This window comes from Rattus rattus, chromosome 10 (assembly GCF_011064425.1).
Source record: "Rattus rattus isolate New Zealand chromosome 10, Rrattus_CSIRO_v1, whole genome shotgun sequence".
NCBI lineage: Eukaryota > Metazoa > Chordata > Mammalia > Rodentia > Muridae > Rattus > Rattus rattus.
In genome coordinates, this window is record NC_046163.1 from 1034459 (window position 1) to 1178637 (window position 144179).

Genomic DNA, 144179 nt, shown 5'->3' on the forward strand with positions numbered 1-144179 from the left:
TGGCCCAGGCCCGCAGCACTTCTTACCTAGATTCTCCAATTAACTCTTAACCGTTTTCCATGCTGTCTGCCCTGCTCCCCTCAAAGCAGGACTCGCAACCCCACCCAAGTGAGATTTCCGAAATGCTCGTATGGCCATCTCCCGCCTGCTTAGTTTCCCTCAGTGAGAGCCGTACGTGGTGGCGTGGGCACCGCTCCTGACCAGTCACACCCTTAGCAAATACTCACCCCACTTCTCCTGGGGTTCACCAAGTGCGTGCTCTACTCCTCCACAGGACACACACAGCACAGCACCTCCATCTGGCCAGTGTTTCATTCCCCTGAGCGCCCGCTTCTGAAGCAGGCTCAGTTTCCCCAAGACGCCTGCTGTCAAACACTAGAGTCTGTGGTTCTTCATCTCTGCATCCCCAAACCCACCACGGTGCCTGCCTTTCGGGGTTCCATCCATCGTTTCGGCAAATATAAAGTTCTTGAAACCAAACCTGAACATCCAGAGGATTCCAATGGATCTAGGCCATTAGTAACTGTTGCTGAAGTAGGGAACCAGGGCCTGGCCCCGGGAGCCGGAGCTAAGAGGATCTGCCCTTGGGACACTCCTGAGAGAGCCAGCCCCTCACTTGGTACAGGTGGCAGGTATGCTCGCTGCTGAGGTAGCTAACATGAGAACAGGAAGGGGCAGGAAGCACACGTGAGGGACAAGGAAGAGAGACCCCAAGCCCCAGCTGAGGTAGTTGTAGTCACCATTTCCAGTTAACTTTGTGGTTTTTTGTTTGTTTGTTTGTTTTTTTTTAAGATTTACTTATTTATACACTGTAGCTGTCCTCAGACACACCAGAAGAGGGCATCAGATCCCATTACAGATGGTTGGGAGCCACCATGTGGTTGCTGGGGATTGAACTCAGGACCTCTGGAAGAGGAGTCAGTGCTCTTAACCACTGAGCCATCTCTCTAGCCCACCACTTCCAAACTTCCTCCTGGCCCCTCTCCACCGCCTTTCTCCATATAAATATACTCCCAAAGCTATTCAGCCCAGCTCCTGACCCGAGGCTGTCCAGGGATCTAGCCTCATGGCCAGTGACTACAGTGAAGGGAGAGAAAGAAAGAGTCCCTGGGGTGATTGCCGGCAGCTGTGAGGAATCTTCCACAGCCCGAATGGTCTCATCTTATTTAACCGGAGAGTCCCCAGGGCAGGGTCCTTAACTCCTCCAGCCTCAGCAGACAGCATTGAGCACTCAGGAAACACTAAATGGAATCTCTGAGAGACTTCCACTGAAAGCCTTTCAGTGAGGGGGGAAAAATGCTTCAGCCAAAGTCCAGGATCTTCAGATAAGAGCTAAGGTCTCTTACAAGAGCTAAGTCTCCCAAGCTCTCAGACAGAACTTATGGAGCAGGGCAGGCAGAGGTGACAGCCTCTGGTAAGGGGGCCTCAGGGCCTCAGAGCACTATGGTAATGGTTATTTGTATCAACCCAGAGAGTAACACAAAACCACCCCCAACACACAGGGCTAGCAGCTTCAACAAACAAGCTGAACCGTGTATCTGTGTCTGTCTGTCGTCTGTTTTTGCACCACCTCAGCAGAGAGGCAGGGAAGCAAGAGAATGGAACAGGGTGAGCTGCACATCTTGCTTGAGAGCCACAGAGATCCTTTGGTGATCCGGTTTGAGCCTGTGACCCTACCTCATCAAGTGCTTCAGCAAGCAGTCAGTCAAGTGATTCAAGCATTGTCCATTAAGTTTAGGGCCGTAGAGACCAATGTACTTGGTCTACATCTCTGTGGTCTGGCCTTCTAGACCAGCCTGGGTTGCTCTGCCCATGCCTCCTCAGAGGAGTGGCCTCACAGCGCCCCCTGCTGCCTCCTCCCCAGCTCAGGCCTCAGAAGGTACCGGAAGTCAATTCGGCCAACTGAACATTCTAGCAGGTTCAGCATGTCACGGCTGTCCCGTGATGGATCCCTGAGTGTCTTTCTCCTTCGGGACTCAAGCAGGTATACAGAGTGGGAGCAGAGACACCATCTACCTGGGGATTTGGGACTTCAGCACACAGGAAGTCAGATCACAAGATGAGCCAGCTGTAAGAGTGATCCAGAAGACTGGAAAGACGGCTCGGTGGTTAAGAGCACTTGCTGCTCTTGCAGAGGACCCAGGTTTGACTCCCAGAACCTCCATGGTGGCCCACGACCATTCACAGCTCAGTTCCCAGGGGGTGCAGAGCCTTGTTCTGACCTCTGCAGGCACTAAGCGTGCATGTGGTGCACAGACACATACACTGGAAAAACACTCATACACATGGGGGAAAGTGATCACAGGACAGGAAATAGTTGATCATGGAGGTCAATCCACAAGAAGGAGGCTTCCAGGCCAAGGAGGTGAGCCACTGGGGCAGGGAAAGGGTTCCAGAGGAAGGGAGATTTCATCCAAACCTTAACTGAGCCCAAAGACTCCTGGACCACTTGACAGCAGAACAGCGCACCTGAGCAACGGCATGGGGGTAGAGGAGCACAACGTCGACTTAGGTCCTGCTTACGATCCGACCTGACCGAGGTGCAAGCCTTCGGAGGGCGAGCACTGAGAGATGGAGTCGACTCACAGCCAAGCATAGCCCAGCCTCCCTGCCAGGCACAAAGCAAATCTGATCCGGTAAGCGGGCGCCAGTGGAACCAGCACTGTGCAATTGACAACCTGGATCCCGGTCCAACACCCCCAGCCCTTCTGCTTTAGAAGAAGCAGGGTGAAGAATCAGAATGTGGGCCTGTAAGAAACGTGCCGCCATGCCCACAACTCAATAAGAAGCAGACGGTGAGGTAGAAGAGTAAGGAGGCCTGGAGAGATGGCTCCGCAGTTAAGAGTGCTCCCAGAGGACCGGAGCTCGGTGCTCTGCACCCACGGTCAGTGGCACACAGCACCTGTGATTCCGGCTCCAGGAGGTTCTTAGCCATCGTGAATAGTGCTTTTCTGAGCCTGGGAGTGCAGAGGTCCCTTCCAGACAAGAACGCATGCAGAGCTCTGGTTACAGGAACCTGCCTTTGGTGTCCTCCACTCGCCCTGGCTCTCTCCTCGGCATAACTCGCTCTTAGCTGGTTGGTAAACTCCGTCTTTGATCCCTGTTCTGACTCTGACTTTACATGTTTCTTAACATGTTGCTATGCTTACCTTCCAAGCCCTGGTATCCTGGCAAACTCCTGTCCACCCCTCCCATGTCCTGCTGACACTTGCCCTGACACTGACATCCCCCTCCTCTCTCTAGCACCCCAACCCCACGCTAGGGTACAGCATGAGGTGGAGGGGTCAGGACATGATCAAAAGGCATTTTAGGAATCTTAATGGAGCCTCAGGAAAGAGTTAATGGAGCTGGGGAAATGTGCCCAGCTTTAACTCACACTAGGAGGGTGGCAGCTAGAAAGAAGGGAGACAGGAGAGGTGTGGGGTCCAGGACAACCTACCAAGGTGGGCTTCCTGGGGGAATCTGAGGTCACCAGGAAGGAGATAGCCCTGGGCAGAGCAAGGTCGCAAGTGTCCAGCCCTGCAAAGCAACCTGATAAAGAGGTGACTGCCTGAACCAACAGCACATCCACCACCCAAGGAAACAGAGCCATGTCCATCCACTAAGCACTAATCTATCCTGGGATAGTGTGTAAGGAGGTTGTAAGAACTAGAAGTGAGTGCTTAGACCAGATCCGCACCCTTCACCCTAGGCTCCCCCAACACCCTCTATGCTCTAATAACGCTCTACCAGCAATGCAAGGAATAGCTGAAGTCCACTCAAGTCATTCACAGAGGCCTTTAAACACGCCAGTGCTTGCCTTCAGAGTCCCAGTCACCAGGGTCTGGAACCTTAAGGCCTCAGGTCTGCTGGTATCAGATCCCTTCCTTGACCATCTTCACCTCTACCCCAGGAAAGTTACCGCCTAATCTTATCCCAGCACACACAGGGATACCTACATGGGGAGGAGAAGAAAACAGGGGAGCCCGAAAGCTGGGGTGAGGGTGACACGTCCTCATGATTCCTTCCTAATTCTCTGTTGCAAAGAGCACTGCATGTTTTATTTCAATCCGCAATGAACCATATTTCAGGGTAAATTTCCTTTCGCCTGTCACAGCTCAGGGGAAAAATGAGTGCACATTTCCCCAGCTCCATTAAGTAGGGAAACGGGCTCCCACGGCTAGCACTGCAGGCATGTTCCCTGTAAGCCAGATGAGGGATGAGGTCATCGGCATTCTCCTGGTCCTGGGTAGGGGAGGCAGGGGAAGGGTCTAACTCTCTATACTCCTGCGTGCAAGTGCAGAGGCCAGGCAAGCCTGCCGCAGGGAGCATCTGCCCGGAAGAACACAGCCCAGTGTTTAGGGCTTTGGTCCATGGATCCTCACTGCTTCCTGCCTCCCACTGCTTTCTTGTTCCCGCCCCAATCTCGGATAGACAGAAAACAAGAAAAACATAAGCCATAGCTTCCTTTGCTTGAGTTGTTCTATCAGCGGATGTCTCCACTGGCCGAGGACAGAAGAAGAATGACCATTCATGGGAAGGCCTCCCTACTCGATCAAGAATGAACATCTTGAAACCCACTCTGCTGAGTAAAGACAGGGAACTCGTCTGCCCTGCCCAGTTCTTAACACTGTCTAAGGCTACCCCTAGGCTGGCCTCCCCTGCACAAACACTCCTTTGTTTCCTGAGATCAGGTCTTATTAGGTAACCCTGGCTACCTTAAACCCGCTATGTCATTCAGACTGACCTTGAACTCTCAGCAGTCCTCTTGCCTTGGCCTCCTGAGTGCTGGGCTCCCAGGCATGTGCTACCAGGCTCAGTGAAGTGTTTGGTTCCTGGGGATGGAACCCTTGGCCCCATGCATGCTAGGCAAGTGCCCTGCCACTGGCTGTATCCCAAGTGCTTGATTGTAAAGACAAAATCTGGTTATGTAGCCCAGGTTGGCCTTAATTTAAGATCCTCTTGCCTCTGCCTCTCTGCTGGTGCCTACCACATCCAGGCTATTCTCTATGCCCCGCTAAAGTCTCTCACCTCCCCTCATCGCCACCGGCATGACTTTCAAAGTTCCTCTCCTCTCCAATCTGGTTGCTCCCTGCCTCTCCTCCAGCCTTCAAGTCTCTGTGTCCTCCTGCTCCCAGCCCTCACCCTTCTGAGTGTTCCTCTATACAAGGATCCCTTCCTTGCCCATCTGAAGGATGCCTAACTCCTTCCCCAGGCAGCAAAACCAGATCCTCCTGCTCTGTGGCATCCGAGAGAACCAGACCCTAAATTCTCTGTGCCCCACACACTCATGGTGACACTGGTCCCTCTACACTGAAATTACCTGTGGCATGCGGGCCGTGGGCTCGTGGAGGGCCGGGGCAGGCAATACATCTTTATATCCCCAGCACTTAGCTACACGCCTGCCCTCTAGAATGTGCAAGGTCACTAAGTGGATGATAAAGGACTCTGAGGCCCTGCATGTGGCCAGACTAACAGCCCTCCTCCCTGATACCTCTCCACCTGGTCTTGGTCTCCTCATGCTCCTCAAACTCCCAAAGCCCACTGGGTAAACCTCTGTTCATACCTATTGCCAGCTGGCGCGCGGCTGGCCTACTTAGCTCAGTGACCGAGTGGGTAGTAGGCAGAAAGAGCACCCCTCCTCCCCCAACCAGAGTCTGGAGAGAATGACCCTCAAGGTGAGGTGGCACACTCCTGTAATCCCAGTACTTGAGAGGCTGAGACAGGAGGATCATAAGTTTGAGGCCATTCTGGGCTTCCTAATGATGTTATATCAGAGAAAGAGGAGGAAGAGAAGAGGAGGAGAGTATAATTAAATTAAAGGCACACATCTGAGAAAAGTCCACATGCACCTCTGTGTACACACAAGTATGGGGGTGCGTGTGTAAGAATGGTTTGTCTTCCACACTCCTACAGTTGGACCTAGAATGCCCCCTAAGGTTTGTTATGCTGAGCCCTTAGAGAATGGTGCTTGGGAGAGGCGGTGGCAGCTTAGGGGTGGAGACTAGAGGAAGTCACTGGAGGTATAACTATGAAGGAGACATTAAGACTACAGCCTCTGTCTCTTCCTCCCTCCTGCCCTCCCTCCATCTCCTTCCAGCCACCATGAAGTGAGCATCTCTGTTCCATTATGTTCTCCCCACTGTGATGTGATACCTTACCCAGGCCCAAAGGCAGCAGAGCCAGAGGACCATGAAACACGGGAGCAAATAAACCTTCCCTCCTTATAAGTTGATTGCCTGGGGTATTTTGTCATGGTCGCAGAAAGCTAATTCATAACCCGTTAATTTCTTTCTCATAGACTCTGGGTAAAAACTCATCTTTTCCTCTCTCTTCCCTTCCTATTTGCCAAGTTCTTGGTGCCTACCGCTGAACTGAAATCAAACTGAGCGAGGGAAAATGGCTTTTCCATCATGCAACTGAGATGTCTTCAATACTTTTCTATCACTGTGACACAACACTATGACCAAGGCAAACGTACAAAAGAAAGTGCTTAATTAGGCTTACAGTTTCAGAGAGGTAGAGTCCATGATGGCAAGAACAGCTAAGAACTCACATCTTAATCGACAAGCAGGAGGCAAAAAGGGCACAGGGAGAATAGCATGAATCTTTCAAACCTCAAGCCCACCCACAGGGGCACACCTCCTCCAACCAGGCCCACAGCTCCTAATCCTTCCCAAACAGTTCCACCAGCTGGGGATCAAATATTCAATCGGATGAACCTATGGAGGCCATTCTCATTCAAACCATCACAGAGGGAACACATTCCGAGAATGGGGACCTGGGTAACATGGGCCACCTCTGCATCATAACCCACCAGGAGGGGTTGGAGCCCCCCCTGCAGCAGAGGACAAGCATTTGGGCATGTGGGAGCAGAGAGCCTGGTTTCCTGATCACTGTTGTTCCTTAGAGTCCCTTGCAGAACTAAGCCCAGAAGCCACGTCCACCCTCTAAGCTTGGTATCCACTTCGTTCTGTCTGTCTCATCTGTCATCTGCAAAATGGTCTAACGCCATCAGCCACAGCACCCTGAGCCCCTGGCAAAGATCACTGAGCTTTCGCACATTCCTTAGCAGAGATGGCCCAGTGGGAGTTGGACCGGGTTGTACTGCATGCATGAGAAGACTGCCTGGTTCTCACTGTCTCCTGTGAGGATGTTCTGCCCCAGCATTCCTGACAGGACCCAGCTAGTGAGAGGAGAGAGACGTCAAGTTGGGGATGAGTGATGGGCGTGGAGGGATTTGGCTCCAAAGTCCAAATCCCGAATTGCATTATCCTCTCTCTTTTTTTTTTTTTTTTGGAGCTGGGGACCGAACCCAGCATTATCCTCTCTCTTAAGCAGACATTACTCATCTGCCTCCCACACCCACAGTGTTACATGAGACCTCGAGGGACAGGAAGACATATTTGGTTGCAGCTGGAAGACCTCAGACTAGAAAGCAGGAAGAATTTCCTGACAACAGAAGATGCTCTTGATGGCCAGAGATAAATGGGGGCTGGAGATCAGCCTCTCTTGGCATCTCTCCAAACTGAAGTGAGCTGGTCAGCCTTTGTGGAGGGGGGTCTTCAGGCGGCCTCTTGGCCCAGCCTCCAGCAGTCATGGGAGACAGGAGGGCAGTGTGGCAGAGGAATGATCCAAACAGAGAATCGAGGACAAGTGTGGTCTGGAACTCTGCTGAAGCTAAAACACACAGTCACAGAAGAGCCCTCAGGGCCACACATCCAGCAGGGAAGCCTTCTAAAGCCCATCAGGGAACTTCCTGTGTTCTTGGGTCCTCAGGAGTCTTAGTAGTCAGAGGAGTAACAGCAACTAGGCTACTCTTGGTCCTCTGCTTCCTAAGGAGGAGAAGACTAGCATGCAACCCCTCCCAGAGTTCACAGACAGGCATACCACTAGACATATGTAAGAATGTGCTAGCTATACTCCCAATGTATAAGGTCATGCATATGTGCATACACACACACACACACACACACACACACACACACACACACACACACCAAGGAACAGCCAGCCCTCCCAAGCATATATGGTGGCTGTGGCTGTAATTCTATCCTGGAATCCCAATGACACCATCCCCACAGGGTCAGTAGAGGCTGGAAGCAGGGAGATGTGGAAGTTGGGTGAAAGAAGAAACCAACAGTCTGCTGTAGCTGACCTATGCCAATGCTGTGGGGTGGCACTCTGCTAGGAGAAGCCTTTCCTCAATGGCATAGCGAGAGTGTTTAAAGAGGTCTTAGTACCCAGAGGGGGGCATCTAGCATCCCACTAGATGTCCTAGGAACACTGCTCCCAACCAGTCCTCCTAAGGGTTCCCCTCAACGTTGTCAACACCAATCAGTATTGACAATCCTGGAATCATGGACTGTGAGCCCCCACCTTCTCTCCAGTTCATGTGGCTGAGAACGCTGACTCAGGTCCCTGGCACAGCCCACTTGTCTCAGGGAGATGAGCCTCCCACCTTAAGAGCAAAGGAAACCCAAGAGTCTGCACCCACCAGGAGGATGACACCTGAGCACACAAACCTGCTAGAGGCCTTCTGAACGCTCCACGGGAGCAGTGAGGCGTTACTCAGCATCCATTATTCATCCCCATCCTCAGTCAAGGGCAGGAACACAGAAGAAGAGCGGCCTGAGCTGGGGTCGCACCTAGTCTCTCCACTCTCCCAGGAGACACTCGGTGCTCGTGTTCTCTCTCTCTCTCTCTCTCTCTCTCTCTCTCTCTCTCTCTCTCTCTCTCTCTCTCTCTCTCTCTCCTCCCCCCCCATGCATGTGCAAGGACCCACCTCTAGAAAGCACACATGGTCATCACCCTGCTGAACAGATGTTAGGCGAGTCACAGATCAAGCTGAGGTGGGACCCGTGACCCTCCAAGGAGGATCTGTAAGACAGGAGGACGTACTCAGTCACTTTGCCCAGTTTGGTAAACACACTTGGTGACAGGCTGAGATGGCAGAGGCGGCTGGGCAAAAGGCACGAGACTGCTTGTCCCTGAGTGAGACCTCCATCGCCAACTCAGCCACAAGCCATGTTTTGAGGTATCCTTTCTTCAAAGGAAGCTTTGGAATTACAAGTTCTCAGAGCCAGGGGAGATGGCCCCCATGCCTGCAGTCCTTCCCACAACATGACAAACAAATGGTCCCCTGGCTTCTGCTGAGTTCTGCTCAAGGAAAAGGCTTTCATCCAAAACAGCAGATAAAACCCCTCACCGGTCCTACATATCCACTGAGCATCTTTGACCCACTGGGGACCCAGTGAGGCATCAGCTTCACAGCTGAGGTAGACGGAGGCTCTGTTGGAATCATCCGCTTAGGCGTGCGTCAAACAGGGGCTGGCGAGATGGCTCTGCTGTTAAGGGCGCCTGTGTTGCTCCTGCAGAGAGCCTGGGTTTTGTTCCCAGCACCCACATGGTGGTTGTCATAGTCATGGTTACCGTTGCTGTGGTGAAACATCGTGACCAAAAGCAACTTGGGGAAGAAAGGGTTTATTTGGGTTATACTTCCACATCGGTGTTTATCACTGAAGGAAGTCAGGACAGGAACTCAAACTGGACAGGAGCTGATGCAGAGGCCATGGAAGGGTGCTGCTTACTGGCTTGATCTTCAGGGCTTGCTCAGCCTGCTTTCAAACAGAACTGAGGACCAGCAGCCCAGGGATGGCACCAACCACGATGAGCTGGGGCTTCTCTCATCAATCACTAACTAAGAAAATGCCCTAGAGGTAGCCTGCTCTTATGGAGGCATTTTCCCAACTGGACTTCCCTCCTTTCAAATGACTCTACTGTGTGTCAAGTTGACATAAAACTATCTATCCAGCAGAGTGGACCACGGCCATCCTTAACTCTGGTTGCGGGGAATCCGATGACCTCATTGGATACCAGGCACACGCATGGTGCACATACATACAGTGGCCAGACAGTTTGTGTTTCCTGGGCCTGGCGGGGGATGAGATGTGAAATCAGTTTTCCTCGTGGGTCAAAGCGTAGGCCATGGCAGTAAGGCTGTGATCCCAGCATGCTCTCCGAGGCTCACCCTGTGCTCTCAAACTGATCTCTTATTTTGGCAATGGTTGCGCTGGTTTTAGGGGTTTAGGTCTCATGTTCTTCCCTTCCAGAACACTGTAATGACACATGCACATATGTCTTTTGTGCTGAGTATGTAAGTCTGTCCCCACTTACCCCAGCCCCAGTCACCCCAAGAATTAGTTTGGCCTGAGGTAGGGAGTGAACTATTAGGTATTGGAAGTGTCTCCGGAACCCCTCCCGGAAGCTCGTTCTCTGGCAGTCCTACCACACCTGGATGCCATACCCATTTAGCCAGGCTCTGGAGACTGGTGCCTTCTGCTGGAAGGGGCCTTCGGGGAGCAGGGGCTATACACCGAGATACTGTCCCAGGGACCAGGGAGGAAGGTGAGCGTGACGGTTTGAATATACTTGGCTCAGGGAGTGGCACTATTTGGAGGTGTGGCCTTGTTAAAGTAGGTGTGTCACTATGGGTGTGGGCTTAAGACCCTCACCCTAGCTGCCCGGAAGTCAGCTAGCAGCCTTCAGATGAAGATGTAGAACTCTCAACTCTGCCCACACCATGCCTACCTGGATGCTGCCATGCTCCCACTCTGATAATACTAGACTTCTGACCCTGTAAGCCAGCCCCAGTTAAATGTTGTCCTTTATAAGACTTGCCTTGGTCATGGTGTCTGTTCACAGCAGTAAAACCCTACCTAAGACAATGAGGTAAGCATCCAAGTGGGAGCGGACACACTTGGCATCTCTGAGGAGAACTTAAGGGCAGAAATACTAGCTCAAGATAGGAGGTGCCTCAGTACTGCCTAGAATTTCCCTGGTGGTCCATGGTGTCAAGATGTTAGAAATACAGCACTGCCCTGCAGCAGGGACCTAAGGACACAATAGCAGCTAGCATCTGATCCTTTTGCCACTCTCACCCCCACAGCTCTGACCCTAAAGCTGCCACCATACCTCTTCTCCCAGGGAAGGCTACTTCCACTGCAGCCCAAGCCTTTTGATTGAGCAAAGCCATTGTGACCAGGAGAGACCTCACTCTGTCCCGCCTACCAACCCTGCAAGGCCTGGGATCTCTCTTCCAATCCCAGTAGTCCCCTCTCCTCTGAAAGAACCTAGCCCCTAGCCTAGGTAATGTGTTACATCATCCGTTTTCTCTCCAGCTTCCGTCTGGCAGCGCTTAACTCTGGAGTCAGTTCAGAGGAGCGCGCTGGGTGCTGTCCGTGGTGCTGAACATCCTAAGGCCTAGCCGTAGTTTGGCTTTTTAAGCCTCCTGGGGCTTCCTGCCCTGCAAGGCACTAGAGGAGATTCAGGGAAAGATGACAAGATCCAAGAGACAATTCCAGAAGGGAAGCGGAGCTGAAAGCGTCCCTTTTTGCCTGCTTGCTTTCACCTCACTAGCGAGTCCACTCCTTCTCTGAAATTAGACCCTACTTCTTCAAGATCTCACATGCACTGAAAACAAGCTGAGACATCCAGCCTCGCGGACTTAAACACTACTTCCTAGATTCTTGGACCTTCCGTTTATAAGCAGCCATTGTTGGATTGGCTGGAGCACAGCCTGTAAGTTATTCTGATAAGTCCCCTTTCGGAGAGGGGAGGAGAGAGAGATCCATTCTATAAGTTCTGCTATTCTAAAGAACTCTGACTGAAAATACACTTTCCCCAAACAATTCCACCTACCAGAGACCAAGCATTCAAACATATGAGCTCATGGGGACACTGCCACTGAAACCAGCACCAATCTTTTTGTGATCCTCGGAGTCAAGTTCGGAAGATAAAGGGTCACTGGTCAATCCTACTCTGTGACGGCAAAGAAGTCATAGATGCTTTGTGCACTTTATGTGCACACACACTTCTGTGTGCAGACACATGTACGCAGAAGTACAAGTCATATGTCAACCTTGGGTGTGAGGCCTCAGGAGCCATCCACTTCATTGGGTTTTTAAAGACTGTTGTATGAGTGTGGATGTTTTGCCTTTATGCATGCACATCACATGTGTGCCTGGTGCCCACGGATGATGGGAAAGGACCTTAGATTTCCCGAAACTAGAGTCACCAATGGCTTAGAGCCACCAGGTCAGTGCTGGGAATCGAAGCTAGGTCTTCAGCAAGAGGAGCAAGTGTTCTGAACAGCTGAACCATCTCTCCAGCCTCCACTTTATTTTTTGAGAAGAGGGTCTCTCATTGTGAGCTACTTTGCCCTCCTTTTATCTTTAAATGTGGGTTCTAGGGACTGAAATTGGGTCCTCTGGCTTTCAGGACAAGCATTTGATGGTGGGTGCCATCTCCCCAACCTTGGTTTCCACCTCTTCTAGCATCGGTGCTGCTAACAGTGTGATTTGTGTACAGGTTTATGTGCATCAGTGTTTCGTCTCAGTGTGTGTACACCACCTGTGTGACAGATGCCTAAAGAGGCCGGAAGAGGGTATCAGGTCCCCTGGAACAGAGCTACAGACAGATGCGAGACATCATGTGGGTTCTGGGTATCGAACTCACGTATTCTATAAAAACAAAAGGTACCCTTAGCCACTGAGCCACCTCTACCCCTGGACACATTTCAGTGACATCAGAATTGTGTTACACAGGAATGAGCTAAGTCAGCTTCCAGACTAGAGTTCCTGTTAAATTAATCTAGAAGTCACATTCTTCCAAAGTTCTGGGCTCTTTTCTCTCCCTCCAGTGTTGAGGGAACAGCTCGTTGGCAGGGCAAAAGTTCTGCATGTCTAAGCAGACCGCATGCAAAGGGACAGAGGATACGAGCAGCCCTGCCCACATGCAGCAGGACAATCTATCTGTCCTGAGGCAAGCTTTGTCTCATGAAGTCTCTAGGTGCCCAAAGCTTACCCTCAACTACACATCAGCCATGTCCAGGTAACATCATGGCAGAGATAAAGACCCCACCCTACTAAGCCAGACTATTCTCCTCATCTCCTCCTCTTTTCCCTCTCTCTGACATGAAGGATATGTAAGCTAACTGGCTGACACGTGTGCACACACTCAGCTCTCCCTAGAACGTCTACACACACACTCAAGCCATGCTATAGAAAACTCTTATCAAGTTTTCCTTCCATGTGCCTATCCTGTGTCAGACGTTCCATGGAGTGAGATGGCCTCACCACCTGCTTGGTCTTTGGTGATTCTGTCCATGTTTAGTGACTGCCAATTTCTTTTTAGAAGCCTGAGGTCTTTCGTGGGATTGATTTGTCACCAACTTCCTGACGACATAAATCATTTGTACAGGGGCACAGCATGGGCTTCAGTGGTGAGGCTGCCGTGTATCCTTGGTCCTTCCAGCATCTGCAGGTAGACCCATGCATACAGGAGGAGCCCAGGACTACTGGCAACAATTAAAATGAATGCAAGGACACAAAGACCCTCCCTCAGAGAGCATCTGCCGATCTATAGATGAACTCTTCAGGGTCCCCTGAGAGCAGAGCTGCAAGCCGCCCAATCCTTCCACATCCTCAAGGAGCCTGTCTGAAACATGAATCTCTCTGTCTCCCCGCTGTCTTGAAGGCCAGCTGACCCATTCCTCCACCACCAGCAGCTAATACACTTCTCAGGCGCCATATTTATATCACAGCAGGACAAGAGAGCAAAGGTGTAATTGGGCTTGACTTGACTGATGTGACAGCTGCAGTTAGCCACATGTGTCACCGAGAGACATGAACTGGGGATAGTTTATGCTAAAATTCTCATTGCTGAGAGGGCCCGACATCTTCCTCTCACAGACGTCCAGACAGCACTGACCTCAGCTGCAAAGCAAGAAGAGATTCATGGACGTGTCTGAGGGGAGCCCTGTGTGGCCATCACTGCCACAGTCACCATGCAAGCATCTCCCTTAGAAATGTTCTCTCTGCTTTCCTGAAACGTCTAGTCAACACTACCACGCCCTTTTAATCAGTTGCCAGATTCCTTAGTGCTACGAGTGTGAAAGCACTGCCTAATGTCTAACCTAAATCTGCCTGCTTTCATTTGCAACCATTGATCTTATTCAATCCTAGTGCAAGGGCAGTCTAGCCTTCCTCCCTGAGCCCAGCTGACTCACCTGCCACACGCATCATCTGTGTGCTGTCGAAGGCAAGTGATTCCCTGATCTGAGCTGTTCTCCTGTTGCAGGATACTTGATCACACTGTGAGCCCCGAGATTGTGTTATTTTCTGGGGCAAGCCCGTTTTTAGCTGTGGTGTGACTCAGCCTTAGCACACAGCTTGTATCCCTCTGGCTGGAATACAGACACACTCTTAGTACACACTTTAATCCCAAAGAGTAAAGGTGAAATTAATTTGTAAAAAGAAGCACCCGTGTTTGAAAGTGGTGTCTAGTTGAGTGGCAAAGCGAAGAATCAGAGAAAGATTTGACAGAATAGGATATGTCCGACTCTCACAAGGAGAGAGAGAGAAAGGGGAAGTCAACAAGAGAGCACTGCAGAGGGAGAGAGGGAGGAGCCAGTTTTCCCAGACAATTATAGAGAGACAGGTTGCAGAGAGAGAACAAGCTAGACACAGGTGAAGACAGAAGGAGCCAGAAGATTAGAACAATTCGCTAGAGCTAATTTGAGGTCAAGCAGAGCAATTCGGGAAGGGACAAGAGAGAAGCCAGACTGAATCAGTCAGCTTGGAGAGGCCTTCTGAACCAGAAGAGCTGAGTTAAACCAGCCGGACAGAGATCAGAAAGAACAAAGGGTGAGCTTTCTCACAGTAGTCTCAGAAGCTGACAGCAGTCTAGGCCTACATAAGTTTGTGCAGAGGCTGGAAGCTTCCAGGACTGGGCCTAGGTTAGCAGACAGAGGTGATTAAGCTTCAGAGATGACAATTAGAGCGGAGAGTCAAAGTTTACTTGACTACCCCAACTCATTAGCGCTCTGGGGTGAGAGGCCAATTCTAGAACTCCTCTCTCAGCATCCTGGATAAAAACTACAGCTGGCCCTTAGAAGCCTGGGACATTTTCTAGTTGGATTTTCTTACAGTGGTGACACCTAGGGAGCTCGAGGCAGAGTCAGAAACTCTAGATTCTAGGATTCTACAGCCAGATTGTGCCTCTGAGCTCAGCACTTCCTGGAATCCCACACGGCATGCTGACATGCCGGTGTAAGGCTGGGGATACCAGAGTCCCCTCTGTGCCTCCACCGTAAACCCTGGAGTTAAACAGTTGTGGTATGATTTTTGTTTAACACATTGTGTTCCTTGAGCTGCAAGGTCACCAGCAAGGCCTCTCTGCTGTCTTCCCATGTGCATGGGCATGCACACCCACACACTCCATTCCCTGCATGGAGGGCTGGCGTGGTGACCGTTTCCTGCTTGAGTGAGTGACAGAGACCTTTGAAAGGGAATCCCATGAGAATGGGAGAAACTACAGAATTGGGTCCTGGTCCCCAAGTTCTAGCCCCACCACCAGCACAGAGAACAAGGAACAATGCCGAACTGTCCTTCTCTGCCAAACTTTGGACACAGAAAAGAATCTTCCCTCTGTGGGGCAAAGCAGGAAGCTCAGGTAATCCTGTCCTGCCAGAGTAAGGACCCCATGCGTCCTCACATTCTCCTCTCTCCCTCAGACTCCACCACGTCTGCCACCAGAACAATAAGTGAAGCCCCAGGCTTTGGTCCCCAACACCATCGCTCACCTTCCAGAGAACCACTGCTTCTGACAAGAGCGGGCCCAACCCGGTTTCAACTTTCCACACGAAGGACTACAACTGACAAAGCTCCAGCGGCTGACTCCTAACAGCAGGTGGGAGCCACCACCAGGGCTGGGGAGGCAGCAATGGCCTGTGAGGAACCAGAGTTCCCAAGTCTACAAGGACACCACACAACTGCTGAGTACCTGAACTAGAGCCTGGCCTACAATCCCTGTCAGAAAGCAGCGTGTAGTCAGGGAAGGGTGTGTGGGACCAGAAAGTCTCCTGTGACCTAGAGATAAGGCCCAGGGTTCAATTTCATTGTCACGTTCTGACAAGGGTTAGAGGTGCCCGTTGACACTCTGCCGGAAAGCTGCCTAATTGCATCTGTGTGCAGACGCATACCTGAGAAACTCTCTCCCAACCTAATGCTGCCGGGTACCATGAATCAAACAAGCATTTGCTTTCTGAGAGGCCATGGTGGAGCCACTACAAGGGGCTATTTAGGAAATACCTATGGCTCATTTGGAGAGAAGGTCAAGAGCCAGGTGCCCCAGAACTGAAAGTCTCAGGGGCGCCGTGGGCACCATCGTCTGTCCCTATAGGATCACCCTATGGCCATGTGTTGGTTTATATGATAGTGGGAAATGTCACCAAAGTACACACATACCAATTGCTGTCCAAAAGACAAGTTGGAGATAAAAGGGTTTATTGGCTACACTCCTACAATGTTGTTCATCATAGAAGGAAATCAAGACAGGAACTCAAACAGGGCAGGATACTGGCAGCAGGAGCTGATGCAGAGGCCATGGAGGGGTGCTGCTTACTGGCTTGCTCACCATGGCTTGCTCAGCCTGCTTTCTTATAATACTCAGGGCCACCATCCCAGGGCTGGTACCTCCTACCATAGGTTAGACCCTCTCTCATTGGTCACTAATTGAGAAAATGCCTTACAGCTGGATCTTGTGGAGGTATTTCCCTCCTCTCTGATGACTCTAACTTGTGTCAAGTGGACACCCAAAACTAGCCAGTACACAAGTCATCACACACCCTGAGTATCTGCAATATTTATCAATTTTGCCTCAATAAAGCCAGAAAAATAAAATTTAATTTAAAAATAATCTGTCCTAGTGAGACACCTGTCTGCCTCCGAGTACTTCTGCGTTCACTACTGAGGTTCACTGTGCTCAACAGGGTCAGGGCCACAAAAGGCCTCCAGGAGGAAGGAGAAGTGCATTGGGGCCCCAGAAGGGAGAAGACTCAGAACCCCCAAGGGACAGTGTCCGGGGTCTCAGCACCCCTCCCACAGGCAAGTCCAAGCCACCTAAGCCAGTGGCTCTCAACCTTCCTAATGCTGTGACCTCTGAATACAGTTCCTATGGAGTTGTACTGACCCCCAGACATAAAATCATTTCATTGCTACTTCATAACTGGATGTTTCTACTGTTATAAATGTAAATACCTGTGTTTTCCGATGGTCTTAGACGACCCCTGTGAAAAGGGTGGTTCAACCCCTCAAAAGTTCATGACCCAGCAGTTGAGAACCACTGACCTAAGTGATCTTTGTCACCCAGGAAGTGCCCCTCCCCTCATCTTTTGCTCTGTCCTGATTGTTCCCCACTCCTGATTACTATTAGCACTGGAAACAGCCCCTAGAGGGGTGCACTGAGGACAGGGGGCAGCAACTGCAAGGCTATGCAGGAGCCACAAGCCAAGGCAGCCAGCAGCAATGGCCCCAGCTGTGCCAACAGAGAAAGGCACAGCCCCTTTCAGCCACGCCCTCACCTGGAGGTAGCTCTCTTGTCCTACACAGCCTCTCTGGCCGGCCCTGGCTTGTCCTTCCTGCACCAACTGGCCCATTGTCTCTGGGCCAGAGCCACAAATGCCAAGAGAGAGACACGAAGCTTACCTGGTCTTCACACAGGAAGAACAATTCTCTTTGAGCTTCAGACATCAGGGAGCTAAGTCTTAAACTCAATGGCCACATGCCAAGTTGACAGAATTCATCGCTGAGTCTGGCTCTCAGCTTTCCCCACATACAAGGGCTTCCAGCACCAGCAGGTGTGAGGGAAGGAAGGGTGTACAGGAAGAGGAAATTGGCAATCAGGACAACAGAATGTGTGGCTAGATATAAGGAAGAACTTCCTCTGGGTAACCAGCACAACAGATAGAGCCTTACTTCCTGAAACTTTACTTCCCAAGCCATTAGAGGGTCTGCTTGAGAAGGAGCTTTGGGTCTCCTGCAAGCTAGGACAAAAGAGGCCCCATGGACCCATTATTATCAGGAACCTTACTCCTGAGAAGGGCTGAGTTCTGGGTTCCCCTCAGCATCCCTAGACTGTGTAGACAGGACCTATTCCAGGCAAAGCCCAATGACACTAGCCTAGGGGGTCATATTCATCCACAGTCCCCAAGCAAGAGACAGCCTGACTTTCTCTAAGGCAGGCAGCTAGGAGAACAGCCCTGAGGCAGGCACACTTGACTTGATAATGCCACCTCCATGTTGTAAGAGCTGAGGCTTCTTACAAAGACAGAGTAGAAAAGCCCGTTGACCTGGATGTGACCATTTGCTGAGTTCCCCGTGTGCCAGCACTGTTAGAGCTAAAACTCCATCCACAGCAGATGGCCTCCTGGGCCATCTTGACCTCATCATGGTCCAGTGCATTGTCTGCCCTGTGTACACACAGCCTTTCCCTTTGTTTTGTTTTGCTTCTTTGGATTCAGGGGCTGCTTACCATGTAACCCATGCTAGACTAAAATTCACAATCCTCCTGCCTCAAGTACTGGGACTTGGGCTTTGTCTTTAGAACAAAGACTTATGCTCCAATATATAAAAATGTTTCTAATGGTTCAACTACCACTCCCCCCTTTTAGATAGCTTAAAAGAACCCCGACATTTAGAATCCCAATATGCAAGGCAGATCAGGGCAGAAGTTAAGGGAAGTCAACATGGGATGAAACTTGGACCCCAGAGGCCAGCTGAGGCCAGAAGACGGACTGTCCTAAGGATTTCCCAACACTGGCAGCCTATGTCTCTGCCCATTCTCCCATGCAGGCTTCCCAGAGAGACTTCGAGGTCGCTGGGGCATCTGAGACACAAGAGCGCCCCTAACTTCTGCTCTGAGGTACTACATCTTGGGAAGCCCTCTGTGTGTGTCCAGCTCCCACACAGGCTACCCCAGGGCCATACAGCGGACCCACTAACAACGTCTATTTGTGTGCGTCAGAGTGAGAGCTGCTGTATTAGAAATCCAGACTGAGAAACTATTCCATTATTGGCGGACGGAAACAATTCCAAACCTATTTTCTAAGAGGAGAAAGAATCTAGACGTGTTATCACATAAGAAATGTCCAGGGTTTTTAATGTCTGGCTTGGAAGGAACGGAAATCTCCCATCCCAGATTGTGTTCGATCTACTACAGGGAGGGTGTAAGAAAAAGGAAGGAAGGAAGGAAGGGAAGGGAAGGAAGGGAAGGAAGGAAGGGAAGGAAGGAAGGGAAGGAAGGGAAGGGGAACTGGGAGTATTTTACTTGTATTGTCAGGGGGAGCTTTGTGAGTGGTGTGCACATGGAAGACAAGGGAGGGCTTTCAGAGGTTTGTTCTCTTCTTCCAGTGTGGGGGTCCCAGAGATTAAACTCAAGGCATCAAGTCTGGTGGCAGTACCTTTATGCACAGAGCCACTTGGCTAGTCCTATTTTATTCTCTGATAGGGTTGCACGTGGTTCAGGCTGGTTCTGAACCCCTCATCTTCCTGCCTCCGCCTCCCAAGTGCTGAGATTGCCGATATGCACCACACCTGAGGCTTTCAAATCACTATGGCTAGCGGTTTGATAGGACATCGAAATCTACCGTGTTGTGGTTTCTAGGGTCACTGCAACATGGACTCTGCAACCTTGTACTCGACAGATGATTAAGGACGGCTCTAGACTCTAGAGCCAGCGCTTCCTATGCATCACAGAAGACAGCAGCTTCGTCAGCTGGGTAGCTCTTCTAAATACCGACCAACGTCGCCAATATTAACCAGTCTTCTGTAAGATTCCCGAAGAGTCTTTTTCATGACAGCAGGTTTCCAAAATTCTATTTTTTTTTTTTTTTTTTTTTTTTGTTTAAGGGCTTGAATTGCCCCTTTTTTAACAGACATCCCCGGGGTTTTAAAATTACAGATTCAATTCCACTCAGGGTTTTTTGTTGTTTCTTTGGTTTGGTTTTCTGTTTGTTTTTGGTTTTTTTTTGCACAGATAGCTACTCCAAATGACTGTATTTGTCAATCATTTTCTCAAGTTGAAAACATCGGCCCATGAAGAAAGTGGCTGAACAGCTTGTAATACAAACAGCCCAGGCGCTGGGCTTCCGGTCTGATAGCTGTGGACAACAGAAGTGCTTTCTACTCATTTCATTTTAGAAGATAGTTTAAAAGATTCATTCATCCATTCATTCATTCATTCATTCCAGGGTCTAGGCTCACTGGAATCAGTATTTTGACAGCTTCGCCAAAGACCTCCTTCTATGATCATTTGTTTTGCAGGCTGTGGAGAAGAATACAATGACCTGGACAGTTTGGCACGGTGGCCTTGACTCACATGAGGCATCAGTCGTCTCTATGCACCACTGCCTCGGTATCAAAGCTGTCTCCTGTGAACACACTGAGCACTTTGATGCTACTGCTGTAACTGCCCTGACTTAAGGAACCCTCTGCAAACCTGCTGGGAACTCCCCCAGGGAGCATACTTTGGCAACCCGTGTGACTAACTCTGTCTTCTAAGGCGGCCTCTGAGGCTTCGGGAGTTAACTTGCTTGTGGACACACAGGCAGCACAGCACCCCCTCCTCCAACCCCAACTCCTGGCCACATGTGTCCCCTTGTACAGGATCCTCAGAATGTGCAGCTGTGGGACCCGCTGGGCTGGGGGCGAGCATCCTCTCACCCCCTGAGGAACTTGGGAGCTCACACCTACTCCAGGGAAATCTCCCAGCCCGGCAGTGGCTGAAGCTTTGGCTCCTCCCCCTGGACACACTGCTGCCCCTCCACCATCAGACTGGGTGGAATGGAAGCCAGGTATCCCCGACAGCTTCAGTCCTCCCTTCTCGGCCTCCCACCGCAGCCAGCATGGTTCCCGGCATCAAAGCGCTAATCCAATTTCGTGGCTGTGTTTCCCCCCTTGCCTCCTGCAATGCCAGGATTGATTTGGAACCAGGGCGGCCTTATTAAAGTGATGCTTTTTCTCCTCACAGGAGACTGACACTGGGAGAGGGAGCCCTCCCCTACCAATTAACTCCACACTGCCTGCTCACACGATTCCTGCTCACACAATTCCTGCTCACACGGCTCCTGCTCACACAGTTCCTGCTCACACAGTTCCTGCTCACACGGCTCCTGCTCACACAGCTCCTGCTCACACGGCTCCTGCTCACACAATTCCTGCTCACACAATTCCTGCTCACACGGCTCCTGCTCACACGGCTCCTGCTCACACGGCTCCTGCTCACACGACTCCTGCTCACACGGCTCCTGCTCACACGGCTCCTGCTCACACGGCTCCTGCTCACACGGCTCCTGCTCACACGCCTCCTGCTCACACGACTCCTGCTCACACGGCTCCTCCTGCTCACACGGCTCCTGCTCACACAGCTCCTGCTCACACGGCTCCTGCTCACACACACGTCTCCTGCTCACACCGCTCCTGCTCACACTGCTCCTGCTCACACTGCTCCTGCTCACACTGCTCCTGCTCACACAATTCCTGCTCACACGACTCCTGCTCACACAATTCCTGCTCACACGACTCCTGCTCACACGGCTCCTGCTCACACGGCTCCTGCTCACACGGCTCCTGCTCACACAATTCCTGCTCACACGGCTCCTGCTCACACGACTCCTGCTCACACAGCTCCTGCTCACACAGCTCCTGCTCACACAGCCCTGCTCACACAGCTCCTGCTCACAGGACTCCTGCTCACACCCTGCTCACACGGCTCCTGCTCCACACAGTTCCTGCTCACACGACTCCTGCTCACATAGCTCCTGCTCACACGACTCCTGCTCACACAGCTCCTGCTCACACGGCTCCTGCTCACACGGCTCCTGCTCACACAGCTCCCTGCTCACACGGCTCCTGCTCACACAATTCCTGCTCACACGATTCCTGCTCACACAGCTCCTGCTCACACGAACGGCTCCTGCTCACACGGCTCCTGCTCACACGACTCCTGCTCACACGGCTCCTGCTCACACGGCTCCTGCTCACACGACTCCTGCTCACACGATTCCTGCTCACACGGCTCCTGCTCACACGGCTCCTGCTCACACTTCCTGCTCACACGACTCCTGCTCACACGGCTCCTGCTCACACGGCTCCTGCTCACACGACTCCTGCTCACACAGCTCCTGCTCACCGAACAGCTCCTGCTCACAGGACTCCTGGTCACCACGGCTCCTGCTCACAGCTCCTGCTCCACACGGCTCCTGCTCACACGATTCCTGCTCACACAGCTCCTGCTCACACGAACGGCTCCTGCTCACACGGCTCCTGCTCACAGGACTCCTGGTCCCCACGGCTCCTGCTCCACACGCTCCTGCTCCCACGACTCCTGCTCCACACGATTCCTGCTCCTCGGGCCCTGCTCACACGGGCTCCTGCTCACACGGCCCTGCTCCACATAGCTCCTGCTCACACGGCTCCTGCTCACACGGCTCCTGCTCACACGGCTCCTGCTCACACGGCTCCTGCTCACACGGCTCCTGCTCACACGGCTCCTGCTCACACAATTCCTGCTCACACGCTCCTGCTCACACGGCTCCTGCTCACACGGCTCACACGACTCCTGCTCACACGGCTCCTGCTCACACGGCTCCTGCTCACACAGCTCCTGCTCACACGGCTCCTGCTCACACGACTCCTGCTCCTCCTGCTCACACAGCTCCTGCTCACACTGCTCCTGCTCACACAGCTCCTGCTCACACTGCTCCTGCTCACACGACTCCTGCTCCTCCTGCTCACACGGCTCCTGCTCACACGGCTCCTGCTCACACGGCTCCTGCTCACACGGCTCCTGCTCACACAATTCCTGCTCACATGACTCCTGCTCACACAGTTCCTGCTCACACTGCTCCTGCTCACACTGCTCCTGCTCACACTGCTCCTGCTCACACGGCTCCTGCTCACACGGCTCCTGCTCACACGGCTCCTGCTCACACGACTCCTGCTCACACAGCTCCTGCTCACACGCTCCTGCTCACACGACTCCTGCTCACACTGCTCCTGCTCACACTGCTCCTGCTCACACAGCTCCTGCCCCTGAGGTTTACCTCTAACTTCTCTGGATTCCAGTGGTGAAGCTGGATTCCAGTCCTGATAGGTTTTCATGCAGCTTCCTCCTCCATGCCTGGGCTGTGACTGGATGACAGCTCTCTCCTCCAAGTCTCCACCCCTCCCACCATCTGATCTTAGGTCCCTCACTGGGGCCTGTGGCTGCTCCAGCGATGAGGCACAAAAGGACCCATGGTTGACTGTGAACATGGCAAGAGAAGACTGAAGAAGAAGATGATGATGATGAACTATGTGTCTTTAAAATGAGTTCTCCCACAAATGACACATAGGAGAAGTGAGTGCAGACTTCTAAGACATAGAGGACCCTCAACTCATTGGGCCCCCTCCTTGGGGCCTCAAAGCTGCCTCCAAAGCTCTTCTCTGCTCCAGCAAGCTGTGGTGGAGCAGGAAAAGGTAAGGGCTGCATAGCACAAAGAATTTCTTTTCCAATAAATTCATTAAAACTTCCCCAGTTATTTTTCAAAGCAGAAAGCAGAGGTCCAATACATCTGAGCCATTACCTCAGACCAGAGTCAATGATAATGGAAAAAGCTATTTTCCTTAAAATTTCCGGCTGTCTGGGGGAACCCAGGTAACATAAAAAATAGTACTAAATAAATAATAAAGTCTGAGGCAAGTCATGTGCTAAGTGTCTTTATCTGAGCATCACACATTGTAGGATATATATATTAAGATACCACACTCTACCAAGTAAATATACACTATTATTCTATGTCAGTTAAAATAGTTTTCTTTTTGGGGTTGGGGATTTAGCTCAGTGGTAGAGCGCTTGCCTAGCAAGCGCAAGGCCCTGGGTTCGGTCCCCAGCTCCAAAAAAAAAAAAAAAAAAAAAAAAAAAAATTTTTTTTTTTTTAAAAAAAGATAGGGCCTCACTGTGTAGCCCTGGCTTGCCTGGAACTCATTCTGTAGACCTGGCTGGCTTCAAACTCACAGGGATCTACATGCCTTTGCCCCCTAAGTACTGAGATTAAAGGGGCACCCAGCAAAAATAATATTTTTTAAAAAGCCGGGTGATGGCTCACACCTGCTATCCTAATACTAATGAGGCTGAGGTAAGAGGAATGCCCAGTTTAAGACCATCCTGGGATATTCTGTAATCAGAGTGTATTCAGACCAGCCTGGACTACACAGTAATAACCCTATCTGGAACAACACACACCCATGCACATGCACACATGCAGACGCGCGCACGCGCGCACACACACACACACACACACACACACACACACACACACACGCCCCTAAGCTGACCTGAGTGGCTCTGCCTCTGTTGATTACACTGTAACACACCAAAGACCCCTTGCCTCAACTGTGCCTCACCACCAGCTCACCCGCTGGCTAGCCCAAGTATGAGAGTATAGAGAGGGTTAAGCTCCTCCCGCCCAAGCCTGCCGGTCCTCAGAGTAAACCCATCCCACCCTCTCCTGCATTTCTACTTCTATCTCCCCAGTGCCTTACTCGCAGTCACAACCACCTGCACTCACTATTAAGAGGCAGGGAGTGGTAATGGGAAAATTCCACCTCTAATTGCAGTATTCCCTAATTGCCGCTCCAGAGCCACCACATCAGCCCAATTATAGGCCGCCCAGACAGGGTTCTCCATGGCTGAGGACTCCCTGCCCCGCTCAGAGGTACCTGCCCTTGCAAATGCCCAGGCTGCCCAGTGCCGAGTGCTTGGGCCCTGCAGAGAGGACGGAGGCTCCAGTGACTGAGGAAGCTGGTGCTGGCAGGCAGCCAACCCAGGCTCTGGCGGCATCACCGCCCTACACTGGCTATCATGAATGTTCCTCTTGTGTGCTATGGGTCCCTGGTGTTCTGGGATCATTCCTGCCTTGTGTCTTTCAGAGTGTTGCTTAGTCCCTCCAAGTAGAAAGTAGAGGAGAGAGCCCTGCTCCTTTATTGCAAGACTGGCCCAGTGGTAGCTGTGCCAAGATGGAGGGCAGGAGGTCTGCAAGGAAATGGGTGGGGCTGAGTTCTGCCGCCGCCACCCACGCATGACCCACCCAGGCTCTGCCTTCTTTTATACCTATTTCTACAACTGCAATCTTGAGGCCCCAGATAAACTAGCCGATAAATATCTGGGGGCTACTTGGAAAATGCATACCGGGTGCAACTCACACCCTGCTTTCCTATGTGGCCAGGGCTGAAAGGGCATCCAGAATCCAGGATTCAGCAGCAGGGCACAGAGCCCCAGCCTGGAGACCACCCAAGAAGCAAGCTTCCACAGCAGCTCTTGCTTGATGTGCCTCTGGGAGCCTGACCTGGAATTTACTTTTGGGGATAGCAGCTGAATGCCCCCCACAGTCCAGAACCAGATCCCAGTCCCCCAGGGCTGTGATCTAGTCACCTGTCACCCCAGTGACCTCTTCGAACTGCCTGTTCCAGACATGGAATGAAGGGTGGCTGGGACAGGTCCTTCTCGGAAATTAAGCTCTGGCAAGAAACGGCTCATTGGGCATCAGACACAACTGGCTGGAAGTTGGAGGTTCTGGAATGAGCGTCTACTCTGTTGTGGACAAGGACAGACAAACGTAGCTAAAAATTACTCACACAGCTCTCACCCTGGACTGTTCCAGAACATACAGGCACTCATTCCCTTTACGGTCCCCCATTACCCTACGCTGGGGACAGACAGTTAAGCTCCATTCCACACATGAGACGACAGAGAATAAGATTTGATTAACAGTTTGCTGGAAGTCAGAGCGTGCGCAGAAGCAGGTGATGTCTGTAGTCACTATACCGCCTCTTGGGGGTGGGGGCGTTATGTGGCATTTCTCCACTTAAACTATGTCATTTACCACAGGCCTCCTGGATGCCAAGGGAGTCCAGGCTAAATCTCCGCTTGCTGGCCTGGCTTTCCCGGCGGAGCAGATGGTGAGGAACCGACCGGTTGTAGGTGAGGATGCTCACGTGGAGCATGTCAGACTGCATCAGTCCAGGGAGCCGTGGACTACCGTGACGATGGTATTAACGGTATTTACTACACATACACCCTGCAAGTATTAAAACGTGAGACCTGTTTAAGGCATTGTTCTCCCACCGGCTCTCGCTAATGGCTTTTGTCACAGTTGCCATGAGTTCTCTGTGATGACATCTTCACCCGTGTGGCAGTGAGTGAGTGCAGGTGTGGGAGCCAGGCACAGCTCGCTCCCCTCTGAATGCTAGCCACCTAGCATGGCCCAGACAGACTCTCAAAGAGTAATAGCCATCTAGGCAATGGGGTGCACACCTTTAATGCCAGCAGCGCGGAAGCAGAAGCAGGCAGATCTCTGAGTTAAGGGCCAGCCTGAACCACAGAGCAAGTTTCAGGGCAGCAAGAGCTACATGGAGAAACCCTGTCTCGGAAAAACAAAAACAAAAACAAACAAAAGCCGGGTAATAGTCAAGTGGTGGCATACACCTGTAATCCCAACACTGAAGAGGCTGAGGCAGGAGGATAATGAGTTGGAGACCAGCCTGAGCTGGTTCAAGGCCAGCCTGGGCTATATAGCACGATCCTGTCTCAAAACAGTAACAACAAAGTCGTAGGTTGATACTGAAAAACCGTGAGAACGGATAAGGCAGCCAAATGACTCGCTAAGGTCCGCTGGGATGCAGAATCCGGAGCGGCAGGGATTGGGGGTGGAGAACGTAACTCAGTCGGCAGAAGGTTTGCCTAGCGTGTACAAAACAACCCCAGCACTGTACAAACCAGGTTTATGTTTTCTGGTTGGCCGGCTGGCTTTTAGCTCTGAGGTCAGGGGCTAGGGTCCACCACAGTGAGGAAGCCGTGGGCACAGGAGTACCAGGGAGCTGTAGCTAGGAGAACATACACGTGGACGGATCCGGAAGCTGTATTGGCTTCTCCTTTTTTAATTCAGCCCCCGACCCCAGCCCAGAGGATGGTGCCCCTCATATAGAAGGCCGGTCTGTCCCTTCAAGGGAATCTGTGTAAAAGTCCTCATAGAGAACACTCCAAGGTGCACCCCATTGATGTCCTAGGAGTTTCTTAATGCGACCCCGCTGACCCTCGAGACCGACCATTACACTGGCCCTGGGATTAGAGCCCAGGTCCACCTGGCTTTCTGTGGCCCTGCATTGTACTTCCTGTTCTAACCACCGGCTGTATTAAGTCCTCTGTTGCTTCCTCTGGCTGGTCACTCCAGTGCCCAGGCAATATCCTTCTAACCTAGACATACATCTGTGATATCTAGTCGAGACAAGCAAATTTAACTAATACTAGAGCCTGTCTAGACCAAGAAAAGTCTATCTAACAAATCCAAGAGCTAAAGGAAGCAGTCAGTATTGTACCCAGCTCAGCCTTCTGTCCTCCAGGAGTGTGCCTCAGCCCCCGGTCTCCCCTTGCTGTCCTCCTGTGTGCCTGCCTGTATGCCTACTTCGCTGTCTCTCTAGCCACCCTCCCCTGAGAGGGCAGCCCAGGCTCAGTGGAGAGGAAAGAGAGGGCTCAGACAGGGGAGCACAAGGATAGAACAGAAGCCACTCAAGGTCAGATGCCCAGATCCAGGACAATCGGGTAGCCCAGCAGGGAAGAGACACCTCCAGCCCTCCTGCCCCTGCCCGGATCTCTGAGGTATTAGGGGCAGCCTTGTAGCATTACCTGGAAACAGCCTGAAGGTGAACGGCTAAAATGAGCCGCAGCTGCAGTGTGGTCAGGAGATCCTGCCCTGCTCTGGAAAGGTGCTCCGTGATCAAGGGGTAAAACCAATGCTACTCAGGTGAGGCCAGGTAGCCTGCAGATACCAGTGCCTTCCCTTCCCCTGGTCTTGTGTTGATGCAGGGGCTGGAGGCACAAAGTGGAAAGAAATGTGTTCGTACAGCCCCTCCCCAGGAAGGACCCCAAGCTGTTTGGGGAAAGCTTGTGCAGTGCTGAACAAAGCTGACTCACACAGAGGGTCTGGCCCTACACCTCCACCTCTGTGTCCTCTCCCTCCACAGTCCCTAGGCTCCCGTTGCCACCATAGGCCAGGTATAGAGGGTAAAGAGTGAGATTTAAGCCGGTGTGGTGCTAAGGAAAAGCCCTAATCCAAAGGGAGTCCAAGAGGATGTGGCCAACGATGTACCAAGGAGCAGGGCAGAGGCAGCTGAGGCGAGAGCCCAGTTCTGAAGGCTGCAGTGTGCCTGGTGTGGACCTCTGAAACTGACTCACTCCTGAGCCCTGACACAAGCTGAAGCTTGCAGTGTCAGCCAGGCATGGTTCATTACATCGGCGCGGCGCTGCCCTGCCCCTGCCCCTGCCCCTGCCCCTGCCCCTGCCCCTGCCCCTGCCCCTGCCCCTGCCCCTCTGGCCCAGTCTGAGGGGCACATTTCATGCCCATTTCTTCATTTTTAAAGCAGCTCAAAGGCTTGGTGTAAACTGGGGTTGGGGCTGGGGCTGGGGCTGGGGCTGGGGCTGGGGCTGGGGCTGGGGAGGAAGCTGGAAGGATTAAGGGCCTCTGGTCCGGCTCCTCTTCAGCACCCGAGTGATGAAATGTCCAGTTTTCTTGAGCTAGGGATTGGACTGAGGACAATCTATTATGTTGGAGACGACGCCACCTCACACCCACAGCAGAAGAGGAAAAAGAGGGCCTACCCCATGCTCCCCAGGCTGACCCCAGTCTTTATTCAAGTGCCCCCTGAAAACCTGAGGGTTTTCTCCTCTGCTCACCCCCTTCCAACCGTCTCCCTCCCGCTGCCCTTTCCACACTGCAGTGGTCCTCCTGGGCCAGCGCCTCCTCTGTCCTTGTGCTGGCTTCTTCCACTGCCTGCCAAGGAAAGAGACCTCCACCAGCACCCCAGGACTGAAAAAGGGAGACCCCATGCCGCTCGAGGCACCTGTGGATTGTGGGAAGGCAGGAAAAAAAACAGGGCACGAGGATTCATGGGATGAGAGAGGGGAAAGATGCGGCCTCTAAGTTAAAATAGAAAATTCGTGGTAGTGGAAAGAACGAGTGGCAAAAAAAATGGACGAGTCCAGAAAGAAGAATGGGTTTGTTGGGCCTTGACGACCAGGGCTGAGCAGCGACAAGCCGTCCTAGGTGGTGCTGAGTCATGAGATTTGAAGGGACATCTCCATCTACCACCCCACCCCCACCGCCCGTCGCGTCCAAGACTGCTTCCCTGGACCCCTCGCTTTCAGAGTTCTTCTCTGGCCCCCTAGCCTCGCACGGGCGACCTTCCCCTCTCCTCTCACGACGACGGCGCCGCAGATCCCTGAAGCTTGACCCGGGGCAAAAGAGGCAGGCTGGAGACGGCGCAAACAGGCGGGGGATGGGCGAGACGCAAGTGGGGGCGTCCAGGGACGGAAATGCCAGGAACAGAGCGGGAGGGCGCAAGGGACCCCCGTCTCCTCCACCCTACAGCTCGCCGCGCAGACCCGCAGAGGAGCCTGCTTCTCGCTCCACCGCTCCGGCTCTCCCAAGCCGGAGGCTAGGAAAACTCCCTGCAAAGGACGGTGCGGGCGTCCGGTTCCCTTGGCCCCAAACTCCCGCGACCCCACCCACTCTCAGGAGCCAGAACCCTTCTGCACCTGGACTCAGAAGCCAGGATGGAGAAACTTTGGAGGGGCATCGGGACTCACCCGAGGGCGACCCCGGCGCGGCAGCAGAGATCCGCGGTCCCCGACGGAAAGCAGCGACGGGCTGCAGGGATGCGGCGCTGGCTACGGTCCAGCGGCGGTGGCCGTTCCCTCGGGGCGCGGAGTCCCCGCTCCGCCCCGGGTCCAACTCCGCTCCGAAGTGCCTTTGCCGCAAGACTTGCTGAGCTTAGCAGTCTGCGCCCGGGCGGAGGGAGGGGCTGATCGATGGGCGAGCGCGAGCGCGGCGAGCGCTGCAGTGAGGGGAGGAGACCCGGCGGGCGGCGCGGGAGGGCGGGCACGCGCCGGGAGGTGCGGGGCGGGCGTGCCTGCGGGACTGTCCTCGGTGCGCAGCACGCTGGGCGCCGCACCCCCGCCTCGCCTCCCGTCAAGGTCAGGGAGGCCGCTCCCGGGACAGGAAGAGCGGGCAGGGGAAGGGTCCGGTCCCCTCCACCCCAGGTGGCTTGGCTCTCAAGAGCCGGCTTCTACCTGACCTCCGCAACCGCTCACTGCAGCCCGGGGCTAGTAGTTGGGCACAAGAGCGCCCATAACCATTTTGGGATCCCTGGACCTCTTTCCTCTTCCTCCCCCTCGCAGGAAGACCATCTCCACCTATAGCGGTCTGCGGGAACAGTGGGGCTTCCGAGCGGATAAGAATAATGAGGAAGAGAATCCCTGCAAGAGGGAGGCGGGATGGGGGCTGTGAAAACAGAGTATTGGGGATGAAATGTACCTTAGTAAGGGAGAGAGAAATACAACTAAATGAGGGCTTTTTCACACATTTGTTTTCTAAAAGTGTAAGATGATGCTGTGAAGAGATTACCGGATGGTTGCTGATGGGCAAACAGCTTCGAGGCCCTGAGTCAAAAGCAGCTCCCTGCGCTGTAGAGCCAGGGCAGAAAGAACCGCAGCACCGCTAGCCGGCCCAGATGCTGGGCACCGGGAGACTGCTCCCGCTGCACAATCTTCTTAAAATACTTTTAAATTCTTAAAATTACATTTGCTGTTTGTTCATATTCTCTCTCTCTCTCTCTCTCTCTCTCTCTCTCTCTCTCTCTCTCCCCCCCCCAATTTACAGTAGTTACTGCTCCTGCCTTCCATGTGAGCCCTGGGATCCTGGGCTCCCTTTACCCACTGAGCCTCCTTTCAGACCCCTACCCCCACCCCACTTTAACTCTTTTGGAGTAGACTTTTGTTTCTGAGACTGGCTGTTTTTCTCTGTAGCCCTGGCTGTCCTAGAACTTGCTCTGTAGACCAAGCTGGTCTCGAACTCACAGACATCCTCCTTTCTCTGGCTCCTGAGTGCTGGGATTAAAGGAGTACGCCACTACCGCCCAGTTTGGAGTCCACTTTAATAACAGGCAGTAGCGTCCTGCCTTGCTCCTGGATACCAAACAGAGGACCGGAAGTCAGTCCTCCATACATATCTGCTCTTTGAGAAAATGACAGATGGGATGACGGACCATGAGGGACTGCAAAGAACAGGTGGGGGTTCCGGGTTAAAGGTGAGAGAACAGAGCAGAGGAGGCCTTCCGGATCACACACCCAATGTCAGAATTCTTCAGAGGAAGGGAGCAAGTGGCAGGTCAGTAGTTGTCATGAGACAATGGAATGTTCTTAAACCACTCTGCAGCCCCATAACAGCCTCCACACAACTGTCTGAAGGAAACAACGCAGGAGGAAGTGAGGAAACAAGTTTGAATCTTTGGGAAGTGAGGTGGGACTGGGTGTCATCATGTTGCCCTCTGCCCAGCCACCCTAGCCTTAGATGTGTTTGAGGACTTGTCCAAGGGGTAAGCTCTGTGCCCCTCCTGATAACATGTATCTACAGGATTTCAGTCAGAAAAACCGCAGTGCCCACGTAGTGCAACTCTTCTATAGGGCTGGCAGCATTCGTCCAGTCGAAGCCCGTGTCAGTCTGGACCCCAGCTCCTCCCAAGCACACGTCTGCACCCAGCGGCTTAGCCTGGAAGCCAGTCTGCTTCCCAAGGCTATTAGAAGAGTCGGTGCCTCAATCAGTTTGGTTAAGTGAAAGTGTGGTGTCCCTGGTTACGCGTTAATGTTCTTTTAATTCAAGAATTTAATTCGAGAATGTCTGGGTTCTAAAGCTAATCAGCTTGCTGTCCCTCTTGCTCATTTCCCTAGGCTTCAAGACTAGAGGAGGAAAGAATTTAAAAGGCACGTGCTCCTCCACCCCCAGCGCATGCCTAGATACTTCACGTTTCAACTGTTTTCCTTAAGATACGCCATGGGGTGCCACCACAGCCCCATCGTTGAAGTGCATTCCCATCCAAGGACTCTGCCTCCACGAAAGATCGAAAGATCGTTCTGAGCCAATGTGGATGGGAACTCTGCCTCCCCTTGGCCATTGTTTCTCTGCCTTCTCCTGCTTCCCTGAGCTCTCGTGTTCTGTTTTTGCCTACATAGGGGAGAGAAGCCAGCAGGGGACTGCGTACACACATGCACACACACACACACACACACACACACACACACACACACACACACACACACGGTCCTTGCTCTCCTTCCCTACCCACTACCTGCATTTCCTTCCTTGCTTGCTTCCATTCACACCCTGCAACACTTAGCTTGCTTTCTCCTCTCTTCCAGGTAAGGTCTTTAACCTCACACAGCTTTTCAAAGACTTGCTATTGTCTGTTGTTGCCGCAAGCAAGACAAAAGCAGGCCCTCGTGTCCACAGACTGGCCAGCTTCTGTGCTTGCTTTCTCCCAGAACACTCAGGAACACAAACACTAAAGCCAGGAAACGGAACTCCCATTCCCCCCTCCTCTACACACACACACACACACACACACACACACACACACACACACACACCTTACTCCTCTTGAGAGGTTTGCATTACTCTTGACAACTAGGCAAACACGGGCTGGCGTGACTCTGAAGCACCTGACTGGAAAGCGCTGTTGAATCCATGGGCTTCTCAAACCCACGTGCAATCCCTGGCTCCACAGGTCTTGGTTTGCTCACCAACTGATTCTGTAGCCATGCCAAGCTTAAGTGTATTTTAAACTATATTTTTATTCAAGTTAGTATGCTTATACTAGTCTACTTGACTTCTAGATCTCCCATAAAAATGCCTTAAGTACAGAAGACATTAGGCCATCAAGTGGGGAAGGGTAAAACACGAATTAAAATAAAGTGAGACACCATGCGATCCTTATGTTATCCTAATTAGAAGAATCCCAGCAGAGGGTAGCCATGCACACCTTTGATCCCTGCAGTAGGTGGAGTTCTCCGAGTTTGAGGCCAGCCTAGTCTGCATAGACAGTTCTAGGACAGCCAGGGCTACACAGAGAAACCCTACCTCAATCAGCCAATTAACCAGTCAATAAGTCCCCTATGACAAGTGGCAAGGGTCGAGTTTCCCAGGGAGAACTATAATTATTTATTCATTGTATAACAAACAAAACAATAAAACATTACTGCTGTGGCTGGGAAGACGGCTCATCAGTTAACAGCGTTCACTGCTCTTCAGAGGGTTTGGATTTGGTGTCCAGCGCCCAAATGGTGGGTCACGACCATCCATAAATCAAGTTCCCAGGGATCCAATTCCCTCTTCTGGCCTCCATGGTAGCAGGTCCACAGGTGGTACAAACATGTATGCAGATAAAACACTCCTACACATAAAATAATAAATCGTATAGCACATTGCTACCAAGCTAGGAGAGGATTCTAGACTACAGCACGAGAGTGGAGGGCGGAGGAGTCCTGTGTAACTTTGTGGCCCTCGGAAGAAAACATCTTCAAGTTTTTGGTTCTCTATCTAGCTTACTGAAGAAACTCATAAACTCATTGCTGCTAATGACTGCAGGTGTATCAGATCCCAGGGAGTGGAGACAACTATAAGGATTTGGTCTTTCCCCCATCTTCTCTCACCTCATTTGTCTGAAGTGCAAACAATCTTTTTCCCTTCTCAGATTCAAAACAAGCAGTGCCCTAAACTGTAGAAGCAGACAACTGCTCCCTGGTGAAGCACCAAGCTTTATGTCACACTGAGCTCTATGCTCAGACAGTTGGACTGAGGCTGGGCTCTCCTTCACCTCTCTGAATGGGCAGGAGAGGGCTCCGAGCTGTTCTACCTGCCACTGTTGGTGAACCAGCTAAGACAGAGAGATGCCCCATGCATCCGGTTGTAAGCTTTCTGGAACGTGAAGAACAACTGGCTCAGAATTAGCAATCATAAAAGGCAGGACATCTTCCCTTTGCAGAGGGCACCCACGGGCTTTGAAGCCCGCCACCATGACAGGATGAAAGGCGCTGAGCTGAAACCCTTTCGGTACAATTAACCTCGCGCTTTAATATCCCAGTGCCCATGAAAACCTCCATAAATTGGGGTTGTATCATAGAACTAACTGCCTTTCAGATAACCCCTAGCTGTGGGAGGCGAGCACCAAACACCACAGCGGGAGAAGGCAGGGAAAGAGCTGCGACCCACGTTCCCCAGGCCCACCTACCACCCTTCTCTATTTGTCACCAATAAAGATGGAGCAATTCTCTCGAGGTCCGGACTCATCAACGTACCCATCTTCTTCTGCCCACTACACACTTCATTGCCCGTGTCTGGCTCTTGGGAGCCTTGCTAGGGACGACAATGAGGAGGGGACACTGACAAACTTCAAGTTCACAGCTACCTTGTGAGAGAGATATATGTACCAGCAGGAAAGTTAAGGTGCCCTTGGGTCCCCAGTGAGAGCCACTGCCTCATAAGAAGAGCAGCAAAAGACTGGATTCCCCCTAAGAACCTGCCATCTGCCTCTGTAGGACGGATGTTCCCCGGGGATGCAGTGCAGATAAACACAGGCACTCATGGGTCAGGGTATGCAGTGTGCTCACTGAAGATCCTGAGCAGAGAAGGACAGCCCTCTGATCCCACCAAATCCTTTCCCTATGGTTGAATGGAGACTTTCACCACCTTAAGAGACTCACTGGCTAAATAGTTCATGGAACGGGAGAGGTGGCTCAGCAGTTAAGAGCATGGTTCAAACTGGTTCAGAACGCAGCACCATGGCGGCTCACATCTGTAACTCTAGTTACTAGAGATCTGACGCCGTCTTCTGACCCCCGTGGGTACCGCATGCACATGCTGCCCAGACATCCATGCAGGCAAAAACTTCCATATACGTTTAATAAATCTAAAAAGAAAAAAAAAATTAAATAGCTACCTCAGAAAAAGCCATACTAGGAAAAATCAAAATAGCTTTGTAGGGTGTTCGTGGGGAGTCCTGAAAGGTCAGAGAAGCCAGGGCAAGACCACGCTAGAATCCACACACCAGCTCTGATTTTCCTTGTTAAGGCACTGAATCAAAGGCAGTGAAGGAATTAAGTTCAGGAAAACTCTGGAGTTTGACTGAAGGGCTTGTAAGGTCCCTCCCCTTGCTGGCCTCTCAAAAGATGCCTCACGGGGGAAGGAGATGTAGCCTGGTGGGGTAGCACTTCTCTAGGAACCAAGCCTCGAGCCTCCAACACTGACAGAGTAAAAGCAAGGAATGACCACTATTCCTGGAATTCCAGCATTTTGTTCATTGAGATGGGATGATTTGAGTTCAAGACCAGCCTGAGCTACACAAGTAAGCTCTATACCAACCTGGAATACAGAGTGCAACCCTTTTTCTTAAAAAAAAAAAAAAAAAAATCACTAAATCAAAGTGTCCACAGGCAGTGTGGGGGTGGGGCAGGGAGGACATTCACCAGTTTCAATTCTGCAGCCTGATGGTGTGAGTTTGAATCTCAGCTCAGCTCTCAATCTGTGAGTCCTTGGGTAAATCAGTTCATTTAGAAGTGATGAGAACCAGCAAGCACGGATGCTTAGGAAGTGCTCCGTGTCAGGCAACATGGTGACTACTTCTTGTCCAGGTCCAGTAGGTGATTTCCCTCAGAGAAGTTGTCTTTGCAGAGGAAAGTCGGTACCTCTAGAAGCCCAGCCTAGAGACTGCTGGCTGGGAGAAGATTAAGGTTGAAACTCCAAGCTGGCTCTCTGCTCCTCCCCACAGCTCAGGCCCAGCAGCACAGCAGCCTACAAGGTAGGTCTCTTACCTGGCTGTGGAGCAGACCAGGTGCTTGTGACCAAGGAAGATTCTGATACAAGAGGGGCCTATTGGAACCCAACCTGCCTGGAACTAAGGTTCCTTTCCCAGGCAGACTAGTCATCTTGAGACTTTCCACTTTTGCTTAGATGCTTACATCACTTAAAGGGCTTCTAATTTTCTTAGATTGAGTTGCTTTTTGCCAAAAACTCAATAACCAAAAACTGGCCCAAGTGAAGCTCCAGGCACTTTGTTCACAGTGGGGAAGGTGTCTGGAAGCTGAAAGACAGGGCAAGGCTGCCAGGCCCCTGCCATAGCCCCAAGGGCAGCATGAGACCTACCCTCTGAAGCAAGACACCTAGCCTTACAGGGTTTCTTCAACTACATTTCTGGCTGGAATGAAATACTCACCCAGCTTAAGAAAATGCTCCCTAAAAGAAAAGTTTTTATAAGCCTTGCCCATCGTGGAGTGGGGAAGGAAACCCACTGCCAAGCAGAGGGCCAGGTTTTTTGCCTTGGAGACATGTTTCCCAGAGTCTAGTCTCCAGAGGAGTCAGAGGCCACCTGCAAAGGCTCAGGATCTGGGTCAGGGTTCTCTTGCCTACTCTGTGTACCAGCTGGGTAGCCTTTCCCCAACCTATGCTTCTTTTGTTTTGGAGCAATCTCACAGTGTATCCCAGGCTAGCTTAATACCCATGATCCCCTTGTGTTGACCTCCTCAGGGCTGGCCAATTTAGCCTTAACAATTGATTCCCAATTTCCTTATCTAAAAACTAAGGGTGCCTCATAGGAAGTCATGAAGGTTATGGGTTGATACAGGTAAATTTGATAACAGGCAAAGTAGTCACAGCACAGACTGCCACTCTACAGGTTCTACTAGTTCGCTCTCTCATTACCACCACACAAGCCATTCCAAGTTCTTCCTCAGCTTTCCCCAAATACACATCAGGTTCCTGCATTCCCTTACTAGTAGTAAGCTAGCTCAGGAAACCATTTCCATCCTTCTCCATACCTGTTATCAGAAGGATGGTATTCAGTCTCAGTAGCAGAGAATCCTACTGAACCAAGACCTGGCCCCACTGAGGAAACACTGTACTGAAACGGCCCACTGTCGATACCTCTGATCTAAAATGGTGCTTGAGGGAGCCAGGACAAACCAACCATAGGGGAGAAGCAGATAGACTGTGTGGCTGGGAAGGTTTTGGTACAGTCTTTCTAGATAATCCAGGCTGCTTTCTATGTGTAGCTGAATGCAAGCTCAAAGTTGCAATCTTCCTGCCAAAGCCTCCAAAGTATCCGGGCTTCAGGCATGTGCCCTCATTCCAGCATCCCCCTGAGGATCTTGTACACCGGTCTCATTTTGAGTGGCAGGCCAGAATCCTTAGCCAGGTCACATAGTCAGGATAGCAGTGACACAGTTCCTGTCAATTCAATTCAATTTTTTTTTTTTTTTTTTTTTTTTGCCTTTTCAGAGCCTTGCTCTTTCTTCTAAGTTCCATCATGTGTAGTACAGCAAGAACAAGAAGAGACAGGCATGGTGGTGCACACCTGTAATCCCAGCACTCAGGAGGCAGAAGCAAGCAGATCTGAGTGGTTAGGAGCACTGACTGCTCTTCCAGAGGTCCTGAGTTCCAATCCCAGCAACCACATGGTGGCTCACAATCTGTAATGGGGTCTGATGCCATCTTCTGGTGTGTCTGAGAAGAGTGACAGTGTAGTTATATATGATCTTTTAAAATATGACCAAAGAAACTAAGATCTTTATGCCCAGCACCTCCAAATGCTATACCAGGTTCTGTAAAAGCTCATGAATCTATGTAGCCGTCCAGCCCCAAGAATACAGGGGAAACGTAGGCTGCTGGGCACATAGCAGGCACCATTAACTTACCAGCCCATTTCTATCGATTGGTGGAATGTAAACTCAAACCCCAACCTTTCATTTAATTCTACAACCCAATCTCCCCCAAACAGCAGGTGCAGGTGTAAACGACAGATCCTGGTGTCCAGTGTAGAGCTAAGGATCATACTGTGACCTTGTGCACCTCAGTCTACCCTGCCTTCCCTCCTGTGGGCCCAGTTCCAGCCCTGGGACCTAGAAGAGGAACCAGTCCTGTCCTCTGCTGCCCTCTTCTGTTGTGTGCTAATAGTTTCCTGTGACTTCTTCCAAGGCTGAAAAACAGCCCACTCTTCTCCAACCTCCCACCCTGCCCAATGGTTTCACTGCATTAGATCCAAAGTAGAGGTAACTGTGTTTGGTGTTAATTCAGACTAGGAAAAGAGCCATGATTTTCCTGAGCAAGGAGAAAAAGAAGACTCTTTGGAGATGGCCTCCCCCACCGGAACACTAGCAGACACAGAAGACAAACATGTTTACTTCGAACTGTATAAAGTTCATGATTAGGGGCATAATTTTTGCCATCAAAATCGCATCCTTGGGCCTGAAGGGAAGGTCCAGTGGTTAGGGGTCCATCCTGCCCTTCCAGAGGACCCAGCATTTCCCAGCAACCACATTCAGCAGCTCACAGCTGCTGGAGATCTACTCCCTTTTCTAGCTCCTGAAGGTACCACCCACACGTGGCATACATTCTTCTCACTGGTATTTTTAAAAATCCCCAGAGCTGCAAGGAAGATGGCTCCATGTACTTGCATTTTACTCTTCCAGAGAACCGAGTTCCATCCCCAGCACCACTGTGACGGGGGCTCATGGCTGCCTGGAACTGCAGTTCCAGATAGGACTTCTCCAGCACCCACACTCGCACACACTCACTTTTTTTTTTTAAAATAACCACCCTGGAGCTGGAGAGATGGCTCAGTGATGAAGACCACACTGACTGTTCTTCCACAGGACACAGGTGCAATCCCCAGCACCCACGTGATGGTTCACAACTGTCTGTTGTGATGGTTCACAACTGTCTGTTGCTCCAGTCGCAGATCAAACACCCTCTTTTCCTTCCCCAGACACATGGTGCACAGACACACATGCAGGCAAAGTATCCTACCCTTACCTACAAAGAAATTCTATCTCGTCTTTCAAGGATTAAACCTCACAAATCATGTCTGGTGAGCAATGTTTTCCTAAAAGCAGAGACCAATGAGACAGTGGATTTATGGTTTTGCCACTGCACCTCACAACCTGAGTTGGACCAACTCCCCCAAGTTGTCCTGACTCAACTCATGCACTGACACACAAATGCAATGAAAACTTTATCATGACAATGGAAATATGAATTGAACAGTCTGGGAACTGGTGTCATGCTTCACATAGGTTCCTACCCCAGTTCACGTTACGTAAACAATGGCTTTCCTGAGGTTCACTCCACAGGCTGGTCAGCAAAGAGAAAGTTATCACCTCCCATTTGCATCCCTAAGACCCAGAAGTTCAGGCTGGAGAGATGGCTCAGTGGTTAAGAGCACAGACTGCTCTTCCTGTGGTTCTGAGTTCAATTCCCAGCAACCACATGGAGGCCCACAACCATATGTGATGAGATCTGATGACCTCTTCTGGTGTGTCTGAAGGCAGCTACAGAGTACTCATATACAATAAAATAAAAAGTAAATTAAAAAAAAAAAGACCCAGAAGTTCTGGGCTCTCAGTTAAGGTGCTCAATCCTTCTCCAATGAAGATGGTTCTTAGGGAACAACAGTGAGGTTTCCCATGAGCATACCTCAGCCTGACCAAAGCCAGGCACCAAATGGTAATGCCAACATCCAGAGGACCACTCTCACCTGTGCTTACCCTGGTCAGTACATACATCTACTCCTAAATAAGGACTTGGAGAAGGCTACTGTGACGGTTTCCACTACAAACTTGACAGGGTGTGGAATCACCTGGAGACAAATCTGTGGGCATGTCTGAGTGGGTTCAGAGTGCTGAATCACATGCAAGAGAGGCATTGGTAGTTTCCCTGCTTCCTGCTGCAAATGTACCCTGATCACCTGCCTCAAGCTACGACTGCTACCATGGCTTCCTCACCATGGTGGACTTCACTCTCAAAACTATAAACTTCCTTGTGTCAAATCGTGCTGCAACAAAGCAAATAACCAATCCAACGCATAGTATTTTCTCCTCTAGAAAGACCTGGAGCCTTTAAAACTGCTGATAATCGGGGTTGGGGATTTAGCTCAGTGGTAGAGCGCTTGCCTAGCAAGTGCAAGGCCCTGGGTTCAGTCCCCAGCTCTGAAAAAAAGAAAAAAAAACACAAAAAACTGCTGATAATCTTATTGAAAATTGCCTAATGTTTTTCCTCTTTTGGCCACTAAACGGGATGAACCTGAAAAATACCAAGAGGCTCTGTAACAGTCAAGGAAACAATACCACCATCTGGTGGCCACCGCTAGGGTAGCAGACAGCAGGCTGGAAAACCAGCAGCTGGGCCATGGCCTTAGCCTACTCACTCCCTCATCCCCTTCCCAACCTTGGCCACCCCACCCCCACCCCCTTTACTTCCGGACACTACTCCACACATGAAAAGTCCTGTTTGCTTTTGCTCCTTCTGTGGATGGAGAGGGGAGGGATGTAGTGGATAGAAACAGAGCAAGGCAACAAGCTGGGGCCTCAAAGCCACCCTGACCTATGCCCGTTTTCCAAGGCAAGACAACTACCAAAAGCTGGAACTAGGACTTGCTTTCTGCCTGTGAGTAACCACGGCACACAGCACAGGGCATGTGTTCTCCACATCGGTGAAGCAAAGGACTCAGACCAGGAGGAATTCCACAGAGGGTGGCCATTTCAAGACTTACACATGACCACAAGATTTTAAGACTTCTCTAAAAGGTACCTCAACACCAGGGCCATCTACAGAGACAATGGTTGGCCGGTAACTGTAGGTTGAACCCTAGAGGCACATGCCCACTGTACTGGGTCTGTGCTGCCTCTGGACCATGTTAATCACGCTGTCACCTGTGCTCCTAGCACTGTTTGAGGGTGGGGCTAAGTGAGCTCCACCTTGAGCATTAGAAGTAGCCTCCAATTGGACCAGGACTTTGTACTGCTGAAGTGGGAAAATTTTTCACAGAAAGAAAAAATAAAGAAACCCAAAAATTTGCATGGGTCACTATTAAATTTTAATCAACAGTAGTTACATTGTATGAGATATTATGGAGGCTGAAAAAGGAAGTTAATAGGACTGAATGCCACCTGGATGAATAAACTCAAGATTTCATCCGTGACACTCACCCTGACTGGCATTGTCTCCTGAGAGCTTAGGATGCCTTGCAAGGATTGTGACTGGTCTTCCTTCGCCACCATCTCTTCACTTCCCCAGTATGCTTCACTCATGGTCTTTGCCTTAGAGCACTTAAGAGTCTGCATAGGCCCTCATCCCATAACAATTTCAAGTATAATGAATACACATGGTTATGATGTAGGCTAAAATTAGATGCAAACTTCTTCTGTCGTTTGCTGTCAGACCGTATGTCCAGTCTTTTGTGCGTGCTCACAGCGGAGCCAAGACAATGAGAAAGCACTGGCGGGGCAGCTCAACAATGTTCTATTTCTAGCGTGAAGCTTGCCAGGGACTAATACATTGACTGGTCTGCCTCACATTGGGAGGCAAGTGTTGAAGGTAACTTACATTTCTGTGTTTCTATAAATACAACAGCCCTGTGGTCTCTACTCACCTGAAACCCATCACACAATGTCATCACTCCAAGGCAGGCAGGCCATCCAAACACCCACCACACGTGACCTCCCCAACACAGCCCTCTACCCTTTTCCTCAGAAACCAAACTTAAGAGTGGGATCGTCGCTTCTGCTGTGGGCTGGCTTGAGATGTCTCATCTGTGCTGATGAAAATGTACAAGAACATTTGAGGGAACATTTAAACATGAAATTTGTTTACAAAGTCCGAGAGTACCTTACAAGTGGACTGTGGCTTAGACGTGGATTTACGACAGCGTTGCCTTCTCTTTAGAATATTTTAAGCAGCATTTTCTTTACAAGTTACACACGAAGTCTCTCAAAGTTAGAAACTTGAGCCACATGCAAAGGAATGAGGACAGAAGGCCAACCCAGAGAGAAGCCATCAACTCCGGTGTTTCAGTCACGTTGAGGAAGGACAGATCCAAATGTAACCCACAAGATGCTAACAATGGGGTCGTCAATGCTCTCTTCCAAACTCTTCTCAACAAGCAAGATATTCCAGATTCTGTTTCCCCAGCATTGTGGCAGGAGAAAACCTTTCTTCTGATGTGCCTGAAAAATCAAATCCAGGGCCTCCCGAGTTTCCTCCTAGCTCAACAGAACATTTTAATATAGGCTGACACACAGCACAGAGCAGCTTCCGTCACTTGTTACTGAATGAGCAGCTCTGGCTTCGTGCTTAGCCCCTTTAAAATGTCTGCTGTTCGATGCACTTCCTGTTACAATATATAGGAATCTAGTACAGCCAAGTTATATTAACAACCCTAGGCACGACTGGGCCCAGTAAGACACCCATAGGCACCAAAAACTTCTCCATGCCCATCCCAAGCAGGACACAAGCAGGTCTTCTAAGTCTGCCAAATATCCATCCAGGTATGAGTGGTTAGAGGGCAATGTAGAAATCCACTGCACAAAGGCCCCAGGGCTGGCGACAGCTTGTGGACAAAGGTGGAAGAGAAAAGAGCCCACGGGACCTTTATAGCACAGCCCTGTCGAGAAGCCCAGTCTGAACCACTGCCATGGAAAAGGATACTCCAGCTAATCACACATTAATCACACACCAACACCCAAAACCATGTTTCACTGTCTGCACTTTGGAGTCAGCTGTACTGTGTCACCCAGCATGGCTGCAGACCCACAGCCCTCCTGACTGAGCATCCTAGGTGCTGGGATTACAAGTGAGGGCCACTTACAACCCTGCTTTCAGTGGTAGACAGACTAGGTGCACCTTAGCCATTCTACCAAACCAATAAATATTAATCCCTCTCTTTCAGGGTTTGACTTTTATACAGGGCCCTGCTACTTGACCCAGGCGAACCTGAACTGAGGCGAGACCCTCTTCGGGATTACACGCTCCCGTGACAAATGAAGGCATGTGTAGCTCTGTCCACCACCACAACTGGAATGCCACCCTATCCGGTCTAGCTAGTACACTTCTCTCACCTCACTACCTGCCCAACGACCATCCTCCTGACTCAGGGGCTAATAACTCCAGGCCTCTCTCCTGCAGGGTAGAAACTCAGTGGCTGTTTTATCTTCTTTCTCCATTTACCCAACATTCCTCCATGGCAGTGGTTCTCAACCTTCCTAATGCTGTGACCCCTTAATACAGTTCCACTGCTACTTCGTAACTGTAATTCTGCTGTTATGCTATTGTAATGTATTTTTTGGAGACAGTGGTTTGCCAAAGGGTTGTGAAGAACACGTTAAGAACCACGGCTTTAAGGTATCAGCAAGCTTCAAAGCTCACACACAATAAGATGTTTTTGTTTTGTTTTTATAACACCTTAGTTTGCATCAGGCACACAGGTGGCCTCAGTTGAAAGCTGGATGTCTTCGGTATTTGCAGTGTTTGCTTCTGCACAAGGTAGGCTGCATGAAAGCACTTGCAGAACTGAAGCAATCCCGGGTGTCACTTGATTTTGCACAGCTGACATCTCAGATTTGGTATCAACGTACATAAACAAAACACGATTCCCACTTGGGAAGGGGACAATTTATACTTCCAATATTATCAGCAAGACTGCTAATATCAGATACAGGCAATACACAAGGTGCACACAAGAAAAGCTGGCGAGGGGCGTATACATAGCCCACTTGGTAGACTGCTTGCCTGGCATGCAGAAGGCCCTCATATTTGATCCCCAGCACCACATAAATTGGGCACAGTGGTGCACAGGTTTTAACCACAGGATTCATAAAGTAGTCAGAAGGATTCAGAAGAATTCAGAAGTTCAAGATCACTTGGCTACAGAGCCAGCCTGGACCCCATGCAACGCAAATGAAGAAGCAAAACCTTTAAGACCTGGAAGGAGCTGGGTGGCGGTGGTGGAACAGGCCTTTAATCCCAGCACCCAGGAGGCAGAGGCAGGTGGATCTCTAAGTGAGAGGCCAGCCTGGTCTACAGAGTGACTTCTAGGACAGCCAGGCCTCCAGAGAGGGCTCATACTCGATGGGTCAAAGTTCTCAGAAGTCAGACTGAGTTTTAGCAGCAGCCCTTCTTTGACACATATTTACTTCCTTGGGCAGTGCCAGGCATAGGAACTGGGACCTTGTTTGTGCTAGGCAAGTGCTCTACCACTAAGGCGCACCCCAGGATCAGTAATGCCCCCTTCAAAGCTTACTTTCATCCGCAGACAAGAAGAGACATCACAGCAACTGCAGGACACTGCAGACCACTAGGAGTTATTCTTAAACAGATTTAATTATCTGGATTGCATAGGGGACAGTACATTTAAATTCTCGCTACTTTACAAACCGCTTTTTGATGTTTTAGTAAAGGTCTGCTAGCTCTGCCCACCATCAGGCGTATGGCTATAGACAGTGAGGAAGACGAGTGAGCGAGAGCTTGTCCTTCTGTTCACCAGGAAGTCCTCCTCTCTACAGAACAGGGGCAAACAGGTATGGGCCGTCCACAACCAGAAAGACTGATGGAATTACATAGAAGGCAGAGGAATCCCAGGCAGGCCCAAGGTTCCCAAAAAATGATACAAGAGAACCAACCCTCTAAGATGATGGACCACAGCAACTTAACTCTCGGGCAAACTTCCCTGTCAAGCATTCCACGGGAGTGCTGTGCTGTCTTACAGTCTGGAGTGACGGAGGGACAGCTCCAACATTCTGAGAGATTATGGAAATAGAACACGGCTTGAAGAACTGGCTCTGGTCTTTGAAGACAGGGACTCTCTATTAGTGGGACAAGAAGGCCCAGACCCACAAAGAATCAGGCTACAGAGACTCCTCCAGCACACACACTCCTGCTGCAGGCTGCCTGGGAAGGAGCAAATGCAAACACAACCCCTCTGGTTGTGCAGGCCCACAGGGGGGAGGGCAGAAGAAGCTCTGTAGTCTAGTGTTATAAGAGGACCAAGGATTTATTATTCCACAATAAAAACTGCAACATTTGATACATTCTACCAAAAAAAAAAAAAAAGGTGGGGTGTGAGATGGGGTGGGGAAGAACTGAGTAGGGAGAAAGCCAAAATACAGCCGTGGCGATTACTTACAGCGAAGTCTCTTCCTACATCACTAGTTCAGTGACACCAGAAACTAGACGTTTGCTTTCTGTACATTAACCAAATGCTAAACCAACACACTGTTTTAGAAGTTTGTTTTGTTTTAATTCCAGCCACTGAAACCAACATAGAAGTTATTGCTCAGATAAATAAACCTAGCCTACCAGAAAGGAAAAGGAGAGAAAGAAAGGAACAAAAAACCCCAAAGTGAAAACTTAAAAGTCCCCCAATGTGGTGACAGAGAAAGGAGAGCGGCTGCTCAGCGAGGGCTACTGGAATTCTGGTGCCCGTCCTGGGCCCTGACACTGAGTTAGACTCTTAAGCCGGTGTATCCCAGGCACAAGTACAATGTTAATGCTGTACACAAAAAGGTGCAAACTCCAAGACCTTCGAAATCAGTAGAGACCCCTGCAAAAAACAGTCAGCATTTTAAACTTCAACAACCACAAACAGCTTTTAAGGAAAAAATTACAAAAAAGTGTCAAAAATTTTTTAGTTGTTTTTTCTTTTTTTCAAAGAGTTCTGGAAAAATGATCCCATAAGGAATAGAAATAGCACCGTGTACAGGCTGGCTCGATCCCAGTCCTGTAAGCTTTGCTGAGATTGAGGAAATCTTCTCTATTGGAGTCCTGAATTACATGAAGTGAGTGTGTGTTTGTTTTTACTTTTCGGCTTGGTGCGTCCTTTCCAGTACAGCGCACACAGATGTAGTCTTCTTTCTCTGCCATCTCTGGAGAGACACCAACACAGACCTGATGAAACCACTGATTGCAGCTGCCATCACACTGGACCCAGTCCACCTGGTTACAAAGAGCAGGGAGATGGGGTGTTCAGAGGAAAAAATGCCATTCAAAATTGGGCAGGCCAGCCTCAAGATATTCAGGCCGTTTGCCACTGTCCCAGCACTGGGGCCTCTGGCACAACAGCTAACCACAGGAGTGTAGCTGTTCCACCGCCAAAGCCACCGAGGGAGGGAGGCAGAGTCACTCTTCTGCTTTGGGGTAGACAGCGCCGCCCTGTGACAGTAAGCAAAGGGCACTCCATCAGCATCCCTCCCACCTTCTGAGCGCCGGGAAGGTGAAAGCTGGAGGAGCGAGAGGAGATAAAAAGGGAAGAACGAGAGTTTCTTCAAGAAAAGGAGGAGACCCAGGACGATGTTAAAGCAGAGATTATCAGGAGGGGAGAACTGAGCAATCCACTCAGATCAGCTCAAAGCAGACAAGCGGAAGAGAAAGACCCAAGGAGATGAGGTCTAGCTTACAGGGTTTCTGAGTTAAGGGAAAGCACGTCCTCTATGGCCCAAACCTCACTGACCTCATCTCCTTCTGGCTGCAGGCAGCTCACGGCTGGACAGATGGCGTCTTCATCCTCAGAGTCCTCCTGCTCGGAGTAGGATGTGTCTGAGGGCAGGGAATGAGTTTCAGCATTCCGGACTAAGTCATAGCTACGCTCTCTTTCTAATTTGAAATTGTTCATGTCCTTGGGGTGACTCAGTTTGATTTTCTTCTTTTGAGGGGTCCGCATTTTTTTAACTCGATCCCACCGTTCACTGGGAAGGCCTTCTCTTTCTGGGCGTCTTTTCAGTTTTCTCTCAAGACTGTTGATTGCATCTCGTTTCCCTCGAAGGCAATCGTTCTGGGTGGGAGATGGCAAATTCAATTTTAGCATTCAGTCTGTTCGTTACTAAAACTGATGCAACTAGAGAAATATATGCAAATGAGAAACCAAAAGATCCCGGGAATGCACTGATCCAAACCACGGAAACCATCTTCACAGCCTGGGTCTTCACTGTGTTGAGCTGGGGCTAACACTGGGAAAGGGCAGTAACGACACAACCAACCTTCAAGGAGGCCTGAGAGCACACAGACACATCTTTCCCCAAATCCTTCGGTGAGGTGGGCTACGCCAAGCATTTGTGAAGGACGCCTCTTACAACCCTTAGAGGAGTGAGATGATTAGGTGGGCTGTGATCAGTGTTTCAGGGCACCTTTCATAAGGATCTTTTTCCTTGTGGCTTCAGGCTTCCCTAGTATGTTTTTCATCCTGATTATATTCTCGGGGGCATTCTGTGTGACGGCTCCTCCCAGAGCTAGAAGGGAGCAGAAGCTCCTTACAGTGCAGAGACCCAGGACATTACAGAGACTGGAGAGAAGGCTCAGCAGTTATTGCGTCCGCCATAAAAGCAAGAGAGGACCCCAAATCCATGTCAATACTCAGTGGCTGTGGTGGCTTGTCTGCCTGGCTATCTGCTATCTCTGAGCCCAATTCAGAGATCCAATTTCAGGGAATCAGGTGGCTGGAGAGCAATCCACGACTCAGAATCAACGTGTGAGGTGGGTGCACCTGTACGTGCACATGTGAGAGTTTGCACATATAAACATACCACACAAAAATACACATGAAAGGGACATGGGAGACACTACCGAGTCTTTGTCAGGGTAAGCACCCTCAGCCTTACACCTGCAGTACTGGCTGCATCCACCTACTGGTTGGGAGGGATAATGGAAAGCATCTCTTATCTAGCATCTTTAAAATATTTACTAACAAAAGGCTCTTTCAGCTACAATTATATTTTCATCCTTATAGCAATGCTTCTATAGAGGAAAATAACCCTACTTCTCTCAATATTGTCATATGGGAGCGGTAAGAAAAGTTCCCTTAAAGAGGAAAAAAAAAGATGTAAAGATTGAGGACCCCGATCTAAGCTGTGCCACTCAAACTGCTGGCAAAGGTGTGCAATGTGTCCTTGTCCAGTAGACCTGGGAGGTGGACAGCTTGTACGCTCCTGGGCTCAGAGACACCGCCATCGCTTCTGTAAAATCATTAGAACGACATGAGTACAACACCGAGGCAGGTCTTCGGAGGCTCACTCACCTTCTCACTGCTGGGTCTGACTGGTGAGCTTCGGTCAGCTTGCTGAGCAGAGCTGGGCTTCGTAAGTAAAGTCTGATAAAGCTCCTGGACTTCAGGGAGGGACACCTGGAGCAACTGGGCTTCCATCAGCAGTTCATTCACCTCTGGACTCAAACCTGTTGACAGCCACATCCAATCAGAATGGGGACGGAGACATTTAATACAAGCACTGGTAAGCATGTGAGGGACAGAAGACCATCTCCACACCGCCTTCCACCATTCCTCTAACTGTAGTCAGTTTTGTTAGGTTTACTTAATGTACCTAAACCACAATACGACAAAGGGAGGCTAAAGTAGATTCCCTAATACTTCCGGCTACAGGGGAAAACCCACTCCATCGGAACCGACAGATTTCACTGTCACCCGGAGCACGACCAACTGGAGGAGAGCAAGGAGCTCGGACCACATGACTAAACACCAGAAAAAGAACTCTTGAAGAAATGAGGATTATGAATGGTGGTATACACTTCTAATCCCCGCACTTCAGAACTAGAAATAGAATCAGAAGCTCAAACTCACCCTCAGCTACACGGGGAGTTTGTGGCCAACATTACCTAATGAAGCCCGTGTCGCACACACATACACATGAAGAGGAGAAAGCCAGGTTTGAGAGCGCGCACTTGTAATCTTAGCACTTGGTAAGAGGAGCCTGGACCAGGATTTCAAGATCATTTTCCAGGGTTGGAGAGATGGCTCAGAAATCAAGAGCACTGGCTGCTCTTCCAGAGGACCTGGGTTCAATTCCCGCACCCACGTGGTAGCTCACAACTGTCTACAACTCCAGTCCCAGACAGTCTCTGTAGGTGCTGCATGCACATGGTCCAGACAAACCATACGCAGAACACCATACACACAAAATAACAATGTTAAAAGAAGAGATAATTTTGACTAAAGAATGAATTTAAGGCCACCCAGAAGGGAAGAGGGAAGGAGGTAGATTTAAAATGAGTGACTTTCAATATCCGCCAGAAGTCGCAAACGAGGTTGGCATCTACAACTTAGCATGGGCCCTGAATGCATGGTCCTTGGTGGTAAATGGCACTGGATTATCTCTTATCCTTAAATAAATCAGAGTAGCCGATGCATCCTGGTATCCTTTACATTTACATTAGATCTTCAAATATGAACATCATTATTAGAAAATGTACAGTAACAGGTCTTCCTTGCTTTGTAGCCCCGAGGCCTTGAACCCATAATCCCCCTGCCTCCGCCTCCAGAATGCTCGTGTTACACGAGGTTCTTTAGAATACCAGATCATCTACTACAAAGCCTAGGCCAGATGGCCTGTTACTATCTAGGAATAGTGTAAAATAAAATACAAACCATGAAGGGGGATACAACTCTGCCCGGTAGAGAAGGGAGAGTGTAAATATGAGGTTCTGTTGTCCCAGTCTTCCGGCAATGAAAAGGATGTTGTGCCAGGAGGTTGAGACACCTGATGGAAGAGAAACAGCTTATTACGATACGAGGTTTGGCCTTCCACCCTCACAGAAACAAAGCCATTCAACTACCCAAGTCAACTCAGACCGACCTCACAGAGGTTGGGAAACAAACCGTTTGTTTTCTCTGCAAGCGAACAGATCATACCACCTTTCAGTGCTTGTGTAACTCTTTACTAAGCTTAGATAGGGTAAGACAAGCTACTCAGACGGCCTGTAACTGTCACGAGCCAGGCACGGTGGCTCACTCACACCTGTATCCCTGGCTCTATGAAACCCTATCTCAAAAACCAGCCACAACTTTGTCCTTCCCCTTTATAATCAAACTCCCTGCACAGCCTGTGTCAAGAAGTACAACAGACTCTGCTGCTGGCTACCCAAGCAGCACTAAGCATGCAATCACATGCTATTTCAGAAGTACTTAGAGGAAAAGATGAAGTAGGAGGCCACTTACAGTCCTTACACCCGTGTCCTGTGGATCACCTAACTCCATAGCCATGACAGCAATCTCCTCCTCCACCTCTGTGATGCTGGGGGTCAGTCCTCAGGCAAACACACCAGGACATACCTATCCTCAAGCTGTTTAGAGAGATGCAGGTCCAGCCTGATCTAAACTCCTGTGCTTGGGTGATCTCACCCTTCGGAAAGGGTACAGGTGAATAGCACTATACCCAGTTTGTAAATATCTGTTACAGAAATATATTGGGATGGGAGGTCAGCAAAATGGCTCACCAGGTAAAGGTGATTGCCATTAAGCTTACTGGCCTGAGTTCAATAACCAGGACTCACAGGATGAAAGGAACTGTTTTAAAAAAAAAAAAAAGATTAAAGGGGCTGCAGGGTTGGCTCAGAGCAACCAGCACCCACATGGTATAACTCCAGTTCCAGGGGATCCAGTGTCGTCTTCTGACCTCTGTCAGCACCAGTCACACATGTGGCAAACACAAATAATAAATAATAAATCCCGAGGAAACAGGAACCAGACATAAAGCTTGACCATTGCCATTCTAACTGCACGCACGCTCCTTCCCCTCCTCCCATCACACTCCTCCTGCAGCACCCACACTAGAGCAGACACAAACACTAATCGAGGTGTGGCAGCCTATGTTCTTAATCCCAGCACCGTGGAGTAGGAGATAAGCAGATCTTCAGAGGTCACTGGCCGGCCAAGCTAGCCAACTGGACAGGCCTTGGATTCCAGTGAAGAAACCCTGTCTCAGAACAAAGGTAAGCAGCTCCACAGAGGAGCGCGCACACAGACAGACAGACAGACACACACACATACACACACGTGTGCAAATGCACCCAAACCCTTCAAACATTATTCTTCCTTAAAGGCTAAAAAGGGGGGTTGGGGATTTAGCTCAGTGGTAGAGCGCTTGCCTAGGAAGCGCAAGGCCCTGGGTTCGGTCCCCAGCTCCAAAACAAAAAAGAACCAAAAAAAAAAAAAAAAAAAAAGGCTAAAAAGGACAAGCAAGTGTTGGTCTCCCTTTCCACACCATGACTTACATGAAAGGAAAAAAATATTCAATCAAGCAAAAACTTATATGCATAAAAAGCATAAACTAGCCATGCATACAGACTAACAGATACTGAAAGAGGTACACAAGGGCACAGCAAACAGCAAGCCTAAGAAAGACTCCTGACAGTGGGGTACAATTTGGTTCCTCAAGTGTCTGATAGCTCGCAGGAAGTTCTAGTGTTAGTGCCCAGAACCAGTCTCGCACGCCCATAGCCCCAGCACTCACAAGAGGCAGGCAGCAGTTCAAGATCATCCTCACATACAGTAACTTAAAACCATTCTGGGCTGGCTGAGACCTTTTCTCAAAAAAACAAAAGCAAGACTAGCAAGATGGCTTGCTGCATAAGCCTGGTGGTCAGAGCTGTCAGAACCCACCTAAGGTAAAAGGCTGCCAGAGCCAGAGGGGAAGGGCTCGGGACCAGCAACACCAGCCAGAATTAGAGCTGTGCCAGCCACAGTATCCCAAACAGTGCACACTCACCTTGTCTGCTGCTGACGCCGTTCCTGCTGAGGCTGGCCATCTGCTAAACAACAGTCCAGAACCCGCTTGGTCCTGCACAAGTTTTAGATTCCCTGAAGAAAGCAGTTGCTGGGCTCTATGTTGCCAGTTCACGGTTCTTTCAATCATGTATCGGAGTGCATCCCCTTCAGGAAGACGAACTCTTATACGCTGTAGGGAGGCCAGCAGAGGCAGAATTTTCTCTAATGGAGGCTTCTCTGACCTTCGACAGTGAGGACAAAGCCAGATTCGGGAGCTTTGTGAAATACTGGACACCGCCACACAACTAGTATGGAAAGCATCCCTGCAGAGTTCACACTGAATCATGGGAGTGGCTGGAGTCTTCTGACACAAGCAGACCTTCGTCTCCACATCTTGGGCAGGTGACAGCAATTTCTCTTCATTGGCAAATCTGAGAGACTGCAAAGCTTCCATCTCTCGTAGGCGAGCTTCCCCAAGAGTTGCCATCTGAAAAGGAATTAGCCACCAAAGACACTGTCACAGAGAACGATCTCTCCTCACAACTCAAGATCCTAAAGGTTAATTATAATTAGATGGGTTCCAGAGGAGACTGTCCGAATTCAAATCCAGGGCAAGCTCTGCCTCAAGCTAAGCCACATTCTACTGTGGCTAAATTTCTGCATGCACAAAATGAACAGGACAGCGGGCTGCAACCCAACAAAGCCTATGATGAGCTGTGAGACGGAACGCTCTGCTCTGCACATAGTAAACACAAGTGTTTTCTCAGCAACTACTTAACGCGTCTCCTAAAGTCCAACCTGCAGACTGATTGCCTGGACTCTGCTTCCCTGAGAAGACTTTATATCTTCTTTCTAGAAAGGTACATACAGGAGACAAAGTCTTGAGCCAGGAGCGGTAGCTCAAGATTGAAAATGTGACACTCAGGAGGCTGAGATAAGAGGACTGAGTGCAGCCAAAGTTCGATCCAGTCTGAACTACAATGGGGTGGAAGGGGAGGGGGAGCGCTTAAGCACCCACTGCACAGTGGGCTGCTCTGTCTTACTGTTGTTCACTGCTAAGGCATTTATCTAGATGCACTGAACACAGCAGCAATAAATATGCTATGAAATTAGTATCTGACAAAAACAAAAAACAAAAACAAAACAAACAAACAAACAAACAAAAACCCCACAAAACCTATAACACCATCTGGAGCTGGTATGTGGATAAAGAATTCGTACTTAGCAGCTTGAAACACTGGGGTCCGTCCCTAGCACTCCATAACTTGGACATGGTGGCACAGACCTCTTAGACTTATGAAGGAGTTTGAAAATACCTAAGCAGGATCAACTTCACAGATGAACACATTTTCTCTAGACACCACTTACAAGCTATCCATAAAGGGAACGTTTACAAGGTGAGACTAAGCGTTTACTAGATACCAGGGATCTGTCCAGATTAACTGGCCAACTGTCTCAAGGAAAAGGACCAGGAGAGAACAGATACACCAGTGAAAGCACATTCTTTAAGAACCAAGCCAGATCAATCTTGATTCATCAGGTGAGATGCCTGAGTCATAAGGACAGAATGAATTCTCCATTTTTTTCAGATTTTCAGTAGATACACAAATAATGGAGGCTTTTTCTTTGGGGGGGCGGGATAGATAGTATAGAAGTAAATCAGTAACGAACTTATGGTATATTAAAATAACATCTATTTTTGTTAAATTAACTTTCATAGACATGTACACGTGTATGCATGTGTATGTTATGTGTTAACAAGGTCCCCTCCACAGCTCAGCAATGGAGAGGAAGTGAAGACCATAGAATAACCACAGAGTATGTACACAAAGCCAGGAGAGGACACTAGAACCTATGAAAGATAATGCATGCAAAGTTGACACAGGCATTCGTAGATTTCAGAGAACTACCACTTTCACTCAGGTCTTCATAATGAGGTACCTGAGGCGCCCAAGTGGCAGACACAGACATACATACCATGAAAGTTTCCAAAGATTTGACTGTTGACTGTCTTAAATAAAGAACAGACTCTAGGTATCAAAATTTATAAAACAAACTAAGGCAAGTTCATGTCAATGTCAGATAGCTACTAGAGAATGCTCTGTGGCCCAAAAACGAGTCCATTCAGTCTAGTTCCAGTCAAGTTTCAGTAGGCAGTGTCTTAGTCAACAACGGACAGTATAATCCAGAGATCCTGCTAAGACTTATTGTCTTAGCCTCTGTAGACTGCTTTGATAAAGACCCTCAGAAGCCCAGCAATCACACAGCTGAGCCCTTTCACCAAGACACTGCTCATTAAGCATCAACTAGTCACCGTTGAACCTTCTTGGGTACTATCTTGAATCAACAATGCTTACAAAATGTGGGCAAGACTCGATTATATAATTCTTTTTCTTAACTTTGGGGATAGCATCTCCTCATGTAGTTCTGACGTCCTGGACTCAAGGCCATCTGCCCCTGCCTGCTGGGTGCCACCCCACCCAGCTCTGATATACTTTTGATGTGCTTCCTGGGGCAAGTTAACAAGTTAACCTTTCTGGCAGCCTTCATCTCCTTAGCATTTCTAGATAAATCCATAGGCATATTCAAGACTCAGACTGAGCTAGGCATGGTGACACACCTTTCATCTCAGCACTTAGAAGGCAAATTCAAGGACATCATAGTTTACATAGTGAGTTCCATGACAACAGGGCTATTTCAAATTTTATGCACCTGTGGGGATGTTTTGTGTCTTACAATTCAGGCAATCACTAATGCCAGGCAGGGGCTTTACCACTGAAACGACCTCACCGATCTGAACAGTCTTTAATCCTCACCATTTTCAAAAATTCTTCTGGCAAAGTCAAGCACTTTTCAAGTTATTCTCCTAACTATTCTACTACTCCTAATAGTTCCAATAGGGTAAAACACTGCCCTCCCCCAAAATAGAGCAAGAGAAACCCTGCTACGCACAGCTGACGCCGTCTCTTTGCTCTCAGTCAGAGCCCTTTCCAGATCGCTCAGACTCTCTAACTTGGTGCTTCTCTTCTTCCCACTTGGCAAGGGCTCCTTCAACTTTCTCTGCTTCCTTTTCAATCCCAAAAGGCCAATGTCACACCGAGGACAAAGAACCTAATGTAAGAGAGAAAACACAGCCGACGGTCAAACAGATTTCAGATTAGCCACGTCAAAGGCCTGAGCAGTGCAACACATATTTCTTACAATCAACCATTTTCTTTGAAGCATGCTGACTCTAAAAACTCTACTCATAGGCATGCATGCGTGTAACACACACACACACACACACACACACACACACACACACAATAAATGATTAAAAATGGAGAAAAAAAATGGGACAGGAGGAAGAAGCAGGCTCCATAAACATAGTCTTTTATTCCAGACTTAATGAAATAGGTAAAAATGATAGACACCAACTGATTCCAACAGTAATGTATGGGCAGCAGCTTACAGAAAATATAAAAATACTCAAGCTTTTTTTGAAAACCAGGCTCACTAAAAATGTAGGCACAGTAGGGCTGGAGAGATGGCTCAGTGCTGTTTTTCTAGAGGCCTGGGGTCCAATTTCCAGCACCCACATGGTTCTCAGCTGTTTAACTCCAATTCCAAGGGACAGACTTCTTTTGCCTTCCATAGGCACTGCACACAAATGGTGCCCAGATATACATGCAGGCAAATCACGCATACACATAGAACAAAGGTAGTGAGTCACAGGCACCTTTAGAGTCTAATTAGAGCCTAAACAGGAACCTTTACACAACCAGGCGTGGCGCTGCGCACACCTGTGAGCCCTGAACTTAAGAGGCAGAGCAGTGGACTGCCATAACTCAAGGCTCCCTGAGAACAGAGAGAGACTTACACACATACACAAAAACTAATGAAAAAATGTTCTCAGCTATACAGAAAACATTGAAGTTGCTAAAAAAAAAAACAACTCACAACAAGATAGATACAATGAGGTCACTTTTGCATGCTACAAACTGTGTTCAAACTAGAGATCAAAGCTCCGGCATGCATGCTCACTGCAAACTTACCTCTAACAGAGAGTACGGCGAATTCTCAAGCAGGAATGTTTTAGCAGCGCTTTCTTTCCAAGCATGAACCTCGGATACTAGCATTTCCAATCTGGGTAAAGAATTCAGATGTACCGGGATGGATCGGCCTCTTGCGACAAGTTCAATGAGTGTTTCTAACACTGGCACGCGTCCTCCTGCCTAATAAATTAAGAAAAGAATACTTGTATGTAAAGTAGGAAAAGTAAGTTTCCGTCTAGCTCACGGCCAATGGCTCAATGACTTCCCCATGTTAAACTCAGCAAGGGTGGGTGAGGGAGCAGTGAGCAACACTTGTTTTTCACTTAACACTTGATTCTAGGCTCCAAAGGATGACAGAATGTGACACACTCATCTTTTGTCTGTTCATACCCATCTATAAACCGTTTACACCTATAGATAAAGTCATCTGTCACACTGGTTCCTATGATCAGTATCAAAGAAATTTACTTCAACAGAAATATCTGTACTAACTTAAGAGTAAGGTTGACTTGCATTTTAAAAGATAGTATTTTATTCCAATTCCCTTGTCAGTGGTGACTTACTCAGGAAATTAAAATATAGGCTAGAAAGCCCAATGCTTTTAAAACTTTAGCACATAGAAGAATCATGTGCAAGGCCCATTTACTAATTCCTAGTTCTCCTCCCACTCTGATTCAGGATGTCACTGACAGATACATGGGTTAGAAATAAAAGAGAGAGGGGTTGGGGATTTAACTTAGTGGTAGAGCGCTTGCCTAGCAAGCGCAAGGCCCTGGGTTCGGTCCCCGGGTTCGGTCCCCAGCTCCGAAGAAAAAAATAAATAAATAAAAGAGAGGGAAGGAAGGGGACCCACTGGAGGTGTCTAAGGAGTGGGAGAAGAAAGACGTTGGGATCTCTAGAACTGTATCAGGAGATGGCTCAGAGGACCCAGGTTTGATTGCCAGCACCCACAAGCAACTGCAGTTCCAGGGGACCAAACACCTTCTTCTCAATTCCTTAGGCATCGGACATCAGGCATCTATGTGACCCACAGACACACATACAGGCACAATAGTCATACATGTGAAAAACAAATCTAGTGTGTTGGTGCAAGTACACACACACACACACACACACACACACACACACACACACACACACACCGAGATGAGGGACAACGCTCTAAGAAGTCAGAGAAGAAAAGTGCAGGCCATGGTCATACATGTCTGAGAGCTGTTTCGTCTTTAGCACCAAGGGCTGCAGACCCCAGGAGGCTGGGAGGACTGTAGCCTCCTGCTCCTGCTTCCGCCTCCCTATCCTCTGCTCACTGCTGTCAAACTCTGAAGGCCCTACCCAGGCCTGTCCAGGTAGGAGGAAACCACAGCTAACTGCATGTACAGACTCAGGACATTGTTTTTTCTTTTTAACCTACCTGCAATGCATCTACATCCTGAACCCAGTCTCTGGCTTTCTGCACAGAATCCTTCAGGACTGTACCATTGGGCAGATAGGCGGGGATCTCCTCCATCTCTTTTACTGCTGTAGCAAGGCTACTCAAGGAATGCCGAGGTCTGCAAAAGCAAAACAAAGACTTAACAGAACTTTCTTTTTCTTTTCTCTCGCTTTTTTAAAGGTTTATTTTTCTTTATGTATATGAACTTTTGCCTGCACACACATGTATGTGCACCCTGTGCCTGCCTGGTGCCATGGACCCCTGGAACAGAGTTACAGACAGTGGCGAGCTGCCACTGGTGCTGGGAATTGAACTGAGGTACCCTGGAGCAGTCAGTGCTCCTAACCGCAGCCACAAACTACATTTTTCTTATACAAAAGACTAAGAAAGTCATTTCTAAAGAAATTCACCACCACCATCACAACAACAAAAACATATTAATGGAACTGATCACTACATATCAAACGGCTCATTTCAAATGATCAAGATTTTGAAAACAAGGAAGGTTTCCATCATTTTATTTTCCGTGTGCACGCAGGAGTGCACCGGAAGCCCCAGAGCTGGTTTTAGGCAACTGTGAACTTGTGTCCAGCACGGCAGGGGCACCTTCAACAGCTGGGCCATCTCTTCAGCCACAGAGTCTAAAAGCACAATTAGTTCTACATGTCCCTGATTTTAAGTAATAACAAAGTCCTAATGTAAAAAGTAACTTACTAATACTAATAACTGGTCATATCATCTATGTTGAGGTAGGTAAAATGTTAAGAATCAAATAAATTAAGAAAATTAAAATTCTCTAAAACATTGACACACTCAAAGCACAACAGCAAAACATGTTTGCACCCTCTCAGCTCAATGACGACTACTGCAAACCATATCTGTAACCTAGACGGTTTAGTGCCTCTGTGGTCTGGTGACCCAGTGAAGATCTGCCGCACAGAAAGGAGGACTGGGAAATGACTAACCCTTTTCACCCCTGGCCAGATGCCTGTCATACCTCTATCTAAGATCTAAACAGATGAAGCGTCCAGACCTACCAAGCAATAGGAACCATAACTAACTGTTTCTACTCAAAATACCCTATGACATCTTGCATGACTCTGGGCTCTATTTATTTTGCACTTATTCATTTATTTACTTATTATTTATATTGTAAACTTTTCTTCCTCCAAAAACAGCATCACTGGAGACGACCAGGAAATCTCATTCAACCCCATCCCTAAGTCATTTCCATCTAAACCACTTATTTTATAAGCAGTAAAATAAGAAAAAATTTTCTCTTATGAAACAGGATCTCACTATGTAGCCCAGGCTGTCCTGAACTTACTGTGTGGCCAGGCTGGCCTCAAACTCACAGAGCTCCACCTGCCTCTACCTCCCAAGTGATGGGATTAAAAGTTTGTATCACAAACCCTGACTAATTTTCTTTACTCATGTGTCAAAATAAGCTCAAACAGATCAGGTTTTTGCACAAGTGTTCTACAAGGACGGCACTGGCGTCTCTGTTCTACACTTTAACATTCACCTACCACACAAAGCTTAGAGATTACATTGTGTTTGCTTTACCTTGCTCTGAGGAGACTCTTGGCTTTGTCGTCCCAGTGCTCTGACACTGTTAGCAGTTCCTGCAGGCGGGCCATAGCTTTCTCCACGGCAGAATATGGAGCTAGCCCCACCCCTAAGTCTATGAGTCGTCTCATATCATCCAAAGAAAGGGAGCTGGAGTCCAGGCAAGCCTGCTGAACCTCTTCTAGCCAACGGGCCTGTTCTAAGCGGATACGCATCTCAGCTAGCTGTGGAAGTTCAACATCAAAAGTGAAGCTGACATCCAGCAACTGCTGAAGCTCAGAAGCACGGGGCCGCTCCTCAGACAGCAGTCTCTGGCTCTGCTGCTGGAAATCTTCCACACGATTCAAGAGATCCTAAATGAAAACAAAGGCGAACAGTAGCAGTCAAACATCAAAATGAAGTTCACTGTGTGACCTTAAAAGGGCACACCTTTAATCCCAGCACTCAAGAGGCAGAGGCAGGCAAAGCTCTGAGGCCAGCCTGGTTTACAAAGCAAGTTCCAGACAGCTGCACAGACAGAAAGACCCTGTCTCAGGAAACCAAGAACAAAGAAAGACCTGAAGAGGTTTGACTTTCTCCACCAAGCCACACTGTGTCAGTAATAACTCGAGGAAACGAGGCAACATAAATGCCACTAACTGTGCTATGACCAAAATGAGGGCATAAGAGTAAGTGTATACCAACCCTAGGAACTGGTCAGTAGTCACTTTCTTACTTTAGTTTTGGTGTGCAGGTGTGCAGGTGTGCATGCGTGCAAGTTTTTATACGTCTATGTGAGTTCATATACATGTGCATTCAGTGGGTATCTGCATCTGTTTCTACATTCATCTTGTGATGGGCAGAAGAGGGCATTAAGAATTCTCTATTTCTCCAAGGCAGGCTCTCTCCCTGAACCTCAATGGCACTCACATTTTCTTTCAGCTAGGAAGCCAACAGGCCTTAGCACCTTAGCCATAATCCTGCAGGTATAGGAAATCCAGCCTCTGATCCATTAGTTGTAGCAAGAGCTCATACATCTGTCCAGCTCCTTGGACTTACCATGGAGCCCAGACTGCTTCCTACTAATCGCAGTCCTCCTGCCTTGGGATCTACATGTTGGAACTGTGGGTCACCATGCTAGATTCAGTGGTCACTTTCACAAAGAAAATCTCAACTTTATCTTCCTTTTAATATAATCTCCTTATACCCACCCAGTATAACCATAAACATTAATGCGTCATTCAAATATTTGTAAATTAATGAAAATTAGTTGGGTGCAAATTATCGGCTCAGGTCAGGAGTACTTGCCACTCTTCAAGGACAGAAAATTGCAGTTCCCAGCCCCCATCAGGTGGCTCAAAACCACTGTCAATTCCAGAATTTAATGTACCTGATGTTCTCCTTTGGCCTCTGTAGATACACATACCCACATGCAAAGACTAACAGACAAATTAACCACAAGAGAGGTTACATAATGATGTCAACTAACAAAGAAGCCCTCCTACGCATCTTTACATGGTTACCTTTAGCAGTGGTGTCTGACTAAGGACGCAGGGAAGAGCGCACAGCTGAGTCACGAACTGCCGAAGCTCATTCACTGTCAGCTGACTCTGAGACTTCCCTCCACCAGATCGATACCTAAAAGACAAGGGCCCGAGGAAGCCACACAACAGACAGTCATTACTCACAGACGCAAAGTCACAGAAACCCAGAATGGAAACAAAAATCATAATAGGTTTCCAGGCTCAGGTACAATGGATTCCAGTCTCCAACAGTCAGAAATATATATACCTCGTTTGCCTTTTGCCATTAAGCAACTGCTGGGCAACAGAGGCACACTTTTCCGCATCCTGCGTAACTAGGCGAAGGTGACGCAAAAGATCATTGTCTGGGAATTTCTTCATTTCTGATTCTTCAATCAAAGCTTTAAAGCTGACGAGACCTAAAACAAAGAACAAGTCATCCTGGGGTCCGGGATCAAGTTCATAATCCATGTTACAGAGTGGAGAGGCCTTCTGTCAATTATACCCAGAAATGAGGCAAAAGCAATGTTCATCTGATTAGGGGATGGGGGGTTGGGGATTTAGCTCAGTGGTAGAGCACTTGCCTAGCAAGCACAAGGACCTGGGTTCGGTCCCCAGCTCCGAAAAAAAAAAAAAAAATGAAAGCTGATTAGGGGATGGGGAGTGGCTGGACAAAGTGTGCTTAGAGCGGAGTCTTCAGGATACAAGTGTAGGGTTTTTTTCCAAATCTGCTGGTTTCTGTAAGAAAAGTAATAGAGATTCTACCGTGGCTTAACCCAATTCTCAGCTCTTCGATTCACTTTATAGCTGACAAGAAACTGGTGGTGGTGCTCCCTTCCCTCCCATGAAAAGGGGGAGAGTGACCTGCTGAGCTGCGAGCCATGGCAGCTAAGAGCACTCACTGTTCAAGCCACATTTTGATCCCAGAGCCCACATGACTCATGAGTCTATAATCCCAGATCCAGGGATCCAGCACTCTCTTCTGGCCTCTGTAAGCACCCACACACACATACATACACACATACATACACACACACGCACAGACACACAAACAGAAATCAGAAAGGAGGAGAATGGCTGCAGTGACTCAGCCGCTAAGAGTACTTGATTTTAAGGAGGACCCAGGTTCAGTTACGGCTCCCACACAGCAACTCACAATCATCCCCAACTCCATCTCCAGGGACCCAGCCTCTTCTGGTCTCAGTGTTTATCAGGCACACACAGAGTAGGCACACATACAAATGCATGCAGGCAAACAAATACAAAGAAAACTCCTCCATTTTAAAAGGTAAGGATAAGAGCCCGGGACACCGAACTCTGACTAGAACTAGGAAATGCTAAGCCAACATTTAAGATATGATTTATTTAATCACTTATTTATTTTGGCTTCTCGGTAGCCCTGGCTGTCCTGTCTGTGGCCCAGACTCCTTGCCTCTGCCTCCTGAGTGCTGCATTTAAAGGCATGTGCTACCACATATGGCTTATTTCTATATAAATAAGAATTATGGCCTGTGTGTATGTCTATACACCATATGTATAAAGTGGCTGCAGAGGACAGAAAGAAGCACTGTCTCCCCTGGGAATGGAGTTACAGGCTGTTGTGAGCAACCATGTGGATGACTGGAATCAAACCCAGGTCCTTTGAAAGAAGATTCTAACCTCTGAGCCAACCTTCCAGCTCTATTTTGATTTTTAAAAGTTTAGTTTGTTCTTTATTTCTTTTTCTTGCAGGGGAAGGGGGCAAAGAAGAGGGGAAATGTGCGGCATGGTGTGCAAGTGGGGGTCAGAGGTCAACACTGTGAAGTTGGCTTTCCTCCCACCTTCACATGGGTTCCAGGAACCTAATCTAAGGTCACTGGGCTTGTGTGGCATGTGCATTGACCCACTGAGCCATCGCTCTAGTCCCAAAATCCTCTTGTATAATCTATGCGCCCAGACTCCATTTAGACGTTGAGGTAATACGCCTCATCCATCTTGATTAAAAACTGCCAAGGGTCTGGAAACTTACTTAGACATAAGAGCTAAGGGTGAAATTAGGCTATTTCAAAAAAGTTGACCCCAAAAAAACCCAACTAGACTTTGCAGGCTACTGAGAGCCACTTTCTGCATTACGTACTTTTCTTCTTATTAATCTTTGCTTCCAAGGCTTCATTCACATTTAAGGCCCATTCATTGTACGACTCTGCTCGAAGCTTCAATGCATTCATCATCGGATAGAGATCATCCAGAGTGTATCTATACCTGGACAAAGAACACAAGCAGCGTTCAGACAGGGCTGTGGAGAAAAGCAAACGTTATATCCTCAACATTTTAGAGACCTATAGAGATGTCACTGAGATTGTAACTAATGATTCAGTGTCGGCTGGGACGATGCCTCAACCAGTAGAGCACTTTACCCGAGTTTCAATCCCCAAAACCTACATGTGCTGGTCTGACTAGGAAGGACCCCTGTATACTCCAACATTTGAATGCTTGATCATTAAGGAGTGGTGCAACCTGGCAAGGATTAGTAGGTGTAACCTTGCTGGAAGTGTCACTGGGACCAGGCTTTGGGGTTTCAAATGCTCAAGCTAGGCCCAGTGTCTCTCTCTTCCTGCTGCCTTTAGATACATAACCACATTCACACATAATTATGATCTCACGTGCACATGCATGCCACACATCTGGATGTCTGTACACTCAAGCACATGCACACACAGGAGAGAAGTAAATGACTGACTGGATGCTCTCCCAAACCCCATCCTTACTTACCGCAGGTTATACTTGTAAGGGGGACAGGAGCACAGCTCTTTGACATGATGCAGGCAAACCAGCAGGCCAGGTTTACACGAGCAGGAGATGGCAGACATGAAGCACGTAGTTTTGCACTTTATACACTGCCGCTCATCATCCGGCAACAGCTCAAAGTCCATTCTCTCAGAATCAATCACTCCCTAAAATAAAATCTGTATTAGAGGATCTGAAAGGATAATAAAAGACCCAAGACAAGTATGCACTGAAGTAAAAGAAAAGCCTTAGTAAAATTCATAAGCACTATTTAGAACTATATAATCTAAAAAATAACAATAGCATGTTACTCCTATTGTCCAAGGAGAATAAATCCCTCTTTGGGTAAGGCAAGTCCTCAAGTATAACTTACTATGAAATCATTGAATTATTAATACTGCTGAGGTCAGCAGCCTTACACCAAACTTACCTTATATAAAGTTTAGGGCACAGAGGAAAAGCAAAAGACGCATGCTTCTATCACAGAAGAAAATAAAAGCTGGGACACTTGAGAGCACTGGCCTACAGTGCACAGAGCTCTGAACTTGATCCTTAGTGTCTTCCTCAAGACTAACAGAGCCGCTCCAAAGAGGACTATGGAGAGGACCTCAGTTCCCAGCACCTACGACAAGTAGCTCACAGCCTTGTACCTCTATAGCTGTGGCCAGAGATCCAACGCCTTCTACCAATACACACACTTTTAAAACAAAATAAAAATGTGGGAGGGAGGGAGGAAACAAAGCAAAATGGCTATGCAGCCGAAGCCAGTCAGTTCCTGGTCTCCCGATTCTTTATGCAGAGAGTTGCCTACAGTGATCGGTATTGAAATAATTCAGAGAATGTGTAATCCAGGAAATAATAAACTCATTAAGAAATAAAGTAGAAAACATTTTAAAGTCGCAAGTCTTTCCTAAGGGAACTGCAGCACCTCCCATCTGACTCTAGCAAGCCCTGCTGAGAGACGACATCTCGTCGTTTAAAGGCAGATTTCTGCCATCTTTTCTTATCTGCATCCAAATCCAACCTTAAGAAGGCCAATTCTGGTTAACTCAATTTACAGCCCATTAGACTTTGTTTGACTTTACTATTTTAACAATTTCTGACAATTATATGTTAAGTCAACAGTGACAAAGTAAAAATGAACAGATTTCATTTTAATCAGGATCACTGAAAAGGACTTCTGTAGACTGGAAAGAGTTAAGGTTAAAGAAGAACAAAAAACAACTCTGAATTTGCCTTCAGAATGAAAATTTGAACAATTTTAACTTGTAAATTCCACACCTTGGGGGGTGGGGTGTGATAGTTTTCCAAGTTGCAGAAATTACTACCTTATTTTTTATGAAATATTTTTATTTTGAGAATTTTCTACCAATGTATTTTATTTACATCTACTCCCTACTACAACCCCCTCCCAACTTGCCTGTCCCAGTTTTCTGTCATTTTGTGTTTGTAGTACCTCCACATGCACGTGAGTGTGGGCCCAGTGGAGTACAGACAGCCTCCCACTGGTACGGCCCCTAGGAAAACCCACTCTCCCTCCTCTAGCAGCTAGAAACTGCTAAGAGCTCTTCAGCTAAAGCAGGAACTTACTCCACCAGGCTGGGATTTTGGTCTTAAGGCAGGTACTGTGAAGGTAATCACTAGCTACCACTACTGATGTAGACCTTGGCAAGTCACTTAAATCCACTAGGAACTGCTGTCTTCAACATTAAACATCTCGGGGCAGCAGACATCCTGCTGTGCTCCACAGTGAGCTCCCACAGGCAACAGTCCAGGACTCCATACACAGTGGCAAATAAAAATGAAGTCACTGCTAAGCTGTAGTTGACCCTAAAGAATAAAAATCTACTAAATCGAAATCATAACAGGAAAATGTAAAAGAACTGAAAGACATAAAAATAATTTTTAAAATAAAGACCAAAGCTAGGGGTTAGGATTATAGCTCAGCTGGTGGAATGCTTGCCTTATATGCTCCAAGCCCTGAATTCCATGTCAGCACTGAAAGAAACTGAGTATGCCAGCCTATACCTATAATCCTAATCCTGGGGAAGCAGAGGAAGGAGGTCAGAGTTCAAGGACATTCCCGCCAAAAGAATTTCAAGGCCATCCTAAGCTGACTGTGACCCTGCCTCCTAAAGGAAATTGGAAGACTCAGAGCCTTTTAAAAATTAATGGGATGGAGGGACGGCAACGTTAAATGTGCAGATTTGGAAAGGACACAAGTTCAGTTCCCAGCACCCATATTATTGAGCTTACAAGCACCGTCTGTAACTTACATCTGACATCCTATTCTGATCTGTGTGATCACTGAACTCACATGCACAGGTACTGCTTGCATACATACAGGGGCCGGTGGAGAGAATCACGTAAGTAATAACTACCAATTTAGTACTAGCAACAAGTTAAATTCACAGGTCTTAAACCAAGGTACCAAGGCCATTCAGAGAGAAAATAGTTTTTAAGACAACTGGACATCCATATGCAAAAATAAACCAACACCACTTTAGATTTCTGTTTTATATAAGCAAAATTACTTAAAATGATCCAGAGGCCATTGATACTTTAAAAGTATGAGACAGAGAATCTTCGTGACTCCAGTTCTTTATTGTGCACAGATGTCCTTAGAAGGGTACATAATAAAATGACATTTAAAAGACGCAAGCGTGTAATCAGAAAATAGAAGCAGGAAGATCAGGAGAGTTCAAGGCCATGCTAAGATTCATGAAACACTATTAGAGGAGAGGAAAGAAGGGATGGAAAGAGGGAGGAGGTCAGACAGATGGAGCAGCACTAACAAAATAATTTTATAACTGAAACAGACATATTTTACAGAAACTGATAGAAGGAATAAAATACAAAGTATAAAAAAAACAAAGTATTACTACAAGTCAATTAGAATTGCTTTTGAGGACATTAAATACAATATGGAAAAGCTTCATAAAGCAGGAGTTCAAGGACATTCCCGCCAAAAGAAGGAGTTCGAAAGTAGGAAAAAGCACAGGAGCATGGTAAATTCTAGTCAACAACATGGAACTGGATTTCCAATAACCTTACCAGTTTACGGACAGTTTCCCTTAAAGCCTTTTCATCCTCAATCATGATGGCCATGTCCTTCTGAACAGTGGATGCCACTACCACGTCTAACACATCAGCCTTGGAAGCCATCTTGCATATCATCTCATCGTGGGAAAAGACGCAGTAGCGGTGCAGCAGGCGATAATGCTCCACGCACTGGCGGCCCAACGGCAGCTGTGTGCAAGGCAGAGGAATGACAGGCACTCATATTCTGACTCACGACGATCTAGGTCAAAACAGCGATCAGCCCTAAACTAGACTGGAACCCCAGATTCCGAGGTCCCTGGGCCAATTATTGCGCTCTAAAGATCTAACACATTAGGTAACTTGGTTGAAATCTGGTTTAGGAAAAAGATATATTGATAATGAATTAAGGAGTAATTCGAAGAGTGCCTGGTAATATTAGTACCGTTCCTCAGGCAACAGTGCTAACTGAAACCCTAGAAGTCTAAGACTAGGGTGTTCGCTCCGGTTTGCCGGCTTTATAAGCTTTGGCCTTATGAAGCCCCTACTCTTCCGGAAGCATCTTAGCATCCTTGCTCTAAGTTAGGTTTCCCAAAACCTGCAGAAGCAGGATTGTTTGAATTTTAAAAAAAAAAACCCAAAGAGAAAAAACACTGCTGTTTTCTCCAAAACTTCATTTAAAACATGAACAATTTAAAACAAGTGTCTTGACATTGGAGAGGTGGCTCAGCAGGAAGAGAAAAATGCTGATTTTTTTATAGAGAGGTCCAAAGTACAGTTCCTAGACCCATGTTAGGCTACTCCCAGCTATCTACATTTCTTTAGCCAAACACGTGCACCCACCCATGAGGTGCATGTTGGAGTTGACACACAGTGTCAATGTGTTATCTCATTGTAGATTGGAAAAGACTTTGCATAGAAGCCAGATGACTATCAAGTCCCTGTGATAGTTTTTAAAGCATTCTATGCTATTTCCACAAAAATAAATAAATAAATAAATAAATAAATAAATAAATAAATAAATAGGTTACGATTTCAGAAGGCTCAGATGCATAGCGTGAACACATACCCAATCAACAGTGCAGAAATTAACCGCCTCAGCAAAATTAAAGCCTTGGTTGAAGCCACTGTGGTAGGCTCTCGGGAACGTAATGACAAACTCCCCAGCACACTGATTCGTTCGATACACCTACAGAGACGGGAGGGGAGGTCAAGGTTTTGTAGTAATGGTCTCTAGGAATATTTGGACATAAACCATTAGATGATTCTCTAGACAAATAGGACAGAACCCAAAACACACGCTCACACAGGCAGACGCACACACCTTCCTTCTATCAAAAGTAAGGAGAAAAAAATTACTGTTAGAATCACTTGATTTCTGCCACAAGATGGAATGGTCTACCACACTAATGGAACTAAACAGTCCCTGAACAGAAGACAGTTAGGGCTCATACCACAAAAATAAGACCCCACCTAAGAGGCAAGAAAGATCTTTTTTACAGATGCAATCAATCAGGAATCTCCTAGGGTTCGGTCATAATGAAGCACAGAACGGATCTCTGAGATGGAGAACAATCTAGACTTCACAGCAAGTTCCAGACCAGGAATGAAGAATGAATCCATTGATTTCCCAAGGCCCTAAAATCTAGCCCCTAGATTTTATTCCAATTTTGACAAATTGGAAAAACCCAGGAAAAATGCTAACAATAAAGGTATGGAGAATGTCTTATACTTTTCATCATTACTTTATGGTCCACAAATACAGACTCAGTGGGCCCTCCACAAATGGACTCCTCAGAGATCCTGTCTGAAAATCAAGATGGATGGTCTCCGAGGAACAACGCCCAAATGCGACAGACAGAGAGACAGATGCACTCACGCACGCATGCATGTACATGCGCGTGCTCCAGCGGCACCTGTGCGTGGGGTGTGTGTGTGTGTGTGTGTTTTGTGTGTGTGTGTGTGTGTGTGTGTGTGCGCGCGCGTGCGTGTGCGTGCACTGTAAAACAGTTCTGGCTAGGAAGCAGCACTGGGACTAAGTCCTATTGGTTCAATACCACCATCAAGATAGTCCTACCCAGCATTCCATTTTGGTTAACAATGAGATCACAAATATTCACTATTTGTTCTTTATGGAGTACTGGACATTAAGTCCAGGGGCTGTGCTTATTAGACAAGCACTCCAATGAACAACAAACATCCCTACTCAACTTCCTCTTTTAGAGAGGAGGAAAAACGCATAAAAGGCTGCCACCAAGAACTGGAAAAATAGCTCAACAGTCAAGAACACTTTATAAATACTTTATGTTTATAAGTTTTATAAATTTCTAACAATTATAAATATGTTCAAGGGGCTTGGGGATTTAGCTCAGTGGTGGAGCGCTTGCCTAGTAAGTGCAAGGCCCTGGGTTCAGTTCCCAGCTCCGAAAAAAAAGAGGAAAAAAAAAAAAAAAAAAAAAAAAAAAAAAAATGAAAAAAAAAAAAAAAAAAAAAAGTATGTTCAAAAAGATTTTAAAACCTGAGTTTAAATCTAATTGTAACTAGCTAACCATTTTCACAGTAAACTACTTTGAGTTGACAGATAACTTTTTATGTTTTTGTTTACTAAAATTATAAGCAAAATTTATAGAATAGGAATCATTAACAGGAATGGTTACACAATCTCCAACTTACTGAACTGTACTATACTCCTCTGCAAAGCAAGTCAGTTTAGTAATGCAGGGTTTCAGTGCCTAAGCATCTGGCCCACTGAACAGTGCTGTAAGGCACCGAACAGCTGCTTCTGTTACAGGTTACATTATGGGGGAAGGAAAGAAAGGGTGCTCAAGAAGCAGTGCATGGTGGTGGAGGGGTTAGCGCAGACATACAGGCACTTCGTGAGTCATCAGCGTATTGGGGTTCATGATCGTCACAAGCTGGTGGAGGAGGTCTGGCTGGGACACAAAGAGCTCTGGAGCCAGCTTCTTCATTACGTTTTCAAGCTGCTCGGCAGCATATCCTGGAACTCCATACCAGGTTTTCGGCTCGCCCCTAGAATTATAAGATTACAGATTATAAGAACCAATCAATTTGATGCGTAACAGAAAGCAACTTGTTAACTAACTACTTCATATTTCCTGACCTTGATTAAGACTGAGCTACAAAGAAATCTAAGAGCTATCAGGGGAAGTCGGAGTGGAACACACACCGATACAAAGACGCAACTGAGTCCTTCCAGACCCCACTCTACCTACTAACGTGGGAGTGTCTAGAATTTCTAAAAATACAAGAAATCACGTTTGAAACAGCACAGTTAACACAACTCCCTACAGCAACCGAGAAAAATGGCAACCTTCCATCTTCCTTTTCCCTTGCCCATTCAGCTGAAAAATGCTTAAATCAAACACGAATAAGGCAATTAGCATTTCTGAAGAGCCCTTATTCTTCAAAACACTTTAAATTATTAACCAATTAATCAGTGCCATCCCTGTAAGGTATAAAAAGCATCATCTTCCTGTTACAGTTGGGTAACTGCCAGCGTGATTCTGGGGAAGCAGAATCACGCTGAACATCCAAGTGCCAACCTTCTTTCTTATGGATTTCTCAAATTTCTCTGTAGGATTCAAGTGGGTTATGAATTTTAAAATATTTTTGCATTTGCAAGTGGAAGAAATGAGGTGAGGGTATTTCATCAGTTGTAAAAAAAAATGGCTTGGGGTGAAAAGATTAGATAATAAAGTTTAGGTGTCTGCACACTCTAGAGAGGTATGCTAAGTGTGGCGACATCAGAACTTGGCACTCAGCACAACAAAAGGAAACTGCTAGTCCTAAGGACATGCTCCTCCCCAAAAGGATATATGGGTTACCATGACCAACAAATGAATTCTTGTGGCAAGTGCATGCACATGCATGTTTGAGTACACACGTGTGCGTGCATGCATGCATAAGCTACACAGAGCTTTTAAACTTGTTCATAAATACTATTCCTACAAACATCCTATACTTGCAAAATAGTGTATGATTTCAGAGGACTGTATAGAAATGAAGTGCCTTAACCTGATAGGAAACCTAACAGAAGCTAAAACAAAAGGAACTTGTTATTCTGTCATGGGAAACACATCTGAAAGAGGAAATGTTCCTTCCTACCCAGCTTGGATACTTCTCATAGACCCCATAAGGAATTCTCACCAGTGCAGGTAGTTGATTGAATAGCTCCAGTGGTCTTCGATATGCCAACAGAAGGAAGAAAAGCACATGCCCACATACAACCAAGGCAGTTTCATGCCGCATATATCAGCAGTAATGTGAGCAAGGACAGACTGCTCCATCACTGGCATGTTATTCAAATTCCAGCCACTATCAAGATACTCCTAAAATGAGAAACAAAGATGAGGATCATACTACCAGATCAGAACCATGGCTCTCCTGCTCCTCCTTATCTTTACTATATTTCTATTGGGGGTGGCTCCTGTGCACAGGTACTCAATGAAGTCAGAGGGGGGTGCTAGAGACAGGCAGTTGTGAGCAGTCTGGCCTAGGTGCAGGACACAGCCTGGGTCCTTTGAACATACTCAAGGAGTCTTAAAACTGCTGGGCCATTTCTCCAGGCCTAGAATTCCACTGCTGTAAGTTGTCTACAGAACTCCTTCAAAATGAAATGAAGTGCTTAGGGCTTGAAGCAGAGGTGGCACTGTAGTGATTTATGACTTTGAGTAAGTGGGCTTGAAATATATATCTATATATCTATATAATCTATCTGCCCATTTTGTTTTATTTTAGTTTTTTGTTTTTTTGTTTTTTTTTTGGAGCTGGGGATCGAACCCAGGGCCTTGCGCTTCCTAGGCAAGCGCTCTACCACTGAGCTAAATCCCCAACCCCTTGTTTTATTTTAGGAGACAGAAGAACATAAATTGAGCATGAACTGAACATAAACATGAAATTCAAAGCCAGGCAGGAGAATCTACATCCGTAGATGTTGGGATGGTTGTCCTGAGAGAGGAACTGACGAAGAAGACAAGATGGTCATGCCTGCCCTGTGGTGGTGAGGGAGCAAAGGGGAGGCATGACCAAGACTAGGATTGTTTGACAATTTAATTTTTCTTGAAATTAATAAATTCAGTAATTAAGGCTGTGCTGAAAGTAATTATAAATACTTCAGGCTGGGCTGGAGAGATGGCTCAGCGGTTAAGAGCACTGACTGCTCTTCCAGAGGTCCTGAGTTCAATTCCCAGCAACCACATGGTGGCTCGCAATCATCTGTAATGAGATCTGAAGAGGTTCTGGTGTGTCTGAAGACAGTGACAGTGTACTCATAAATTAAAAACAAAAACCAAAAAACTTCAAGCTAGCCAAACAGAATTTCACTATTTCCAAGGCTTTTGTTGGTTAAGTGAGGATGCCATGAAAGTCTCACTCACACAGCAAGTCTGATAGCTGAAGCCTACCTCTTCCTCAGGAGAAATCTTGATTTTGCCATCTCGAACAGGAAAGCCACTGCCAAACTCTTTTGAAGCAATATCAGCTCCATACTCCACGGTGACGTCTTCTTCAATAGTGCTGACCAGCCGCCAAAACTCCTTCTCCACCAGCTCTGTGGGAACCATCTGAAGTACAAGCAAATTAACAGTAATTCTTTTCATTCATTTACAAATTGACTAGTTAAGAGATGGGAATCACAGAATAAACTTCTAAGCAAAAATTCTGTTCATAATTTCCCACAGGTGAAAAACTATTCAGGCAACTCTCTCTTTTCTATCATAAATTTTAAAATTAAGAACTGTAATAATCAGCTGGGCATGCATGGTGGCACACGCGTTTGATCCCAGCACTTAGGAGGCAGAGACAGGGGACTCTTTGAGCTGGAAACAGCATAGTCTACAAAGAGAGTTCCAGAACAGCCAAGACTATACAGAGAAAATCTTATCTTGCAAAAAACAAACAAACAAACAAACAAAAAACCAAAAAAAAAAAAAAAAAACCCAACTCTCTAAAGAAGAATTCGTGTTTAAAAAGTTTTAAAAAAAATTTTTAATACTCTGAGATATGCTTGTGTTTTGAGAAATACAGCACCCAACTTGGGTAACAAAGTTTTTAACACTTTTTTTTTTTTTGACTAAACCTGGATGAATTAAAAAAATAAAAAAGAAGGCTAGACAGATGTTCTGGTGATGAAGAGCATTATTGCTCTTGCAGAGGTCCTGGGTTACAGGGCACTATCCGTAACTCCAGATCCAGAGGATCCAATGCTTTCTTCTGACCCTCCATGGGCATCAAGCACACACATGTTGCACAATGATACATGCAGGCAAAATACTCCTACATTAAAAAACAAAAACGATTAAACTTTGTTTAAAAAATGTAGTGAAGGGGTTGGGGATTTAGCTCAGTGGTAGAGCGCTTGCCTAGGAAGCGCAAGGCCCTGGGTTCGGTCCCCAGCTCCGAAAAAAAGAACCAAAAAAAAAGTAGTGAAACAGATTGGATGGAGACTTTGAACACAGGCCTCTCTCTGCCTCAGCGTGTCCAGCAGCATAAAGCTATCAGCCATCAGGGGACTGTTCTGAGTACAGACCCTTAGTGTTTTTAGCCTTTTAGTAAAATAAATTCCAACAACAGATGTCATAAGCCATTCAACATGACCGATTATGCAAATATAGTACTAAAATACATGCAGAATCAAAATAAAATTTCAACTGGAATATGCATTAAAAAGAAAATATTTTAAGCAACTAAAAGCTTAAGTCCATGGCATAAAGGAATATGTATTTCTGGAATTCCATGAGATCAAACCATCATCTAACCTCAGTAATCTCATGCATTAGCTGTTTGCTATGGCACACATGAGAAAAATCACACCTTAAATATCCAGAATTATGCTGGAAACCACAGTTTTGACTTATTTGATAGAATATTAATATTGCTTATGTTTCTAAATAATCAGAGTAACTATGGAATCTTATTGTAGCATTTACAATCTAATGATTGGACAACAATGTAGCAAATGTGTCCTCAAGACAAGGGACACTCCAGAGATTGGTACAGAGCGTGCTGTCCACCCACTCTGTGTAATTGGCTATAAGTTGGAACTACTGGACTACAAGAACTGAAGGACTTTCTGAATTGGTGTGCGCTGTTGTTAGAATGGACTTTTCTTTATCCAGCAATGGAGTGGCAGAGAAACTGACAACACTGTCCATAGGAACTCTTCCTCACCAGCTACCTCATTCAAAACAAAAAACAAACAAACAAAAAATGTGTAATTAAGCCAGGTGTGGTGGTGTCCCTTAAGTTGTATGTAGATTGGCTTGGTTTACAGAGTGAATTCCAGGCTGATGGAGCTACATAAAATGATGCCCAATCTCAAAAAGTAACATAAAATAAATCTTAACTCCCTAGAGCCCACACAGTAGGAAAGAACCAATCTCCACACGGTCAGTTTTGCCTGCGCTCCCCACACACACATAAGCAATAAATTAATTAGTAACGAAAATGTCTAAGGTCTAAATCAAGGTAGGATAAATCTACATACATGGACCGGCATGTTGAAGTAATCAGATTTGAATGCATCTGCCATTTCCCCGAACGTACGGAGTGTATAGTCCCTTGCAGCCTGTTCAAAGCCGAAAGCTTCTTGTGGCTTACTACACTCCTGCATAGAAGAAGAAAGCTGTTTCTAGGTGACACTTGAAAATGCCAAACCTATCTAGCCAATAGTCAGTCACAAAGGCAATTTTAAAGATTTTTAAGATTTTTTTTCATCCTATTAGAAAAATCAAATATGTCTGAAGAATGAGAATGGTCCAGTGAATAAATAAAGTAATTTTTATTTAGTACTGACCAAATAAAATATGTTTAAACAATTACAACTTTTTTAACTTTCATTTATTTTCATGATAAAACGTCTTCAATACTGAAAAGGAGGGGGAATAATGTTCAAGAGTTTAAACTATAAAATCAACTTAAAATATATCAAAATAAAGATAAGTAAATGGAAACAATATAGCACTCAGAATGGAAACATTTAATTATAACAAAATAATGCTATCAAAACCAAAAACCAAAACACTAAAAGATTACAGATGCATTATAACACTCTCCTACATAATGGAGTCAAATAGATTTGCATATCCAGACCTATTTAACAAGGTTATCTCTACACAGGTATTAAATATTTTAAACATTTAAATATTAATATTTGTCTAACACCATGGAACCTTTCTGACTTCCATGCCTAATAACCTGTCCTTATGGGGTCATCATCTCATTTTACCCTATAGTTCTACAGAAAATCTAAAAAGCTTTCTTATGTTATAACCTAATTCTAAAATGTAATATTCCAGTGACTGAGCACTTCCTTATATGGGAAACAGCCAATTTTGCTACATTGTATTAATATCAACACTACATACAACACACTGAAAATACTTAGGATAAAAAAGTAAATTCTAAGATTAATTGTCTAATATTTGTTTAAAACAGAAAAAAATGTCTGGAGCTAGGAAGATTACTCAATAAAGTACCTGCCACAGAACCATCAAGGCCTGAGTTTGTTTCTAAGAACTCAAAAGCCAGGCCACTAGTGCTTGATGTGTAGGGGTAAATGAGGCAGGTAGACACCTGAAGTGCCTGGGCCAATCAGCTGTCACCAAATTAATATGCTCCGGAGTCAGCAGAGACCCTGTCACAAATGAACTCGGATATGCATGCACAGTGACAGATTCAAAGATTCCTCACCCCAATACACAGACACACACACGGAGCAAGAAAGGGGGAAAAATATGGGTGAATACACACTAGACATCAATAGTGGTTACTATGCCTATGAAATCATCCAAGCTTTTAAATGCTCATAAATTCCTACAAAGAACATACATTGTTTGACAATGACTCTGTTGGTGACTAAAGGAATAAAATCTAATTGTCTAAAAGAAATTCTGCCTCTGAATAACACACATACACTGAGGAACTTTGGAAGATTTCACTCCCATTCACTTCCAAAGCCTTATTTTGTTCATGGACTTTAAATTATTATCAATGAATCTAAAGCCCACAGGCAAAGGGAAATGTTCCCAAAGTAGTTCTCTCTCTCAGTCACCAATTCTTACTTGAGCCAAACACTTAGGACACCTCCAGTCTCCCTTGGGAACATCATGGAGAGGGGGAAGCAGGCAGAAGGTGTGGTAACTGTCGTCACAGCCGTCACACAGGAGCAGCCGGTCCTCGTCATTGCCGCTGCCACATAAGAGGCACACATACAGGTCCACCTACAGCAAAGGAAGCAGACAGAGGGCAGAATTGATTATTTGAGTTCCTTGTTTCATATTGTTTTCTCTTCAGGTAAAACAGGTGCCCTCTTAATTGCTTAGTGGAGGATGATCTTGAACTTCTGAATCTGACTCCACCTTTAAGTACTGGGATCACAGGCAGGGAGCACCGCACCTGGATTCCACAATGCTAGTCAAGCTAGGCAAGTGTTTTAACAGACAGTCACGGACCAACCTCCATAAAAATATGCATGAAAATTTTTTTGCATTTTTAATGCGCACATTTTTGTGAATGAGTGCGTGTTTGCATGGCGGCAACATGTAAAAGCCAGAAGTCTCCCCTTCTACAATACAAGTTCCAGAGACTGAAGTCTGACCATTAAGTCTGGCATGAAGTGTCTTTACCAAATCATAATCCATCTCTGCAGCTCATACACAGTTTGAAGAAAAAAAATCTACACCTTCTAAGAGGTGGTACAAGCCTTTAATCCCAGCACTCTGAGGGAGTTCAAGGCCAGTACTCTAGTCGGGGGGGGGGGAAGACAGACAAATATCTGCAATTTCTATAAAAAGTTTTCATAATCATGTTCTCCAAATTCTGAACTGTGCTCTCCCAAGCTCTCTCAATTTTCTCTCCCCTACCCCTGCTATAGTCATTTTGGTAAGTTAAAAATAATCCTCCAGGCTAGAGAGATGCTCAGTGGTTAAGAGCACTGACTGCTCTTCCAGAGGTCCTGAGTTCAATTCCCAGCAATACATGGTGGCTCACAACCATCTGTAATGAGATCTGATGCCCTCTTCTGGTGCAAAAGCATACATGCAGGCAGAACGCTCTATTTTAAAATACATTAAGCCTTGAAAAAGTATAATTCTCATAAATAATAAATTATTAGCCAAACAATTAACTACATTAAACAAATACTGTAGGCAGGTGCAGTGTCAGAAGCCTGTGATTATGGCACTAGGAAACTATGGCAGAAGATCTACCACTTCAATGCTAGTCTGAGTTTCAGAACGACCTCATTATAGACAAGAGCTAATTAGAAAACAAAGCAACAGAAGCGGATGCATCTCTGAGTTTGAAGCGAGCCTGGACCACAGAGAGAAATCCAGTCCAGCCACAGTTACACAGAGAAACTGTCTCAAAAACCAACCAAACAAGCAGAACTTTTAAAATCCTACCACTTTGAGTTCAATTCTAGAGTTGAGCTAAGGGCCCTCAGCTAGTGGTGGTACAAACTTGTAATCCCAGTACTTGGAAGGCAGACGGATCATGAGTTCAAGGCTCAGGTCAGCTACATGAGCCTGTTTCTTCCTTATACACCCCCAATGAGAGAGAGAAGAAATGATAAGGCATAGTTATTAGTTATAGATGGGATGAACTGTCACATACACATCCAGTCAGCAGTCTGAACAGAGTGCCCTCAGGGGAACGACCCCAGCCAATGCCTTGAGTTTACAGCCTACAGATTTAAGACTTATTTACGCTATGGAGTCTCTAATCCTATCTTATGGCGGGCCCCACCTCCCCATCTAATATACAACCTGCTAACAGGAAGCTGAGAAGTCACTAACAACAAGTCTCACCAGTTAAATCTGTTCCTAATTCAAGAAAAAAGTCTGGACTTGTATCTTCTTGTACATATGGTGGGAAGGAATAGTGTGAAGAGAAACATGTCTGATCTCTTCATTTTTCTTTGAGACACAGTTTCAGTATGCAGCTCTGCCTGGCCTGGAACTCACAGGCCTGCCTCCCAAGTGTTGGGATAAAGGAACATGCTACTGGGCCTGGGACATGGCTTACTCTTTTGTTGTTTGTTAATTTTTTTCCAGACAGGGCTTCTCTGGGTAGCCCTGGCTACTTCAGAGTAGTGTTTAAGGCACTCTGTCAGGACCCTGGAGTAAGATCACAGGCAGAGGAGGTCAGTGTAATACTTTCTAATACTACAAGAAGGAAACTGTTTGTTCTTGGCTTTCTGAAACAAACTCAACAACATAACCCATGCTGAAGTTTCACCTCTCAGTGATCCTCCTGTGTAGGCCTTCTGAGAGCCAGGGTTGCCGACCGACCAACCGGCCTGAGTCACCCACCGCATGCAATGTGAGCATCCTTTCAGTCGACTGAGTGCTCATTTCCCCTGGCTACCTGAGGAGGTACAAACTGCCGTTCGAAGGTTATCTACCCTTTAGCTCCTCATAACTATTCAGGACAAACTGAATAAACACAGAGGGGAAACACTGATAATGCTTACTAGAACCAGGTATTTCCTTACTTCTAAATTGACCAAGCAGACGTTAAACTATTTTCCCTTTGTTGACCCTAAGCTAACCAATACTACATAACGCACATAAGTGTATGCTCATAGGTAATGGGGTCACCAAGGGGAGTGGGGGAGGTAGGGTAAGGAAAAGGAATAGGCTAGGGATTCAGTGGCAGAGCACTCGCTAAAATAAAAATCAAACACATACAATGCTCTGCTCATTTCCCAGAGCTTTGTATGGAGCCCATGGTGGGTGCCCGCCTAGAATGTGCACAAGGACAAGAAAGAGGGAGGAAAGGTAGACTTATATATAGAGCCCCAGCTACTCAGGAGGCTGGGACAAATCACAGATCCCGGGCCACCTGAAATAGGGAGAGATCCTGTTCGTAACTGATGGAGGAAAGTAAGACAATGGAGCGGCAGGGATAGAAATGTCAACTCACAGCAGTGGCGGTTTTCTTGGCACGGCTCTTGGGCTTGTCCTTCTCACTTTCTAACACGAAGTCTTTCTTCTCGGTGGGTTCTTGCTTGATGGTACTTTTCACTTCTTTCTCTGTGGGAAGCAATCCAAAGTTAGTTCCTTCTGTATGCGCTATGCCTTTCTCTGCTCCCTGTCGCACCTCATCCTCTCCCTCCCTCCACATGAGAGCTGAACACCAATGCACTTCCACATTTATTTTCACTTCAGTAACACCTAGTGTCACTCCTCACAAGAGCTCAACACTGATTGATAAAATACAAAACCACCTCTGAGAGTTGAGCATGTGAGTGTTATCATGAACAGTTTAAGTCTTCAAAACAGGAGCTAAAGTCTTCTTTAATTAAGAATAAGACATGCCAGATGGGCAGTGGTGGCACATGCCTTTAATCCCTAGCATTTGGGAGGCTGAGGCAGGAAGCCAGCCTGGTCTACAGAGTGAGTTCCAGGACAGCCAGGGCTACGCAGAGAAACCCTGTCTGGAAAAAAAAAAGGAAAAAGGAAAAAAAAAAAAAGAGTAAGCCATGTCCCAGGCCCAGTAGCATGTTCCTTTATCCCAACACTTGGGAGGCAGGCCTGTGGGTTCCAGGCCAGTCAGAGCTGCATACTGAAACTATGTCTCAAAGAAAAAAAAAAAAGAAAAAGAAAAAGACCAGGACATGTTTGTTTCTCTTCACTAACTCGCCAGCTGGATCTCTACCACATAATATACTGTCTCTCCATAATCTAGGATGATCTCCTGGTTCAGTTATTAAACTATCATGTGATTCATTCATAACAAAACCTCAAAGAACATGACCCTCAAAAAAGGTAAGAACTTCCTCTGTAATCTTACGACTAGTTAGTGGCTGAGCCAGGACTGAGACCTCAGAGCAGCTCCCTCCCCACTATACCATGTTGCCCTTGCACTAACACATGAAGACCTACCTCATTTACACTGCTCTGGCAGATGCCCCTGGGCTTACAGCACATGGTACTTACCCTAGATCAACTACCAATCTACCTCTAGTCAGGTATACTAGCAATTCCCATAGTGCCAACACTTGGGAGACAACAAGAATATGCAGTAAGACCTTATCTTAAGAAAAGAAGACAGAGAGAATGGGGAAGGAAAACAGGGACAACCACAACACGTGCAAGCATTAACAACTGAACTTCAGTTTCTGCCTGGTCGGAAATAAAAAGGAACCTATACACTCAAATCACCAATTAAGTCAACTTACTAAACTAAATTTCAAAGCGTCAGCTGGATGCAGCTGAGACAGTCACCTATATTCCAATAGGCACTCTCCATCTTATTAACATCTCCGCCTGTTAATTATGAGACAATTATTCTTATTTCTAAATAAACTAAACAACTAAAGACAATATATTTTATTTCTCCAACCCTACCAAGTGACCAAGAAATAACAGTCCATATCATTTACTTTGTCTTTCTCATTAGTGGATGAACTCTCTTACCATTTTCCCATTTTGGAGTTGCACAGCCCATTCGGCGTCTCAGATTATGAGTCCTGGCTTCTGTTGCCTCTTCTGGCTCAATTTTAATATTCATAGCCTAAAAAAATTGTCATAAACGTGACTATTTCTTCTTTCTGTTATTACTTAGAAAGACACCTTGTTCTTTTCTTAGGAAATCACATTTTTAAAATTACACACAAACTAAGACTATTCTCCAATAATAGGTTTGAGGGAAAAAAAAAAAAGAGAGAAACTGGATCAATTTATAACCCATATTAGTATCCAAACTAGACATATTTTTTCTCTAGAAACTTTGCTTTAATTATTACTAAACTCAAAATGATTATGAAACCATGTTTTCATTACTTCTAAAATGTAAACTTTTGGAAGGTGTAATGGTACTTGTGTTTGGCTTCCACAATCTTCAATGGCTTTTTCCTTTAAAAGACAAGGTGTCCTTGTTAGCCTGGGCCTTGCTCTGCAGACCAGGCTGGCCAGAGACTCTGCCCGCCTTCTTCCTGACTGCTGGGATTAAAGGCCTGCACCACCACACCTGCCTTTTTTTTTAAAAAAAAGAATAAAATCAAAGGCTTTTGTTTTTATTTGTTTGAATGTATGAGTGGGTCCCTCCTAGCCCAGAAGAGGGCACTAGACCCCTGGAGCTGGAGATACAGCAGGATTGTGAGCCGCCTGAGGTTGTTGCTCGAAACCAAACCCAGGTCCTCTGCAGGAGAAGCGCTCTCCCCTTTAGCTGCATTAAAGTCATTTTAGTTACTGTTATTATATATTACACCTCTGGGGCTGAGGAAATGCAGAACTTCAGAGGACCAGTCTGACTCCGGAGCACCCACATGACTGCTAACAACCATCTTTAACTCCAGTCCTAGGGGATCCGACACTCTCTTCTGGCCTCCATGGGCACTGTGTACTCATGGCACACAGACTTTCAAGCAAAATAACTAAGAATTAAAAATTTACATCTCAAGAGTAAGTTAGTTATATATCTAAACACAAAACTGAAAAGCACCTTCATTCTCAGTAAGGACAAGTGAGCCAAGCTCAACCTTCCTGTTCCTTAGACTGATATTTATTGATAAGCAAAACTACTGAAGTGTTTATCATTAATTTTCCCATGTGTTCACAGCCAAAAAACATTTCTTCTGTGGGCATTAGCATTACATTTGAATCATCAATGCAGACCCCAGGCATCCACAGCACTGGGCACATCTGACATTTACACAAAGGTCCACGACAAATCACACACTATGGGACACACCTGTTTCCTAGCAACTGAAGGCTGAGGAAAAAGGATCACAGGAAGTTGAAGGCTACAGTGTGACTCTGTCACAAAAGTCAAGAGTCAAGATATGCTCTCCCCCCTACCCCCCAATGAATATTAGTTTTAGATTAAGGAGTTTCAAACATGTCTATGGAGTTTACATAATCATAATTTCCTATTCTGATTACTTTCTTCTACTAAGAAATATGGAATCTCTAAATTTTACATTACAGAAAACACATTTGTCAAGGATCATTAAATAGTCAAGGAAGCCTCAGAAGCAAGATGCTGCCTGAGCCCCCTCAGCATCAGTTGTCCCTCAAGCCTGCATCCTATCAGGTGCTGGACAGAAATCCAAGCGTGCCTCTCTAAGGGAAGAGAGCGAGAACATTCTTCATTTCTGAACAGAAAAATCCTAAACAAGCCACCTTGGTAGCCTTCCTACATTTATGGTACATATGTCCCCGAGTCCATACTTATGAACAAGTCCCTGTCTTCCAAGCATAGCTTTCCCTTCACAGGAGCACAATGAAAATCGTTTTCTTGGTTTTGACTAGAAACAACTAAGCAGCTTTCAGCAACCCGGGTGCTCTTCCGCTCCTTCCCGCTCTGTGGACAACACCATCCCCCATCACTGACATAAAAGCTGGACCTTAAGACAGATCCCTTATGAGATTACCAAGGCTCAAAACTACAAAGCACTTACATTCCAGACAAAGTTAGTGATGAACAGCCATTAGCACTAAACTCAAGAAATTCTCCTCATCAAGCCAACAGAATGCTCACCTCTGCTCTCATGCGCTTTGCTCGGCGGGCCGGAGGACAGGTTTCTGAGGGCTGCACAGACTGCCTCTGGGGAATATCATGGGGTTTGTACTCCTTGTCCTTTGTGTCCGAGGTCAGGTTAGGCTTCTGAAGACACTAAAAAGAAAACAGTTGTACCAATGAATTCTTTCCCTTATAATTACTTATACAGTAAACAAAACATCTTTTTTAAAATGTAAAGAACAAAATCAAATCTAAAAATATCACTCTTCAAGTGCTTATCTCCTAGGATTTTAAAAAGCTACGGCAGGCCCTGCAGGCATGGTGGTGCATGTCTGTAACCAAGCACTCAGGAAGCTGTGGCAGAACCCTGTGCTAAATAGTGTCTCAAACATCAAAATCAAAATGAATTACTTCATAAATCCTGCCGATTCTAACATGACTAGTAGTCGTAATCAAAAGTACCCTAACTTGAGAAAATAGGTCCTAACTATAAAGTAGTCTTCCTTCCTTCCTACCTACCTCTCTACCTACCTCTCTACCTACCTCTCTACCTACCTAGGATTTTCATTTATTTTTTTATATCCCTGAAAAATCTAGTAAGTTTGACAAAGAGTACTAAGTACTCCACAGAAAATTAGTTCTTTGCAGGGCATGGTGATGCACACCTTTAATCCCGGCAGTTGGGGGGCAGAGGCAGGTGGCAAACCAGATCTACAAGTAAGTTCCAGGCCATCCAACTTCATAGAGACTGCTTCAAACCTGAAAAATGTTTATGTAATGGTAGAGATGAAAATGTCCCCATAGGTTCCTGTGTGTAATACTTGGCCCCCCACTGGCAGCACTGTTTTGGGGGGTTTCATGGCCTTTAATAGTTGGGGCCTACCTGGAGGAAACACTGACCAGGAGTGAGCCATCTGAGCTCTAGGCCTGTCCCATTACAATCTTGCCCTCTGCTCCCTGGTCCACCATGTGAAGGGTCCCAGTCACACCACCTCACTACCATGAGCCGCCATGCTTCCAGCCAGGATACAATGGCTGTACCCTCCCTCACATCGTGAGACCAAATCAATCCTTCCTGCCTTAATTTGCTTACTAAGGACTGGTGTTCAGTCACAGGGACAAGAAAAGTGATACCGTTCTTATCGGGAATGCTTCCTTTTCATTTCTTTTTTCAGTTTCATACTAAGCTGACAGAAAGACAATAGTTAATGTCAAAACATAACATAAGAAATTATTATTACTGAAGCTACATGAACTTCTCAGTTATGCATTTCTTTTTCCTAAGAAGACAGTAAGTACAGTGAGGAGGATTTGTTAAAATCTGTATTGGATGAGCATTTATTTGCCTGAATATGTGCACTGTGTACATGACTAATGTCTGAGGAAGCCAGAGGAAGGAGGCATCAGGGTCCCTGGAATTGGACCTACAGTTGGTTGTGAGCCACCTTGTGGGTTCTGGGCTTCAAACCCGGATAGTCTGCAAGGGCATCAAGTGCTCTTAACCAGCGATCCACCTCTCCAGCCACTTGAGAAGCATTTTTGAAAATAGGATCCACAATGCAACTATCTGGTCCATCCAGGGGAGGGCACATCATTTATGCTTGGCATGGGATACATGGAATTAACTAGGGTGTAGCTCAATCAACTTTCCTATGAATGAATTTTTAAGAAGGCAGGAGTCGGGGTGGGGCTGAGTGCTTATGTAGCAGGCTGAGTCCCCAGGTTCGATCTCCAGCAACCATGAACTGGATGTGGTGGCCACACCTCTAATCCTAGTACTCAGGAGGTACGGGCAGAAGGATCAGAAAAAACTATCCTTGGCTACACTGTTAAAATTAGAGGTTAGCCTAGGATACATGAGATCCTGTCTTCCAGAAACAAAAAATGTATACTTTTTATACACTCTATGAACTTTGTGAAAAAAAATTATGTGAATTTGAGGTTAAAATTCTATGGAATTAGGCAAGTAGTGATGACCTAATTCGCATATTCTATCACAGATTTCATCTCTATTCCCCACTGGTCTTAGTAGTTCTACCATCTATATTCATGGCTCTCTAAGACCTTTAGACACCCTCAGCACAAATCAATCTGAGCAACATTTTAGAATAAATAAAAGAAAAATCTATCTTTTGTTCCAAACAATAGTTCAAAACACAAACCTAACACACTGGTCTTATTACTAATATAGACTTTAACCTCTCCTTGCAAAGAGATTATCATTACATCATAATCACCTCACCCCACCGAGACCGCTGTGCTCCTCTTTCAGGGAATTCAAAAACCACGGTGATGCAAGAGTGAGCCCGTGTTCCATTATGCCTGCACACAGCTCAGTCTCATGTAGCCTAGGCTGGCCTTCAATTAACTGTGTAACCAACAATAACCCTTGAATTAAATCCGCCTGCCTCTGCTTCCAGTGCACCACCATGACTAGTCTGTGAAGTGCTAGAGGTTAAATCCAGGGCCCTGTGCACAGCAGGCAGGCACTCAGCCCCTTTTAAAACTTTCTACAAGGAAAATGTACCAGTGCTCAGAATATAGTGGTATAGAGTAAGTCTCAACGTGATACCCACCTTTACATGCTTGAGAGTGGGCCTTTCTATCTATACAAGACTGGACTACATATATAACACTTCTGATGCCGAGGGCTTCTGTTTGTTCATTTGATTTTGTTTTTTAACTACACTGGCTCTCTAAGCAACTGCAAGTTCTAAAAGGCTGCGATTCATAAATTAGATAAGATCTTTGCTTTCCCTATTCACTCTAATCTCCAGACAGAATATCTATATAGGGCAACTAAATGCTTATAGGGTATAACTATAAAACAGAAATTAAAATCTAGTATATGGTCCCCAACTATAATCCCCAGCACTTGAGAGACTGAGGCAGGGGAATCACCTGTTCAAGAGCAGCCCAGGATGCACACTGTGATGGCTAATAAAGTCCCTTTGACAGGATTTACAATCACCTAGGAGACAAGCTACATTTCATACCCTAAGGAATTGTCTAGACTAATTAAGGTGGGAAGGGCTACACTAATTGTGGGCAGCACCATCCCAGGGCCGGTGGTGGACAACGCATGAAGAGCAAGAGAAGTAGGGTAAGTGTTTAGTTCTCCCTGCCTCCTGACATCAGACACAGCATGACTACTGTCACTCATCACACTTCTGATGCCACGCTCCCCTGCCATAATGGACTATAAACTCCCAAGAACTCATACAGCTAAACAGTCTAAAATGAATTACCTCAGCCAGGCTCACAAAACATTAACACACATTTATTTTTATAGAGGGGGAGAGAGATTTGGATGTAGGCTGTTGGTAAAGTGCTTGACTTATATAAGACCCTTCTCAACATAGAAGAGAGCTTCAGCTTGACGACCAGTATGCAAATATGCAAAAATATTAAAACCTTTAAGTATCACTTCTAGTCTAAAAAAGAAGTTCAAGAAGGAATCAAAAGAAAACAAAAAAACGCGATGATTTAGGACTTAGCATTACAGTGTTGCTAGTTTATAGCAACTGCTTTGGCCTGTATTATCAATCTTTCGCAGCACAGAAATGAAGTTATAGGACTTACTACTCTAGTATTTAGAGTATCTCAAAGGATGCAAATGGATTAAGACACTCCTTTCTACCACAGCCTTTAAAAATGTGGGATAGCTTTATAGCATTTAGCTAAAACCAAAGAGGCTTGCAGAGAGGAAATGCTGGAGAGAAAGCAAGGCACCTCGCAGCACTAAGTCCTTCCCCCTTTATTAAATAGTCTGTCCTTGGAAATCTTAGTAGACAAATGTTAGGCCACGTAATTCCCAGGTTACACTTTCATGTGACAGCCAGGGAGGGATGCTTTAAATAGGGTATTTAAAAGTACTTGACTCGGGGTTGAGGACTTAGCTCAGTGGTAGAGCGCTTGCCTAGGGACCCCAACTCCAAAAAAAAAAAAAAGAAAAAAAAAAAAAAAAAAAAAAGTACTTGACTCCTATAGTGATATAAATACATAGTTTAGCTAGATCTGACAGTTAAAAGATATTCCCTTTATAATCTTATTCATGCTGATGCCAAACTTTTAAACACAGCTGCTCCCCAAACCAAAGCCCTAGGATTTTTTTTCCTCAAAAGGACATAAACTTGATTAAAACTATCTCATTCCCCGAAAAAACAATGTAGCAATAAATATGCATAAATCAACGGTGAAGGCAGCTCATACTCACCCTCAGGCTGTCCCCAGATAGGAACAAATTGTACGGATTGAGGATTCGCTCATAATGTCCCCTGATGTGTGAGCCCACTGCTTTACCAGGAGCAAAACCCATCTTGGTGGCAATTTTGGTCCATTTTCTGTCCTTGCAAACAACTGCAAACCCACCTTCCTCTGCAACTAACTGTTAACAGCAAAAATAAATAAAAATTAGAAAGAAAAAGATTAGAGGGATTCACGTGTACTTCCCTCACACCTAGGTAGGAACCTAACTAAGGACGAACCCCATTATACTTTGGTTACAGTTGCTTCCTTTGTTGTTTTTCACTTCCTATGTCAAAACAAAGAAACAAAACACACACGCTCACATAGCAAACACCAGCTATTGATTTTAAGGTAGAAAATAAGAACAGCTCTTTTGACAGTGTGGTGTGGTCTGCTGGGATTCATTCACCGCTCTCAAAGCCCCTTCTCACTCCCCGAAGACGACGACTAACAATCACATCTGTATTAAGGCACAAGGCCCCCATATTTGGTCCTTCCTTGCTACCTTAAAAAATCTCTATTTAAAAAGCAAAAGGGCAGCAAGTGCGCCATCGCATCTGGGAAAATGAAGCGGAGCCAAATTCCCTGAGCCTTAGGTTCTTCCTTATTAAACTAAAACGGGAAGGTCCCTTTGAGACATTTCAAATGACAGAGAAGTCGTAACAAAATCTTCTACAAAATAAAGCTTACAGACTACACAGGCAAAGCTCTGATACTCAATATGCTTAACAACGAAAAGAAATATAAACTCATTTTACCTATTTCAAACAAGTAGCTTCTTTCTAAAGTTGTGGGAAATAAAAAGTTAAGATAGCTGCACTTGCCTTATTTAGCTGGAACAAGTCTAAGATCTTTCTCTCCACATGAGGAATCTTCAGAGTACTTCCCTGTAGCTCCCAATACTTGGCAATCTGGTCCAGGAAGTTCAATTTTACACGTGTTTGGGCCTAGACATCAAAGAGATGCATTTTAACGTCACTTACTGTTTTCCCTATGGCACAAGGGTCTTGCTGTTTGTCCAGGATGAGCTTGCTCTCGGTCATGAACGAGTTCATCCACTGGGAGGGAATGGGCGGCTTCCACAGCTGTCGCTCCCCACTGCACTTGGCGGCGCCATCTTGTTTTAAGGCCCCTGTTACCTTTTTCATTCTTAAGACTCTTAAGACTAAGAACAAAACTAACTTCTACTTATTAAAGTATTCTACTTATTAAATTATTAAGTACAAGAGTGTTGGCTTGTCTAAGTCGTACATTAAACGTAGGTGCTGTTCGTGGAAAATACCATTGTCACTTAACACTGCTTAAGATTCCTGTATTCTACTATATGGACTTACTAAAACATTTTCAGTCAAAATATTTTCTGCATACAACACAGAAATAGGCAAAAGCATACAAAATAGAGTTGCTCTGAACAATAATGCCTCAACTAAGAATCACTACAGGCACAATTTAATGTTATTGGTTAAATTCAGAAATGGCTTGTAGTAACATTTTATTTCCCACCAAGTCCTGGCACACCAGTAGACTCAAGAGATCCTCCCGTCTCTGCCTTTCAAGCGCTGGAATTAAAAGTGTGTGCCACCATGCCCAATTGAAGGGGACAATTTGGAAGTTCCATCCATATTCAGGTAATTCCCAATGGCAATCCCAATAGTTTTAAGTTATTTTTTTCCCAAGATAGGGAGGGCCGGCCTCACTACATGCCCCAGTTGGCCCACTACACCGATCCAGCTGTCCTCTACTCATCCTCCTACCTCCCTCATGCTAGGATTAAAGGTGGGCACCGCATCTGGATAATATCTACTACCTTGACATTCATCTGCAAACTTGAAAATAGGTTAAAATGAAGCTCAACTGGTAGAGGCACTTCCCTACCATATAAAAGCCTTGGATTTAATCATCAGCACCACATAAAACAGAGGTAAAGGTTCTTACTTGTAATTCCAGCACTTACAGGCTGCAGGCAGGAGGATGGCTACAGTTTAGAAGCTGCACTAGGCTATATAGTAAATTTCATGCCAGCCTAGGCTACTTATGTCTCAAAAATGAAAAAAAAATTAAAAAGGAACTTGTAAAACACTGGCATAAACTCTTATCAAAAACCTAGTACTGGGGTTAGGGATTTAGCTCAGTGGTAGAGCAAGTCCTCAGCTCCGAAAAAAACAAAAAACAAAAACAAAACAAAACAAAAAAAAACCTAGTACTTTCTAGCTTGTACTATTTTTATTATTTTATGTGTATGAATGTTTTGTTTGCATGTATGTGTACAACACGCATGCCAAATGGCTGAAGGGCATGAGACCATCAAGATTCTCTTGAACTGGAGTTACAAATGGTTAGGACATGAACCAGGGTCCTCTGCAAGAACAAGAAATGTTCAGAACAGCTAAACCATTTCTCTAACCCTTCTACCCTGTACTTTAAAACTGTCTGTAGTCTAGAAAGATTGCTTGGTGGTTAAAGAGCACGGCTGCTCTTCCAGAGGATGCTTTGATTCCCAGCATCCACATGGCAGCTCACAACTGTCTGTAAATTCAGTAACTCCAGCTTCAGGTTTTTCAATATACATGCAGGGAAAACACCAATGCACAGAAAGTTAAAAAACAAACAAACAAACAAACAAACAAAACAAACAACCACAGTCTACAGCCTGGAGACTAAAAAATTAAAATAAAAGAGCAAAATCTTTATGTGCATTCTAAAGGCATGTGATTATGCCGCAGTCTCTTCATTGGGGAAAGTGTGTTTCTAAATCAAGTCTGGGTTAAGAGAAATGGTTGCTCACAACCATCTGTAACTCAGTCCCAGGGAACGTGATGGCCCCTTCTCACTTCCCAGGGTCCTAGGCAAATATATGGCGCAGATGAAATCCATAGACATAAAATAAAATTTTTGAAAATTAAAAATTAAATGTAAATTTTAAGTGTAAAAGAAAATTAGGGATATAAAACCTTTCCTACTGCATTCTTCTCAAAAGTTAATTATTTAAAAAAAAAAGTTAATTATTTTCAAAACCTCCATTGATTATATTCTAAAGATGCAATCACCCATGTATTACTTAGCAGACAAAAGGGAACAGACATACATCAGTATCTTTACTGAGATGTGGTTTGCAAAGGCCTGCCTGGTGGCCATGGTCATAAACTATTTCTCTCTCAGACTCTAACGTTAGTGGCAATTCATCCCCACATAGACAGACAGACAGGTAGACAGAACATTACCTCCAGCTCATTAAGCCTCTGGATACGCGGGGTAAAATGAAGTTTATCAACATCACAAGCGAATGGTGGCTGCCAATCCTAGGGGAAAGCAAAAGTTATTAGATACAATAGAAAGTTCAAAGTCATCCTCGGCAAGTGGTGAGTTCGAGTCCTGGGCCATAGAGATATCCTTGTGTAACAAGAAAAGAGAAGAAAGAAAATGCTTTTTTATGAGGATCAATTCTGCAGTAAAAGAGTCAACACAGTAATTTCTAACTCTATTCTTTTTTTTTTTTTTTTTTCTTTTTTTTTTCCGGAGCTGGGGACCGAACCCAGGGCCTTGCGCTTCCCAGACAAGCGCTCTACCACTGAGCCAAATCCCCAACCCCTCTAACTCTATTCTTAATGTCTATCTATTCTCTACAGCATCCTGCAATCATGGAGGAGCTGCTAAATGAGGAAATACAGGTAAGAAAATTGCTCAGTCTTTAACAATGTCCAAAATAAAAAGGGAGGGTGTGGCTCGGGGGGACAAGTCTGCTTCACATGGGAAAGCTGCGGAGTGTAGTCGTCCCATCAAACTACTATACCCATCAAATCATGGGTAAACTGTTCCCAAACATGGGGGAAACTGGAAGACAACTTTAATATCTAAAGTAAGGGTACAACTGAAGGAATAAAAAGAGTTCCGCTGACTTCAGTTTGGGATAATGAAAGCTCTAGACAGTGACTTATGGGTTAAGTTAATTTATATTGTGTACCTTAACTTGGCAAATAGAGACAAATGGTATAAGACAAAATTTTATTGACAGAAAAGAAAGACTGGTAATTTTTCTTCCTTATCTGATTTAAATACAAACCAAAATATGTAAAATAATATTAGATTATGAGAATGTTAATTCAAGGAGATTCACAGCCTTTACTCCAATTTCATACTCAGAAGTGTATTCAAGGGGTTGGGGATTTAGCTCAGTGGTAGAGCGCTTGCCTAGGAAGCGCAAGGCCCTGGGTTCGGTCCCCAGCTCCAAAAAAAAAAACCAAAAAAAAAAAAAAAAAAAAAAAAAAAAAAAAAAAAGAAGTGTATTCAAGCTGGGATATGGCTCAGATAGCGAAGTGCTTGCTCCTGTCTAGCTTATCATCCTGATGCTTCAATAAAATACTGACCAAAAATAAAGAAGAAGAAGGAAAAAAAAACACCTTAAGTGGGGCTAGAGAGATGACTCAGCCTTTAAGAACGCCTACAGCATAATCATGAGTATAGATCCCATCACCCAGAACGAAGTCTCCCTAATCCGCCCCACTCCACCCACAATCCATGAGGAATAGACCCTTACTGAAGGGGAGTAAAAGCAGCAGGAGCTCCAGTCTGCAGAGAGAAATCAATGCAGCCCCCTGCTCAGTTCACTTTCTCACATACACAGTCCAAGATCCCCAAAGGGGATGGTCCTGCCCACAGTTAAGATGGGTTTTTCCACAATTAATGTAACCCACCCCCAGGCGTGCCTAGAGTTCTATCACACCAGTGATTTTCAGTTTGACTATGAAGACTAAACCGTCACACACACACACACACACACACACACACACACACACACACACACACACACACACACGGGCTGGAGCAGCTGGGAAGTAGTTCCCTGCAAAGTGCTTACTGTTCAAGTATGAGGACCTGAGTGCAGATACCCAGAACCCAATAAAAGCTGGACACACAGGCCCAAAGGACACGCATGGTATGTACTCACTGATAAGTGAATGTTAGCCATAAAGTACAGGATACCCATGATACACCCCACAGATCCAAAGAAGCTAAACAAGGCAGGCCCAAGTGAGTATGCTTGACTCTCACTTAGAAGGTGTAGGGAGAGACAGGAGAGAGGGCCAGGGGGCTGGAAGAGCTGATCAAGAGCTGATTGGTAGCTAGGGTGAGGGGAGAATCTTAATGACATGCTAGAGACCTGGGATGGGGGAGGCTCCAGGAGTCTGTGAGGGTGACTCTAGCTGAGACTCATAGCAGTAAGGGATATGCAGACAGATGTGGCCACCTCCTGTAGCCAGACAGGACTCCCAATGGATATAAGGACACCAACTCATAAAACCTTTGACTCAAAATTATCCTGCCAACAATACGTACAGGGACAAAAGAGCAGAGATTAAGAGAATGGCCAACCACTGACTGGCACAACTTGAGACCCATCCCATGGGCAAGCACCAATCCCAGACACTAATGTTATTCTGCTATACTTGCAGACAGGAGCCTAGCATGGCTGTCCTCTGAGAGGCTCCACCTGCCAGCTGGGGAAAGGGATGCAGAAACCCACAGCCAACCATTGGGAGAAAGGAGGGGGAAGACTGAGGGACATGGAAGGGATAGGAACTCCACAGGAAAACCAGGGTAGACTAATCTGGACCCTTGGGGGCCCAGCCAAAAGCTGGAGACCCTTGGGGAGTCCTCTAAGGGAGGATTAACCAAAGAACATACATGGGGCCTACAGATGCACAGCTCAGAGATCCCAACAACTGGAGTAGAGGCTGTTCCTAAATCTGTTGAATGTCTATGGTTCCCGGTTCCCTAACTGAGCTGCCTTACATCCTTTCCCTCCCAAGACTCTTCCTGCAGACTTGATGTGCAAGGGTAGGGTGATACCCAGAGAGCCCACCCTCAGAGAAGGGGAAATGGGAGAGAGACTGTGTGTATGGGGGGAGGGGGACAGGAGGAAGAGGCATCGATCAGAATGTAAAGTGAATAAATTAAAACAAAAACAAAAACCACGGCTGTGCAGCAGTTACCCACAATTGTAACCCCAGTGACGACAGGCAGATCCCAGAAGTCACCTCAGTGCAAACCTGTCTCCAGACAAGTCTGCACCAGCAAGCACACAACACAGGCAAGTCCATGCACACAGTGCACACAAATGAAACAGGCGTGGTGAGGACACCTGTAACCCCAGCAATGGGGAAGTAGAGTGGATCAGAAGTTCAAGGTCATCTTTAGTTAAGGCTAGCCTGGGATGAGACCCTGTCAAAAACACAAAGTATTCTATGCCCAGGTGTGCCAGCATGACTGTAACAAAAGTGCTCAGTAGGTTCTAGTAAGAAGGCAGCAAGTTCTAAACCAGCCTGAACTACATAGCAAGATTCTGTCTGCAGGGAGGGGTGTGTGTCACAGAAAATACTCCATAGAATCAAAAAGATTAAAGTTTATGTTTAGATCAATATCTTCAGATATTGATGTGTTAAATTATACTCGACAAGATGTCATAGGAAAAAAAAACCACATCCCTTCTTAATGCCCTGTGCCAAGGTAAAAGAAAGACTTGTTCAGAGCTTTGCTCTCTTATACTTTACAAAAGCTATTGGCTTTCATAAAGAACTAGGGCTGGGTATATGGCTCAGAGGTACAACACTTGCCTGAGGTTCCAGGTTCAACCCCAGTTAAGTGGTGAGGAGGGGAACACATAGAGGAGGAAGGGAGGGAGAGGAAAGGGAAGAAGGAAAGGAGGTCACAGTTAATCAAAACATAAAAGATAGCGATTAGAAAAGTTAACAATTTTAGGGAGTCACTTCTCTCCTTCCACCATGTGGGTCCTGAGAGTGGCGTTCAAGTGACCAAGCCTGGCAGCTAGTGCCTCTCTGCCTGCTGAGTCAGTCAGCTGTACTGCTCTTAGGTCCCAAACTTTTATACACTAAGAAATAATAGCCAGGTTATTCCCTGGCTGACCTCTTCTTTACATGCCTGCATATCCTAAAAGACATAGAAATGTCATGTTCCTGCGGGCACGGCACTACACTCCTGTGGCACACAGGAAACAGAGGTGGATCAATCAGGATAGTGCAAGGCCAGCCTCTGCTACAAGAAATGTTGGGGAAGGAGTGAGGAGATTATGTTCATAAAAGCATATAAAAGTTTTTTATGTGGCCCAGAGATGGCTTGGTAGGTAAAAGCATTTGTCACAAGCCTCACAAACACCTGAGTTTAGTTCCTGGGTACCATAGAAGGAAAAGCACTGACTCTCCACCACATTATCCTCTGACTTCCACAGCAGTACAGAAGTACACACTTGCACTCACCTGCGCGCGCGCGCACGCACACACACACACACACACACACACACTTAAGTTCCACAAGCATAAATTATGTGTGCTTAGTTGCTTAGTTATGCAGATTCAAATAAAATAAATTCTAAAAATGGCCTGATAAGCTGAGTTCAAGCCCTAGAGCCACGGTGGAAAGAAAGGGTTGAAGGGAAGTTCAGTGGTTAAAGCCGCTTGCCACTCCTGCAGAATATCTGAGTTCAATTCCCAGCACCCACACAGCAGTTCACATCTGTAACTACAGCTCCAGGGGAGTAGACTGCCTCTTCTGTCAGCACCAACACGCACGTACACAGGCCCCCACACACATTTGTTTTGTTTTGTTTTCATTTAATCTTAAAAAAAAAAAAAAAAACTCCAAAAGTTGTCCTCTTACAACAGTCATAAATAAAAATATACTTCAAAGTACGACATAATAAAAAGGCTCTTCAAAGTGTCTGTGGCTGTTGGTTGGTTGGCTGGTCGTGTTTATGGTTATTGTTTTGAAGCGGATTCTTACTCTGGGGCCCTGGCTGACCTGGAAAGCTATGGACACAGAGCAGTGTGGCCTTAAGTCAGGTCTTCCTGCCTGCTGCCGTAAGGCACGCACTGCCACTCTTGACCTAATATTTAAACCACGCCCCATCTGGGTACCCAACTATCAAGAGAACTAAGACATAGGGCCAAGTCTAGGTAAACTAACCAAAAAGGTGAAATTTTTATCCCCTACCAATAATGTGGACCACGAATCACTCTTCACAGAATACAGAGCTCCCATTGCAAGTGTGAGTAATAGACGCTTACTTACAGGAAGCCAGGTACAGGACAGCGTACCAGCACTTGGGAGGCTGAGGCTGGAGGATGTCTTGTGAGTTTGAGGCCAGGTTAGACTACACATAATGAGTACTAGACCTGGCAGGGAAACAAAACATGACCACTCCATCTCAAAAAAAAAAAAAAAAAAGGTGAAATGAACAAGTTATAGACTATAAAGCAGTTCTACATAAATTTCCTGCTGGATTTATTTTCATTTCCTTTGCTTTAAAAGTTTGTTTGTCTGGTTGTTCGGTTGTTTGGTCGTTTGGTTGTTTGGCTGGTTGGCTAGTTTGAGACAAGTTTTCCTGTATAGCCCTGAGTTCCTGGAACTCTGTAGACCAGGTTGGCCTTAAACTCACAGATCCACCTACCTCTGCCTGCATCTTGGAGTGCTGGGATTAAAAGCATGCACCACCACTACCCGACGAAAGTTTTAACTCTTTCAAAAATAGAAATTATGAGAATTGTATTATTAAAAGGCTCAATTATTTTCCTTAGCAGTCAGAAATGTGTTCCTTGGGAAAACAAACAGCTGAAGACCCAAGCCCTGAGAGAGGACTGAGAAGCAAGCAAACATCTTCCTTATCCCAGCGCTAATTTAGCAACAATTAGTTTTGGTTTTTTTTTAAAGAGTTACTTATTTATTTTATATATACATTGTTGCTGTCTTCAGAAGAGAGACACACCAGAAGAGAGCATCAAATTCCATTAGAGATGGTTGTGAGTCACCATGTGGTTGCCTTGAATTGAACTCAGGACCTCTGGAAGAGCAGTCAGTGATCTTAACCTTTGAGCCTTCTTCTCCAGCCCAGCAACAATCAGTTTTAACCACAATGGTTCAAAAGCAAAAGTTAGCCCATGAGAGTAACGTTCAAACAATGCTTTACAGTCTTCTTAAATGCCATAAAAATTTCCTTCATAGATAACCAACTATTAGTATCCATATATTTAACATATTAAATGTTTCTAGGGCAGGAGAGATGGCTCAGTGGTTAAGAGCACTGACTGCTCTTCCAGAGGTTGCTGAGTTCAATTCCCAGCAACCACATGGTGGCTCACAACCATCTGTAATGAGATCTGATGTCCTCTTCTGGTGTATCTGAAGACAGCTACAATGTACTTATATAGAATAAATAAGTACATCTAAAAAAATGTTTTTAATTACAGAAAGTCTATCATCATTTTGAGGTCTATTAATTAGCCAAATGAGAAAATATCCTCAGAAGAAGCTAGACATAGTGTTTTGACTCCCTGAAGGCAAACCAACTAAAGCTCAGTGCCAAAAGCCCATTCCTGAGGAACCCACCTCTGAGCCCACATCCATGCCCTACCCCTAGGGACGTGGCCTCCTGGTGCAGACCCAGGGTTCTCCTAGTTCCTTTCTTCTAGCACATCTCCATCCTTCCTTCTGACTCCTGCCAGACGCACAGAACCAGTCTCTACAAGGACCCACGAGGAGAGGCATTGGCCCATCTCCGAGAAGCTCCTTGCAGTAGGCAGTGATTAACAGAGACGGGCAGCTGGATGACCGCAGAGCAAGAGGATCTGGAGCACTTATGTAAGTCTGAAAAGGAATGTCTGAAGCCCCTCCCCACGAGAGATCTGTAAAGGACGAAGGGGAAAGATTCCAAGAGCCAGAAGTGGAGGAGGACTCCAGGGAAACAGCTCCTTCCAAACACAGCAGGCTGCTACGCAGAAGAGCTCAGAGGCTGACAGCACACACTAGATCTGCACCACAGCAAAACAGACAAGATTTCAGCACTGAGAGCTGGGGAATAGGAACAAAAGTGGCCCCTAACCCAAAGAGCTATTTGCAATTGATACCTGCTTGGAAAGGGAAGACCTATTTTCTGCAATTTAGTGTCACTGAGTTTACCAACCACATTCCAAGGCCAACCCCTTGCCCAAGAGTAGTTAGTTGGCCAACAGAAAACAGAATCCATGATTCTTTGGTGGGTACTTGGGGACTAGGTTTTGGTTTTATTGGGGCGGGGGGAGGGGTTGTCTTACTTGGGATGTTTTCTTTTACTATGATTTTCATTTTTGTTTTTGAGAGAGAGAGAGAAGAGAGAGATCATCAAGTTAGGTGGAGGGAGGTGGAGAGGATCTGGGAAGTTAGGAGGAAGAACATGACCAGCACAACGTATAAGAACATTTGCCCAGCTATTAGTGGCTCCCATCCTTAATCCTAGCGCTCAAGGGGGCAGAGGCAAGCAGATCTGAGTTCAAGGCCAGAACGGTCTACAGAGAGAGCTGAGTTCCAGAACAGCCAGGCCGTTACAGAGAAGACTTGTCTCAAAAAGTTGTTGTTGTTGATGATAACGGTTTTAAAACTTATCAAAAAAAGAGCCTATTTTTATCAGTTTGCTAACAGTACAAAAAGTAACATTAACTAAGGACCAAAACATTTTTCTAATTACACGTACTCTATGAAACTCTGTCATCGAGATTATGGGCATTATTGGATTAGTCTATTTTCATCATCAGAACTATGTATTCACGGGATCACAATCCAATGCCAGCAGATGGAAGAACAGATGCCCAAATCCATATTCTTACAGTTTACAGGTTTTAAAAATTAACACAAAACTTCAATGCAAAATTGCTACGATCTAAGGAAATCTGTTTTAGGGAGTATTTTAAGCTAGATTGGCAATCCTTTTCAGCTGAGGGTGACACAAATTACCATAAGGACTTAAGGAGCACACACAGCAGACAACTTAGGTGCTTCCTCAGTGATTAGGACAAGTGAGACCACTCAGTGGGCAAGAGCACTTGCTACCAACCAAGCCTGTCAGATGTAAGCTCAATCCCAGGACCACCCAGTGGAAGGAGAGTACTACTCTGGAAAATAGTACTGACCCCCACCTCTGCAGTGGCACATGTGCACACACGTAGACCAAGTAAATGAAGAATAAAGGTAATATAAGGGGCTCAGGAGATGACCAGCACCTATTGCTCTTACAGGGGACCTGAGTTCAGTTCCCATTACCCATATATCAGGTGGCTCACAGCCATTCATAACTTCAGCTCCAGTAGGAACCAATGCACATACAATGCCTGGTGGCAACTGCTGTTCAAGGGCCTCTGTTGTATTGAACAGCCAGTGCCCTTTACAGCTTAAATTACCTCTCGAACACCCACCCTTATATACCTTTTAATAGTGGTGCTAGTTATCAGGCCCTGGACCTTAAGATGTGTACCACAGGGCTGGAGAGATGGCTCAGCGGTTAAGAGCACCCGACGGCTCTTCCAGAGGTCATGAGTTCAATTCCCAGCAACCACATGGTGGCTCGCAACCATCTGTAAAGAGATCCGATGCCCTTTTCTGGTGTGTCTGAAGACAGTGACAGTGTACTTATATATAATAAATTAAAAAAAAAAAAAAAAGATGTGTACCACAGTGCTGAATCACAGAGCTATACTTCCCAGCTATTCTTATCCTTTTGTGAGCTCTTCAATTGGTGTCAGAAGAGTGCAAAACGTAACAATTAAAATCATCTTTAATAGGCTTTTTTTTTTTTATGTCAAACTAGTTCTAATATCTTGGATTAGTATACCACATTAAATCTCCCACTTTATCCTTTATTCATGTATTTTTTAAAACTACGATCCCGTTTGTGTTCCAGCATCCCATCCAGTGTATAGTATCATGTTTGGTTGTCTGGTCTCTTCTCCAGTCTCTCTGTGTATATCATTATGTAAACAGGATTGCCTTCAACTCAGAGACCCAACTGCTTCTGCCCCCCAAGGACTGTAATCAAATATGTATTATTTGCTCTTTACAGATTGATTAGAAACACTTTGTTTTGCTTCATAGAAGCAAGATAGGTGAAGGGACTCAGCAGATGACCCAATGGGTCAGAATGCTCCCTCGGAAAAAAACCTGGGTTTGAAAAGCCAGCATGCGGGCTGGGGATTTAGCTCAATGGTAGAGCGCTTGCCTAGCAAACGCAAGGCCCTGGGTTCGGTCCCCAGCTCCGAAAAATAGAAAAAAGAAAAGCCAGCATGCACTTGAAATTATCAGGCATGAAATACAGGATGAAAATGGGCAGATCACCAGAGCTCCCTGGCAAGCCTGCCTAGCTAAAAAAGCCAGCTCTTCTTGCTCAGTGAAAGACCATGTCTAGGGTCATAAGGAGAAAGCAGTAGAGGAAGACACTCCATCCAGCCCCCATCTCCGCTTTCACGTGGGCCTGTACACGTACATACAGTGTACCCGCCACACTTTTTTTTTTTGTGATGCAATCTGTTTGTGTTGTTTTGTGAAACTGGATTTTCTATGTAGCCTGGCATCTTCCTGCTTTTGTCTTTTTAAGTTCTAGCATTACAGCTGAGCACTATCAGATCCGATTTCATTTGTAGACTTTCAACAGTTGAATTAGAAGTAACTAACAGGAGTGAAGAGATGTCACTGTCTGTGGTCTTTGGAGAACTAGTCTGGTAGCTGAGGGGAGGGGATTCCCTCCTCTGGGGCACTGGCACCCACAGCAGGACTCGCCAGTCTGATGCCAGGACTGAATAAAGTGTAACTGAATAAAGAAGTAACTAACAAATCCCAGTCAAGTGTGGTGGTGAACACCAATCTCTGCACTTGGGAGGTAGAGACAAGTGGAGTTGGAGGCCAGTGAGGTCTACAGAGTGAGCTACAGAGTTATATAGTGAAACCTTGTCTCAGGAGGAAGATAAATTCCAGAGCCAGTGAGATGGTTGGGCACATAAAAGTTCTTGCTATTAAAGCCTGAATATCTGAAATCTTACAGTGGAAAGAGAAAACCAAGTTGTTTCTGATCAACACTGACACAATGTCAGTGCCCCAGGACAAGTAATGTGAGAATGTGCACACACACACTAATAATAATAATAATAATAATAATAATAATTAGTATAACACTATCTTCATCATCATCCCACCTTGGTGTGGTAGTACTGTTAGTCCAACAATTAAAAGCCCAAGGCAAAAGGATAGATAGCCTAGGCTACAGGTAAGTTCTCTTTCGCAAAATAAATTCCAAGAGACAAAAGCTTTACTCCAATTAGAACTTAGGAGGCTGGAAGGAAAGACTTGGTGGCTAAGAGCAGAGGACCAAAGTTCTGTTCCCACCACTCACAGGGTAGCTTACAACCATATGCAGTTCCAGTTCCAGGAAATAGGACTCCCTTTTCTGAACTCGGTGGACAACGGGTATGCTTATTATAGTGCACAGACAACCACAAGCAAAACACTCAAAACAAAATAAAGCTATTTTTAAAAAAAAAATTAAAACTCCAGGGACTAAGCCACTACCCAAAGACTATACATGGACTGACCCTGGACTCTGACCTCATAGGTAGCAATGAATATCCTAGTAAGAGCACTAGTGGAAGGGGAAGCCCTTGGTCCTGCCAAGACTGAACCCCCAGTGAACGGGATTGTTGGTGGGGGGGGTGGTAATGGGGGGAGGATGGGGAGGAAAACACCCATATAGAAGGGAGGGGGAGGGGTTAGGGAGATGTTGGCCGGGAAACCGGGAAAGGGAATAACATTCGAAATGTAAATAAGAAATACTCAAGTTAATAAAGGAAAAAAGGAGAAAAAAATGAAAACTAGGAAGAGTGGCACATGCCCATAATCCCAACACTTCAAGGCCAATTTGAGCACTGTTTCCAAAAAATAAAAATAAAAAAGTAATTCAAATATGGGAGAATGTAGCTTACCATGCATTCAAGAGACCTTGAGTTCAATCTTCAGCAGTGCAAAATACAATGTACAAATTAATAATAGCGTAAGCCCAGGAAAGCCAACTTCCCTGCTTTGCTTTGAGTCTCAATACTAAGCCCAGGCTGAGCCTGAACTCACAGTGCTCATCCCTTGGCCTCTAGAGTGCGAGGATTACATACAGTGAGGCGCCAGCCTGTTTTTCCTGACCACTCAGGGAATGATCGGCAGGATTTCATTCTCTCCTTCCATTGTTTGGGTTCTGGGAATTGAACTCAAATTGCAAGGCTTGGTGACAGACATCCTTATTCACATTTCAAAGAACATTTAGGGGAGATGGTAACCGTGCACGCTATGCAAACCTAAGGACATAAACACAATCCAAGGAGCCCACTCAAAGCTGGAGGAGCTGGTGCATATTTGTGACCTCAGCATCCCTGCAGAGAGAAGGGAGGAGAGGGGAATTTTGCCCCATTGTCAGGTGAGCCACCCTGGAATACACTGCAGAGAAAAGAGAGAAACCCATGTCAACACTGACTCCTAATAGTTGTTCTTTGACTGAAGAAGCAGCCTGCCTCCATTTCAAAGTTAAAAGCCATCTTAAAGACAAACTAGGCTAATACCTGTTTATGGTTAAACCTGTTTCTCAAGGATTGGGCTATCCCCACCTGTATGTAGCCTTAACTACTGCCTGTTCCAAGAACAGCCATCATGCCTTTGTTTCAAACAGCTGTTCGTAACTATCTTGAAACCCTTTCTTTGTTTCACAGGTTCTGCGACCACCTTGTATGACCGCCTTGTTATGCCTACTGTGCCAATGTCTTTGTTCAGAGGTGTGAGAACTAACTTGTTACACTGATGTCTGCTCCTGTAACCTGTTTGCCTGCCAAATCCCCCATTCGGACACCCTTACCCCTGAGCTTTATAAAATCCTGTCTTCCTCCCGTCCAATGCTGACCCCTTGAACTCTGCCTTAAGGAGAACAACTTTGTGTACAGGAATTTTTTAAAAAGGTGGCACATTTTTAATCCTACCGTTTGGTAGTCAAAACAGGATCTACAGAACCAGTTCCAGGACAACCAGAGCTACACAGAAAAACCCTGTGTGGAAAAACTAAAACAATATATAAAATACATAAGGAGTAAAAAATAAACCAGAGGCTGAGAAAGGGCTCAGTGGTTAAGAGCACTGGCTGATCTTCCAGAGGACCTGAGTTCAATTGCCAGCACCCATGACAGCTCTCTGTAACTCCAGCTCCAGGGGACCTTTACACAGACACACATGCTGTCGAGACACCAATGCACATAAAGAAATAAATTACTTTAAAGAAATGAACCAGGGGCCAGTAAAATGGCTCAGCATATAAAACTTACTTTGCAAACTAGATGACCTGAGTTCAATCTCTAGAACCCAATATAAGTGGAAAGAACAGACTCCCCCAAGTAGTCCTCTAGTCCTCTGACCTCCACAGAAGGACAGTGACATAAGTGCCTACATACACATCATGCATCATGCATCATGCATCACACACACACACACACACACACACACACACACACACACACATCCAACAAAAACAAGTTAGGTAAATCAGGTCTGGTAGCTCATACCTGTAATCTAAGCATTCAGAAAGGTGAGAGACAAAATGTGTCAGCTCAAAGAAGTTCAAAGCCAGCCTACAGTTACAAAGCAAGTACCTGTCCAGCCTGAGCTTCAGAATAAGAAGCTATCAAAAAAATTTTTTTCAATTAATTGATGCCTTTAATCCCAGCACTAAAGAAGCAGAGAAAGTCTAGCCTATGAGCTCAAGGTCAGAATGGCCTGCATAGGGACTTCCAGGCCAGCCAAGGCTACATATATAGCGAGACTCAAAAGTACAAACCAAGCTGGGCAGTGGTGGTGGTGAGCTCCTTTAATCCCAGAACTTGGATGGCAGAGGCAGGGGGAATCTCTATGTTCCAAGCCATCCTAGTCTGTAGAGTGAGTCTCAGGACAGCCAAGGCTAAGCAGAGAAACCCTGTCTTGAAAAACAAAAAAGATTAACTAATTTAAAAAAAGACAGTGGGGCTGGAGAGAGAGTCCGCGTCAGGAGACTGACTGCTCTTCCAGGACACCCAGCACCAGGTGGCCTCATCACCTTACAACTGTCCAACCTCGGTTCCAGGGGATCCCACGGACACCGCACACAGACACGTACAGGCACAACACAAATCAATGCACATGAAATAAAAATAAATGAATCTTAAAAAAAGAAAAAGTGTGTTCCTTCCTTCCAAAAAGTAGAGATATTTAGCCCTGCTACAATTATGACAGTGTTAACGTTAAGGATGGATTGTTAACGTTAACAATTAGATAAACCCGGATGATCCCAAATAGCCCTGAATTTAAACCTGTTTGGTTTCACACCACCAGGACAAGGGGCTAAGGTACATATTTTACATATCAAAGCAGACCTGGCCCCCAGGTTCTCCCAGCATCCTTCAGTCCCTACCTGGCATACCCTGCCCCCAACCGCAAACTTCCTAGCCAGGATCCCTGCTTTCTCCTTTCCCCCCTCCCCCCGCCCTGCATGGGCTATTTCTCTCATTCTTTTCCCTCTCCTCTCTCTCCCTTGGGCCAGCCAATTGGCCTGAGAGCAGCTTCCCAATAAACCTGCACTGTATGTATTTTAATCTGGCTTGAATTGGCTCATTTCACTGGCAGTGATAAGACTTATCAAAACCTGAATTTAGGAAGCTAGATCTCCTAATGGTCAAAGGGTCCTAGCACCAACTGGCCTCAAATTTGTAAATATCCAGCCTTACTTCCCAGAGTGCTGGGATTATAGGTCTGTACCACCACCCATGGCTTAAACCATAAATCAGGTAAGTATTTGTAAACAGAGCCATAACACCCAGCTCCTCAGGACAACCCCAACTGCTGGAGTTTCAGTGTCTGTGCCCCTCTGGGCATTCTTGCACTGAAACTAAATACCAGTGTGATAATATTAAGAGGTGGGGTGTTTGAGAGTGGTTTAAATCACGATGTTGGAGCCTGTTTGTGGATTTAGAAACCTGTGGTTCAGGAGTCTAGGTCTCCATTTACTACTCTGTACATTTATACTCTATACTGGAGTATAGAGACCTAGCTTGCCCTTGTAAGACATGAAACTCAGAAAAGAGCCTAATCTACACTTGCCCACTTTGACAATTTAAAAAGAATTTGTAGTATCACTTATAATGTATCCTTATCAAATATTTTGTTATAGCAGCACAAACATACTAAGGCACTGGCTTCAGGGTTTCTCTTGCTGTTTAGTTTTCTGTTCTTGTTTTCTGAGACAAGTTTCCTGGTCATACACAGCTCAGAGACTCCCCATCCTCCTCCTGACTCAGTTTCTAGGTTCCCCTGTGAAAAGGATGTAATGAGCACGCCCAATTAAAGATCTAAGTGGGCCCCTCCCTGCCCTCCCACGACAGCTTCCTTCTTCCACCACACTGGTAAAGGATGTCGCTGCTGTCAGTCAATTGACTCGCTTCTTTCATTTACTGCTACATTCCAAAATAACTTTTACTAGCCTAAAATATGAAAAGCCTGCAGTCAGATGAACTGGCCATCATTTAAATGCCTGTTTGGTGTCAAAGGATAAAGGCACTTGCTGTCAAGCCTGACGAGCTGAGGTGACCTCAGGTGGAAGGAGGACCAATTCCCAAAGCTGCTGCTGACCACATGCACCCTGAACACAGGGACACACAAACCCATGCCTAGGAGGGATGGAATCTAACTGACAATCTCCTGCTTTCTTGGAGTGCTTCTTTGTTTTGTTCTAACACTTGTACATTAGCAGCTAGATTAGAATCAGGAATCCCAAGTCACTCTCTGCTAGAGTTCAGGACAGCCGGGCTCCCTTAAAATGAGGCCCTAATGTTGTGTATCTGTAGCTTACAACTTCCACATATTTATATTTTAGTGACCAGAAGAGAAAAGCTACATTCATTAAGCCTGTCAAAGAGCTGTACACAATGGCATTAATATTCCTGCATGAGGTAACTGAGTTTGAAGCCAGCCTGGGCTATAAAAATTAGTTTTGGTAACATGCCCCTTTAAGCACAGAACTCGTGGCAGTAGAGAATCGGAGGATTGGAGTTCAAAGCCAACCTGGTCTACAGAGTGAGTTTCAAGTCAGCCAGGGATACACAGAAAAAGTCTTGAAAAACTAAAAAGATAAATTAGTCTTTAAAAAAAGAAAAAGTCAGGGGTTGGGGATTTAGCTCAGTGGTAGAGCGCTTGCCTAGGAAGCGCAAGGCCCTGGGTTCCGAAAAAAAAGGAACCAAAAAAAAAAGCAAAGAAAAAGTCACTTGGCACCATGGAATGCTCCTACGGCAGAAAGCAGCGTGCTGACCTTCAGAGCTTCAGGCCAGCCTGGATTAGTGAGTTTCTGACCAGGCGGCTGGCTTCACAATAAGATCCTGTGTCTTTCTTCATTCTTAATAAATGGTCACTAATTGTCTACTTCATTGTCTAGGTTCAAATCCTAGCTCCACCATACAGTATCTCTCTCCAACTTCAGTGTGTAAAGATGGGTCAGCATTGTTCTTCTTTTATAAGCAAAGAAAACACTGAAAATAGTCCAGGTCCAGGATAACAACGTAGCAATAATGAAAGTGCCACCAGAAGCCATGAAATTTTTATTCTACTAAACTTTTTCTCGCTTTTTTCCCCCATCTTTATTAAATTGGGTATTTCTTTTTTTTTTTTTTTCTTGGTTCTTTTTTTCGGAGCTGGGGATTGAACCCAGGGCCTTGCGCTTCCTAGGCAAGCACTCTACCACTGAGCTAAATCCCCAACCCCAAATTGGGTATTTCTTATTTACATTTCGATTGTTATTCCCCTTCCAGTTTCCCGGGCCAACATCCCCCTAACCCCTCCCCCTCCCTTCTTGATGGGTGTTCCCCTCCCCATCCTCCCCCCATTACTGCCCTCCTCCCAACAATCATGTTCACTGGGGGCTCAGTCTTGGCAGGACCCAGGGCTTCCCCTTCCACGGGTGCTCTTACTAGGCTATTCATTGCTACCTTTGAGGTTGGAGCCCAGGGTCAGTCCATGTATAGTCTTTAGGTAGTGGCTTAGTCCCTGGGAGCTCTGGTTGCTTGGCATTGTTGTTCATATGGGGTCTCGAGCCCCTTCAAGCTCTTCCAGTCCTTTCTCTGATTCCTTCAACGGGGGTCCCGTTCTCAGTTCAGTGGTTTGCTGCTGGCATTCGCCTATGTATTTGCTGTATTCTGGCTGTGTCTCTCAGGAGAGATCTACATCCGGTTCCTGTCAGCCTGTACTTCTTTGCTTCATCCATCTTGTCTAATTGGATGGCTGTATATTTATGGGCCACATGTGGGGCAGGCTCTGAATGGGTGTTCCTTCTGCCTCTGTTCTAAACTTTGCCTCCCTATTCCCTGCCAAAGGTATTCTTGTTCCCCTTTTAAAGAAGGAGTGAAGCATTCGCATTTTGGTCATCCTTCTTGAGTTTCATGTGTTCTGTGCATCTAGGTAATTCAAGCATTTGGGCTAATAGCCACTTATCAATGAGTGCATACCATTTGTTAAAATTTTTCTCTTAAAGTTTTCATTTACTAGATTCCTAGTGATGTCCTGTGCATGTGTGTGTGTGGTTTGTGCATGCACACACAAACCACACACACCAAGTTTTAGAATCCAAAATCAAATCCTAAACACTGTTTTCTTTAAAAAAAAAAAAGCAAGACCAAAAAAATAAAAATCTATGAACCCATTATTTATAGCAAAGACATTTTATAAACAGAAAAGACATAAGACTAACAATGAAAGAACTAAGAGTATGAACAGAATTGAAATATAATTTTAAAAAAAAGAATCAGGGCTGGAGAGATGGCTCAGCAGTCAGGAGCACCGACTGCTCTTCCAGAGGTCCTGAGTTCAATTCCCAGCAACCACATGGTGGCTCACAACCATCTGTAAAGAGATCTGATCCCCTCTTCTGGTGTGTCTGAAGATAGCTACAGTGTACTTATGTATAATAAATGAATAAATCTTTTAAAAAATAAAAAAAAAAAAGAATCAAAGCCCAATCTCTACACAAATTCCTGAATCTATCCTCCCACTGGAAGATCTGGTGACTATTTTCAATTTGTCCGAAATGCATCATACTATTGGATGAGTACCTCAAGGAAGAGTCTAACTACTTTGAATCTTACAAAGCAGAGGTTAGACTTCACAAATCCCTCTTTCATCCTCCGCTCTCCTCCCTGCCTCACACACACAGATGTGAAGAAGAGAACTTGCTTTGTCTTTACCTGCACATTAGCCTGGCAAAGACGAGAAGTTGCATCTGTTTAAACAGCTCCAAATGATGAGCTGGTGTAACTGCCGTACAGAAAACGAGACACTGCCTGAAGATCCGTGTAACTATGTAGGTGCAACAGGGATCTGTTCGCCACTGCAGCCTACAGGACACATGTCAGTGTCACGCAGGACACTCATAAAAAGGTCAGTGTAGGTCTCATCTCTCAAAGAAACAACAGAGATCACTACAGAAAACTATAACCTATCAAAACTCAGGGGACAAGTGTGGTGCCCAGCCCCAACTGATACATACACAACACAACTGCTGAACAAAGGCTTCAGGAATCGTTAAGAGGAAGTGGGAAACCTCTTAAGAGCTAGAAGAATAGGAAGTTTGATATGAGAGCTTCCCTTAGAAATGCCAGAGAAGCTACACCCATAAACATTCATCAACATGGTTGCCTAAACAGGATCAGAACAAGGATGACACCAATAGACAGGCTATCATAGAAGGAAAATTTCATGTGGACTTGAACCCTAGACAAAGAACTAGAGATGACTAGGAAAGTCTCAACAAGAAAGTCCTACTGGTTATCCAATACTAAGGTCAGCCCTGAACTCATAATCATATGCATGGATTAAACAAGCTGCCTTTATGTAGTTAGGAATGTATGTATGTAAAAGAAAAAAGCCATGAACTTGAGGGGAAGGTATGTGGAGGGGGTTAGGGAAAGGAAAGAAAAGGGGAAATGATGTAATATTTAAATTATATATGCTTTAAAAAAAAAAAAAAAAAAAAAAGGAGCTCCAGCCAAGTGTGGTAGCAAGGAAGCAGAGGCAGGAAAATCTGTGAGTTCAAGTTCAAGGACAGCCTAGTCTACAAAGTGAGTTCAAGGACAGCCAAGGTATACAGAGAACCCACCTCAAAAAACAATAGCTCCAAGTAAGTGCTTAAAAAACACACTAGGTTTAGACCAGTTCTCTGGACATTCCAACTTGGCCCAAGTCAATATGACAAAAACTAAAAGGAATGAACAGATCGTCCTAGGATGACCACATGGACAACACAGCTAAGAAAAGAACCTAGCCAAACTACAGTACCAACCAAAATGCCTAACATTTGAAGACTTAGAACTAACTTAGTACATGGGCTATAGTGGTGGGTCAGCGGTTAAGTTTTTGTCACACAAACCAATCCTTAGAACCCATATAAAGGTGGAAAGAGAGAGCCAACTTGACAAAGTTGCCCTCTGACCCCCACATGCTTGCCATGGTACATGCACCCACATACACATCATACAAATATACAAAGTAATACATTAATAGCAGGCCCTGAATACCATCATCGGAGTATCTTTCTGAGTATGTGTATATGTATGCAGGTGCACACGTGTTTGAGGAGTATATGAGGTCAGAGAGGACATTCAACTCCTTTAAAACAAGAGTCTCTGGCTGACCTAAAGCTGAACAATTAGGCTAGCTGGGCAGGCCAGTGAGTTCCAAGCATCTTCCTGTCTTCTCTGCTTGCCCAGCAACGGTATCACCTGAATGGGCTAGCCAGGCTTTATATATTTCTTGGTCTCAAACTCAGGCTCTCATATTTCACAGAGACAAGCATTTTATTAAATGAGCGAGCCATCACTCCAGCTGACAGTACTTAAATACATCTAGAAAGCACCATTATTAAGTTGCTTGACTTAAGACTAATACACACATACACAAAAGTATAGTAGTAAAAAACAAGTGTAAGGTGCATAGATCCACCTGAGGTAAAATATAAACTCTAAATCCTCCTAAGAAATAATGTAAGCCATTACAGAATCCTAAGGCTCTGGTCATGCTTGGGGCTTCCCATCGTGTCCTTGGAGGTCTGAGGGGTTGGACTCCTGGAGCTGGAGTCATAGGCAGTTAGGAGACCAATCAGGTTCTTTCCCAGAACAGTGTAAGATCCATAGCCCTCCAGACGCACAGTTCTCAGTTTTATGATTATTAATTCTAGTCCCACATTGAAAATTCTCTATTATTTAAGACACACAAAAAGTGGCGGGAGATCTGCTGGGGCTGTAGCTCACTGGCTCAATGCTTGCCTGGCGTGCATGAGGCCTAGGTTCAATTGCTGTTACTATATGGGTGCACACACATACAAAAAAGATTTTTTAGTTATAGACCTGGCAGGCTTCAAATTAAAGATTCGGGTACCGAGAAAACCTACATTTGAATCAACCAAGATGTCAGCCTGAACTATGCAATAAGACCCTGTCTCAAGAATAAAGAAGGTGCTAGAGCACATGGCTCAGCACTTAAAGCACTTGCTGCAAAATCCCAGAACTGGCAAGTCAAGCAGAGCATCCACCAACACTGTTATCCCAAGTTCTAAAGTCTGATGTCCTCTTCCGGCCTTTACAGATGCACAAGTACACGAATCCCCACATATACACGCACATACACTCACACAGAAACAAGTACACACAAATCTTTAAAAAATAAAAACAAGGGGTTGGGGATTTAGCTCAGTGGTATAGAGCGCTTGCCTAGGAAGCGCAAGGCCCTGGGTTCGGTCCCCAGCTCCGAAAAAAAGAACCAAAAAATAAATAAATAAATAAATAAATAAAAATAAAAACAAATAGGGGTTGGAAAGATGGTCCAGTAGTTAAGAGCACTTGCTGTTCTTCCAAAAGACCAGGTTCAATTCACTGCACCCACAAAGCCACTCCTATCAATTTTTAACCCTAGTCCCAGGGGATACAATGCCCTTTTCTGATCACTTTAGGCATCAGGCAGTCCACACACACACACACACACACACAGGCGAGCCATGTGACAATGCATAGCTAGAATCCAATACCTGGGAGGTGGGGAGGTCATGGACACCTTGGGTTATGTGAAGCCCTCTTAAATAAACAGTAAAATTCTATTTGTTAGACTCAAGGGGGGGGGGTCCTCTGGTTTTTTTATTTCAGTGAATTTATTGGACACTTAGAGGAGTATAGACAACACCAAAACAGCCATCACTGAAAAGTCTCACCCCAGCATGAAAGCTGACTTCCCCATGGCTGCCCTTCAGCTGACCTTCCACACTCCGGCGCTGACTAGTTTTGGGGGTTTTGTTGCAATTTGTTTCAAGGAGGGGTTTCTTGTATAACAGAGCCCAGGCTGTCCTGGAACTCACTATGTAAACCAAGCAGGCCTCAAATTCAGATCTGCCTGCCTCTGCCTCCCAAGTGCTAGAATTAAAGATGTGTGCCACCACCACCTAGCCCTAGTTTGGATATTTTAATAGAGGTTTCACTGTGTATCTTGGGTTGGCCTTGAACTCATGATTCTGTCTCTGCCTCCTGAATACTGGGAATAACCTATCACATCCAGGTATATTCTAAGGTTGGGGTTAGAAATGAGACCGGGAAGGCTTGCTATATTTCCAAAACTAACCTAGAACAAACAGTAACCTAGAATGAGTAACCCAAGCTGGCCTTTAACTGCCTCTAAACTAATGCAGACTGGAATGTATCACCATGCCTAGTTCTTATTCTAGCTTTGACGTTGGGCTTTTTGCCTTTCCAAGTTTCACTAAAATCAACTCTTCTCTGTAGGAAAATGAGGGATGTGTATTTGACCCAGACCTTTGTCTTGCTACATCTGTTCCCGGATCTTCTTAGCAATGTGAAAGGGGGATAAAAGAAAGAAAAACTTGAAGATTTAAGCTCCTGCAATCCATTAATTAATCTAGACAGTGGCCCTGGGTCAGTGTCAGATCCCTTTAGAGCCGGATGAGAAGGTATACACACTGGGGTAAACAGACTTTACCCAAGGTCATGATGCAATCAGATTAAAAAATTCTAGGGCTGCCTGGGAAGATGGCTCAGTGGGTAAAAGAGCTTGCTGCACAAACATGGAGATCTAAACTCGAATCCTCGGAACACACGGAAAGTCAAATACGTGGAAACAGCATTCCTAATGCCAGTGCTTCTATGGGAAGAGGGCAAGGAGACAGGAGTATGAAGACTAGGTAGCCTGGCATACACAGGAGAACAACAGACTGTCTCCCACAAGAAGCATGGACACACACTCAGGGCCATTTTCCCACCTCCAGGTGCACATGCTGTGAACTGAGCACTCAGTCATTCGCATGCACAAATACAGACGCACTCAAAAACTCCAGGGGGGTTGGTTGGGGATTTAGCTCAGTGGTAGAGCGCTTGCAAGCGCAAGGCCCTGGGTTCGGTCCCCAGCCCCAAAAAAAAAAAAAAAAAAAAAAAAAAAAACTCCAGGCAGCTTTTAAAATAGTACTTCCCTCTACATAATAAACTGACTTTTAAGAATACACACACAACATACACAGACTTGATAAATAATGTTTATCCCTAAAAAATTTTTCTTGGTAGAAACAGATTTTTAAGAGGTTAACAGCTGGCCTCAAACATTCTACCCTCTTCCCTCAGCCTTAAATGCTGGGCTTACAGGCAGGCATCATCATTATGACTGGCAACAGCTTTATTTTAAAATTAAAAATATTAAAATTAAAGGAGTGTTTGACCAGTATGTTAATATACTCTGGTAATCCTAGAACTCAAAGCAAAGTACTGAGTTTGAGGCCAGCCTGGACTGCTCTGGGAGTTCCAGACTAGCTTGATACAAATATCAACCTAACCAAAAGTCCCTTCCAAATTAGTTGATATAAAATACGACCAATCCCAGCAATGGAACAAGGCAGACAGAAAATCCGACCACCCACTACCCACACCTCTACACCTGCTAAGAGTTGTTCTTAAAATGGTCAAGTTTCTTTACAAGTTCCGGAAACTGTAACAAGGCAACCAAGCACTGGCCAGAACCCTGGCAATATAACCCACACTAACTAGGGAAGTGACCACTCATTAACTACTAGAGAGCTCACTGTGACCGGCTGCAGTGCTACCTGTGTACCTGTAACAAGACAAAGACCTTGCATGCTCTCTACAGTCAGCTTGGGCCTCCCTCCAGGAATGTTGCACCTCACTTTACCTAGAAAAACAGCTACAGCAACTATTTTCTATACTAGTAACTTTTTTCTTTTTAAAAAAGTTAGAGCCGGGCATGTTGGCCCATGCCTTTAATCCCAGCACTCAGGTGGTGGAAGCAAGTGGATCTCTGAGTTCGAGGCCAGCCTGAGCTACAGAGAGTTCCAGAGTAGCCAGGGCTATATAGAGAAACCTTGACTCAACAAAGAAGTTAGGGGATGGTGATGGGGAGATGGCACACCGGACGAAAACACTTTTCACTTGTTGCACAAGCCTGACAACCTGAGGTTGGTCCCGGGGACCCACAGCTAGCTGGGCAGCAGCACACCTGGCAGAAACCGCACCTGGCCCAGAGCAGAGCGGACTGAGGACGACTCCTGAGAGCTGTCCTCTGACCTACAGCAGCCAGAAGCATGTGAGCACCTGCTCACTTCCTCCCACACACAACCACAGGCACGGACAGAAGCTTAAAACTTCAATTCTACCCTGGTAGTTATGGCTTTATTAAAAAAAAAAAAAAAAAAATCTCATGTCCAGGAAAAAAAAGATTTAAGTGATTTTTAAAGTTTTTTGTATGAAGAGTATATGTGCACATGTGTGAATGTGCTGCATGTATGTGATGTGTGTGTGTGTTAGTGCATGCACCAGAGGAGGGCAGCAAGTGCAATCCTCTATCACTCTCTGCACTAGGCTGGAAGCCAGGGAAAGCCCAGCAGTCCTCTGTCTACTCACCACTCAGTGCTGGGATTACCAGGGAATATAGACCATACCCAATTTGTTATGTGGCTGTCTGGATATTTGAATTAGAACTCCAGTCCTCCTGTGTGCGCAGTAAATAACTCTTAATTATAGAACCAACTCTTCATCCCTTAAATAGTTAAGACGTGTGTTAAGTGTTTGTCTGTATGCATATGTGAACACCACATGGGTGCCTCTACCTAGGGAGGTCAGAAGGCAGCGACAGATCTTGTAGAACTGGATATGGACGGCTGTGGGCACTGGGAATCAAACCTGAGTCTCCCAGAAAAGCAGCAAATGCTCACCCAGGAACATCTCTCCAGCCTCCTTTTGTTGTTTCTAGGTGGGTTTTTACTAAGCAGCCAGGCCTGGAACTGCTGAGTAGATCGGGCTGTTGTGCATCACACTAAGCCCTCACATTCCTTCTAGAAAGCTGAATGTGAGCCCACTAAGACAGCAATGAGTGGCCACACGATGCTTCCAGAACTAAGGGCACTGGTCCCATGCCAAAAAGCAAGATCACACCCCTCTCTAACTTCAGTTCCAGGTGGTCTGTCCAATACCTTCTTGTGGCCTCTGTGGACAACAGCCATGCCCAGGGTCACATATATATACATACAGGCCAAACAAAGTAAAAATCAATCACAACGGAAAAAAAAAGTTGGTAAGTCTATGAAACGATGCCATAATTGCACATAAACTACACTGACTATATATGTCCACATGCATATCTCTATAATGTTAAACCCTCTAAAAGCAGGTCACCATTTTGGTGAACTTCTGCCTACCCACTCCTGTATTCCAAACATCCTTGACTTTTACTGCCCTCCAAATTAAACAAGCAAGTTCATGAATTTGATCCCAGAACCCAAATGACCAGAGTTCTACAAACTTGTCTTCTGACCTCCACAAATGTACTGCAGTGCATCCTGTGTACCTGTGTGCCAATGTACACATACACATGTAAAACCAAAATGAAATGAAGAACAGTGGTGGCCACACCTATAATCCCAGCACTAGGGAGGTGGAGGGCCAGCCAGGTCTATAGAGAGGGTTCCAGGATAGCCAGAGAAAACTGTCTTGACAAAGGGGGGGGGGAGGGAAGGAGGGGCGCGCGCAGGTGTGGTGCCACACACCTTTAATCCCCGCAGACCTGTGAGTTCAAGGCTTTGGCCAAAGCTACAGTGAGACACGCCCCTGCCCCTCAAGCACTGTGGTAATTAGTACAAAGTGTTTTTAAGTTCCTCCTTGTTCTCCAAGTGGAATTAACAAGTTCCCTCGAAGATGCTGACTTCACTACAACAGTCTTACATGTAATGGCTAGAAAGATGGAGATGGAGATTCAAAACAACCACAGGAAGTTAAAAATTAAAGGTTGATTGTGCCATTTGGTGTTTGATTTTGGTCATTACTGAAGGAGAATCTTGTGGACTCTGCCTAACTGCAGCCATGTTAGGTTTCTGAAGGCGATGACGGTACCAAAACTATCACACATTTCTAGCACACTGGAGAAATTCAAAAAATATCTACTGAGCAGCAAAATACTACACAGTGAAAATAGCATTTGTACTTAAACATTTATGTACTCAAAGAGGAAATACGTGCATTTTAAAGAAAATAAAAAACAAGTAAAAATTTCAGAAAATAAGCTTAGCTATCCCTTACATGCCTTTGAAGTAAGATTGGTTACTGTCCTTAAACCTGAGGTCTGCACGTAGTCTTGACTTATCGTTTTATCAGTTACTTTATTGGATTTCCACAAATTTCTGTTAACTCATACACAAAATAATGTAAACACCCTAAGCTTGCACAAGCCAGGCAGCTTATGGCCCTCACTTATTAAACAGGTATAGACCAAAGCTATCTAAGTACCATTAATTAAAGACACAAAGCTAAGAACAAAAGGAAATAGAAAGGCTGTTATAATTCTACCACTTACATACTAAAAGTATACCACAATCTCCAAATCACTTAAATTTAGCCATTAGAGTTCCCAAAACTCAATGGACAGAAATCTAGAGATACAGGAATTATAAAGTGCTACACCATGGAAAATATTTCTTATTTTTTTAAAGGTTTATTTTGTTGCCACATTTCAACTATATGAAACCACTTGTTCCAGCTTTCCAAACACAAAACACTTCCCAAACAAAGACTGTTTACGGTCTCTTAAGAAGCCTTTGTTCCAGGACCCCTCTGTTCAAGAGCTACAACTTCTGGATTTTCTTTTTTGTGGTTCTAACAACAGCAAATACTGGCAAACTCTTCCACTCTGGCATAGGAGTTTGTTAAACAAAGGAGGAAGCAAGTCCCCTCCACACAAAGGAGGGTTCCAAAGCAGCACTAGTTCTGTGTACACTATTTCCTCCTCTTCACCCCTTTCCTCTCAGGCTGTGGTATATAGTATTCTCAATACAAAATGGTGGCCATCATGTGTGACATTGGGAAAAAGCAAAACAAACGCACAAATCCTAAAGACTGCCATTAAGCTGCTAGCCCAGATGAGGAAATGAGTAGCCAAACCTAACCAAAGCAACTCTATTTTTCGAAGAAAATAGCCCTATAAAAGGCAAAGACAGTAAGAAAAAGGACTCACCCCAGTCCTAGTATGCCACAATGCCAACATGGAGGACAACTCACAGGAACCTAACTCCTCTTATATTTTGGTTTCTAATAACTTAGTCAAGTTTCCTAATTTCTGGATAAAATTCCATTAATGCAAACATGCAATTAGTCACATTCATCTTCCCTGATACACTAAATAATAAAGCTAAATCGCTCAATGTTTGAAACGTGGTCTATGTTTTAGAATTAAAACCTTAGATCTAATGAGGCAAGGGTGTAACTTCTTCAGGCCTCTACACTAACAGAAACCTTCCTTTAAGCCACAACAATCGACCCTGTCCATTTCACCAGAAGAAATGAATCTATTTCCCAACATTTTCCCCATACTAGCTGGCCTGGCCAGTTATTTTCTAAGGCATTTCATTTCTGTCCTCAAAGTTGTCCAAGAGCAACTAAAATGTGTTGTCTGTGTTTTAATTTTTCTTTCGTGGGGGTAGTGGAAAGATAGGGCTTATTCAGGGAGCTCTCGCAAACAGCTTTTCTAGAACGTCTACGTACACAATCCTGCAACTCAAAATGCCATTACAAAGAGCAAGTTTAAGGGGTAAAAGGCGAGGGTGGGGGGAGGGTCTTCTTCCACTTGTGAGAGAGCAGGGAAAGATAGAAAATTCTTAAACGGTAGGCAAGGCAGTTAAACCTTCCCAACCGTCCCGGCCGGTCCAACGGTCGTTTAGGCCAACTCAGACTCAGGTCATCCCAAAAGGTAGACGAAAAACCTGGGGTGTCGCAGCGCATCCAGTTCCGGCTGCGGGGGGGGGGTGAGGGGGGAGGACAGGGAAGGAGTGGGCCCGGCTCTCCGCGGACGTTACAGCCGTTAGGACTGTCTTCGGGGGACACCCCACCCCTCACAGCCCCCCAAGCTCGAGGCGCTAGAGCCACCGCCGGAGGGCCGAGTAGGGAAGGCTAGGGACCGGGATGAAATCCCAAGGGCTCGTCTGACATCTCCCCTACAAGCACGTCCTCTGCACCTCAGCCCCAGCCAGGCCTCCCCCGGGAGCAAAGCGGTCCGGCCCGAAGTCTGTGTGGCAGAGTCCGCCAGGACGAGCAAGCCATCAGGGCCCTCCGCTTCCTGGCCTGCCCCCACAATCCTCAAAGTGCCCCCCCACACCCTTGCACCCCCACCACCACTCAGCCAGCCGCTCCAGACCGGACTCGCAGCTCCTCCCCGCCCCCAGTGGCGCTGGCCGCCCCCTGCCCCAGCTCGCCCCCGGGACTCCCGGAGGCCGAGGGACCAGGTGGTGGTGGGGGACCCGGGTCCGGAGGGTGGGGCGCTCAGGTGAGGGCAGCTCCGGGCCGACGCCGCCACCACACAAAGGACCAGGGGCTCCCGCCGCCATATTGAAAACTTTCCTCCTCACACGACAACTCGCAAGTCCCCCACCCCCACCCATCACACACCCCCGCACCCCGAGGAGGAGGCGAGGACCAGCCACGGAGCCGTGCGGGCCCAGAGCCCTGCCTCCCCGCCCGCGTCTCAGCCGGGCTCGGGAGGACTCCCCAGCGACCACCCCGGCGGCTGCCACCACTCCAGTCCTCACTGCTGCCGGATCGTGCAGCGCACCAACCCCCGGAGCGGCACGGACTTGGCCCTCCGGCCGCCCTGCCAGAGCCGGTTGTCCTCACGACCCGCATCCCATCCGGGACGAGCCCCCAGGGCGCCTTCCTCCCACCGCTATATCTCCCACCCTCCGAGCCGCCCCAAACTTGACTGGGCCCGCGGGACGACCTCTCCCCGCCCCCGCGCCTCCGGCCTCCCGGGCCGCGCGTCCTCGCTCCCTCCCCCAGCCGCGAGCAGGATCCGGGGTGCTTGGCTGACTCACCGGCGGCGGCCGCACCTTACAGATCCCAGTCTGCTCGGCTATGGGCCGGATCTTGTGGATGAAAGCGAAGGGGTCCGCGAACTCTTCCCAGCTGGGCTCGAAGACCGGACACTCGGGGGGAGGCAGGAACTCTCCCAGCGGGCCCGGGCCCCCAAGGGGCAGCGCCGGGCGCGGGCCTGGGGACAGCGCGGTGGCCGGCTCCATCACCGCGACGTGGGCAGGGGCGAGCACAGGGCAAGCTCCGCAACCGCGGCAGCGAGCTCCGCTCCGTCCGAAACCTGTGCACACGCACAGCTCGGGCGACAAGTCCGACTTCTACTAGCAACGGCAACACCTAGGGCTTTTTCAGCCTTCCTCCGACGACGTCTTGCCGCTACCCCACGCCGTGCGCCTCCGCCGCCACGGCGAGGAAAAAAGTCCCCGCTGCCACCCCGAGCCAGGTCTCGCCCCGCCCCCTAACCGGGAGGGGCAGGGGCCTTCTGCCTGGGATGTTTATCCTTAATGCTTCAGTTGACCACTGAAGTTTCAGAATTCTTGCTCTCAAGAAGTTAACAGTCCAGTAGAGAGAACAGAGGTACAATCGATCAATCACGTCATACATTTTGCCATGAAGGATTTGCATAGTAAAACCCGAGGGGCAGAGTACTGAAATTGGAGGATTCTCCAAGTAAACAACTTGAACACAAGAACAGCGAGGACAGACGCAAGCTATAGTAATGAGGAGAATAATAACTCTTCGAGCACTTGTTTATCCTAGACACATTGTAAAGTGCAAAAGCTTTTCGGGATTGTTTAGTCTGTGAGGGGCTTAAGCATTTGACCATTCCAAGAGTTCAGACTGTTTATTGGAAAGTGGGGGTGCTGCACAGAAGTCTACACATATACAGGGTTGGACTTGAGCAAAAAGATCTTGAAATAACCCAGTCAAGGAATGAAGGGAGGGCCTAAATAAAGTCAACAGCCCTATAGATTGAAACAAAACTGTAGGAAATAAAAGCTAGACTAGGAAGGGACCGTAGGAATGCCATACTAAGGAATGCCTGACCAGTTGGTGTTGCTGGGACAAGCATCCAGATTATGCCATGCGCATGTCATTCCAGGGAAGATGTATTCACTCCTGAATGGGCTGAGCTCGAGATGCCTCTGATATACAGATTTCCAGCAGACTAGAAGGTACAAGTCTTTAGTAAAGAGATCGGAACTGGTCCCATTGTTTCAGAGGAAGCAACAAAGGGGCTGAGAGATTGAGTAACTATGAAATACAAAGATGGGGGATGCCCTGGAAAAAGTCAGAAGGGCCTAAGTAGAACTTGAACACAACAATGATTTCTTTAATCTAGAAAGCAACCAAGCTCATGGAAACACTGCTTGCCCCTGTATAGGGAGGGATCAGTGGATCCAGAGCCCTCCCTTCAGAATAGGCTACCTCTCTTAGTCTCTGGGTGTAGTTTTTAACAGGACTAATGTGGCCAAGGCTGGCCTGGAACTCTCTATATAGCCAAAGACGACTTTGATCTTCTGATCCTCCTGCCTTAACAAATGTATCCCATCACACACGAACCATCGTTCTTCAGCTTAGAAAAGGAAGAAAGAAGTTATGTGGTGGCACACACCTTCAATCCTCCACAAGTTCCAGGCCAGCCTGATCTGCATAATGAGATCCTGCATCAAAAAACAAGCCGGGAGAGATGGCTCAGTGGATTAAGGGCCTTGCTTTCTGTCTTAGAGGATATAAACTGAGTTTCCAGATCAACACCCGTCAGTCAGCTCACCATTGCCTCTTCCCTGCAGCCTCAGAGGCTCTGATGTTTCTTCTGCCTCTCCAGGCCACACACACACACACACACACACACACACACACACACACACACACACACACACTATTTTTAAAATATAAAAAATACAAAATACAAAACATTTTTCAGTAAAGGGGAGAAAAGTCTCACTCTTTAATATGCTCCATAGTTACCCGGTCTCCAAAACAATTAATTCAGTTCCTGGAGAAGGAAAAGCTTTTCTTAGCTCCACAGGGATTTGGAGCCTGAGTCTTCTGCTGCCGATGAGATGGAACCAAAGAAGAAAGTAACCTATTCCGAAAACAAGATCATAAGATAAGGTGATGCGGCAGGCTATAGAATCGTGGGGAAAACCTAGGTAAGAAGTACAGAATTTACCAAATTTTTGAGTCAAGATTTCCGTATATCTCTGACTAGCCTGAAACTCACATATTGACCAGGCTGCCTTCAAATCGGAGATTCGATGATTAAAGATTCAATGATTAAAAACATGAGTCACCTCACTCAGCCTGCCATATTTTTTAACCTTGGGGTTTTTTTTTTTTCTTTTTCTTTCCTGATAATGTTTTGAGGAGGGGAAAAATTGAAACAGGACTGCATACTTGTTGCCAAAGCTGGCCTGGAATTCACAATGTAGCCCAGGCTGACCTCAAAGGCTAGGACTTGAGATGATCCGTCATGTTGACTGAGAAAAATCCTTTATTGTCCCTCTTGGCCCTGGCCCTGGGTGTCATATGCCCTGTGTGCATTTGAGGATCTTCCTAGAGTTGATTCCCTCTCTTATTCTCTGCCTTGGGAGAACACAGTACTTTTACCCTTGACGTTGGCATCCTAGAAACCAAGTAGGTTATAACTTTCAGACTTCAGAAATACATGAATTGTGGGTATGTAATTAGAGGATACGAGCTTAGGAAAAGTCTCAGTTGTCTGTGGCCTAGGCATCTTCTCTCACTCCCAACTTTCAAGGTCTACTAGTCATCTTTCCTCCATTTCCGGTAGTGATCCGAAATGATGAGATACTACTCCTCTCAGATCAAGCAGCAACTAATAGGCTTCACACCAACCCAGAGAGACACGGAGGGAGTGGCGGTTGCCAAGCTAGTAAAGAGAACCTAGGGCCTGAGAAGGAGCTCTGCTTTAAAGGTAACAGCTTCCCCCGCCCCACGGAAGACGTTTCCCCTTGCCCTTTATGATGTGTGTTTACATGGGCGGAGGGATTCCTCTCCAGCTGACAGCCACACCGCGGCCGGCTCTTCTTTTTTTAAAGAGCCTGGCCACAGGCGATGATTGGCCGCGGCCCGAGCCGCATCAGCCTCCGGGGGCGGGGCCCGGTCCGCATTGTCTAGTGTAGGGCCGGCTGGACGCCCCAGAGGCCGGACCTGGGTAACCCCGGCCTGGAGGTGCCGGGTCTCGGGTACCCAGAGGGTTGGGAGCGAGGGCTGGGCGGAGCCACAGCGCCAGGTTCTCGGGTAAAGAGGGACTGCAGCCCGGGCGGCCGGAGTAGAACCAAGCCCGCTCGGAGTGCCACGTCTCCAGGAACCCCCCCCCCTTACTCTTGGACAACACTCCACCTCCGCCCCGGACTCCGTCCCCCAACCACCCCATGAGTGCTGGAGAGCCTCTAGATACATCTCTAGGGATGTGTGTCTTTATCCCGCCTACTCAGTCGTCAGACCTCAACCTACCCCCCAGCAGGCTGAGTTCCGCCCCCGGCCTGCACCCCAAGAGCGCAGCCTGTGCCCTAAATCTGCCTGCTGGTCTAAGAGGCGCTGGTCCTCCTCCTTCCGGTCGCCGTGCAGTGGAGACCAGGCTTCTGGGTTCCAAACACGAGGACTTTTCCTCTCGCTCTCCGTCGATGTCGCCCCACCCCTCCTGCCTGGCTCGGGGTCTGAGCCACAGATGGGGGGGGGGCAGGCCTGGCTCCCCAGAAGCCCAGAAAGGGGCGGCGGCCGGCGCAGCACGTAGCGCACGTGTCGGTCCGGCTCCCCACCCCCTCCTCACCGCTGCCGCCTCGACGGGGCTCTGATGTCGTCCGTGTGCCTTCTTTCCGCCCTGGCCTTAACTTCAGTGCATCGGGTCTACTACCACCCGTATTTTCCCGTCCCCATCTTCTGTTTTCCCAAGTACCGGCGATGCACCGTCTCAGTTTCTCATCTCCAGTTCAGTGATAACATCTGAACTCAGCACCTTTCGTGCTCTGGAATATTTGGTGTCAGGTGCCCCTTGGGGCAACCATGGGACGTCCCTCTGCTTTACTTGTTTTGTGTCTTTCCAAAACGTCTCGTTGCTACTCTTTATTGCTAGTTTTATAGCTCCGCATCTGTTTCCCAGCGTAGCCCTTGCTAACTCCTCAGCGCGTGCCCCACCCCTTGGTAAGCCGCTAGAGGGAAAGAGTAAAGTCAGTACCAGGCACGTGGGAGCTGCTCCACAAATATTTGTAGAAAGGGGGGTGGGAGAGAAATGGCCTTGAGTTTCTGTGACTCCAATTGTCTGAGGATGAGGCTTTGGGCTGGACATAGAGAAGACTCTACTTGTCTCTCAGTAACTCAGTGGCGAAGTGTTGGACAGCCCACACAGTGTGTGAATACAGTGAGATAAAGCGTCCTTCCCATGCCCTCCTCTGCTTAAATCCACTGGAACCAGTATCCCTCCCTCTCAGCGGCAAGGCCTTGCCCGTGGGATATCTGTACTCTCTTGGTCCCCACCCCCAGCTGACATCATGATAAAGGGTCTCATTACGGGCTCTGTCCTTGGAAAGCCGGTCTGGTCTTGAGGAAGCATCTTTTAACTAAACACGAACGACCACCTCATCCCTACACATTTCTGAGGCACACATACAAGGGAGGGGAAGACCTCTCCTAGACCGGCACTGCACCGGAGCTACTGTCTGTCCCAAACCCTGCCCCTCGCCACTCCCGGAATCTCTGCTGACTCAACAGCTCAGCTGAAAGCCAGAAAACGTACACCATCGGTGTAACTGGGTGTGAGACCCAAAGAACCAGACCCTTGTGTGGATCAGACACTCTCAAGTGGAATGTTCCCACGGTGGTGCTGGCCCTACCCACAGGGGCTGGGAGGAGCAAGGTAACCCTCACCAAGGCTTGGGTTTCAGGTGCTTCTTCCCATTCCGGTTGGGCCACTTCGGAAGCCTAAGACTCAAGGAACATTATTTAATCTTTTTATGGTTTGTTTTGGAGACAGGGTCTTTCTATGCAGCTTAGAATGGCCTCGGATTCACAAACTGACCTCAAACTCACAGCAATCCTCCTGCTGCAACCTCCCTTAGTTCTGAGCCAAGGAGCAATCTTGTGCCCCTGAAGGGTGAAAGTCACATTCTCTGTTTATTCCCCCAGAACTCCAAACTCAGGTCTCCAGACTGCCAGATTCCTCTCAGCATGTCCTGTTCCTCAGATAGCTCAAATGTTTAGAATTCTCTGTATCTGGGATGTAACTCGCTGGAACCTTCCAGAGCATCACCATGTCTATCTAATTAAAATTAACCAACCAACTAAATTCCATTGTATGTTCAGTATAGCATGTCTTTCTAAATGCAAAAGGAGGCTTTTTTCCCCACATTTTTCTTCCTTGACATGAACAACCAATGTGTTTATTAAAAAAATAAGTAAATAAAAGAAAGAAGGAAAAAAGAAAGAAAGGAAGGAAGAAAGAAAGAAAGAAAAAAAACCTGAAATACTGCATTATTCCTCTAGTACTCTAGCGTAAGTCAGGGCTGCTAGCCAGGAGTAAGTCATAGTCTACTAGGCACACCACCCTATGAAAAAAAGTAGATGGTTTTGTTGCCATCGTTTTTTCAAATAGAGAAACTTAGAATCCCATTAATCAGCCAAGATCACACAGCTAAACAGCTAAACCAGGATGAGAATGGCAAAGTCAGTCGGGACCTGCCTTTAATCTTTGCCAAACACTAGGTAGGCTAGCTTCTAAAAGTATCGGAAGGGACCTCACTTCATCTCCCACCAGCCGTGCCTTCACCTTCTGCCTGGGTCCCACCACTTCCTTCTAGGCCGCTGTGGCTGCAAACCATGACTCTAGTGATCTCCAGGGTTTTGTCTACATAGTTTCACATAATACCCTTGTACAGTGGTGAACCTCTATGCTGATTGAGCCTTGTGAAATTGATTTCCAAGACCCAAGATGAACTGTGTTTGAGAATAGACTGCTCTAAGGCTAGTTTTTCCTAAAGTTCTGGCAACTTTAAAACGATGTACGGAAGGTACAGAAGGACGGACGAGCCGGTGAAAATGCTGGAAGGCTACCAGGCACAAGCCAAGGAGAGAGGCCTTGGAGAAAAAATCCCGCTAACATTCTGATCTTGGGCATGCAGCTTCCAGAACTGTCAATAAATGTGTGGGGCTTAAACAAATTCCTTCAATCGGTCTCTCTCTTTATATATAGATAATGCAGATGTATGAGTATGATACCAATATGTAGCCACAAATCCTATTGGTTTCCTTTCCCTAGAGGGCCCTTAGGAATTATCCAATATTGAGTCTTCCTCAAATACCTAACTAATTTAATTTCAGCCACTGCCCTCCCTTCCCCATGTCTCCTCACTGACCCCCCCCAACACTGTCCCCACAGTATAGAAAGCCAGGAATTATATGGTGGCTCTTCAGATTGGGCTTTGCTGAGGCTTATTCATTTGTGTTCTTCCGCTCATTCCCCTCCCGACTCTGTTCCCAGCCCATCAGACCTAGGGGCCACTTTGAGATCCACATCTTTTTGTGTGCTCTGGTTTTTGTTTCTTTGTTTTTGTTTTTTGCTTTCAGAGACAGAGTTTCTCTGTGTAGCCTTGACTGTCTGAGAACTTGATCTGTAAACAGGCTGGCCCCCCAGAGCTGGGATTGCAGGTGTATACCACTCCCCTCCCAGCCTCTCCCCCAAACCGCACCCTTGACTGGGTTCCAGCTCCCAACACCTTAGGCAAAATAAGTGCCAAGCATAAGGCCAAGATGTAAGTTCTTCCAAGTTTTGTTTTGTTTGGGGTTTTGGGGAGGCAGTCATTGTTTCTTGAGCTGACCTTGAACTCACTTCACCATCCAGGATAACCTTGAACTCCTGGTCCTCTTTCCTCTACCTCCCAAATGCTGGGATAACAAGTGGGTGCCACCACACTGGTGGTTTGTTTTGCTTGGTCTTACTATATAACCTGAGTGGCCTGGAATTTCCAATGTAGAGAACGTTGGCAATGAACTCACAGAGAGCTCCCTGCCTCTCTGCTTGGAATTAAATCTAGCCCAACTAACTTGAGTTTTTGGAGCTCTCCCATTTTTTTTTTTTTTTTAATTCAGACTTTCAAAATGTGTGGCCAGACTGTGGAGCACTGGCCTCTCCATTGGCCAGATGAAACCAGTGGGCTAACGAGTTCCCTTGGTCCCCAAACAAGCAATGATTGTCAAGAGAGCAAGGCTGAGCCCCCTGGGGAGAAGGCACAAAGAGGAGCATGTTCCTCACCATCCCTACCCTGCAGGTATGGTTCATCCTCCCAGGACTGGAGGAGAATCCTGACCTCAGCCAAATTCAAGTCCTTAGTGAGGACATCCAGAACCAACAAGCACTGTGAGGCAGATTGACCACTGCCCCTAACTGCAATGTTGATGAGGGCCTAGAGAGGTGTCAGGCCTCTTTCAGATTTATTCTCTGTTTTGTTTTGTTTTGATTTTGTTTGTTTGTTTGTTTCTGCTTCCTCTAAATCCTTCAGAGAAGTAGGGATCTGGTGATAACAGACAGGCAGCCTCTCTGAGTGGTTGTACAAAAGTACAATGTGGACAGCAATGTAGAAATGAGGGAGCTGGAACTCTCAAACATCCGATGGAAGAAGGCCAAACTGACTGCCATGGTAGAGAGAGTGGTGACTGTAGTCCAAGCAGTTGATAGGCTGAGATGGGAGGATTGCCATGAGGTCAAGGCAGGCCTCTAAGCTACTGGGTGTGACCCAGTCAAGAGTGAGAGAGTCATTATGTAGAGGATAAAGTTGCAATGAGTTCTTGGTGCATGCCAAGTATGACTGTGTGGATGATCTTTTTAAGTTCTTACAAGAACCCTTGAGCCATAATCTTAGCACTTGAGAGGTGAAAGCACACATAACAGAAGTTCAAACATTTATTTATTTGTTTCATTATTTATTTAAGACCAAACTGGCCTTGAACTCTCAAAGATCCACCACCCCACCCCACCCCTAGTCTCCCTAGTGCTGGGATTAAAGGCATGCACCACTATGCCCAACTCAAATATTTTATGTATGTGAGTGTTTTGCCTACATGTATGTATATGTTTTGCCTGCATGTAAGCATGTGTTTTGCCTGCATGCATGCATGTGCCTAGTGCCCATAGAGCACTAGAGCCCTGGAACTGGAGTTACAGAGGTTATGGGTTGCCAATATGAGTAAGGAGTTTAAAGCCGGCCTGAGTTACAGAGAAAAGTCAAATCCATCATGAACTACATGAGGTCCTGTCTTAAACAACAAAAGAACCCTTAGGCACTGGAGGATAGTCATCTGTCATCTTCGTTGATAGGGGAGGAGCTGGGCTTCAGAAAGACTGAGTCATTTGGCCAAGATCACATGAACGAGCCAAACAGAAGCCAATTCTAGCCTAGTTTGTCTGAGCCCATAATCTGTTTTTTTGTTTTTTATTTGTTTTTATTTTAGTTTTGCATTCTCAAGACAGGGTTTCTTTTTTTTTATTTTTTTGGGGGGGGTTTCTTTTTTTTTAATATTATTTATTATATGTATACAAGTATACTGTAGCTGTCTTCAGACACACCAGAAGAGGGCATCAGATCTCATTACAGATCTGTGAGCCACCATGTGGTTGCTGGGAATTGAACTCAGGACCTCTGGAAGAGCAGTCAGTGCTCTTAACCACTGAGCCATCTCTCCAGCCCCTAAGTCATGATCATTTCTGGTAGCAACAAATGCTCAGGAAAACATAACAGACCATCTAGTAAGTAGAGAAGGATGACAGTGGTGGCACTTAGCGGCACTGGGCTCTATTAGCCAGTGACAGGAACAGGGCAGCAAAGAGAGCATCTGAGCTTGGGCTCAGTGGCAGGGAAGGGGCAGCCACTGGTTAATCCTACCGAGGAGTTCAAAGACCCTGACTCAAGAGTCCTGCATGCCTTACCGGCCATCCTCCAAGAAAACAAGCCTCTAAGTCTAGAGAAAGAGACCTCACAGGCAGGCCGTCTGCAATCAGGAGCCAGGACCTTCTTCTATTTGCAGTGAGAGGTCCTCAGAGAATGGCAAGAGGAGAAGGGATCGCACCGATTTAGGACTTTTCCTTTTTTTTTTTTTTTTTTTTTTTTTTTTTTTTTTTTTTTTTTTCTGGGGCTGGGGACCGAACCCAGGGCCTTCGCCCCTAGGTAAGCGCCTACCACTGAGCTAAATCCCCAGCCCCTCCTTTTTCTTTTTTAAAATTTACATTTTATTTTATTTTATTTTATTTTATTTTATTTTATTTTATTTGGAGCTGGGGACCGAACTCAGGGCCTTGCGCTTGCTAGGCAAGGGCTCTACCACTGAGCTAAATCTCCACCCCCTTTCTTTTTCTATCTATCTACCTGTCTGTGCTATCTATCTATCTATCTATCTATCTATCTATCTATCTATCTACCTACCTACCTACCTACCTATTGATTACGGCGTTTTTGATATGTTTTTGTCTGTGTATCCCTGATTATCTTAGAATTGTAAATCAGGCTGGCCTCCAATTCAGAGATCTGTCTCTGTCTCCCGAGTGCTGGGGTTAAAGGTGTATATTATTAAAGCCTTGCTTCTTTTCCCTTTTTTTCTTTTTCTTTTTTTTCTTTTTTTTTTTTTTTCCGAAGCTGGGGACCGAACCCAGGGCCTTGCGCTTGCTAGGCAAGCGCTCTACCACTGAGCTAAATCCCCAACCCCTTTTCCCTTTTTTTTCATGGGTCTTTTTATGAAATCTATATCGGCTTTTAACTTATATTCCTACTTTTGATTCCTGAGTGCTAGGTAGGCATATGCTACACACTGGATTTTTATTTATAATTTTAATTTTTAAAGTATCTTATGTGTATAAGTTTTTGCCTACATGTTTGTATATATGTATGTATGTATGTATGTTTGTATGTATGTATGTATGTATGTATGTATGTATGTATGTATATACCACATTCACGTCTCAGAGGAGAGCATCAGATTCCCTGGAACTAGAGTTTTGGGCTGTTGTAAGCCACTGTGTGGGTTCTAGGACTCAATCCTGGGCTCTCTGCAGGACCAGCAAGTGTTCTTAACCCTTGAGCCATCTCTCCCAGCCTTTGATTTATAATTTTTGGGTTGGAGGTGGTTGTTTTGTTTGTTTGGGGTTCTTGTTTGCATTTTGTTTTGTTTTGAGATAAGGTCTCGGTACATCCTGAAAACGCTGTACGAAAGGCTGGCCTTGAACTCATAGAGATCCACCTTCTTCTGCCTCCCAGTGTGCTAAAGTGGGACTAAAGGCTTGCACCACCACACCCAGCTCAATTTGTAATTTAAAAAGTTATCTCTGACTTTGAAGTAGAAGTTGGCTTACAGAAGAGTGGTACAGACTTGGAACCAGTTAGTCCTAGCAGATGTGGAAGGGTCACGTTGGGAAGACATAGTAACACCTTTGCACATGCGCACACACGCACAGAGGCCTGGGATTAGCCAGAGAATGAGAAGGAACATAAGAAAGCTTTAAGACGGGCTGGAGAGATGGCTCAGCAGTTAAGAGCACAGACTGCTCTTCCAGAGGTCCTGAGTTCAATTCCCAGCAACCACATGGTGGCTCACGACCATCTGTAAAGGAATCTGATGCCCTCTTCTGGTGTGTCTGAGACAGCTACAGTGTACTGATACATAAAATAAAATGAATAAATCTTAAAAAAAAAAAAAAGCTTTAAGACCACGTGCACTGATGCATAAGGAAAAAGATGAGTCTGGGGAAGGTGGGTGTCAGAAAGGAAACGGTTCCGAGTGGAATGAAAAATGTAGATCTGCTGAGAAAGAATCCAAAGTGGGTTAAAGTCCACACTCCCAAGGACTTGCTGTGCAGAATTTCACAGAAGTAGGACAGAACTTGAAACATGAGTTCAAGAGAAGTATTATCCTTTTTGACTTTTCTTCCACAAGAAGATAACAGACCTGCTTTTTCCATAGTGACAAAGTTCCAATAGAGAGGGAGAAGAGATCATGCAAAAGGCAAAGAATGAAAGCTGACAAACTCAGAAGGTGAGAGGGGGAAGGAGGCCAGGAAAGAACCCGGAAGGAAGTAGAGACCGGGCGGAGTCACAGCAAAGATCCGTGTGATGGAGCGGGCGCCATGGTTCTCTGTGCTGTGGTCTCTGCGTCTCTTTTCTCCCTTCAAGGAGAGCTGCTGCTGCTTTTCAAGGCAAATAATAATTTGTAGAGAGGGATTGTGAAGCACACACTCATCACATGTATCCTGTACCTGTGCCCCTCTGATGCTGTGAGTGGGGGACTGGGACACAATAGTAACATCACAGAGGGAGCTGAGCTCAGGGGAGTAAGCAGCAGAGACCTCAGGCTCTGTCCCTAACTCCTACAGTGACTGACTCCTGTTCCAGCCCCTCTTGCTCTTTGTCCTGCCTTTTCCAGAACAGTGTTGACCTGAGAGGGCTGAATAAGAAAAGAATTCCCTGATGCCCCAAGCTGTCACTGGAAGGAACGAAGGGAACTGAGGTTTGTCTATTGTGCCGAGGTCTTTTAACTGAAATTATATAGCCCTTTTTCATTAAGCACACTTGTCCATGTGTTTGTGGTTTGCAGAAGTCTTGGTCATCTGGGTATCTTATAGGTCCTCTGGGTATCTTTTTTTTTTTTTTAAAGATTTATTTATTTTATTTATATGAGTGCACTGTAGCTGTCTTCAGACACACCAGAAGAGGGCATCAGATCTCATCACAGATGGTTGTGAGCCCCTATGTGGTTGCTGGGATTTGAACTCAGGTCCTCTGGAAGAACAGTCAGTGCTCTTAACCACTGAGCCATCTCTCCAGCCCTCTGGGTATCTTATACAGAAGTTCATAAGTGAATCACTCACATGACGAAAAGCCTTAAGGAAAACAAGTAAGAAAAGTTGTATCTTATTATGCATAAGGGGTTTTGTTTTGTAACTATTATCAAAAAAAAAAAAAAAAACTAGGAGAGAGATGCATTTTTTTTTTGTTTTTTTGTTTTGTTTTGTTTTGTTTTTTGTTTTTTGTTTTTTTTTGGTTCTTTTTTTCGGAGCTGGAGATCGAACCCAGGGCCTTGCGCTTCCTAGGCAAGCGCTCTACCACTGAGCTAAATCCCCAACCCCGAGATGCATGTTAATGCCTATCAAAACATTTGGAACTGAGGAAGGGCTCAGCACTGGAGCGTGAGATGTTACCTCAGATGACCTGAGTTCAGTTCCTAATACCCAGGGCAAACAACTCATGACCACCTCCGAGTCTAGTTCTAGGGGACCCAACACCCTCTTCTGGCCTCCACAAGCACTGTGTTAACGTGTGCGCAGACATAAGCACATAATTTTAAAAAAAGAAATCAGACCAGAGAGAGATGGCTCAGCCATTAAAGGCTAGACTCACAATCAAAAAAAAAAGAAAGAAATTTAGGCCTGGTGTGGTGGCATATGCCCTTTAATCCTCCCATTTTGGAGGTAGAGGCAAACAGTTTGAGGACAGCCAGAGCTATCCTGATGAGTGAGCCTGTCTTTAGGGAGAAAAAAGGATAATAATATTAATTAACTAGTTAATTAAAAAATATCAAAGCCGACTAAGGTGGGAGACATTCCTAAGAGTGAAGGAGACTGGAGAATACTGGGCCGCTGGAGCACAGAAGTCACGTGACTACAATTCCCTTTTTTGTGTGTGTGTGTGTGTGTGTCCTGAGTATTGCAGAGCAAGCATGGAACTCGTTGACGAGACACATGGAACCTGGCTTCTGACAGTTGAGGAGCAATCAGAAAAGATACTCAAGAATAGGGCTGGATGCAGACGCCTTTGACTCTGAGCTGTGTCCCAATAACCCAGCACTCACTTAACTTACTCAAGGAAACAGAAGCCTGCTCTAATGGGGGCCTATAAGTATGAGTAAGACAGGAATATATTAGAATATGTTTGAGCCAAGTGGTGGTAGCACAGGCCTTCAATCCCAGCACTTGGGAGGCAGGGGCTTGTGGATCTCTTGAGTTGGAGGCCAGCCTGGTCTACAGAGTGAGCTCCAGGACAGCCAGGGCTACACAGAGAAAGCCTGTCACGAAAAACAAACAACAATGACAAAACCAAACTGTTAGCCACCACCGCCTGGCTAGTAGTTTGACTTTTTGTTTCTGTTTCTGTTTCAAATGCATAGCATACAACGCCCATCTGTTTTCTAGCACAAATTGGCCTGTTAATAACGTTCCTGCTGGGGGGTTGGAGATTTAGCTCAGTGGTAGAGCGCTTGCCTAGCAAGCGCAAGGCCCTGGGTTCAGTCCCCAGCTCCGGGGGAGAAAAAAAAAAAAAATAACGTTCCTGCTAGCACTTACCGTTCTGAGCAGGGGAAACTCTGGGAGAGTTGGAACTCCAGACAAATGTAGGAAGAGTGGCAGCAAATGTCACCAGAGGACAAGTGGCCTTCTTTGTCTAGGAAGGGAACAAGGCTGTGTTCTCTCAGGTTTCTAGCTCAGTGTGTGCTCCTGTACATTAACAGTAATCTTAGGGTGGGGAGAGCAGCCTCCCTCCCAATGTGTGCACTGACCTCTTGCTGTAGGAGCCCGACCCCAGCAGACACAATGCGCTGCTCCATCAGACATTTCTTCAGAGTCTCTGTGGCCCTCATGGTCCTGTGGATCCTCATCGTCCTGCACGTCCCAGAAGAAAACAAAGATGTCAAAACTACGGTGACTATTCTTTGGGACACTGGGAGTCTGTGGTGGGAGAGCTGAGGACAGGCAGGTTGCCCAAGGCCTCTGGACTTCCCTTCCAAAGCTTTCCCTCTGAGTGGAATGGGGTGTGGCTCTACCCACTGTTCTGTAAATTACTACACCGGCTTGCCATGCTTCTCAAGACGAGAGACAAGACAGATTCCAACAAGGCCCATGGATCTCTGGGCTCATGGCCAGGCACTGCACTGGCCTCTCTCTACCTAAAAGGCACATGGGAAGTTGGGAGAAATAAATAAAGGCTGTGGTTTTATGAAAAGACGTGTATCTGTTGGTCTTTGTCAATGGTCCAGGTGATCAAGCATGGCAATAAGAAGAACTCCAAATCACTAAACAGCTGGCAGAGCATCACCTCCAAGTACCTGAAAGAAATCCATCAGAGAAGAAAGAGTGAGTACCAGGGAGAGGGAGAGTGCAGTGTCAGCAAGAGGAGGACCACAGGAGGGAAGATGGGGAGTGGGGTGGGGGTGGGACTTGGGAATGACAGTGTCACAGGAAGAGGAGGACCACAGGAGGGAAAATGACCTGGAAAGAAGAGGGCAGGAGGAGAAAAAGGCACTGTGTCCAGAAACACTTGAATCTGCCTGACAACTCCCTCCCCAGACCCAGGACATTGACAAACCAGGAGTATGAGGAAGGAAGGAGGGATAAAGGTAGTTGTTTTCAATGGGATGGATCAGGGGATAAAGGCTAGATAGTTAAGTGGTTAGAAGCATTTGCTCTTCCTCTCGAGGATCTGAGTTCATGTTTCCAGCATGTCCCTTCTCTCTCTCTCTCTCTCTCTCTCTCTCTCTCTCTCTCTCTCTCTCTCTCTCTCACACACACACACACACACACACACACAACATATGCATACACCCACATACAAAACACTAAAAATAAAAAAAAAACCAGGCAGAAACAATATCTTGATCACATACTATATCTCTTCACATTACCTTGTATATACACTTATCTGCAACGCCATACATCTCCGCATTGGGTAAACAAGGAGTGACTCCCTTGTGTAACTTAACAGTTCAATCTGCAATTATGACTACGCCCTAGGAACGGTTGGCTATGTGCCTTCTGCAGGATGGGGTTGGGGTGGGGAATGGATGATCCTTTGGCTTTTGTTGGCCGACTTTGAAAAAGGGTCTCACCATGTAGACAAAGTGGACCTCAGAGATCCTCCTGCCTCTGCCTCCTGAGTGCTGGAATCGAAGGTGTGCACCATCATGCCATGCCTTTTATTTTATTATTTAATTAAGTGGACGCATGTGTCTCTGTCTCTGGGCATATGTGCAGGAGTACAAGTGTCCACAGAAGCTAGAAGAGGGCGTCAGATTCTCTGGGGCTACAGTTACAGGCCGTTGGTTGTGAGCCCTCGAGCTGGACGGTAGCACCTGAACTCAGGTCCTCTGAGCAGTAGGCACTCTTAACCACTGGGCCATCCCTCCAGCCCTCATGTGGCCTTTTTTGGACGGGGGTGGGGTGGGGTGGCCTCAACCATTGGTTTTTGTTGACTTACGAGTGATTAGTATATGTACATATACATACGTATATTATGGCATAGAATATGTATGGATCCCTGGGAGCTGCAGGTGCAGGTATTGTGAGCTGCATGGCTTGGGTGTGAATGTAACTTTTATTTGCCAGACGTAATTGTCATCTCAGAGGCTTAGTGCTGAATAAACTCACCCTTTCTCCCTCTTTCTGAACTCTGGCCGGCTGGTTCAACTCAGCTGTTCCGGCTCAAACTCTTCTCCAAGCTGACTGATCCAATCTGACTTCTCTCAGCTTCTCATTGAATTTCTCTGCTTGGACTCAAACTAACTCCAGCAATTTGTTCTAACCTCCTGGCTCCTCATTCTCTGGCTTCAACTGCAGCTACTGTACAAACTGAATGAAGCTGACCTCAACTCCACTGTACTGACTGACTGAACTGAACTCAACTGACTGAACCAACTTCAACTCCTCCACTCTCTCTTCCTGCTCTGTCTATCAACTCACAGACGCAGACAAAATGACTAGAACTCCTGCCTCTGTCTCCTGACCTCTGGGAGTAAAGGTGTATACCACCACCATACCTGGACCAAAACTTTTCTTTACCTAAACCTGGATGGGCTTGAACTCAGAGATCTGCTTGCCTCTGTCTCTTGGGATTAAAGGGGTGTCTGTGTTCCAGTCAGGGCAGCCATGTTGCTGAATTAAAATTCCTTTACACTTGGGTTCGATGAACTGAACTCAGGTCCTCTGAGGGTCAAACTTTTGGATAAGGTCTCCATGTCTGGCCAAGGCTGGCCTCCTCCTTCCTATGTATCTCAGGCTGGCTTTGAATTGAACTCTTCCTGCCTCAGTGTCCTAGGTCCTGGGAGTAAGTTATGTACCCTCATGCCTAACTTTAGAGCATTTAAATAAAAGGGAAGAGGAATTCGTTGAGATATTTTTTTTTCTTTTTTTTTTTTTTTCCCTTTTTTTTTTTTTTTTTTTTTGGAGCTGGGGACTGAACCCAGGGCCTCGTGACTTCCTAGGCAAGCGCCTCACCACTGAGCTAAATCCCCAACCCCTTCGTTGAGATATTTTTAAAAAAAGAGTTGTGGCTAAAGTTGTCTATATGCATTTTTGGGTAGAAGAATTCAATGATTAAGAAAAATATATGAGTGAAAAAGAAGATTAAACCACTGTGGGGAAGAATAAAGTTAGTCATTGTAAGAAAGAGCAATCGCTGGATTAAAGAATATTGGAGGGCTGGAGAGATGGCTCAGTGGTTAAGAGCACTGACTGCGGGGTTTGGGATTTAGCTTAGTTTTAAAGCGCTTGCCTATGAAGAGAAAGTCCGTGGGTTCGGTCCCCAGCTACGAAAAAAAAAACCAAAAAAAAAAAAAAAAAAAAGAGCACTGACTGCTCTTCTCAAGGTCCTGAGTTCAATTCCCAGCAACCACATGGTGGCTCACAACCATCTGTAATGGGATGCCCTCTATATAATAAATAAATAAATCTTAAAAAAAAAAAAAAGAATATTAGAAACAGGAGGGTCTTAGATCAAAGAGCACAAATCTTTTTGTTTTATGGTTTTTAGGACTAAGCTCAGGGGTGAAAGAGGGTGAAAGGAACTGGCCAACAACATAGCCAGAAGTAGCAGTAAAAGTCCTGGGCTGGGGAAATGGAACAGTGTAGACCCGGTGCTCTCCAGAGTGTGTGTGTATCTTAGCACTACAGTGGGAGGAAGGGTTCTGTCAGCTTATACCTGCAGTTGACAGTCAAAACTCAAGGAAGTCAAGATTGGAACTCACAGGAACCTGGAGGCAAGAGCTGATGCAGAAGCCACGGAGGGAGACTACTTGCTCTGTTTGTTTTCTTCTGTATCTCAGGACCACCTGTCCAGGGGTGGCCCCGCCCACAGGGAGCTGAACCCTCCCACACCAGTCGTTAATGAAGAAAATGTCCACAGAGTTGCCTACAGGCCCAGTTTATGAAGGCATCTTTTCCAATTAAGATTCCCCTTTGCTGGATAACTCTAGCTTGTGTCATGGTGACAAAAACCAAGACAGTGCATCAGAACAAAACAAATGTCTTAGGCTCCTGGATGCTAAAGAACGTCCTTTCTTTCTTTCTTTCTTTTTTTCTAATGTATCTTTTTAAAAGGGATTATTGGGAAGATAAGTTGGCTGAAAGGCTTAAAGCAGAAGGAATTATAATCATAACAGGACTGGAGAGATGGCTCAGTGGTTAAGAGCACTGACTGCTCTTCCAAAGGTCCTGAGTTCAATTCCCAGCAACCACATGGTGGCTCACAACCATCTGTAATGGGATCCGATGCCCTCTTCTGGTGTGTCTGAAGACAGTGACAGTGTACTCATATACATATAATAAATAATTCTAAAAAATTATATAAAAATAATAACCATAACAATTAGCTAGTATTTATCAAGTTCTTTAACCACAAGCTTCAAGTTTAAAAAACACTCAGAAGGGTTGGACATGCTGGCGCAAGGCTGCAATCTCAGTACTTAGCTGAAGCAGGAGGATTGCTGAGAGTTCAAGCTCAGCTTAGACAACAAAGTGATTCCAAGGCAGCAATGTTTACATAGAAAGACCTTGTCTCATTGTTGTTGTTGTTGATGGTGGTGGTGGTGGTGGTGGTGGTGGTGGTGGTGGTGGTTTGTTTTTGAGTCTGGGTTTCTCTGTGTAGTCCTGGCTGTCCTGAAACTCTGTAGACCAGGCTGGCCCCAAGCTGAGATTTACCCCACTCTGCCTCCCAAGTGCTAAGAATAAAGGAAGGAGGGGTTGGGGATTTAGCTCAGCGGTAGAGCACTTGCCTAGCGAGCGCAAGGCCCTGGGTTTGGTCCCCAGCTCCGAAAAAAGAAAAAAAAAAAAAAAGAATAAAGGAAGGAGCCACCACACCTGGCAAAAACCTTGTCCTAGAAGAAATATTCAGAAGAATCCACTGGGATTCTGGGGCACTTAGCTTGGTATTTCTTCAACTCTTAAGTACATACAAGTGACATAGTTGAAACATTCTGGAGATGGCCTCAGGATTCTGTATGTCTAATAAAGTTGCAGATGAGGCTAAAATTTCTGGACGGATGACCACATTTAGGAGCACCAAGAATGGGGTTGGAAGAAATAGCTCAGCAGCTATGAGCACTGTGTTCTTTCCAGGAACCCTCGTTCAATTCCAGCACCCACATGGCAGCTCACAACTGTCTGTAACCCCAGTTCCAGGGGATCAGATGTCCTCATAGACTTAGAGGTAAAACACCATTCGCATTAAATAACTGAATAAAAATAAATAGATAAACAAATCGATCTTTAAACAGAACTCTTGGTCTGTTTTTTTTTAAAGTAGCAGCAATGTGCATATTCTTTCTGCCCAGTAAAAAAAAAAAAAAAAGTCCCAAATGTCACCCTCTAATCTTTAAGATTTGTTTGTGTGTGAGTCAGTGTCCACGGAGGTCAGAAGGTGCTGAATCTGCTAACGTAAGTTACAGGCAGTTGTAAGTCTCTTAACATGGGTACAGGGAACCAAACTTGGGCCTTCTGGAAGACCAGAGGATGAGCCGCTACTCCAGGACTATTCCCCAGGACTCTAAGCTTTATTTTATTTATGACGGGGTCTCACTGAACTCATGGTCCTCCTACCTCAGCTTCCTTAGTACAGAGAGGTTAGATTCTAGTCATGCCTCACCATGAGTTTCGCCATTAGCTTCTCTAATCTTGTTGAGCACTCATCACTACCATCCACTGACAGTTGTCCCTGTTTTACCTCTCAGCATGGTTGACAGTGGGGATCACCTCAGAGTCAGGAAACGGTCAAAATGGCCTCCTGGATACCCTGGCCTCCCTGTACCACGCCTCCTCCACATCTGAGCAGAGACAAATGACTGTGCTGGTCCACCTGGCCGACTCTGACCCCACCTGGCTCAAGAGAACTATCTTCCGCATTTCAAGTCTCTACAGGTCCCAGATTTTGACAGGGCAATTACTACTGATCCATGCCCCACCTGATGCCTACCCCACTGTGTCTAATGTCCAGAAGGAGATCTCTCAGGGGCAGATCTACTCCAAGCAGAATGTAGATCACGCTTTCCTCATGAGCTTTGCCACAAAGCTCTCCCCTTACTTCCTGTTGATAGAGGACGATGTCTTTTGTGCCCCCAATTTTGTCGACCACATTCGCTCAAAGGTGATCGGCAGGAAGCCCAACACATGGGTGCTCCTGGAGTTCTCTAATATGGGCATCCTGGGTAAACTTCTCCACAGCAAGGACCTTCCACTCCTGACCCGTTTCCTCCTCCTCTTCCACAAGGAGCGACCTCTCGACTGGCTGATCCGTCATTTCTGTACCCTCTTGGCCCAGCAAAGCCCAATCCTCTACAGACCCTTTCTCTTCTACCACAGGTTGACTCACTTCACTTTCACAAACAACGTAACAGACCAGGAAGAAGATCTTCCTTGTCCCGATAGCCTCACTGGAACGGTTTTCACGGACATGAGGTTCTCTGATGTTCATTCCCCGCAGGCGGCCTATGCTCTGGACGAGTCTTTCTTTTGGTCCTACAATGTCAGTACAGGGAACTACTTGATCTTGATTTTGAACAATCCAGCGAACCTCGACAGAGTGCAAATAAGAACAGGCTCCATCACGGATGGAAAGTACATCCTAGAGAAAGGACAGGTGGAACTAGGCTACGAGCCTGAAGGAACGCCCCCGAACTGCACCAGCTTTACCCTGCTTGGCCATCTTGTGCAGGGGCAGATGGATCAGATCATCCTGAAAAGTGCTGGGTCTGAAGTAAGCTGCGTGAAGCTGGCAGTGAACGCTAATCAGGTCGGGGGTCTCATGGTCAGGCATATCTACATCTGGGGGGAGAATGCCGAAGTCAGAAGAAATAATCAAAGATATGATAAGTGGTGATGCTATGTCAGTACCAACAATTAAAAGCTCGAACCGTTTCATCCAGCCAATCTGAGCAATCCGAGGGGACGGTAGACAGGAAAGCAGGCCCGTGTCCCCGAGTGGAGCATCCTCCACCTCAGCCTTCAGCGGCTACGTGCCCTGCTCACTGGGTTTGAAAAGAAAGTCTCAGACAGGCCCAGACATGTGGGACATTTCTGTTATTGCCATCCCCACCCAGGTGAGAAGGGAGGGGTGGGTTTTTTCCAACCAAAAGGCCTCAGAGTAGGATCCCCTCCCTTCTAGCTGGGCTACTTTAAGAAACCTGAGCGTCAGGAATCAATATGTCACAAGAGATAGGACAGAGAAGCGGGGCTCCCTGACTTCCCACTAGCAACATCGCCTATCACCTTCCTTCCATCAGTGAGGGTGGAGACGGGTATCAGCTGGTACCAGAAGGAAGGGTGGGCGTGATGTGGTCTAGTGTGGGAGACCCCTGGGTCTGGGATGTAAGGCAGAGGTGACATCTCTGTAGGGTTACTGTGACAATCAAGTGTGATAAACGTGCGAGGACTCCAAATCATAAAGCAAAAATATGTCGCGTGGGGTCATGATGTCACCCAAGTTCATCAGGGGGCTGGAGAGAGGGCTCAGCGGTTAAGAGCACTGACTGCTCTTCCGGAGGTCCTGAGTTCAATTCCCAGTAACTGCTTGGTGGCTCACAACCATCTGTAAAGGGATCAGATGCCCTCTTATGGTGTGTCTGAAGACAGTGACAGTGCACTCAATATAAATAAGTAAATAAATAAATAATCAAGCAAGCACTGACTGTTCTTCCTGCGGTCATTTGACCCCCAGCCTTCCCATGGTGGCTCAGAACTGTTTATTACTCCAGTTCCAAGGGGTCCCAAAGCCTTCTTTTAGCTTCTGAAAGCATTGTACATACATGATATACAGACATACATGCAGGAAAACCATCCATACACATACAATAGAAATAAAAGTTAAAAAGAAAGTCTTAAAATTCTTCAGTGGCTTCCCATAGCTGCTGAGTTACAAACTTTTTTTTTTAAAGCTTTATTTATTTAATGTATATGAGTACACTGTAGCTGTCCTCAGACACACCAGAAGAGAGCATCGAATCTCATTACAGATGGTTGTGAGCCACCGTGTGGTTGTTCTTAACCCCTGAGCCATCTCTCCAGCCAGGTTACAGGCGTTTCTAACGCAGCCCCCCCCTTGCTCAGCTCATGGCTAACCATTGTCTGGGGCAGAGTTCTTCTAGCGCCTTTTGTGAGCCTGAGTTCATCCCCTGCCCTTGCTCTTTTGCATGTTCTGGCTGAGGCCTGAATCTCCCCCACCTCACTGACTACTAGTGTCTGTCAGCTTCTTTCTGCCACCACCAAGGCCACCATGGCTAGGTCCTGTTACCTGCTCCCTTAGCACCTTGTCTTCTATTTTGCAGGTCTTTACAAAGGTGTGGCTGTTTAAGGTTCCTAATCCCTTCTCTCTTTAGACCCCAAACACGTGCTTTCTGAGGTTAGAAATGCCATGTCGGGGTTGGGGATTTAGCTCAGTGGTAGAGCTCTTGCCTAGCAAGCGCAAGGCCCTGGGTTCGATCCCCAGCTCCGGAAAAAAAGAATAGGAAAAAAAAAAAAAAGGAAATGGCATGTCTATTTTCTTTATCCCTGTGTGCCTGAGGCCTCACAGAGGACTTGACCAGGCAGGTATTTTTTATCTGCTGGGAAAAAAAAAAAAAAAGCAACCAAATCAGAGGCAGCCGAACCTCCAGTCTCCTCATTCTCCTTAGCCCCAAGTCTGAGGTAATCAGACACCAGCTGCCCCACCCCAAACACTCAGCCAGCCAGGCACCTGCCTTGTCTACCAGAAGAGTCCAGGGAGGTGTCCTTCCCCTGTCTGTCAAGACCCAAAATATTGAAGAACCAGCCTGCCTCCCTCTGAGGCTTAAAAAGCCATCTTCTAGTAAAGACAAACGAGGCTCAGACCTGTCTACGGTTAAACCTGTTTCTCAAGGATCAGGCTATGCCCACCTCTAACCTTAACTACGAATGGTTCTGCACGGCCTGTTCCAGGAATGGCAATCATGCCTTCATTTCAAAAAGTTGTTTATGACCAACTTGCAACCCTACCTTTTTCCCAAAGCTTATATGATTACCTATGACAATCTTGTTATGACTACTTTGCGATAACCACCTTGCAACCCTGTCTTTGTTTCAGGAGGCCATTAGGACTAGCCTGTTATACATATGTTCTGCTCTTGATGTTCTGCCTGCCAAATTCCCCACTTGGAACCCCCTTACCCCTGAGCTAGAAAAGCCTTCGTCACATCCAGTGCTGACCCTTTGAACCTTAGTGGGAGGTAACCCATGGACACAAATAGAAAAGCTTGCTTTGATTAATTTGGCCATGATGATTTGGGTCAGTCACCTTTCTCCTCCTCCCATCTTTGGGATTAGCACCTATCATCTGCATCCTCACTCTAGACTCCTCTTTGAGACTCTGGAACTTACCCTTGCTTACCACATCACCTTTAGATTTGGGCTGCTCCGTGAACCAGTCAGCAAACCTGTGGATGCCACCCTCTCTCTATGTTAACCCTAGATCAACCCCTGGCATTGAGTCTGTCTGTGTGCCATCTCAGACATACGACCATGGACATATTTCTGCAGCAGAACACAGGGATACTTTACAAAATGGTCGGCATCGTGAAGTATCCCAATTACCGTCTGTGTCAGACGCTGTGCTAAGCACTTCCTTCCTCAGTGCAGTGCAGTGCGACAGACTCCATCTTCTGTTTACCTGAGGTTTATAATTTAGGCACGGAGTGGGTGAAACAGAGACATGCTCACACCGCTATTTAGCTGTGTGAACTTGGATAGGCTCCCGTCAGAGGCCCAGCCTCCTTCCTGCCCAGCAGCCACACTCAGAATCCTCTCTTCTTTCAAGTGAGAGGCTGGACAGGTACAAAGAAGTTGAAGTTATCTAGACCCAAGTCCAGTCAGCAGCTAGAAGGGTTGTGTCCCAAAGCCAACTTGGATCTTGTGCCTCTGTGATCATGTCTGAGACATGGGGTGCACAGACTCCCTTGTAGGAATGAACTCTCACCACCTCGGTATCTCTCAGGATCCTCAGGAATGACGATGGAACAAGAATCAGATGGACCTCCATAGCAGAGTGCTTATCCGACACATGTATGTACAAGACCCTTGGTTCAATTGCCAACATGGAGTGAAGCATAGGGAGCAGACAATCACAGTGCATTCAAAAGAAGTGACCGGAATTTGAGTCCATGAACTTGGATTCAAGTTGGCTGACTTCAAGATGTTAGCGAACATACTTTAAAGCTCTGTTATTGTTTGGGCCTGGAATGTTAGGCGGAGGGATGATTTTTAAGGTTTACACCATCTGGTCATACTGTTTCTTCAAATATCTGGGACCCCAGGGCTGTGGTTTTTCAATGCTGGTTGCTTTGTTTAGGAAAGTTATATTTAAAAAAAAATAAAGTTGGGCCTACTCTGGACCAGATCCACAGCTCTGGGAGGCATCAGTAGTTCTTAAAAGCTGTCCCTCTTGAGTCTGGAGAGACAGTGCAGTAGTTAACAGCACATCTTGCTCCTGCAGAGGACCCAAAGCTGATGCCCTCTTAAGATCTTGGAGGGCACTGGGCACCAGGCCTGCCTGTAGTCCGTGGTTATAAACCCTGCCAAGGATTCTGGTGTAGCCCAAGATAATCACATCTTTTTAAAGATTTATTTATTGATTATGTATACAGGGTTCTGCTTGCAAGCCAGAAGAGTGCATTGGATCTCATTACAGATGGCTGTAAGCCATCATGTGGTTACTGGGAATTGAACTCAGGACCTTTGGAAGAGCAGGAACCACTGAGCCATCTTTCCAGTCCAGATAATCACATTTTATACTACTGCTCTGTCCTTTGTACCCTGGGAAGAGGAGGGAGTTAAGCATCTTTCCATCAAGTCCTGGGCAGTGCTTCAGAGCTCAGGCTTGCTTGAGCTTACCATATCTGGTCCTCACCTCTTGTTGTCCTGTCGGCCATGGGAAGCCTTGTGGTCCATGGTCCACAAGGATGGCCACAATTCCATCGCTGTGTGTGTATGTCAAGAGGAAGGCTTGAGGCAGCTGTGCCTACAATCTCAGCCCTTGAGAGGATACTTTGAGACCAACCTGAGCTATATAATGAGACTCCATATCAAATAAATAAATAAATAAATAAATAAATAAATAAATAAATAAATAAAAGAAGGAAGGGGGAAACTTAATCATCTCTCAGTAACTTCAACTTATGGTCCAGCGATAAAGACAGGGAGGGACTGACCAAATAAGAGTCCAAGCCAGCAAAGCCATTGGAAGGGAGGTGACAGCAGTCCTGTGCACTGTCCCTTGGCCACCTGTGCCTGCCTGGCTGGTGAGGACCTGGTTGCCTCGAGTGGGGTTCCACAGTCAGGTGAGTCAGAGCTGCAATTACTTCTAGGTGCCCACTTCAAAGGAAGCTGACATTTTTGATGTCTCTGGGTTCCCAGAACTATTGAAAGGCTTAATGGGAGACTCCCTTACTTGGTCTACAGCTCCTCCGTGTGCCAATCTGTAATGGTGGGTCTGTACCCAAGACAAAGACGTCTATATCATCCCTTCCTCATGACAGCAACACTGTGATACATGTGGCATTCAGTATTTCTGTTTCTGACTTATTTCACAAACTTTAAGCCTCTAAGCAGTAAATCTTTTTGGTCTGTTCTAAGCTTCTAGTCTGCTCTAAGAAACTATCACCCAGGATTGTGGCCCGCATTACCCTTGACATGAGTCCCAACCACTGGTTTGTAATTGTTTTTGTAGAGTTCTGTCCCCAAACTGTCTATCAAGTGTTGGGACTTGGTTATTTTCAAGTTCTGTGGTGGTTTGAATATACTTGGCCCAGGGCATGGCACTATTTGGAGGTGTGGCCTTGTTGGAGTAGGTGTGGCCCTATTGGAGGAAGTATGTCGCTGTGCGGGTGGGCTTTGAGACACTCCTCCTAGCTGCCTGGAAGCCAGTCTTCCCCTAGCAACTTTCAGAGGAAGAGGTAGAACTCTCAGCTCTGTCTCCTGCGCCATGCCTGCCTTGATGCTGCCATGTTCATCCCTTGATAATGGATTGAACCTCTGAATCTGTAAGCCAGCCCTAATTAAATGTTGTCCTTATAAGAGTTGTCTTGGTCATGGTGTCTGTTCACAGCAATGGCAACCCCAACCAAGACAAGTTCCTTCCATACCTCCCTCCCTCCCAGCTTTCGAGAACCAGTGTAGTGTCGAGTGTGGGGTAACATCCAGCCAGTTGGCTGTTGCATAATCCTAAGGCAGACAGCAGGCTGTGATGCCCAATGTCTTTCTAGCTAAAGCAATTGATACTCTGGTGTCATGGGATCAAAACAGAAGAACAATTCTCTCTTTTCTACGCCCCTACCTTTGCCATCGTGTGTACTTGAATACAGCACTCCATGCTTAACGAACAGATTGCTCCACTTAATGGAATTCTTCCTATACGTAACATTAGAAAATGTAAAAGCAAAAAGGTTTTGAAGAAGCTACCCCCTTACCTTCTACAGCAGCAGTTCTCAGTCTGCGTGGCGAGACACTCACAGGATCAGATCTCCTGCATATCAGATATTCATACTATGATTCAAAACAGTATCAAAATTAGTTATAAAGTAGCAACAAAATAATTCCATAGTTAGGGGTAGCTATGTGAGGAGCTTGTATTAGAGGGTTGTAATATTAGGAAGATTGAGAACCTATGCTATAGAGCAAGTTCAGGTCATTTGTATATACCCACCACAACACTTTAAAAGCTTTCCTGGGGCTGGAGAGATGGCTCAGCAGTTAAGAGCACTAACTGCTCTTCCAGAGGTCCTGAGTTCAATTCCCCAGCAACCACATGGTGGCTCACAACCATCTGTAACAGGATCCCATGCCCTTTTCTGGTATGTGTCTGAAGACAACTGCAGTGTACTCATATAAACAAAAATAAATAAATCTTAAAAAAAAATGCTTTCCTGATTGTCACAGTCTTTCTGTCTCTTCTCCACAGTGCTCCACAGTGCCACCTCTAATTGAGTGGGTGTGAACAGAATTGCCACTCAAGTTCTGCAGCACATTAGGGCAATCACACAGAACAGTCTCTACTCTTCAGCATTTTCCAAATACCTAGTTTGGTGGGGGGGGGGTGTTTAAGTCCTGAGAAAACTTCATCCCAGTCCTTAAAACTTGTAAGGAACAGGCTCAGTAAAATACTAGATGTGACAAAAAGCCAAGGGCTTGGATGTCAAATTTCTTTTCCCCAGATTTCCCTACCGTAGTCAAGATGATACGTATATACCATCTCCACCCTGCCTTTGAATCCGCTTGTAGTCCTCTCTACGTTTGTCTTGTACAACTACCTTTCTGCTGTGTCCCCTCACCTGGGGTGCTCTGCACACCTCTTTGATTTTTTTTTTCGGTCATACTGAGCCCTGTTTATGACTCCTCGATTTCTATTTACCACATGAAACATTTATTATTCCTATTTATATCAATTTCCCAGGCCTAATGAACAAATTGCATTTGTGACTCAAAGCAGTAGAAGAATTTTTTTTTCAGCCAATGGTTGCGCACATCTTTACTCCTAGTACTTGGGAGGCAGAGGCAGGCTGAGCTCTGTGAGGACAAGGCCAGCAAGTTCTAGGATAGCCAGGGCTGCAGAGAGAAACCCTGTCAAAAAAAAGATGAGGAGGAGGAGGAGGAAAAAAGAGAAAAGAAAAAGAAAATAAATTGGTTTTTAGTTCTGAAAGTCAGAGAGAGGAAATCATTTTTCTCTGGGTCAAAAATCCAAATGTTGCTGTTAAGTGAAAAATAAGCCAAATTCAGACAAAAGAGAAAACAGAAAGAAGAAAGGAAGGAAAGAAGGAAAAAAGGGGAAAGAAGGAGAAAGAAGGAAGGGAGAGAGGGAGGGAGGGAGGCAGGCAGGCAGGGGCAGGCAGGCAGGCAGGCAGGCAGGCAGGCAGGCAGGCTGGCTTTTAATCCCAATACTCAGGAGACAAAAGCAGGTGCATCTCCCTGAGTTAGAGGGTGGCCAGGGCTACACAGGGACACCCTGTCTCAAACAGATGACTTTTGTTTCTCCCTTTGCCAGGGCCACTATAACAAAGTACTAAACACCGGTGACTTAAGACAGAACTCGTGGCTGAGGGCTGGGAGTCCTAGGTGAGGCTGTGAGCAGGACTGGCTTGTGGGGTGCTGGCTTGTAGGGGTGCTGGCTTGTGGGGTGCTGGCTTGTAGGGGTGCATTCTGAGCCTCTGTTCCTAGCATAGTTCTAGCCTTCCCCCAGGCACTCTTCCTGTGTGCACTTTAGGTCTAGGTTCTTTCCCTTCCCTTTAAAAGAGGATGCTTTCTTCATTTAATTTTTTTACAGACTTAATTCATTTATTTTTCTTGTATAAAAACCCTTGTTATGTAGTAGCCACAGCTGGAGCCTGGGTCCTCTGAACAGAGACTCTGGTGTGGGTTTTCACAAGATGGTCAGTGAATTCCTGATTAGAGACTTAGTAACACAGTCTCTTTCCAGAGGTCAGGGGTAGGTCTTGGGAGATGGTATCAAAGGTGGCCTTGGCAAAGTTGCCCCGGGTGGCAGTGCAGCCCCTGGCTGAAGTGTAGCAGTCATCTCTACCGGCCATCATCAGTAGCTTCTTGGGCACAGGAACAGAGACAATGCCAATGCCTCTGGGGGTGGGGATGAGACGCACCAGCACAGAGCCACAGCGGCCTGTAATCTTGCATGGCACAGTGTGGGGTTTGCCAATCTTGTTCCCCCTCCACACGGGGAAGATAGAAAGCTTGGCCAGGATGATGACCCCTCGGATGGCAGTGGCTACCTCCTTGGAGCACTTAACACGAAGACCAACGAGGCCATTGTAGTCCCCAGTATCGACAAAAGCATTGAACTTAGTCCGTTGGCCAACCCGAGTCTGCTTCTGCACTGGCATGGTTTTCAGAACCTCAGCCTTTAGAGATGCACCAGGAAAAAGTCAATAATCTCAGACTCCTTAATGGGCAGGGAGAACAGGTAGATCTCCAAGGACTTGACCTTCATGTCCTTAACCAGGCGGCCCAGCTTGGTGATGGAATCCACTCCTTGTCTTCAGCTTTACCTCCACGAGCCCCGCAGCCTTGACCACGGCCACGGCCTCAACCACTCCGCCTAAGCCTGCTGCCAAATCCTCCATGGAAGCTGCTGTGGCCTCCTAATCCTGGACCCCTGGGTCCTTCAGGCCCTCCCACTGCACCGGTGTCATCCGCCATTTGGTGTTTTTCCAAAGAAGAAGCATTTTTCATTTTTTAAAAAAAGATCTATTTATTTTATGTATGTGAGTACACTGTCACTGGGTTCAAACACAGCAGAAAAGGGCACCGGATCCCATATGGTTGCTGGGAATTGAACTCAGGACCTCTAAAAGAGCACTCAGCGCCCTTAACCTCTGAGCCATCTCTCCAGCCCCCCAGCAATTTTTTTAATAACTTATCTTTTATTTTATGTACATTGGTGTTTTCACTGCATGTATGTCTGTGTGAAGGTGTCAGATCCCCTGGAATGGGAGCTACAAACAGTTGTGAGCTTCCTTGT

At 46.4% G+C, this 144179-nt stretch overlaps 2 protein-coding genes and 1 pseudogene across 2 annotated transcripts; 1 reads left to right on the top strand and 2 right to left on the bottom strand.

Annotated features, from left to right (window-relative positions):
• Positions 1-43869: 43869 nt before the first annotated feature.
• Positions 43870-115683, bottom strand: Kdm5b (lysine demethylase 5B). Its single transcript, XM_032915717.1, has 27 exons — positions 115392-115683; positions 88351-88428; positions 85954-86076; positions 85098-85268; positions 80900-81034; positions 78835-78931; positions 77339-77448; positions 74476-74634; positions 72900-73019; positions 70819-70977; positions 69563-69744; positions 68263-68425; positions 66465-66584; positions 65411-65605; positions 62342-62523; positions 61707-61831; positions 59859-60009; positions 59591-59705; positions 58086-58441; positions 56499-56637; positions 55088-55267; positions 54006-54164; positions 51055-51540; positions 48936-49047; positions 47574-47728; positions 46014-46334; positions 43870-45499 (listed from the first exon to the last, which is right to left on the bottom strand). Exons 1-27 carry the CDS (start codon positions 115593-115595, stop codon positions 45212-45214), a joined length of 4785 nt encoding a protein of 1594 aa, XP_032771608.1. The 5' UTR covers positions 115596-115683; the 3' UTR covers positions 43870-45211.
• Positions 115684-129435: 13752 nt separating this feature from the next.
• On the top strand, positions 129436-136086 carry LOC116911694 (alpha-1,3-mannosyl-glycoprotein 4-beta-N-acetylglucosaminyltransferase-like protein MGAT4E). Its single transcript, XM_032915650.1, has 2 exons — positions 129436-129517; positions 134383-136086. The coding sequence occupies exon 2, from the start codon at positions 134490-134492 to the stop codon at positions 135525-135527; it is 1038 nt and encodes a 345-aa protein (XP_032771541.1). The 5' UTR covers positions 129436-129517; positions 134383-134489; the 3' UTR covers positions 135528-136086.
• A 6921-nt stretch (positions 136087-143007) lies between these two features.
• Positions 143008-143857, bottom strand: LOC116911693 (annotated as a pseudogene).
• Positions 143858-144179: the final 322 nt, after the last annotated feature.

What these genes read in the sequence shown, in the direction of transcription:
- Kdm5b (XM_032915717.1), bottom strand. Translation starts at nt 115,595, where the DNA reads ATGGAGCCGGCCACCGCGCTGTCCCCAGGCCCGCGCCCGGCGCTGCCC. An exon ending in ACTTGTTCCAGCTAAATAAG is followed by an intron (nt 85,269 to 85,953) that starts GCAAGTGCAGCT and finishes TGCTGTTAACAG; the next exon opens with TTAGTTGCAGAGGAAGGTGG. An exon ending in CAAAGCGCATGAGAGCAGAG is followed by an intron (nt 78,932 to 80,899) that starts GTGAGCATTCTG and finishes CAATTTTTTTAG; the next exon opens with GCTATGAATATTAAAATTGA.
- LOC116911694 (XM_032915650.1), top strand. Translation starts at nt 134,490, where the DNA reads ATGACTGTGCTGGTCCACCTGGCCGACTCTGACCCCACCTGGCTCAAG.